This window comes from Xenia sp. Carnegie-2017, unplaced genomic scaffold (genome assembly GCF_021976095.1).
Source record: "Xenia sp. Carnegie-2017 unplaced genomic scaffold, XeniaSp_v1 HiC_scaffold_2, whole genome shotgun sequence".
In the NCBI taxonomy this organism is placed as follows: domain Eukaryota; kingdom Metazoa; phylum Cnidaria; class Anthozoa; order Malacalcyonacea; family Xeniidae; genus Xenia; species Xenia sp. Carnegie-2017.
In genome coordinates this window covers 8,237,903-8,350,205 of record NW_025813482.1, presented here as the reverse complement: position 1 = coordinate 8,350,205, position 112,303 = coordinate 8,237,903, and the positions used below count along the sequence as shown (strand labels likewise).

Here is a 112,303-nt window from a genome sequence, read left to right as displayed (position 1 = left end):
GAAACGTTTGTAAAGAGAGGCACTTTTATCTCCTTAGTGAGAGAAAATAAAAACAAAATTAAGACTGAATAGAATCGATATGATACAATAGCACACAAAAGTTAATGTACTATCACAATGGGGGGCGTCCATTGGAGATAGGGTGAATTTAGGAAAAGATGTTTCATTAAGGTTTTATTAATGTCTTTATTAGACACTAGGCCTTTATTTGATGGAGGGGGAGATCATTTTAATTTATTATTTTAACAGACGTCTTTTAATTTACATTTTGTAATGCCTTTATTAAAGTATTAAGTTAGAGTCTTCTGTTACAATGGATTTTTAAACATAATGTCGCATTTAAAACGTTTTGTCAAAACCAAAAAAATTGTCGAAAATTTGCAACAGTTTGAATCTCCAACACTGATCTCCGTGAAATGTATGTCATATGACCAATATCACTCCATTAACAGATCGTGTAAGCTCAGTGGAGGAATCAGGAAGTCAGGAAGTGACATTTCTTCTTAAATTTCCCTCGTTGTGCAGTGGTGTGCGAAAGAAGCTTGTTTTCTTTGAAATGATATTGTCACTGGAATTTTTGCTGAATTGAACTGATAATAATTCATAAAACGTATTCAAAAAAAAAAGGAACTCAGTAAGTTAATAAAATATGAGACATGTTGTACTGTGGCTGGAACTTCACAATTCATAGCGGATTTGAAGATAAACAGGGACATCAGCTAAATATTAAATATGGTTGAGTTTCATTTTCCATATTTGATTTTTAATCGTACTTATTCATCGAGAGTCTTGCTTCTTAGATACCCAAAGAAAGAATAATTTATTTTTGCTTACAATAAATATGTGTTAATGAATAATATTTATGTCATATTATAATATTCTTTACTGAAGATATTCAGCTCAGGTTGATATTTTTTTAATCATGTTGTCATAAAAATTAAATCACAATGATATTTTATAATTCACATTCTTTATGTCAAGTAGCTACAAATGAGCAAATATCTGTAATAATTTGTACAAAGTTGAAAGAATGATTTTAATTTACCTATTTTTAAGATAAACAAGAAGCCTGTTAAGCATTCATTCAGTCTACTTAAAAACAATGTTTGGTTCTATTTTCACATTATATAAAACAACATGTTATGTTTGCAAAAACAAAATTTGCAACAATTTAATTTCACATGTAGCAATATATATTATGTCAGTCATGTTCTATTTTATGTACCATTCAAGACATTGGTGCATGTAATGATCCAAGAAAGATTTTATTGGTTCAAGAACTTTGTGTAACTCAAACATGATTTGTGCAATTTTGTGACATGACAGGAAAAAACACATTTTTAAATTCAGGCCTATCTTCAACATCCTGCTGATAATAAGGTTGCTGTTCCTACTTAATAACCGAATACATGTTATATTATTGAAGGAAGTTAAATATAGAAATCATATTTTGAGGATAAATTTATTTACATCTTTAGAAAAATCATTCAAATTCATTATTGAAGAATGGTACAAAAATATTTCCATCACATATTAAATCAAAATCTAGTCACTGATAATTTATAATGTTGATGATTGTTTTATATGTGAAGAAGCTCCCTAAAATTTTCTTGTTTTTTAGGAGAGTTGACAATAACCTTACCTTCAAAATTTCATGAAAATATTGGAATCAGTCATGTTCTATTTTGTTTTGTTGGTTTCTTTAATATTTGTCATCACTGCAGCAATTGAACCATATAATAATTGTGGATGTAAATATTCTGATAATGGAAAACACTATGTAATATCCATGAAAGATGTGAAACCAAAAAACAAATAGTAAGTGTTGTATGTCATCTTTTTGTATGTTAGCACAACCGTGATGATTGTTTAGATGTAAAACATATTTTTGTACTAGCAATGTGAACTATGAACATAGTAATGTCTATATTTTATTGTTTTACATTATTTTAAATTAAAAATACGATCATAATTTTCATTATAAAAAACACATATTACTAGCATGTGTTGAAATATATGAAACAATATATTTATGACCATATGATTATGAATGTAAATTATGTGAAAGTGACAAATCAGATTTTACAAACAGTTAGTGATGATAATATTAGAAATTGGGAAGTGGTTGAAGATGTCATATATGCATGAATAAAATGTTCATCTAACTTTTTTGATGATGAAAGAAAGAATATTTGATAATAAAGTTGCTTTGTTTATGAGGATTTAAAATTTGTAAATAGTTACATCAGCTGTACTTTTCTAAAATTACACAAAGCATGCTTGACTGACACAAAGTTCATCATGCAATTTGACAGCTTTTATTATAATACAAATACAACCGAACGTTGTTCTCTAATATGCATCTTGAACATGGTGTATTATTTTGAATTTAAATGTCTGCTCTGGTTGCCCATACCCCCTTGATTTGGGTTTTCTGCAGGGGTAGATCATTTATCACATACCTGCAATACATAATTCTGTTCTAGAGTTTTGTTTGAGGGAAGGGTTGTGCGCCCCTCCTGCATTACTCCTAGAAAATCCACTCCTGGCTTTCCTAAGTGTTTTCCGTGCTTATGATAAGATGCGTACAGATAACGACAACATTGCTATAAACTGTACTTGTGTAGAAATTGCTATCATTGTCTTTGAAAAAAGGAAAGTTTTATTATAGAAGCAAAGCTGTTTATAAGTTTTTTACCTTAGGAATGTTGTTGCTTTTAAAGAATGCATTGAACTACCCCTCGTTATACGTGAAATATTATATATAACTTAACCTATAGCTGAAATAGTACAGCTAGTGAATAGCTTATTTATTGGCTAGCCTGACTGTTCTAGCTCATCTAGCTACACCAAGGTATGGAGGGAGGATTTAAGCAGTAATATCCAAGTCACCAATTTTTAGTTACACATAATTTTGTCATCATCCAAACATATAAACACTGATTTGCATTGATGGATGATGCTTAAGAACATGAAAACATTTTGATTGGTAAGATTTTATTCTTTGGACAAACATTATCCATAGCAATATTGTGAAAGTATATGAAATTTCTAATTAAACTGCAATAATTTGTTTTGACTAACTACCATCGTTACACATTATATGTACCATAAAAGTCAATTTTACAGAAATCGTATCTTAAAATATGTTGATATATCTGATATATCTTCCTGATTTCTTGAAAAAATTATGAATTTTTCTCTAATGTACATCAAAGAAAACAGTTTTTAACAATGCTTTGTAATATCTTCGTGTTTAGCTTTACACTTGATGGTACCTCTATAGTTTGGACTTACTACTTCAATCCTTGTGACGTGTTTTCAAAAGATAAATGCACTGATGTTATCGTAAGTTTAGAAAAATCTGATTCTTTGTTTGCTTTTCGTCGAAATTTATTATCGTCTTCCTGGTTTCTTTTGTAGATGTGTCAAGAAGGTGGAAAAGAAAGTTTTCCAATAGCAAAAAAGGAAATAAAGAATTGTGATGAATACAAGAACAACAAAACAACGTTGTATTATCAAAAAGTCAAAGGACCAATAGAAACGTATGTAATTCAATTTTAAGAAAATTTGTTTTTGATGAAGTAGTATCTAAAAACTCTTTAAAATTTTTTAAAGATCGCAAATACCATGATGAATGGTAAAAGTAACCTTTCCTCAAAGTTTCACCAATTTTTTCACGTCACGAACCTCATCACCACTACAGTGCTTTCTTAAATAATAAAATAGAGACTTTATCGTGGTGATAAATCTGAAAATCGTTCTAAAGATCGCAATTCAACCAATCACTATGGTATTTGCGATCTTTAGAACGATTTTCAGATTTGTCACCACGACAAAGTCTCTATTTTATTATTTAAAATTTCTTGTACGAACTCTTTTATGAATGTGTATAATTCTTATTTTAAGTACAGCTTATTGTATGTAAACAGGAGTTTAAAATGTGTAAGAGCAGTCACAGAAGAATTTTTTAACAGAATGTAGAAATCTATATCAACAGAGTAAATCTGGCAGTAACATTGCAAAAATCATTTATTTTTCTACATGAAGGATAAAATTGTTCAAGAATAGTTGATGGATTTTCTGCAAACTGTTAGTGTCATTTTAAAAATCACGTTAGTTTGATAAAGTATTTATCGACTGTTGCCTATTTCGTGGATTAAATGATAGAAATACTGGAAATGATTTTTAGCTACGAAAAAGTAACTTGTCAGATGGCAAAACTTGTTTTTAGTATTCAAAAATTGTCAATCCATCATTAATTTATTAGTATTAGGTTGGTAATATTAATTGTACAGCTGTGAATATGTTTGAATTTGGGCCAGGGTCGTTTTTTTATTGCAAAGTTATCGTTTTGTCTCAGTTTTGTCGTTTTTAGCAACCAAGTCCAAGTTACACATAATTCTTATGTTAAACAATTTCTGACAAAATTTAACTTGCTTCAGTGATGCATTGTTTTAAAGCCATTGAGATTTTATCACTTTAATAACGATTCATACCAATGTTGGAAGTATAAAAGCTGATTTTTCCGAATAATAAAACTTGCATTTTTACCTAGGAGGCAGATGAAATTAACATTGGATTGCAACAAGGAGGTTACGAAACCTAAATTTAGCCCAGTTACTGAAAGTCAAAGTTTGGATACCAGTATCTTCGTAAGTATATTTTTACATCATATTATCAGTGGCCAAGCTAAGTCGAACTTTTACTCATACAATTAAAACTTTTCAGCAAAATTATTCTGCATTCTTTCTATGTTATGAAAATTCTGTTTCATGTTTGTGGCTGTAGATCGCCCAGGTTAGAATAGTCCTGAGAAGGACTGTTTTTGTTGTTGTTGACTGACGTTTCGACAACCTTAGCGGTAGTCACCTTCAGAGTCAAATGAGGAGTAAACGTCAGGTTAGCCGTATTTGTTATCTGGTTCTTACGTCATGGTGATGTGTGTACAGGAAATGTGTAGGTGTCAATTGTGTATTGTGAAGTGTGATGTTCTTAATTGATCGTTTGGTTACTAACCTGGACGATCTACATCTACAAACATGTAACGATACTCCCGGGTTCAAACCATTTACTTTAAAATTTTGTTTATTGCGTTATCAATAAACGAAGAAAAAGTTTTTTGTTGTACAGTATACACTGGTAGTAAATAGAACTTCTTCGAGATTTTTTACTACGACTAATTTTATGAATGCGTGAAATGACTTTTTGCGATCAAGAAATTAAATTTCATATTTTAAATTTTTGTAACATTTAGTTGACCCTCCTCTACTCTTTATGATAGGTTTGCACCTGTGAAATATGTTCATCAAGTATTTTCTACAGGGAATTCTTTTCAATTTGTTTGGACCCCGTCTCACAGTTCACTATTTTTTATATTTTTACTCGAAACATTAGTTTTAAATCGTTTTAATATGATCCCTTAGATTCTATAGTGAGTTGAGATCTGGCGACTAATGTAGCCACTGTAATTTATTTTTCCTACAACTAAATCCTTGTTATTCCTGGATCTATGGAAGTAGAGTTAACGTTATTGTAATATCCAGCCGTTACAAATGGTCATGATGTGAGTAGCGGGAATAAGTACATTCTTTAAGATAGAAATGTATCATGGCCTATTAAGTCAACAGTTCACCTTTCCTCAGATTTCTTGCAAAGATTTCATCATTGTCTACACAGAATGATTGAGGATATCCTTAGATTCATTGTACTGTTCTGTCTGCATTTCTTACTTTAAACACACATTTGCATCCAAGCTCCAATTATGTTTTTGTCTGCAGATGGAGGAACAAAATTCCAAGTGTGATTGTTTTCTAATCATGCATGCAACTTCCATTCGTTATTCTTACCATTCCAATCTTCAGCAATGATATCAGTCGTAGGATCTTCACTAAAGTTTTATAAATATTTCATCATCATAACTTTGAGGAGCTCATCTTTGCCGTTGTGGGTCAAGGTTTTCAACTTTTCTCATGAAATTGTCGTCGTGTGTTGTTTTCACAGCATGATTATTCACTACAAAACAATTTCTTGATCATCCCCTATTGCACCTTCGTCTATATTATCTTTTGGATTGAACATTTTGTTTGAGTTGAACAGTTCAAACTCTCTTTGTTTTGAAATATGTGATCTTTACTGCGAGCAAACAACTTGTTTTGGACATTGTGGAGCATTTATCTCTTGCTAATTTTCGGATTTTCAATAAACACGCATTTAAAAACGTCTTGTCGTTTTAGTTATTTTGGCATCAGAAATATGGTGTACTTTGAAAATAAAAGGAACTTTGTGTCTTTCCGGTGGTCTTTTATGTCATCGAGTAAAGTAAATATTTTGATGTTGAATGTATAAAGAGCGGTATTTACTGCCTCAGCCTAAAATTTATTACCCATACCTACAAAACATAACGTGGATCGAATGATATATTGGCGCTCATTGGACTGAAAATATCACAATGAATTATTTCAAACATGATCGAAACTTTACTTTATAACACAAGCTTCGCATTAATCAGTCAAATCACCATTCTTTTCCCAGTATTTACAAACTTCTACAATCACCATTGTTTGAAGACAACAATTAGTGTACAGCCAATATATAACTTCTCCATAAGAAAAAAATTACTCATCATCTACCAAAATCAATCTACATTGTTGTTTGACCTCTATATAAAATGATAGACTATTTTTTCAAATTTCATTATTGCCTGGGTTGCTCCCAAATTTATTATCCATCCACATCTCGTCTGACTTCCACTTGTACGTATAAAGGTCCTTTTTGTGACATGTTCTACTTAAATTTTTACTTGAATTTCTGGGGTTATTATTCTTACGTTGTGTACAATCTTTCGCAAAATGTCCTCACTTCCTACACGCATGTCGGATTCCTCATGTTATATTGTTCATTTGATTTCTTTTTTCTCCCTTTAAACGATCAATGTATTGCATTAGTATCTTCAACTTTATTTGAATCAGCAACATAATATATTATCATTCCTTTCACCTTCTGAAAGGTCAGCAAATTCGTACTTTGCCAATACATACCTGTGTTAAACGCCAGATTTTTATAATTTAATCATGAAAGCTTACAAACACCAAAATAGATCTTCGAGGTATATCTTCCACTGTTTGCCTACCTGTGTTCTTCGTACAAATATCTTGAATATTGTGGTGCACTTACTAAAATTCCATGCCAGTTAATGTCAGAAGTAAATCAGTTACACAAATTGAAAGAAAAATTGCTGTTCAACATAAAAATGTAAATTAATTTCTGATCTAGTTTAGTTAGTGGTGTTTATCATATTTTATGACTGTAAACTTTTTTACATGTTCACACTTATTAAACTGTAAACAGTTAACATTATTATGCCGTTTAGCTTTGTTGCTTGAATGCCAAAAAGTATAAAATATACATGTTTTAATCTATTTTTATATTTTTTATGTATAGGAACTGACAATTACTGCCAAAGCAGTTTGTCCAAAAGAGATTTCGTCCAAAAGTACTACTAGTCATAACTTGAGTGCTGGAAGTGTACTTGTTATTATGTGAGTACGTAGGTATTTTTACACTAATAAATTGAAAATGTTGTTCTTCTTTGTAATATAATTAGTCAGAATGCAAAGTCTAAAAAACTGTTGTTGTTTGAAAGCTTGCACTTTCTTTTCGAACTCGTTTTCCCTCAATGACCGCTGTCTTGGTGTGCCCCTAGCACGCGTAAAAGCGATGTAGGCAATACACGTAGATGTTACACCATAAACAACAAGAAAACAACTGTTTTTTTAGACTGTAGCTTGTGATGAGTTTTATTGAAATGTTTTTATTTGCCATTAAATCAATGGATGTTTCCCTCATACATAAATCAAAATCAAATGTAAGTTAATGAAGAAATGAAATAAATGTATGAAACATTTTATGGTTGATTAAAATTACAAATCTAAATGTCGTTTTGTTTTTGAAACATTGCAAGGTAATATGCTGTTCTTGATAAGCATTTTTTCCTTATAGTTTTATCACGTTGATTGTGGTTTATTTTGTGGCTGGTATATTATTTATGAAGTATAAAAGAGGAGCCACTGGAAAAGAAGTTATACGAAACATTGAATTCTAATCTTCCCTTCCTGGATTAATAAAGGTAGTGATACTACCAGTTTTTGATACAGATATTTTTGATACGCTCTTGACATCGCAGCTGTTCATATACCAAGCTTGAGTTTTCTTTTGAGTTGTGGTTATCTAGCATGTTGCATGATGGGTAAACGAAATTGATTTTTGCGAGGAACATGAAAATGAGACCGAGATTCAATTATTGTTACTAGTGATGGGCGATACCGCTAGTATCGATTCGATACGATACCGATTACTTTTTCTTAAAAGTATCGAGGTATCGATTACTAAAGCGATTACTTTCTCCAATTTCGAAAATAAACGTCTGAGTCACTTGATAAATATCTGATAATGGAATTGGCAAAGTTTGGCCTTATATACTTCAACAATACGACGAAATTTTTATTTTTCTTGTCTTAAATTACAAACTGTCGTAACATTATTAGGAGTAACGATAAATTTTCAGAAGCTGTATAAATTCGAATTGAAAAAATTTGTTACATGTTATTATTCTGAAGGCGAGATCTCGAAGTGTATTGATTAGTAAAAGTGAATAAAATATTAAAATAATAAAACAGAAAAAAAACAACTTGTTTGTCAAAACCAATAAGGAAAAGAAAGACAAACTTACATAATAATGAAATTTTAAAAGTAATCGAAGTCTTTTTTCGATACCACGCTGTATCGACTACTTCCGGATTAGGCTCGGTATCAGGCGGTATCGATACCAAGTAATCGGTAATCGCCCATCACTAATTGTTACTTACGGTTATCAATAATGTATCTAGTCAGCGATGCACGACCTTGTTGAGACAAAATTACTTTACAAAATTATATTACAAAAAGAGCATGTGAAATTCTTACAAAGCAAGTCTAACTTTAAAAGCAATAAAATTCTTATGAAACATGTTATGTTAAGTGGATTGTGTGTATTTTGCACAGCTTTCAAAGACACAGACTACCTGTTATCAGTTTTATCTTAGATTTTTGGTCTTTCGACGACAAATGAGAAATTCATATTTCGAAGCAAGTTCTCCCTTTTATGTTTTATATAATACAGCGTTACGTATACAAAACATGTCTTGGAACGTCCACAATGCATTTTAACACATTAATAACCAAATTTTGCCAACGGTTTTGAAAAAAATTAAACATTTAGGCTAGCATTCTATTTCCAAGTTAGTAGTTTTTTGCAAAACAATCCGTCACGCAAATAAAAAGTCCACGCGAGATACACGCGAAGCGGCAAATCAGCTTATAAGTGGCTTCAGACAAGTCTAGGCAGTGTATATTGTGAGTTAGCCTTCCAGTTGTTGTAGAGTTCATTGGTTTCAGACAATGAACTCTAATATCTTTATCTTTGAATGCTGTGCAAAATACACACAATCCACTTAATATAACATTTTTCATAACAATTTTATTGCTTTTAAAGTCAGACTTGCTTTGTAAGAATTTCACATGCTCTTTTTGTAATGTGTGAAAGTGATGATTTGAAATTTTGAAGTGTGGGTGATTGTTGGTTCTTGTCATTTACTTTTCCCACTTCTTAAAAACTGGTGGAATATTTGACATGCATCAATATTTGTGTATTGAGCATTTTATTAGCAAATGTACATATAATTGTACATACAATAAGTGTACATACAATATTAGCAAGTGTACAATAATAGCCAAGTGTACAACATGACAAGTATTGCTGATATAACCAGCTCTACATAAATGCAAAAAAGCAACCCTCATCCTCAGTGGTTTGAACCAGGGTTTTGAAATGATTATAAAGCAAGCAAAGCTATATCATGTATCAAAATTTTATAGTACATCATATTGATTTTAAAATTAGTTTTTTCTTGTAATACAGATGATGATAAATGTATATGTAATGTATTATATGTTAGAATGTGTGTTTAAAATGTTTGGTCATATTTGTGAAAATATATGATGGTTCTATAATATTAGACTAATAATCTTTTTCATACTTGTATTACATTACAATTTTTACTTTAGTGTTTCAAAAGTTATGAATATGGAGTGTCATTTGTGTTTTTGTCTTTTTTTAAGTGGGTATTGACCCTTTTTTAATATTGTCTCTTTAATGGTGCAACTAATAATAACACAATATGGCATAACAGTTTTTTAAAACAAACTCAAAATATTTTTTTGCTAACTTTTTGAAATATTGTGCAAAGTGTTTTTCTTTTTGTTTACGCTCTGAACTTTCAAAAAGGACTGGGGCGAGCTAATTTTGCTCGGAAACACAAAAATTACCAAAAAACAGCGTTTTTTCCTCTCACAGCTTCATTTTCAAAGATTCAAACAATATTATAAGGATAGACAAGTATGTTTTACATCCTTTTAATGAAAAAAAACGAGGGGTGTCAGTTTTGTACTCAAGTTATAAGGCATGTTTTCACGTGCCAAAACAAAGTTCGCTTTTCATCCTTCAAAAAAGAAGCTTAAACATGTACAAATGTCGTTCAAACATTGTTTAAGGTTTTTAGACATTAAGCTGGCTCGAAGAGCACTGTTTTGTCCATTGGCCGCCATTTTTTGGCGTCAGGTCCCAGTCCACTTAGCTGCTCCAGTTATTATAGAAATCAATGGTCTGGACACGGCATTGAATTAAAATATACTGGAATGATAACTCGGGGGAAACTTGAAGCCAATTTTTTCTTAGTCTTTTGGTTTTTTATGTTAAAAAGACAGCTCGCACCTGTGAAGTATTGATACACCAAATAGCAACAACTTGCTCCAAGTTTGCGTAAAATCTTCATGATTGTGTTCATTGGGATCATTTCGGTCATGTCATATGACCAATATCACTCCATTAACAGATCGTGTAAGCTCAGTGGAGGAAACAGGAAGTCAGGAAGTGACATTTCTTCTAAAATTTCCCTCGTTGTGCAGTGGTGTGCGAAAGAAGCTTGTTTTCTTTGAAATGATATTGTCACTGGAATTTTTGCTGAATTGAACTGATAATAATTCATAAAACGTATTCAAAAAAAAAAGGGAATTCAGTAAGTTAAAAAAATATGAGACATGTTGTACTGTGGCTGGAACTTCACAATTCATACCGTATTTGAAGATCATCAGGGACATCAGCTAAATATTAAATATAGTTGAGTTTCATTTTCCATAATTGATTTTTAATCGTACTTATTCATCGAGAGTCTTGCTTGTTAGATACCCAAAGAAAGAATAATTTATTTTTGCTGACGTTAAATATGTGTGAATGAATAATATGTAATATTGTAATATTCTTTAATGAAGGTATTCAGCTCAGGTGGATATTTTTTTAATCATGTTGTCATAAAAATTAAATCACAATGATATTTTATAATTCACATTCTTTATGTCAAGTAGCTACAAATGAGCAAATATCTGTAATAATTTGTACAAAGTTGAAAGAATGATTTTAATTTACCTATTTTTAAGATAAACAAGAAGCCTGTTAGGCATTCATTCAGTCTACTTAAAAACAATGTTTGGTTCTATTTTCACATTATATAAAACAACATGTTATGTTTGCAAAAACAAAATTTGCAACAATGTAATTTCACATGTAGCAATATATATTATGTCAGTCATGTTCTATTTTATGTACCATTCATGACATTGGTGCATGAAATGATCCAAGAAAGATTTTATTGGTTCAAGAACTTTGTGTAACTCAAACATGATTTGTGCAATTTTGTGACATGACAGGAAAAAAACACATTTTTGAACTCAGGCTTATCTTCAACATCCTGCTGAAGTTAAGACTGCTGTTCCTACTTAATAACCGAATAACATGTTATATTATTGAAGGAAGTTAAATGTAGAAATCATATCTTGAGGATAAATTTATTTAAATCTTTAGAAAATTCATTTAAATTCATTATTTAAGAATGGTACAAAAATATTTCCATCACACATTAAATCAAAATCTTGTCACTGATAATTTATAATGTTGATGATTGTTTTATATGTGAAGAAGCTCCCTAAAATTTTCTTGTTTTTTAGGAGAGTTGACAATAACCTTATCTTCAAAATTTCATGAAAATATTGGAATCAGTCATGTTCTATTTTGTTTTGTTGGTTTCTTTAATATTTGTCATCACTGCAGCAATTGAACCATATAATAATTGTGGATGTAAATATTCTGATAATGGAAAACACTATGTAATATCCATGAAAGATGTGAAACCAAAACAAATAGTAAGTGTTGTATGTCATTTTTTGTATGTTAGCACAACCGTGATGATGATTTAGATGTAAAAGGTATTTTTGTACTAGCAATGTGAACTATGAACATAGTAATAGCTATATTTTGTTGTTTTACATTATTTTAAATTAAAAATACTATCATAATTTTCATTATAAAAAACACATAGTACTAGCATGTGTTGAAATATATGAAACAATATATTTATGACCATATGATTATGAATGTAAATTATGTGAAAGTGACAAATCAGATTTTACAAACAGTTAGTGATGATAATATTAGAAATTGGGAAGTGGTTGAAGATGTCATATATGCATGAATAAAATGTTCATCTAACTTTTTTGATGATGAAAGAAAGGATCTTTGAGAATAAGGTTGCTTTATTTTGAGGATTTAAAATTTGTAAATAGTTACATCAACTGTACTTTTCTAAAATTACACAAAGCATGCATGACTGACACAAAGTTCATTGTGCAATTTGACAGCTTTTATAATAATGCAAATACAACCGAGCGCTGTTCTTTAATATGCATCTTGAACATGGTGTATACTGGTGAGTACTTAAGAATATGAAAACAACATGGTGTATTATTTTGAATTTAAATGTCTGCTCTGGTTGCCCATACCCCCTTAGTTTGGGTTTTCTGCAGGTGTAGATCACTGCTCATTTATCACATATCTGCAATACATAATACTGTTCTAAATTTTTTTTGAGGAAGGGTTGTGCACCCCCCTGCATTACCCCTGGAAATCCATCCCTGGTTTTCCTAGGGATTCTCCTTGCTTATGCTAAGATGCATACAGATAATGACAATATCGCTATCTATAAACTGTACTTGTGTAGTGTAGAAATTGCTATCATCGTCTTTGAAAAAAGGAAAGTTTTTTTATAGAAGCAAAGCTGTTTTATACGTTTTTTACCTTAGGAATGTTGTTGCTTTTAAAGAATGCATTGAACTACCCCTTGTTATACATGAAATATTATATATAACTTAACCTATATCTGAGCTAGTACAGCTAGTGAATAGTTTATTTATTGTCTACCCTGACTGTTCCAGCTCATCTAGCTACACCAAGGTATGGAGGGAGGATTTAAGCAGTAATATCCAAGTCACCAATTTTTAGTTACACATAATTTTGTCATCATCCAAACATATAAACACTGATTAGCACTGATGGATGATGCTTAAAAACATGAAAACAATTTGGTTGGTAAGATTTTATTCTTTGGACAAACCTTATCCATAGCAATATTGTGAAAGTATATGAAATTTCTAATTAAACTGCAATAATTTGTTTTGACTAACTACTGTCGCTACACATTATATGTCCCATAAAAGTCAAATTTACAGAAATCGTATCTTAAAATATGTTGATATAACTGATATATTGTCCAGATTTCTTGAAAAAATTGTGAATTTTTTCTAATGTACATCAAAGAAAACAGTTTTTAACAATGTTTTGTAATATCTTCGTGTTTAGCTTTACACTTGCTCATTCCTCTATAATTTGGACTTACTACTTCAATCCTTGTGATGTGTTTTCAAAAGATACCTGCACTGATGTTATCGTAAGTTTAGAAAAATCCGATTCTTTGATTGCTTTTCGTCGCAATTTATTATCGTCTTCCTGGTTTCTTTTGTAGATGTGTCAAGAAGGTGGAAAACAAAGTTTTCCAATAGCAAAAAAGGAAATAAAGAATTGTAGTGAATACAAGAACAGCAAAACAACGTTGTATTATAAAAAAGTCAAAGGAAAAACAACATCGTATGTAATTCAATTTTAAGAAAATTTGTTTTTGATGAAGTAGTATCTAAAAACTCTTTAAAATTTTTTAAAGATCGCAAATACCATGATAAATGGTAAAAGTAACCTTTCCTTTAAGTTTCACTAATTTTTTCACGTCACGAACCTCATCACCACTACAGCGCTTTCTTAAATAATAAAATAGGGACTTTATCGTGGTGATAAATCTGAAAATTGTTCTAAAGATCGCAATTCAACCAATCACTATGGTATTTGCGATCTTTAGAACGATTTTCAGATTTGTCACCACGACAAAGTCTCTATTTTATTATTTAAAGTTTTTTGTATGAACTCTTTTATGAATGTGTATAATTCTTATTTTAAGTACAGCTTATTGTATGTAAACAGGAGTTTAAAATGTGTAAGAGCAGTCACAGAAGAATTTTTTAACAGAATGTAGAAATCTATATCAACAGAGTAAATCTGGCAGTAACATTGCAAAAATCATTTATTTTTCTACATGAAGGATAAAATTGTTCAAGAATAGTTGATGGATTTTCTGCAAACTGTTAGTGTCATTTTAAAAATCACATTAGTTTGATAAAGTATTTATCGACTGTTGCCTATTTCGTGGATTAAATGATAGAAATACTGGAAATGATTTTTAGCTACGAAAAAGTAACTTGTCAGATGGCAAAACTTGTTTTTAGTATTCAAAAATTGTCAATCCATCATTAATTTATTAGTATTAGGTTGGTAATATTAATTGTACAGCTGTGAATATGTTTGAATTTGGGCCAGGGTCGTTTTTTTATTGCAAAGTTATCGTTTTGTCTCAGTTTTGTCGTTTTTAGCAACCAAGTCCAAGTTACACATAATTCTTATGTTAAACAATTTCTGACAAAATTTAACTTGCTTCAGTGATGCATTGTTTTAAAGCCATTGAGATTTTATCACTTTAATAACGATTCATACCAATGTTGGAAGTATAAAAGCTGATTTTTCCGAATAATAAAACTTGCATTTTTACCTAGGAGGCAGATGAAATTAACATTGGATTGCAACAAGGAGGTTACGAAACCTAAATTTAGCCCAGTTACTGAAAGTCAAAGTTCGGGTACCAGTATCTTCGTAAGTATATTTTTACATCATATTATCAGTGGCCAAGCTAAGTCGAACTTTTACTCATACAATTAAAACTTTTCAGCAAAATTATTCTGCATTCTTTCTATGTTATGAAAATTCTGTTTCATGTTTGTGGCTGTAGATCGCCCAGGTTAGTATAGTCCTGAGAAGGACTGTTTTTGTTGTTGTTGACTGACGTTTCGACAACCTTAGCGGTAGTCATCTTCAGAGTCAAATGAGAAGTAAACGTCAGGTTAGCCGTATTTGTTATCTGGTTCTTACGTCATGGTGATGTGTGTACAGGAAATGTGTAGGTGTCAATTGTGTATTGTGAAGTGTGATGTTCTTAATTGATCGTTTGGTTACTAACCTGGACGATCTACATCTACAAACATGTAACGATACTCCCGGGTTCAAACCATTTACTTTAAAATTTTGTTTATTGCGTTATCAATAAACGAAGAAAAAGTTTTTTGTTGTACAGTATACACTGGTAGTAAATAGAACTTCTTCGAGATTTTTTACTACGACTAATTTTATGAATGCGTGAAGTGTATTTTTGCAAACAAGAAATTAAATTTCATATTTTAAATTTTTGTAACATTTGGTTGACCCTCCTCTACTCTTTATGATAGGTTTGCACCTGTGAAATATGTTCATCAAGTATTTTCTAGGGAATTCTTTTCAATTTGTTTGGACCCCGTCTCACAGTTCACTATTTTTTATATTTTTACTCGAAACATTAGTTTTAAATCGTTTTAATATGATCCCATAGATTCTATAGTGAGTTGAGATCTGGCGACTAATGTAGCCACTGTAATTTATTTTTCCTACAACTAAGTGTTTGTTATTCCTGGATCTATGGAAGTAGAGTTAACGTTATTGTAATATCCAGCCGTTACAAATGGTCATGATGAGAGTAGTGGGAATAAGTACATTCTTTAAGATAGAAATGTATCATGGCCTATTAAGTCAACAGTTCACCTTTCCTCGGATTTCTTGCAAAGATTTCACCATTGTCTACACGGAATGATTGAGGATATCCTTAGAATCATTGTACTGTTCTGTCTGCATTTCTTACTTTAAACACACATTTGCATCCAAGCTCCAATTATGTTTTTGTCTGCAGATGGAGGAACAAAATTCCAAGTGTGATTGTTTTCTAATCATGCATGCAACTTCCATTCTTCGTTATTCTTACCATTCCAATCTTCAGCAATGATATCAGTTGTAGGATCTTCACTACAGTTTTATAAATATTTCATCATCATAACTTTGAGGAGCTCATCTTTGCCGTTGTGGGTCAAGGTTTTCAACTTTTCTCATGAAATTGTCGTCGTGTGTTGTTTTCACAGCATGATTATTCACTACAAAACAATTTCTTGATCATCCCCTATTGCACCTTCGTCTATATTATCTTTTGGATTGAACATTTTGTTTGAGTTGAACAGTTCAAACTCTCTTTGTTTTGAAATATGTGATCTTTACTGCGAGCAAACAACTTGTTTTGGACATTGTGGAGCATTTATCTCTTGCTAATTTTCGGATTTTCAATAAACACGCATTTAAAAACGTCTTGTCGTTTTAGTTATTTTGGCATCAGAAATATGGTGTACTTTGAAAATAAAAGGGAACTTTGTGTCTTTCCGGTGGTCTTTTATGTCATCGAGTAAAGTAAATATTTTGATGTTGAATGTATAAAGAGCGGTATTTACTGCCTCAGCCTAAAATTTATTACCCATACCTACAAAACATAACGTGGATCGAATGATATATTGGCGCTCATTGGACTGAAAATATCACAATGAATTATTTCAAACATGATCGAAACTTTACTTTATAACACAAGCTTCGCATTAATCAGTCAAATCACCATTCTTTTCCCAGTATTTACAAACTTCTACAATCACCATTGTTTGAAGACAACAATTAGTGTACAGCCAATATATAACTTCTCCATAAGAAAAAAATTACTCATCATCTACCAAAATCAATCTACATTGTTGTTTGACCTCTATATAAAATGATAGACTATTTTTTCAAATGTCATTATTGCCTGGGTTGCTCCCAAATTTATTATCCATCCACATCTCGTCTGACTTCCACTTGTACGTATAAAGGTCCTTTTTTGTGAGATGTTCTACTTAAATTTTTACTTGAATTTCTGGGGTTATTATTCTTACATTGTGTACAATCTTTCGCAAAATGTCCTCACTTCTTACAGGCATGTCGGATTCCTCATATTGTATTTTTCATTTGATTTCTTTTTTCTCCCTTTAAACGATCAATGTATTGCATTAGTATCTTCAACTTTATTTCAATCAGCAACATAATTTATTATCATTCCTTTCACCTTCTGAAATGTCAGCAAATTCGTACTTTGCCAATACATACCTGTGTTAAACGCCAGATTTTTATAATTTAATCATGAAAGCTTACAAACACCAAAATAGATCTTCGAGGTATATCTTCCACTGTTTGCCTACCTGTGTTCTTCGTACAAATATCCTGAATATTGTGGTGCACTTACTAAAATTCCATGCCAGTTAATGTCAGAAGTAAATCAGTTACACAAATTGAAAGAAAAATTGCTGTTCAACATAAAAATGTTTTTCTTATCTAGTTTAGTTAGTGGTGTTTATCATATTTTATCATTGCAAATTTTTTACATGTTCACACTTATTAAACTGTAAACAGTTAAGATTATTATACCGTTTAGCTTTGTTGCTTGAATGCCAAAAAGTGTAAAATATACATGTTTTAATCTATTTTTATATTTTTTATGTATAGGAACTGACAATTACTGCCAAAGCAGTTTGTCCAAATGAGATTTCGTCCAAAAGTACTACTAGTCATAACTTGAGTGCTGGAAGTGTACTTGTTATTATGTGAGTACGTAGGTATTTTTATACAAATAAATTGAAAATGTTGTTCTTCTTTGTAATATAAATAAGTCAGAACGCAAAGTTGAAAAAACTGTTGTTGTTTGAAAGCTTGCACTTTCTTTTCGAACTCGTTTTTCCTCAATGACCGCTGTCTTGGTGTGCCCCTAGCATGCGTAAAAGCAATGTAGGCAATACACGTAGATGTTACACCATAAACAACAAGAAAACAACTGTTTTTTTAACTGTAGCTTTTGATGAGTTTTATTGAAATGTTCTTATTTGCCATTAAATCAATGGATGTTTCCCTAATACATAAATCAAAATCAAATGTAAGTTAATGAAGAAATGTATGAAACATTTTATGGTTGATTCAAAATACAAATCTAAATATCGTTTTATTTTTGAAACATTGCAAGGTAATATGCTGTTCTTGATAAGCATTTTTTCTTATAGTTTTTTCACGTTGATTGTGGTTTATTTTGTGGCTGGTATATTATTTATGAAGTATAAAAGAGGAGCCACTGGAAAAGAAGTTATACCAAACATTGAATTCTGGTCTTCCCTTCCTGGATTAATAAAGGTAGTGATACTACCAGTTTTTGATATAGATATTTTTGATACGCTCTTGACATCGCAGCTGTTCATATACCAAGCTTGAGTTTTATATTGAGATGTGATTATCTATCTTAAGAATGCGACTGAGATTCATTTATTGTTACCTACGGTTATCAATAATGTATCTAGTCGGCGGTGCATGACCTTGTCGAGACTAAATTACCATGCAGAGTATAAAATTGTTCTTAAATAACAACCATATTTAGAGTGAGAATTGTATTACCGAGAAGGACTTTTAAAATAGCTTGCGCACTGAAATGACAAAACTGAAGAGCAATTGGAACACATAGTGTTAAAATATGGCGCATGTTGTTCAAGCTAACAGAGTTTCTGGAAATTTGTCTTAAGCGTACATGAACTAATTAAAGCTAAAACCCCCCTTACCCACCCCGCTTCCTACGCCTAGGATGAGGATTACAATAAAATGACATTTGTAAACGAAAAATTCAACATTACCCGCGACTCGAAAGCTAAGCAATCGCCTATGCATAAGCGAATTTTTATAAAACTTTGTTAGCTTGAACAACTTATGCTATAATTTAATCCTGTGTGTTTCAATTGTTTTTACGTGGCTGTGTCATTTTCGTGCGTAAGCTATTTCGAACGGGCTTCTCGGTAACACATTTTTTACTATAAAAATGTTTATTATTTGCAACAATTTTATTGTCAGATTAACCATTGGAAGTCCTTCCAACTAACTATTGCCATCAAAAGTTTTGGCAAATCTTACGTGCTCAAATCTTACGTGCTCAAATCTTGCGTGCTCTCTTAGGGCCTGTTCATATGAGCCCGGGTAGCCGGGATTCAGCGAAGCGTTTATTCATTTTAGCAAATGGAAAAGATTAACTCCTTCACAACAAAAAACTTATTTAAGCAATTTCTCTATGTTCGGAATTTGCAAATTCACAAAACCTTTAAAATGAAAACAAATAATTTGGCCAGATTTGAAAATTACAACTAAAATGACTCATGACTTATAAGAAAGGTTGTAAGTTTTGTGTTTAAAGTTTTTACTCCTTTCAATACCTCAAAATCATTTCACGCCTCGCTGAATCCCGGTTAGCTGGGCTCATGTGAACAGCCCCTTAGTTTTGTTTTCCAACTGTTCAGTTTTTTTGATATACCCTTTAGATCATTATGGTTTGGTCAGTTTAACAGTTAAATGTGAACAATTACTTCAGTTCAACAATCATAATGTAGATAGAAATGATATAAAGTTGAGCTAATTTGGAAAATTTCTATTTACCTCACATTAAAACCTTGTGCATTGACTCAATTTAGGCTTCTTGAAAAGTATGATTGCTGTATTTTCGAAAATGTTTTCTTGTTATTTAGGATGGTTGCATTTTCTTTGCGAACAAAACGAAATCGTTTTTTGGTAGATGCTGTAATAGAGAAGGATACAATGAAATTTGAAGAAGCAGATTTAGTCTTGTTAACAAGATTTTTCCTCCTTCATAGCCAATCATAGTTATATCTGCAATATTTTTTTACTATTTTATGCATCGATTGATTAATTTAATTCAATAATGAAAAATTTTACACTTTGTCATTTTTAAATTCTTTAGCAAATTATGGACGATTAAAACGAAATCTTATGAAAGCTTTGAATTTTATTTCTTCTGCAATCCATTAGACTAAACATATCACTGTAAAACTATCGCAATGTAAACATATGTACTTAAAACTTTACCTCAGCACACGCTTCTATATGAGTCAATTTATGAAGTTGGAGACATGACTGTATAGACACCGTTTTGTACATTATTCACATGTCATGTTTTTCATTATGAATTAAAAAGTTTTCGCAATAAAACCTTGATTTTCAAGTTGTTCCAAATTGTTATAACGATTTTGACAGTTGGAGGTTCTAGAATATTTTATTTTTTGTAAAGATCATCACATTCAAAAGTATCAAACGTTTTAATCCCTTTCCGAGGCATTGTTTTGTAAAATATATTTGATAAAATCTAGCTTCGTTTCAGGTCCAATAATGCCATATAATAATCTTTTAAATAACCTCGCTTTCTCGGTCTTTACTCAGAAATATCGGACCTATAACATAAGAAGAGCAGCTACGAACTTAGCAACCCGCGATTTGAATAAACGTAACGTTTCTCAGTTGAACCTGAGGTTTTGCTTGTCAAACGTGTGACGTTTGAAACGTAAACAAACGGGAAAAATTCAATAGATAAGTTCCAACACGAACCACTACCCGTTAGCCTCGTTTCATGCGAGGGCCGAAAAGCCATGACGCCATCTCGCCAACAGCTATTTGTTTGACTAATAATAATGAAAATAAGCTTTTTATAAAATTTGTGCAATATCATTTTTTTTATGTATTTTATGCTGACATTGTCGGGAGCGAACAATCATATCAGTAGAAGCTACTACCACGTTATGAACACGAAAATTTACATGGTTTAATAAATAATAGCTAATGTAATGTTATATTTTAATATCGCCTGTGGCGCTTCCAAGAAAAACAAAGAATTTCCAAGTAAAATTCGTCGCATGTGTTCGCTTTTTTTACTTTCTGCTGTCGTTACACAGAAAACGTTTTATTAGCAATGGATTTTAACAATTTCTTCGAATTCAAATGCTTGCTATGCATCCTGCTTTCTTCTGTTATACATTTTAGTGATGCTACAAAGTTTGATTGCATCAAAACTGACGAATGTTCTTGTAAAATTAATTCCTCCACTAAACAAGAAATATCATTATGGAATATGAAAGGGTAAGTGCGATATAATTTATAAAGTTTTCGTTAATTGCCAACACATATTCAATTGCTTAGATGCCTATCTATTTATACAACGTTTATGTAGCTTATTTTAATCTTATCATCATTAATACTAATGTGCTCGACGCGCGGAGAAAATTATATCGTTTTTTCCCAAAGAATAACTTATTAATATTTACTGGGTGTAATCATTCTAAAGGTAGTTATCTGAACATGAGTTAAATTAATATGAAACTAAATTTTCTCAGCTGTTTTTTATTAACTTGAATAATTTGTAATAACGACTACTGTGCTCTTGAATAATTTTCTTTTTTAGTGTATTACATCAGTGGTTTGCTTTTATATAGTAGCTAGTACTTAGAAAAATATTTTTTCAAAAACAAGAATTGGCGTAATTTTTTACCAGTACTGTATTGTGGCTACCCTGCACTCAGCAGTAGTTTCGTAAAAAGATAATGCATGTATTGGGCTGGAAATAAAGCTATTTATAAATAACGCATTTCACTATATAAATACTCACTACGTGTTGTCGTTGCCATTAACTTGCTTATTTGTCCACTCCTGAACCATTTTATGCAATTTCTTTTTTCAATTCCATTTGCTGAATGAATGTTCTTTACTTATTTTTTTGCAATATAGAAATATTCACGAGCAATTGTGTTTAATTTGGCAATTATTTGTTAAGTTTTTGGTTTGAGATTTTTTAAATATTAGAATGTATATGCATTATGTAACATTTGTTTTTTAGAAAAATTGGGGAAAATTAACAAAATCTCTCGATATTTATATTTTATCCATATTTTGAAAGATGTTTTCTTTAATTTATTTACAGTGAAAGCGACATTGAAGGCGCAACGCTTTATTTTAAAATTGATCTTTGTAATCATTTTGATAAAAACACGAATGCGTCAAATGGAGGATGCAAAAATGCGACGGTAAAATGTTTTTAATCTTTTGAGAAAAATTTACCAAAGTTTGTAAACTTTCAAAGTGTTACAGGTTTGCCAGTATTCAAAGTCGAATACAAGCTTAACATTCGAAATTGGAAAATTTGGTACCGCAAAATTTGGGAAATACGACAATGAATCAAAGTCTATCGATGTTAAATATCATGGTGTAAAACAAGGCAATAGTATAAGGTTTGCGGTTAATATTTTGATATTTTGAAACAATTGCATTGGAACGTAAACTCGGAAATTTAATTGTAGAAAATGAGCAGGGGCGCCACAATTGGCGGCGGGGCAGCCATTTTGAAAGGGTGCCTATTTTTACATTACGTTTGTGTAAAATGTTTGCTAATTTGTAATTCAAAAACATATGAAAACAATACACTTCCATGAAAGTGTGAAAGCGTGCATTAGTTTTCCCTTACACCTTTAGTGTTTATACAATTATGCAACCTTAGCCATTAAATTTTATAAGGCTTGTAGCTACTTTAAGTAGCATTTTATATTAAACTGATAAAAGAAATTTAGTATTTTAATAATGATAACTTTTAAATGGTTTTGTTAGAGATGTAATGTAATATGTTTGTTGAGAGTTCTCTTTTGTCATCTTTATTCAAACGATGCAAAATAGTTTCTTCGTTTCCCATTGGCCTGTGTAAAATCTTGAGGAATGATAATGGTACAGACGTCATCAATCCTGTTTTTATGGATTGTGCTAAACATTTTAGACTGTCATTAGACATAGTTGAACGTATCCATGATTTTATCCGACGTATAACACTGAAACCTCTCTCTGCTGTTGCTAACACAAAGCGCACAGCGTTGTAAAAGGAGAACAACTTGTCAATTTGGGGTTAGGTTTCCTTTAAAGCTTGGTTTCATGGCTTGTACATCACAAATAGTGAAAACCTTGGTGACTTTCTTTAAAGGAGTTTTTGACTCGTTGTTATATAAGCTTTATATATACAGGAAGTTTCACAATCTCGCTTTTCAGCTCATCCAAGTCGATTACTTCGGACAGACCACCCAGCTTGTTCAAAGGCTGATCAGCATTGGAAAACTCCTTATTTGCTGCAGTCAATAAGCAGCTTTCAATTTTTCAAGACATTAAAGTCATCATGGTCGAAGTGAGTCTTGATAGCTTCTTCAGCCAAGTCCAATATTTCGTAAAACTGGCGTCGTAATTCATGTTTCTCCTGTAACATTTCTTGTGTAACTGGATTTCTGGAATTGGCTATATAATCAGTCATAAAAAAAGGCATAGTTCTTTTTCTTTTTGTTCTTGGTTGGTCACTTTGTTGAAGTTGGTCCTCTTCATCTTGTTGAAATCTTGTCATGTTCTCTGCTTTTGCAAATAGACGTTCGAACTCTTCAGATGATCGGAGCTCTCCTAACCGTATGTAATGTTTGTCGATGCTTGTCCTGGCTTGTTCTGCCGTCAGGTCTGCCCTATGGAGGTGTTTAAAGTTATTCTCGAGAAGGAACGCATACTCGTTCATTGAAACCACATTAAACATGTCAGAAACGGACTTAAGTTTTCGTAGCAGCCCTTTCGATTTTTCCCGACATTGTGGAGTAACACTCACATCTGTAGACAAAGTTTCCAACGTTTCTTGCAGCTCTTGGTTCTTTTGATAATGGCATCTGCTGCAGCTCCTTTTGTGGTCAACCTAGTTCTTGAAAGGTTCTTTAGCTTAAGGTTACTTTCTCCATGAATCGTAGTCTCCTTGGACTCCTTCAAAAATTCTTTCTGGATATTTTGAAAAAGTAAAACCCTCTTTGGGCTAACACCAGCGAGGACATACAAGTTTTCGCATAAATCTTAGGCTTCAGCAAGCATTTTCGAAAGCGACGAAACATGTTTGAATACCAGCTCGTTTTAGTTGGCAAAGCAGTGAATATAAAGCGCATGTTTACAAACTTCATCTTTTATTAGCACCGCCAACCGTTTCATTGCTGAAGCTCCATCAAATGCCATACCAGTCATTCATTGAGGATTCAAATTGCAACGCATCAAAATATCTTTAAAATACTTTAAAAGGGTTTCAGATGATAAGCCCTCGTCACATGGCATGATGCCAATAAAATCTTCTAAAACGTCGGAGTTTTCAGTACAATGGCGAACAAAAAAAGATAATTGTCCAGTTTTCGAAATGTCTCTTGATTCATCACAAATGATGGCATAAAATTAACTCCCATCTACTTCATTTATAAGACTTCTTCTTGCACTCAGCACCAATCTTTCTACTTGTTGAACTAAAATATCGTGAGACATGTATCGATTTTCTTTTAAAAGAAGATTTAATCCTTCATGATCGATGGTTTTGTCTTCGTTAAATTGAATTATGTTCGAATCTTATTCTGTATGACTCCGAATTGCTACACCTTGTCTAAGAAGTTGTTTTAATGTATTCAAATGGGCTACCAAACCTTGTCGCCTCAGACGTTGCTGCTCTTTTACATGGCTACTTATTTGCAAATCAAATGCAGGCTGGTATTTCTTTTTGGTAGCATTCTTGTGGTTAACGCTTTGGTCGTGATCTGTTAGACGTTCTACGCTTTTCTTCCAGTTACAGAAACCAGTGGCAGATGGAGTGAAGATGAATGGTGAATATCGTGTGCTTTCCTGTATTCTGTACACGTTTCACAAAATGCTGTTAGCTTCTTGCGGTGATATGAAAGCCATTTGTATTTTTTGAGCCGATCGGACTGGAAAAACCTCCTTTATTCTTACTTCAAAGCTTTTTGCCATCGTTGAAGTCGCTCATTACTTTGATCCATGGATCAACATTCGCTGTTGATGTTTCACGACCCAGGTCACAGTCAGTGCTACTAGTTGATGGGGTGGCATCTTCTCTTTCTAATGTTTCGGCATCTTCTCTTTCGTGTGTCGACTTTCCATCAATTTCTTGAATATCTTGAGAATGAAAAAAATGATGCTATTTTGGCTTGACCACTCGCATCAGATAAAAGTCAAAAAATCTGTAAGTGGGGAACTTGCATATCGGGAATTAAGATATACATCTACTATTTGTTCAAAATGTGAAAAGAGGCAACCATCTGCCCCGCGCTGCTGCTCGGGCTCCGGCGCCGAGAAAAACGTCAATTAGCTTATATTATTTGCAAAAATGATTATAACTGCCTCTTCAAGCATGAAAATTTCATATTCAGTAATGTTTATATTTTCTATTTTTGTATTTACAGATCAATAACTATTAAATTAACCTGCAACGAAAATTTCACAAAAACAGACTTCGATCAGGTCAAAACATCCCTTTTTCATCCTACAAAATTTGTAAGTATCAAAATTTCTAAAATTGTTAATTTTACCACTAAGTTGTCTTCCTTTTGGCTGAATTGATTTTTGTATGCAGAGGACAACACAAATTACACAATAACTATTCGGTTATCGGCTGTAAGTTGTCAAAGGTGCAAAATTTTCTTATTTGTAAACTTTGGTGATTTTCCTAAATGACTTCGTTAGTGATATACGAGGTTTTTATCGTTATTGGATAGTTTTTGCACGTCCACACGTTTGTGATAAATTTGATAACGCTGATAATATTTGAAAGTGTGCTCTTAAGTATACAACGGTGCAAGATTTGCAGACACAACACCCACACAAACAAGACGCACTGACGCAGCGCTAAATAAAAGAGTTTCTCCATCAAAATAAAGAAATAGAGTGTTTCGTTGCCGATACATCGCTTATATTTTTATTTTTGTCTTCCCACTGTCCTCACAGAAAAATGTTGTTGCGTTTTCAAAAGTTTACATTGTGCATCTGGGCGTTACATTCTGAATGTGTATAGATTGAACTCTTAACGTAAAAATATTTTTATGTTTTTATGTTTATCCAGATATGGGTAGTTAATCAGCTTATAGAATGACGTGAATTATTTTAGAGGACTGAAATCACGAATAAAGCCGCATGTCCTATAACTATCCCTATTAATCCTACGCCTACGTCATCTCCTCGTGTTGGGTCAAATAATGGAGGATTGAAAACAATTTATTACGTTCTTATTGGGTTTGCCGGGTAAGTTTAGTTTTAATGGTAATCCTGAAAGATGAAATATAATAGATTGGCTTTTGATGTAAATTAATAAACGATAAATATTGGAAAATGATAAACATTTCAGCCTTAATCTGTTCTCCCTGTCAGAGTCTCTGTAATTATGTACTGTGTTATACAATATACTTTTGTTCAAGTACAATTTTGTTTGAATAAGTATTGCTCCGTCAAATCAAGTAAAATTTAGTCAATATTTTTAAATTTCTCTACCACACAAATATGACCCAATATCTTTCTGGTAGAGAGCCAATCAGAAGGAAAATTAGCTGACATCAACTTAGCTGTAAAAAACATGTGGTCTTTCATTCAGAATTATTGAGCGTTCATCTTAGCTAAACGATAAGTCTTGAAATCACGCAAATTGTGAACGTAAGAATTTATTCAACGTATTGTCATGTATTAATAAATGTTTGTGTTAAAAATGTTGAGTTAAAGTATCCAAGAATTAAGACCAAGTGTGCAATCACTGTTTAAATTCCAATCTTTAATACTCTTTTTTGCTGAAAGTAACAGTTTTTCACCTACAAATCAGCTTTATTTGAACAACACTTCCTAAACTCCTTTTTAGTTTAAGGTATTCTTGCAGATGTCTTTTGTTTCTCGGTCATCTTAGGTTAGTTGTTGCTGTTTGTGTCGTATGTGCTGTTGCTTACAAGATCCACACAAAACAAAAAGGACGTCCTCTCCTCCAAGATGACGAAAATGAAGATTATGGAGCTGTCCCAAATGTTCGTGTTCAGGTGAAAAATGGTTGATCTTGTAATTTATGTTGCATGCCATATGAAACATCAGAGAAAGCATAGCTAAGTTATACTATTTAACTTTATTTTCATCAATTCTTTTTGATTAAACGAATTTTGATATCTTTACATTTATAGAATGTCAGTAACGCGTCCAAGTCTGATGCAATTTAATTCTTTGATAAAATGTCTCAAGAAAATTATCACTTTTAATGACAGATCGTTCTAGTATAGTTTTTACTGTTATAATGAATAACATATAAAGTATATGATTAAATATTTCTCTATAGTAAATCGATAGCAACTATTCCTATAAAGTGCCTGCATTTATAGCTTTGAGAAATATTACAATGTGATTTTTGAGTTAAAAAATTCAGTACTACAATAATATTGATTTGCAACTCCTGAGTCGATGCTTACGTCACATGTATTTTGAGTATTTTTACCAAACCAATTCATCTAGTTAGAAAAAGTCGACACACGTCAAATCAACTCTGGTTTGTTTTCCGTATTTTTTGTCTGTAACATCATGTTTTTCACAAGATGCAATTGTCTGAGACTCTGAGTTGAAATGATCCATACCACAACTCGCTACCATCGTCAACAAGCAACGAGAGCCTATTTGATATTTTTCCCTCTTCTATATACAAAAATTGAAAAATTATTAGTATTAGCCTATAGCCAATATTCCCTCAATACTACCAGATAAACAAAGGAAGAACAATGAATAAAAATAGGATTCAATTTTAAGATTGTCTTTGGATCTCATTTGCTACACATGAACAGTTCGCTAATAAATATATGCAAATAAATACAACATCGGGATTTTGCATGCGTTTGACTTGGTAAACATGGATGTTCATGTGGTTGTGTACTATTTGTTAATTTTTAGCGGCTGTTCATCGTTTAAGTACATTACTAAGACACAAAGCGATGGCAACTTATGTATTAAGGCAAGCAATTCACGTTGTACATTTTATTGTGGAAAAGATACCATAGATTTATCTGCAATAGATGGGACGGCAACCGAACCAAGGTATCAAAGCTTTAGCATGATGGAATAGTTGAAATAACTGCATAGTATTATTTCTTTATACATCTTAACGTCTAATGGGAAAGGAGAAAAAAGTAGGAAAATATGGCCGAAGATGTAAAACGTTTAAAACAGAAACTGAAGAAGCAAAGTGTTTCAAACATATACATATTGGGATTGGAAGTGCACAAATATGCAGAAATTTTATATCTATGAGTATGAGGTTTCCATTGCAGTTCATTTGCATTTTAACGATTCCGTTATTTCATATTTTGTCTTTTAACGATTCACCATTTTCCCATTTCTTGTTGCAGATATTCCACAGTTTTCTCAGTGGATTATTTAATTTTCCATTTCTACATCTTATTCTTAATTTTAATTACTTTCTTGTTCCCTAAAAATTCTAAAGATGGAAGGAAAATCACTGTCTTCAATGGATAAACAAAATTTGTTATGGAGGACTATCGAAAACGACCAATTAATCATTCATGTGAAAATTATATCTTTTACAGCTTTGAAAACATTCACGACAGTGTAGAAAATGATGTTTTCTATCATTGGAGTCCTTGTACAAAATTTTTAAAAAATTGCAGCTATTTAGTAAACGTAAGTATATAGAATTAGTGTAATGTTAAAGTTTTAGCGAATTTCAAATTTGACCATGTCAATGTTTACTTTGACGAATGTACACGTGCATAAAATTACTTAAATAAAACTTGTCGACAACTTTAAAGTCAGTTGTACCAAAGAATGGTTGGCTTCTGAGTTGATTCTAGAGTGTAGTTTACACTGTAAAGCAATTTGATTTTGATTGCTTTGTCTTATTAATTAACGGTTTTGTCTTATTAACGGTTCGATTATTTTGAGGTTTTCTTCTCTTTACCCTCCCTCTCCTAACCATGTTAACTTTTCTTGATTGTTTTCTGTACCAAACATATGAAACGTTTGGGAGCCAGTTTGGTGGCAAGCAATTTTGTAAATGGAATTGAGTTCTGACAACTTGTAAAAACAAAAATATTTTCTCTTTACGTGAATCAAAGAAAGCGTATTCAATTTTCTACTTATAAGTGTTTCAAATTATTTTATTTTCTCAAGCGAAATAATGAAAACAATTTTACGAAATTACGAGTGAAAAATTCAGGAGACTCGACGTCGTAAAGTTTAAAACATTACAGAGTGCATTAAGTAATAATGTTAACGATGTTATAAGTTTTCGGCTCTCGTCATTATTAAACCATTCTTGTGTTTGACGGCCGCTCATGAGATTTTTGTCAGCTAAACGGTATACATGAATGAATCGCTTTGTTTTGAGGCGATTTTTGCCAGTTTTTAATTCAGAACTACGCCATCTAATGTTGTTTTTATAGTAAATTTCTTGTCATGTTCATATAACTTATAAACTGTCTTAAAATGATAACATCTATAAATGCAAAAAAGTTTGTCGTTATCAAGCATTCACACTAAATTGTCACTAATTTTATCATTAGAGCAACTTTACCTGTTATTAAAACTTTTATAGAAAATATTACATAGATTATATATATTATTGTTTTAATCAGAAATTAGAATACAACTAGTTTAGTATGTCAGAAAAGAGCTATCACTTACTTTCCTATTATGCCCAACCACCTGGGAAAACGAAAAAAATGGTTTGTTGACTAGCCCCCTCCCCGATGGTGTGCATGATAACATAAGGTTTTCTTTTCAATTTTTTAGAGTTGGTAAAAACTAATTTTATTCACGCCATTATATTCTAGGTTTGTCGAGTGTTGGAAAGTTACAAACGTTCAGAAAATTTGGGAGTTAATGGCCCAACTATGAAATTTGATGTTGAGCAACAAAAATATAAATTGATATATATGGGTCCAAAAGATCACGTTATTGGTGAATTGTAGGTAGCAATTGTTACTTACAAAGTTGCAAAATCTCTTTTGATGAAAAGCAGGTCATTTATTCCATTTTTAGAAAAACGAACGTGTATATAGAATATGACAGTTCTAGTGAAGGTAGAACTAGTTTTATGAAGAACTATGGGAATTTCTTTGTGAGTACTTTTCAAAAATCATTGTTGAGCAAAGTGAATTAAAACAAGATGAATAATTAGATTAAGTTTCGTTGATCATATTACTCCACGATTCAATGGCCCTTTTTATCTTTTCATCTTGATTTTCTATATTCTTTGCATCACTTATTTACTACAATCATATGCCAAAATAAAACCTATCCCTGGGGAATAGAAATTACTCCTGTAGCCAGCTTGCTAGCAAGAAAGACATAAAATCCAAATTCATGTTGTGAGCATAAATCATAAATGTTAGTAAGCTTATTGGTTTGTGCAATTGATTTCAAGTTATAAAGTTTGTAACGTTTTCCGCTTTTTGCAGTTATTGCTGAGATAGTCCTTTCAACAATCTTAATATAGGAAATGACATTGTTTACTAAATATGCAACAAAAAGTTCTCGAAATAAGAAGGGTGATGATAGAAGATTAAGTGCAGGATCAATAGTTCTCATTGTGTAAGTATACTCTGTTTTCATTTCTCTTCACTTCGGGCGTACATGTCTTTTAGGCCTTAAACCATTGAAATAAAGTAGATCTATTTCAGTTCTATGGCTATTGTACCTGTTTATGGCAGCCTGCACTTTGGCAATGCCTTTTATGACACATATCGTTCATCATTCAATCTACAACATAAAGTACACTACAGAAAGTTGAATAGAAATTTGAATAAAAAGTACTCAAGACAAAAAAGTGGTCAATATCTGAATAGATAGAGCGCCGATGTCCAAAAACGTCATCTGAATTTTTTATTTTGATTTGCCTCAGCACGTTTTGCATCGTCGTACTATATCTTGGATTTGGTATTTTATATATGAAGTTTCATCGAGGTGCAGAAGGGATGGAAATGATTCCTCATTATTCCTTTTGGTCAGAAATTCCAGCGTTAGTGAAGGTAAAAATGTATAACATACTGTAAGTAATGTTTATTTATTTGTGAAACTGCATTAGTAATGTGTTAGTGTACGCTGTGGCCGTGAAGCACAAAAGAAACAAACCTTGTATGACGTTATTTGTCTGCTTGACTAACAGACCAATTCACCAAACGGTAGAAAGAAGTTAAAAAAAAACAATAAAAAGTTAACTATATTTTCAAACACTGCAGAAATCTTTGCCTGTGCTCGTAACCGTCAACGTTGGAGAGACATGGTAGCCCAAGCATGCATCATGCATGGCACCTGAACAGAACATATTTTCAAATAAATTTGTGTTTGTTGTAATCGAGCTCTTTCTGTATTGGAACTGTTATTACACAAAGTTAATCCTTCAACCTTTTCATTTCTTTCTTTTAGGATGGTTGTACATATTCCATTGAAACTGTTAAGACTTGTCCCTCGTTAGGCAGAAGAGATTATGAAAAAATATAATTATTTACGTATAATATATAATGAAAAAAGATCATTAAACTATACTGGAAAAATATTGTGTTTATTTCTAGCAAGAAAACTGATGTTCTGCAACAATTAAATAATCATTCACTCATATAGATTACTTTTATATTTCACACCAATCCATGATCTGGAAATTATATTAACTTATATGAAATATCTTGAAAATTTATCAAAACAATGATGAAAATTAATGTCTCTTTGTAGTTAAGTGTGTCGTGGTGAACCAAATCGTGCAATGTATGACAAGCAATTATTGAAAATAGTCAATTTTCTACTGTGAATTTATATGATATAATAACACCTCTTCATACACCATTGTATTTTTCTGCCTTTCTATGAACAAAAATAAGTGAAAGGGGAAGAACGTTTTACAAAGACTCGTGCAGCAAGGTTCTTTTGGCATACTACATTATAAAATTTTTTGCTAGCCTCATGTTTTGTGTTTTGTGCTGGAATTTCATCATCTAAAATTTCATCATCGTAGTCTAAAGCACATGTACAACGACATTCTAAAAATCTATTATTTAACAAATTATTGTGAAACGGAAGAGGTGCAACTGTTCTCTTTTGAATGCAAAAACGACGGAATATTTGACATGTTTGGTGACGTTTAGCTACAATGTAAATTAGGAAAAGTATGAAAATATTTTGTCAAAATCATCCACTGACCAATGCAAATGCAAAACAGTCGACCTCTCCTAAAAATCAGAATACAAATAAATATTAGATCTAGGATAACTCGACGTCAACTGTAGCAGATCATTTTTATTGCCAAATGAGAACTTTGGCTGAATTCTTTTGCTACAAATATACGACTATTGTTCGGCCAACTTAATTGTTTTTTTACTTATTATTTTATAATTTTTATTAAATAAATAATGTGAGTTTAGTAACATGTTTTTATGTCTAGTTCAACTGTTAGAAAAGTCTTTGAGCAGGGGACCGACCAAAAGCTTTGTTCTGCTCCCAGATTAGTGGGACTCTTAAAACAGTTTACATATAATTAAAATTGAGACATTTTTGTCACATGATTGATTGTCATTGTGTCATCGTCATTTCATTTTGTATTACAAACTTACAAAATGAGAAGAAAGTGTTTCAAGAAAAGCATCACCAAAAATGAAATTGCTGAGGTGTTTTGTGTCATTCTTCTCAACTTTGTGATCTCAGTTCACAGCGATTCAAGGGTTTCCTGCAAAGAAATGCCGTCATGTAAATTTAACTGTAGTAATATTCCCAATCACGAAGATATTTACGTTGACTTATCAGCATTAGTGAAAATGGAACATAGTCCTCTGTAAGTATGAACATGTTATTATATGTCTTCAGTTACTGCATTTGGAATCGGTAAAATTTCCCGGGTTTTAGCCAGGAGATAATAGGTTTTGATTACTTCCTCCCGACCTGCCACTTTTCATAATTTTCTCGCTGTTGATGAAGAGGTCAAGCAGGAATGAATAAATTTCTTGCTGCTATTTTATTAGTTGTCTGAATAGTGACATCTCGCTTGATTTTGGGCAATTTATGAAAACGATTTCTAAATTTCCTGTTTGTGAATTCAAGCATTCAAGCATTCTAGCACTTTACTTCACCTTATGTTTTGATTGAACTGCGCATGTCAAGTATAATTTAAAATGGCGTCAAAACGATTGCAAATTCAAATGCACGACAATACTTCTGAAGATGAAAACGAAAGTTATTGTTAATGTGCTACTGGATAAATTTATTATTTAGTATTACACATCTCATGAATTTATTAAATGGTTAGTCAAACTATGTAATCTTTCCATTATGTTCACAGAACCAAATGGTAAACACAGCTGAGCTGACAGCTTCAATGCGTTTATTTTCTTTTCAGTTTACCTATAGGCAACAGTGTGGTTCAAGTAAACAGACAAAAATTTATAGAACTAAATCTATTTTTGCACCGTGTAGTTTAAAGAATCCAAGTGAATAACCTACTGTAATGTAGTAAATGGTTTGAACCCGGGAGTATCGTTATATGTTTGTAAATGATGACTCTGAAGATGAGTCTGAATGTGAATGTTTGACTCTGAAGATGACTACCGCTAAGGTTGTCGAAACGTCAGTCAACAACAACAAAAACAGTCCTTCTCAGGACTTTATTAACCTGGACGATCATCATTTACAAACATATAACTACTGTAATGTTATAAATGGTACAAAATCTACTCCTGGCAATCTGCGTAAATCCTTCAAACATTTAAAACTTTCAAACTTGTTAGCCTTTGTGTTGCCTTTATTGTCAACCTTTCGTACAGTTTCTTTACATTTCGCTTGGGCTTGTGATTTCATGAGTCAGAATTTTTAATCATAAAATGTGAATATTTTTTCATTTAGAGTATTTATGATTCAAAAAATGTTTCTACTCAGATTATTATCATTATTGATCACTATCAAAATGGTGATTAAAGTGTAATTCAAAATATCCTTATTATTATAAAATGTATTTAAATTTAATATTATAGGTATAAAGATATTCCTGATGCTGATGCAAGAAAATCAAACATATTGTATGACTGGAGTCCATGTACAAAATTTGGAAAGACAACATTTACTTGTTTTAATGTCTTCGTAAGTAGCTTATAGTTTAATGTATTCAGTTGTGGATGTGTATTTACATTGTATTGATATGACTTGCTAAAAATAAACCGAGCTTAGCTCTGCTATGAATAATTGTGGCATATAGTAAAGTTTAGACACCAAAATTTCCAGTGGCATAGCCATTCCACAAATTTTAGTCCTCTTCTTATTTGGTCCTATAAATCATTTTTCATTTTAGTAATTGATTGTTTTTAGAGTATAGAAAAATTTATTTAGCATCATAGCAGGACCAAATATGCAGTCTGGTCAGGCTGCTAAAATTTTTTTAGTTCTATCGTAAGACATTTTGGTATACTATTGAGGTACTTTAGAATAAAGCACATTTCATTATTTATTTGCTGAAGTAGTAAATGTTTATTTCATGCTTGAAGAAGAATAGGAATCATGTGGACAGTAGTAATACAAAACAAATTTTTTACTAAAAGATCTAAGACTTCTTTCGTACCAACTAAGTTCAGAAAGTAACACAAAACATTGCTGCTCTGCAGTTGGTCCTATTTATTCACATTAGTAATCATAAGTGTTTGCCTCGCAATTGTATGTATGTATGATGTTGTCTGGCTGATTTTCTACTTTAACCTTCCTTTTTTTGTTAATTGGTCTTAATGAATGTTTGTAAATTTATCTGCATTTATATTATGTCACATTTCTGGCAGCATTTTAAGCTAGAAGTTTTTTCCAACATTTTATACACCCTGGTAAGTTGTTATTTGTGATTTATTGTCACAGTGAAAAAACATCTTTTTGAAGGTATAGTTATGTTACATTCATAGTACTCATTGAATCTTGTTAGTTGTAATATTTAGATTACGTAAATATTTGAAGAATATAGCTTTAAATGACTGCATAACAGGGCACATTGGCCCAGTGAGGAATAAGCGCCGCTGACACCTGATAGACTTTCTTATTTTACTGACTAGAAAATTAGAGGATACTGAAACTCTTGAGGTTTACAGAAACGTTGTGTTTCTAATTAAAAAATTAAACTTTTGAGGCTTACAGAAATCTCTTGTTTCTAAATATAAAACTTAAACTTTTGAGGCTTACAGAAATGCCTTGTATTTAATGACAACAACATAAAAAAAAGAATTTCTTTATTATATTCTCTAGGCATGTCAAAAAATTGGTTCTCCTCCATCCAGTTATCATAGTCTTGGCTCAAAACTTTCTGCTTTTTATTCAACTGACAGCAAACATTTTATTTTACAATACAAGTCAGATTTAGGCAGGTAATTACTAAAAAACATCAATAAAATTATGTAATTCACAAAGTGGGAAACTTTGAAAAGGCAATTTTGCCACCATTTAAAATTGTTGAAATCTGTTCTTGCACCCCCTACTTTATACACCCCACCTCATCCCCTGTTTGAACAAAAAATATGCTCTGCGTCCCGATTTAATAAAGTCATGAGCAAACAATGCTTTAAAAGAGAGACCTGTATGAAGTTGGAAACATACATCTGAAATGGCTTTATTAAAATAGTGAAGCACAATTATTGCCAAAATGTTAAATAGTAATAAATACAAAGTTAGTATTAGAAAAATTTTTACCAAAGCTTGCATTTCACATTTTTAGGCCAATAATCTTTCTTCAGAATATGAAGACATCCATTTTCTAAATCCTTCCTCTTTAACAGGCGAAGATGCTTAATTAAATTAATCACTAACAATCATTTGTAGATAGGACACAAATCTTAAAATATTATAACCGGAAAGCCATGAAATATACAAGCCTTTAACTAAATTAAACTAGGGATTCAAAGATAAAGCAGCAAAATTTCAAAAAGCAAATGTTTTTAACATTCCAGGTGAAAAGCATTGCTATTGTTCTACAGTCATGGCATTTTACTGACCGTCTAACTGAAATTAATTTTCTGAAATCTTGGCAATGGCTTAGAGTAGGTTATTTAGGAAATGAGGGGTTTGTGTTGAGAAGGAATAATATCAATCCTCAGTGTAGGATATGTGGTAGAGAAGTGGAGTCTGTAGGGCATTTGGCAAGTGGTTGTACTGGCTTAGTGCAGAGAATATATGATAGGATGGGTTTGAGAGTATTGGGAATTGTGTAAAAATATGAATTGGAGTGTCTAGATGTATGGTAAAAAGAGGTTCTGCATGAGATGAGAATATCAAAGGACTGCAAGGTAGAAATATGGTGGTATAGGAGTGTCGAAACAACACATAAAATGGAACATTATCATCTTGATGTTACTGTGTTGGATCGAGCAGCTCGGAGATGAAAGTTTGTTTATTTTGCTGTGCCGTGGGATATAAATGTAAGAGAAAAGGAGGTGAAAAAATATCTAATTCTCCTCTTGCAAAAGAAATAAGGATGCACAGTGTTTCAACAAATGTGATTCAACTTTTGATGGGTTATTAGGGGGCTGTCTCAAATAGGATAGTAAGTTATGTCAGAAGATAGGTACTCCAGATATCTTGAGCAGAATGCAAGCACCTGCGATAAATTGGGACACTCCAAATTTTACATTAAGCACTTAGTTTCTAAGTTCCAGATATGGATCCTAGACAAAGTTAATTTACACTTGCTAAATTTATGTTAACAGGTTGATTTCTTTACAGAAAAAAAATGAAATTATTAGTAGTAGTAGCATTATTTTATTGTTATTATAAGTATTATTTTTGTTCTTTTCAGAGTACTTACGGTGACGCTGAAGTACAAGAATGTTGATGTCAAACCTAAACATGTTGAAGAAAAGGGTAAAGAATATGTATGTAAAGTCAAAATTTTACAGAAAATATTCGTCGTCATTGACTGTGGCATTTTCGAAGAAGGAACTATAACTTTGGTTATTGAGTTGATGTCCATGTACGTCAACTTTTGCATGTCTTTCGTTATGTAGAAAGTAAAAACTTGGTAATTTTGATGTTTGCCCAAATATGTACTTATGTATTATTTCTTTTGACAAATGTTTAATTTGCCAAAAATATTATTTCTTTGTACAGTTACACTCTCACATCCTTTTTATGGTTATTGTCTATTTCGTAGGTAATAAAGCCCTAATTACGTATGTCAAAAGCTTTAACTGTATGCAAGTGCTTGCAGATGAAAAAACGTTTATTTCTCATGATTGATTTTACAATGGTTAACCTACTTTTTTAGTCGTTTTTAATCCGTCATTGACTGTATATTATTTTATAGACAATGATATTTTACACAAAATATGCCCCAAGAATTCAATATAAGGACGATGGCCATGGTGGTATTAGTGTTGGAACAATATTATGTATCATGTGAGTATTATGGGGTCATGTGTGTACTTTATGGGATCATTAGAGATTAACCATACAAAACAATTGCTATGAAAAATAAGAACTGTGCGAAGGACTGGTACATATTTATTGCTATTAGTCATGTAAGAAAATTAAAATGGATTATCACGTGACTTTATTGGCGTATTTAAGATTTCTGGTGGTCATTTTGTTGTACTTGGTTATTGGAATTGCATGGACACATAAACAAGGAGCTCATGGCAAAGAAAGAATTCCAAATTATGAATTTTGGAGAGAGATCCCTGGATTAATACAGGTTTTAATAAATCAAACGTTTTAATTATATTATAGTGATCATATATATCATGATGTCTAATTTAAATTCAGATGATCCAGAAATTTAATTTCTTTTTTAGGATGGGAGTGTGTTTTCAGTGAAAAAAACGAAAGAATGTTTTTTGAAATGTTTAAGGAAAGACAAAGGTTATGAAACATTGTAACATATCAACATTTCCAGGTGATTTTGCTGTAAAAAAATGTTTTAATTTCTTTTAAATACGTCGTTACTCGCTTCAATTCTGACTTGTGGATAGCGATATTCGTCCCCGAACACGACGGTCATCGCGGACATCATTTTTTGCTTTTTATTATGTTTATACAAATATTTTCTTTAAATGTGGATCTGGTGATTCTTTCTTCTTTTGTTTTTGTACTTACATCCTTAAGTTGCTCTTTTCTGTTGTTACAAAAACATGGTGATTTGGAGTGGAACCCACCATGTATCATATTATTTAACAGATTTTAGACAATCAAATATGTATGCTGTTGTAATTTAATTGTTCATTTCACCATCTTTAATGTTTTCAAAAAAACGTGCTTCTTTTTTGCTTTTATTTATTCATATCATACGAGTACAAGTGCGACATTCTGCCAACTTCATGAGTAAGTTTCTAATACGGAAGTTTCAAATGTTCTGACTGCAGCCAGGGGTAGATTTGGTTCTTAGTTATAAATTATGCTGTTGTGTGGAATGAAAAGAATCGGTTAGAAAGATGACAATCCTGGTAATGTGTGTTTAAAGGCTTGGCCAGTGTCCATTCATCAAATAGCCAATAATTTAATTCTGGCTTAAAAATTTAAAAAACGAGTAATTTACTATACTGAATATCCAACCAAATGACATCAAACAACCAGAGTAAAAACGTAATCGAGCTGTACAGAATAAACGACCTTTGTTCAAACACGATACCTGGCAACGATCTACCCAGAAATTGACATTCACAACTGCCAAACTTTGTATTAAACTGGTATATTGAGGTGGTGTATCTCATCTTGTCATAATTTGGGGAAAAAGAACGAGTGAATATATAGTTGTTGTAATAAATAAGTGAAGAAATATGTTAAATGGGAAGGATCAGAGGAGACGAGACAGATGAGTGGAAAGAAATGTTTCATGAAGAAATTTTTAATTTGTAAGATTCACGTATATAAGCAATAATATCTCGTACTTCGTAGTCGTGTAGATTAATTGCAGATCGTATCAAATTATCAAATCTTTTCAAGAACTTCTTTGGCTGCCCGAAAACCAGACTCAACAGCACCATCAACGTAACCACGCCAAGTTGATCCCAAATCTGTACCAGCCCAATGTATTCTGTACAAATAAAACAACAAAAACTACATCATTTAAAGCAATATATGATTTCTATAGTTAATTTTGTACCTTTTGAAGGGTTTTTTAAGAATATCACCAAACTGTGTTATTCCTCCTGGTGTCATAACTGCCACTGAACAACTACCACTCCATTCATCGAGACACCAATCCTATAAACACAATAAAATGGTAACGTTTTTGTAAAAGCTATGCGATCTTTAACAAGAAATCACAATGTCATTGTTTGCACATATTAGTGCTAATGCCACAGCCAATACCTTGATGGCAAAATCTAACGGATTCTCTGCTTTGCTACCAAAAAAACTTTTTAAAGTCTCCAGAGCTGCATGCTTTTTTTCTTCATCCTGAAGAAAATTTAAACTACTTAAAAATACAAAATACTTGCAATTTAACTTTAATTCTATGAGAAACTGTTTGAATTATCATTACATTGCATAAAACTTGTCTGTTGAAAATATTAAAAACATTTACAGACGCTAAAATTGTAAAAGTGTGTTGCTTTGATTTCAAATAAACGGTAAACATGAAAATATTCTTCTGAGACAAAAAAATGAGGGTATCTTCAATGAAACATACCCTACTTACAGAGGCGTAACTGGAACGTTAATTGGGGGGGGGGGATGTATATTCATATATTCATAAATTCAAATCACTTTCAAAAGAAATCAGTAGGGCACAGCGGAATATATGAATATGCACCCCCCAATTAACGTTCTAGTTACGCCTCTGCCTACTGAATTATGAAAACACATATACCGATTTAGCAGCCCAAAGACTTGCTCCATAGCCAGTAAAAAAACCCACAAGGGCAGGATTATTTTCAGACGTCACGGCATCTTTGACCAAACCAACAGGTGATGACATTGCTGACTCTTTTGAGTTTGTGTAACGAGTCAGCTGACCAGAAAGACCGGCTTGCCTCCAAAATGACGTTTTGTAGGTTGCAACAAATTTTGTGAAGCAGCCCATGATAATCTGTTGAGTCAATATACGTCTCTCGTAAGGCAAGGGAGGACTAAATTCAATCTTGTCTACATACAAAGAAATAGGAAAAAGTTATTGTTCACTCTAAGTTGACGATTAAAGTTACTTATGACGATTTTGAAAAGATTGTTTGGACTTTCTGCATAGTATCTACGTCAACAAGATTTTTTTTCGATTAATAGATTTTTGACTAACTTATTCAAAAATAAAACAAACTTAATTGCAATTTTTCCTAGAGGGTAAGAAAGTTATGGGACATTTTTATGACAACTACCTATTCCTGAAATGTTCAAGCCATAAAATAAAAATTTTGTTAAGAACATGTCTAGATAGATCGACTGAAATCAGAGGGGAGGAGGGGAAGGGTACACTGCCCTCCAAAATTTCTCACACTGAAATGTTACTTGATAGATCTACAACTATTAATTTTCCATTGAAAATCAGTCATTAAATCTCAATATTACGAACGTCGGAAAAGAAAACACATCTATGAGACATGTACCCGTTTCGTTAGCAGTTTCATATTTGTAGCTACAAAAAACACGTTTATTTAAACTCCAATAATCTAGGATACTTACCGACAAGTTTTGAAGGGGTAGCAATAATACAGTGTTTGCATTGAAAACATTTACCATTTGAAGTATGAACCTTCACCATATCATCATCCTTGAAATATTATACAAAACATATTTTGTCCGATGTATTAAGTCGTGCAGGTTAGATAAACAACAATTTTATAATTAAAAACTGTAGCCACAGCACTCTGAATTACATAAAACATCCAGCATTTCTTATATAACATTCAAATCATATATAATTACACTTTATTTCGGGTAAGATCAAGCGCTGAATTCGACAAATTATTAATCACATCATTTCATCCCGAATGAAACATTCTTAACAGTTATTGAAGGATAAACTGAACCAAAAGTAGACTGAATCAGTTCTTTCATATATTTTTATACCTGTTGAATACTTGTGACCGCATGTGTAAGTAAAATATTTTCTTTTCCAATTTCATTTTGTAACGACGTACAGATTTGATGCAAACCACCCTGAAGTATAGTCAAGAAGAGTTTAATAAAAATGTTCACTTTTTCAAACAAAATCTAAACGAAAAAAGTTAGAAAATCAAAATGATAATAAGCTACAATTAAAAGTCCTTGGAAACTCACAAGTGCACTTATTTTTCAAATTGAAAGCAAAACATTACAAAAACTTTTCAATTATGTTTAAGAAAGAATTAGTTGAACACGGCTGACGCAGTATTAAGTTGTTGTCAATTCATGTAGCCAAATATAATAAAAATTCAAATTGCTTTAAAAGTTCAAAATCAAATTGTTATAGTCACTTTATCTATGGATAATGTAGCCACTGCTCTCAACCAATCAATTTTGAGTACATTTTTCTATATTTCTATATGTTGGCATGTTTCTATATTTTTATATAAATAGCAACAGAGAGTCTTTGTTTTTTTCCCTGAGCAGAAACGTTTCAAATCCGAAAAAGCGATCACTATGGTAGTATAACTGTGGTCGTGTGCCTAAATTTCATATTGTAAACATCTTATATATATCATTAAAAATATATAGTTTGGGCATCAAAATATTTACACTGGACCAAAGAGTAGCAGACGAAAAAGTTTACCTTAACTTTCATTTCTTGTGTTCCACCTCCTAACAAACTCTGAAAACCACCACAAGTATTGCAAAAATGCAAGAAAAAGAGAAGGGAGATTTGTGATGGACTCAAACCAAACATAGCACTCACAGTTATGTCAAATATCTTTTTGGCGTCTGTTTAAAGTGAAAGAAATTGTTGTCATGAAGTATTTATTGATAAACAAAGACAGTTAAATAAGTCAACAATAGTCAAATCACTCACTAGGAAACTTGAAATGTACGACTATTCATGTTTGATACTTAGTTTCAAAACAAGGAACACTTTAATTCTACATTTGCAGCTGACTGAGCAACATTGCCTTCGCTATAGCTACTATTAGAATACTTGAATACTTGTAAACTTTGAAGTTATTTGGGCAAAAAGTTATGTAGGTCTCTGGCCCAAAGAAAAAGCATAAAAGGTAATGACCGTGGAAAAATAAATTTCTGAAGATTAAATTTTTCTTATGGATAAGCTAGAGAGTTGTGGACTCTATTGTTGGAATACATTTCTTGACGTAAATGAAGCATTGATTTTGTAGATTTATCAATTATAATTATTAAGTACGCCCTTACTAAGCCTGTGTTTATTTTTTTGAAAAAAATCATTTCTCTAACAATACCAAATGACTCTCATGCATGCAACTAAGTAGAAATTTCATATATTTTGTTAAAATATTTTGTGTTTCTAAACGTGTGTATACCCCTGGTCCAAAGAGTTTGATTTTTGAATGTCTCTACAGTCATTCCATCCCAGTCCTTTGCATTTGGTGCCTTTTCTGGTTTATCCAGCGGTACATGCTTGCACATATTTTCAATCTAAATAAAAATTTACAAATTTTTGGATTATTTGTCTGTCATGCTAGGATTTTTCAACGTTTTCATTTTTTAAAAAAATCCTTTGATCCGGATTTAGGGGTTAAAAAAATCAATGAAGCAATTTGAGATAACTCATGTGATGAGAATTCTCATAATTAATTTTAAAGAAACTGAGAAGTGTACGCAAAGCTTCTATATATGATATTTTCTGTTCAAAAATAAAAGTTTCTCCGGATTTTACTAATAGTTTTACTGAGCTTTCGACTCGTTGCTTCGAGCCTTCATCAGAATGAGGATATTTATTTACACGTGCTTTTAGCTTGGAGAAGTTTAGAGCGTCTAATTGGATTAGCGGGTGGATTAATGTGATTGGATGGGGTGAAATGCGTTGCCATAGGTTTTGGTGTATTGTTATGATATTTTCTCAATCTCACAGTAGGAAGAATTGCCATTCAAACGAGTTATGTTACATAAGTTTAATTTATCGTCATTACCTTCTTACAAGCAAGAAATATTTCCATAGATGTTATGAAACCAAGAGAAGACGTTTCATCGTCGGTACTTGTCACATCCCCAGGATTGATTTCTATCAATTTACTTCCTTTTGTATATTGTTTATAGGTTTGTAACTTGAATCTTTCGATAAGTTTACAAATATTATTTTGTCGTCTGTCAGTTGATCATATAATAAAAGTAAAAGAAATTGAAACATTGCATTTGTTAAAGAAAAATTTGCTAATGGTAATGGAACAAGCAACTGCTCGCATTGTTTAGTGACTTAGGTAGCTTTTCTACAAGTAGCTGTACAAAAAGTAAATTGTGAACGTAATTTTTTGTCATAAAATTTAAAGCGCAGTCAAAACGAAATCATGCCTTGGGAAAATGTGTCTAGGTCAAAAGCGACAACGAATTCTTCTACAAAAATGCAACGGTGTGGTACTTTAGGTAGACTGTTATGATTTTATCACAAGTCGCTTAATTAATGGGTTTTCATCCTTACCTACAAACCCATTGACCACCTAAGTCAAACAATTCTTTTTTGCCATTTTGGACGTTTAAAGAAACTGGACACAAGCGACCTCCAACTCGATCTAAACAAAGAAACACACTACAGTCGTGAAACACATTACGAGTCGTCAAACTTTTCCAATTGTTTGTTACATAACTCTTGTGAGGATTTTGCTTGTACGACATTGAATGCCATTTAAAAAAGAAGACTAAGGCTCATAGTTGGGCAACTTTTCAAGAACACGAAGAGCACTTCCCAAAATTTCCAGATAAATGAGATTAAAGAAGAGGGAGAGAAAAGACTAAGGCTCATAGTTGGGCAACTTTTCAAGAACACGAAGATAAATGAGATTAAAGACAGAGGAGAGAGAAGACTAAGGCTCATAGTTTGGCAACTTTTCAACAATAAGAGCACTTCCAGATAAATGAGATTAAAGACAGAGGGAGAGAGAAAGAAGACTAAGGCTCATAGTTGGGCAACTTTTCAACAATACGAAGAGCACTTCCCAATATTTCCAGATAAATGAGATTAAAGACAGAGGGAGAGAGAAAGAAGACTAAGGCTCATAGTTGGGCAACTTTTCAACAACACGAAGAGCACTTCCCAATATTTCCAGATAAATGAGATTAAAGACAGAGGGAGAGAGAAAGAGAAAGCAAAACTCTGGAATGAAATGAAGTGCCTGGAAACAGAACGATAAGTACTTTGCTAATATTAGCAATTGTGAGAGACGTAACGATATCTAACTAAAGAGTAGGGCGAAACTAGAACGTTAATTGGGGTATGCATTCATATATTTAGCTCTGTCCTGCTGATTTATTTTGTTTGCGATGTTAATTTCAAAAGAAGTCAGCAGGGCAGAGCTGAATATATGAATATTTACCCCACAATTAACGTTCTAGTTTCGCCCATGCTAAAGAGTATAGAGTCATTTACTTTAAAGGCCCGTTGTTGACGTAACAGAAGGAAAAGTACTGGAATAGTGAACTAGGGAAAGCGCTCAACGTGTCAGCGGATAACAATAGGTCTTTTATTAGCCCACCAGCATGGCGGATTGGCGGAAACGTTACAGAAATAGCAACTGACACAACCCAAAATTTAAAATAAGATAGCGCCGGGGCAGGGAGACAGCAGCCAAAACACTAAGAGCACTCATTAGAAATAGTTTTTTAAATAGAACCATCCAAGAGATGCAGAAGGCTTGTAGTTGCTTAGCTGTTTTGCTTCAAACCTTCAACATTGCCTTAATTATATTCCAACTACAATGCAAGCAAACCTCGTCTTGATTTCGAATTTAGCGTAGCGACTTACCCTAAATTATGTAATTTAAGACCTTGGAAAAAACCTGAAATCATATATTATTACTGTCCGACAATATAACCGTCAACAGAACATTATATTAATTCTATCGTACCTCTTGCCTCTAACACTATAATTTTACAGTTATGTCTTTTCTTGCTAATATCATAAGCCGCCGTTAATCCAGATACTCCGGCACCAATGACTGTTACATCGCATGAATATGCTTCCATTTCCTAACGTTTTTTTCTGCAATACATAACGTCGCAGAATAAAGGCTAAAGAACAATAACCTTTTTATATAAATACACGTAAACTACTCATTATCATTTATAATCATATGCAATATGCAAAAGCCCGGTTGTATAAACTTCATAGAAGAACAGCCTGCATATGTAGCGGATATGATATCGTCCTCTGATAAGATCAAAATCAACTCTCTTCCAAAAACCTCCCTTGTATTTCCGGTGGGTCTTATTGGAAAGAGAAACAAATGTTTTTTAGCGTTCGAGAGAAAGAAACAGAATTAAGTTTACTTAGTTGAGACATTACCGTCATGTTATTATTGTTATGCTTTCAAAGCTTTGACGAGAGATAATATATTCAACGGAAAGAAATGTATGTTAAGTAAGGGATAATATTTCTGATAATTAATTACCTCACTTCACCACGTTTCCGAAAAATATTGCAATTTATAAAATAAACACAATGAAACGCGTGCGCTGATGGTCTATAGCTGTGTTTGCATCATTAGCCTGTGCAAACCATTGATCATTGATGGTGAAACCAGTACAAACACAGTAAATATATGTTATTTACCGGCTGGGAGGTCCGTAGGCAAAAATATTTCCACGAGGTCTTGTTTTCGCATACATTCAGACTGGCTACGAACTCCTTTTATTATTGTCACATAAATTTAGCCAATCTGCATTAAGTTTGAGCATTCAAAAATATGACGAATGTTTAGATAAGTGTCCCCAGCCAAGGTTTCCAAAAGTATATCCCACGAGCCCTAAAAACATTCGCGTTTTTCATTTGCGTAGAAATACATTTGAATGTTAAAAAACTGCAAAAATATTGCAAAATTATTCGTTACTTATGAGATGTATTTGTTTTTCGTGTTTTAAAGTTTTGTGGATGTGTTTGTGTCAACGGTTGGTAATTTTGTGTTGAGTGTTGCCAACCTTGTCAAAAAATAAGACCTTTAAACCCATACATGCGTGGAAGTCACGCCAGATCGCGTGCGTGACAAACATTGCACATAAATAAAATAATCTATTTACTATTTACATAAATCGATTGAATAAAAAACCTAAACATATTTCTGGGCTGCCTAGCTATGACAGAACTCGATAATTTTTAGCATGTCACGTCAAGTAAATTGGTCAAAGGTCACTTTCCATGATCTATCCTAACATGAAGTATTTCAGGTGTTTCGCGGGCGAACGCCATGTGGCGGAATGACCTCCACGTGGAAGAAACCGAAAAAGTACAAATTACTGGGAAGAAACAAAATTTTCTATGACTGTGGGAGGGCAAGGAAAAGCTCGATAACTTAGCATTGAAATCTCTTCATTAATATCAAGTAAGCCATTATTTTTCAGGCTGTAATTGTACATTCGCTAATTTATGTACTTGTTTTATTTGTTTACATTTCCTTAGGTATAAATTCCATTCTTAAAGTCGACAACATGGCATTTGAACTGAAAATCGAGAAAGTTCTTATCAGTGACAACTTAGATAACTGCTGCAGTGAGATTTTGACAAATAATGGTCTTCAAGTAAAGACAGTGTCAAAGTTAACGAAGGAGGAGTTACTATCTGAAATTCCTGTGAGTGTTTTTCTGAGTTTCTTTGTTGTATTCATTGATTATTCTATGATTTAAACGTCTTTGTATCTTTCACATATTACAATTGAATAATTAGTAATTTATGCATTTCCTTTTTCTGCCCAAATGAAATAATTGGAAAGTTTGTTTTCTGCATTATTGTAATAATGATTTGGAACAAGTGTGATCCTCAGAATATAGGGTTATACTGGGATTTAAGTTCTGATATATGATGTTATTGATGATTTCAACTAATTTTTACTGAGCTTAATTCATATTTTATGTAAAGTCAAGGATGCTCATGATCATTTTTAAATACTATTCTTTTGTGCAGAATTATGATGCATTAATTGTGCGATCAGCGACCAAGGTCACTGAAGAAGTGCTTATAGCTGGCAAGAGACTGAAACTAGTTGGCCGTGCTGGAACTGGTGTTGATAATATTGATATTAATTCTGCGACATCACTTGGTATTGTTGTCATGAAGTAAGTTTGCAAAAAATTTTTATTGTATTCTTGTTATTAAGAACTTTGTAGTTTGGATAAATGTTGCAAAAGTATGAAAGTGCTTTAATTGTTCATTTATAATTTTGCTAGTTTATGTATATTCTTGTTTCATCTAATGTATATACTATATACGTTATCCAGAGATTTCAAGCTCATAAATCTACTTGTCTGCTTCATCATGTTGGGAAATCTGTGGGGAATTGTGTGTGATTCTAAATGTGCTTGTTTTCAAATGGTTTCTGCTTGAGTTATGTTGTAACACTTAAAGGACTTAGAAAACAATTGCTTGAAGACCACACAATTTGAAGTATTAAAAAAATTTCTCTGAATAATGTTACAATGCCTGATTTTTGGTTGCATGTTGGGAACACCACCTTTTAAAACCCTGATTATCTTAGTAATATTGCATCCACATTTGTTCCATGTTATTCAATTTTATCCACATTCTGAGCTGTTTGAGATTTCAAATGGTGACAAAACTTCACATGCATCCATTTAATGAAACAATGTTGTTTTAGTACACCAAGTGGTAACACGTTAAGTGCTGCAGAACAAACTTGTGCCATGATAATGTCTTTGGCAAGGTAGATTTATGCTGAATAATAATATAGTGCAGTAGTAATTATCTATAGTGTTGAATAAATTATGGATTTTTCAGACATATACCTCAGGCTGCTGCATCAATGCGTGAAGGGAAATGGGATCGAAAGAAGGTACAGTGTAATTCTTGAAATGATAGTCAATATATAGAATGGTTTGTTGTTCAGTTGTTTTGACAAAACTTGTAAATATGAATCTTTGATTCATATTTTAGTTATGGTTGTAGTATTCTAAATGAAACAACAAATTGTAAATTATTGAAGTTACGTATGTTGTGCTGTATGTGAAATACACATCTTTTGACATAATTTTTTACAGTACATGGGAAATGAACTCTTTGAGAAGACATTAGGTATTGTGGGTTTGGGAAGGATTGGCTTGGAGGTTGCTCAAAGAATGCAGTCATTTGGAATGACGGTAAGATAAATGTTGTTGATTGTAGGAAATGACAGTAACAGCATTTTTTCATTGTCTATCTTTCCTAATTTGTTAAGACAAAATATTCATTATCAAGATTAATATTTTTTACTCATTTTGCGCACTTTTTAAAAATGTATTGTTTATATTACAGCTATATTTCAGTTAAAGGCTTCCATATGGCCTGCTTATGAACAAATTGAATGTTTAGTTACCAAAATAACAATATGTACTAACTTGTGCTCAATAAATCAATTATATATAATAAAATTCTTTTTAAGTTGCAGCCCTTACGTACTTTAGTTTTGTCAAGTTTTTACTAGTGTAGTTTGTTAATCATTTTATTTCCTTGGGTCATTCTGTTTTCATAACAGACTATAGGTTATGATCCTCTTGTGTCTGCAGAGAAAGCAGCTGAGTTTAATATTGAATGGATGGATTTAGAAAAACTTTGGCCTTTAATAGATTATGTTACAGTTCATACTCCACTCATACCACAAACAAAAGGTAAGATTTGACAAATTTTTTATTTTCTGTTCTTTCACATTCTCATTCATTTTAAAGTTTCCTAAACAGTATTTTTGATAAAAAAATGTTGATTTTTTATTGCAACTATTCTGTCTCTTCATGCAATGTAAACCTGTCCAAGGAACATTTTTCCAACTTTTTAAAGTTTGCTGTAGAGTCACGACTTAAATTAATCTGGCTTCGCATGAAGCCCTTTTCTCAACATTGTGAAGTAGCTGTACAATATCCAAATTGTCCTTGCCCTGAATTTGACTGGTTTTCCTATACTATCTTTAAATAAGCACAACTTGAAATATTGATGAATGGAGCTACCCAAGTAGCAATGACAACATCCAGTCTCATTGATCTTTTAGTTACAAATACAACAGAGAAAATTTCTTACTCTGGTGTTATTTTTACTGGACGAAGTTAACGTAAAAACTACTATTTGCAATAAGGACGATTTCTGTCATTAAAAAACAAGAAAAGAAATAGAGATTAAAATATGAAAAAATGTGATTGTATCAATTTTCTGGACGATCTGAGACAACAACCTCGATAAAATGTACATTTCATTGCTGAAGATCCGAACACTATGTGGGAAATTTGGAAGAATTTGTTCTTAGAAGTGTTAAATAAACATGCACCACTTCAACATAAAAATGATTAAGAAATATAAAAAATCCATGGATTACTAGTTCTATAAAACAACTCATTCTCAAAAGGGGCGGACTAAAAATACCCTTCTTACTAATGCTGAGATAGACTGAATAAATTATAAAAAAGAAACCCCATCTTAAACATGACCAACGGCATATATGATTCTGTTGCATTAAAAGCATTAGGATGCAAGCCACTTAAAACTGAAAGGAAAAAAGCAAAAGTCATGTGCAAACTACTAAATCAGTTGCAATTGATTCAGTAGTTTGTACATGAGGCCGTATGTGGCCGAAATGACGCACTGATCTCTTTACATTTAAAAATGAGGAGACAAACTACAAACTTCGGAACGTTTTGAAAAGTCGTTGTCTACCACAACCACGCACAAATAAAATGAAATAAAGTTTCATGTAAGAGGGAGAATACTTTTGGAATTATTTTCCTAAGGTATGCTCAAAACAAACTCCTTACTCACTTTGATTGACAACAAAGTGCAAATACTAAAATCATTTTTTTATCTGTGATTTCATTTCTTGAATAATTTTTTTATTCAATCAATGTAATACAGTATATTATCTCATAATTTTTTAAATAGCTTTCAATTCTCTTTCTCTATGTGTTTTTCACACGCCTCTCCACCATCGCGGAATCAGCTTTGGTTTTAAGTGTCAGAGTGTTTAAATAAAGATATTCTATATATCTATCTGTATCTAGTAATAATTTCATTTCAAGGTTTGCTGAATGACAAGACATTTGCTAAATGTAAGAAAGGAGTACGTGTTATAAACTGTGCCAGAGGCGGTATTATTGATGAAGAAAGTTTACTTAGAGCTCTTGAGAGTGGACAATGTGCTGGGGCTGGATTAGATGTATTTGTCACTGAGCCTCCTACAGGTCTGTAATTTATTTGGGTGTTTTTTTCACGCTTATATTTGCTTGAGTTGATGGTTTTAATGCATTATGCGTGTGGAAATTGCATTGTATTTTTTTATATATAGTCCAAATTTTAAATAATTATTTCATTAAAGTAATGCTGTGGCTTATTTGTATAATGGACCAAAAGCCAAGAGCTCTCTACGGCGCTACACGTACTGACAGATTTAGTAATGTTCTTTCTGCTGAGTAGGAGTAAAATTTGATTGTAGGTATTTCTGAGAAAGTTGTTCAACATCCAAAGGTAATTAGCTGTCCTCATCTTGGTGCAAGTACTGTGGAAGCTCAGAAGAGAGTCGCAAAAGATATTGCAGAACAAATACTTAATAGCATAAGTGGAAAATCGCTGTACGGAGCTGTGAGTTAATGTATAGTTTTGTTTCTTTGAGTTATGCATGTCGGCCAAAGTTTTGATTATGGATATAAGAACAATGTGGTAACCATTGGATGTAAAGTAGTGACACATAAAGTCTGTTCATAAATGTACAGCAGTGGTACTAAGATCTGCTCATGGATGTACAATAGTGATACTAAGATCTGTTCATGGATGTACAGTAGTGATACTATTCATGTACATTTGTGGTAAAGTATGTTCATAGATGTACCGTAGTGATCATGGATGTAAATCTGTGATCGATGAGCAAGTTTGTTTCTTCGAAGTTGGTGGCAATTGATCCAGATGGTCGTTACCAAAACCATGTTGCATGTGATGCAGGATGCATGGACGTTCGTTTTCTGATGCAATTGAACTATTTAGATAAACGCTGGTTCTTTGCAAGGAGCTCTAAAACCTGAAGCTGGACCGTGGATTAATCTCAGCACAGCACTAGCTAGAGTTGCTCTTTGCTGTTGTGGAATGAAAGTTGAGAAGGTTCTTATCACAACAAGTGGTAGTCGACTTGAAAACGCTTCAACTTTTCTTACTTCTGCTGTTCTCATGGGAATAATTGATAAAGCAGATAATTCACTGAATCTCATCAATGCAGAATATTTTGCCAAGCAGTTGGGAGTGCAGGTAGACATTGTCATATTAAAATGGCAGTATTTGAAAATATGGAACACATGTTGTGTTGGTGTTTTTGTTCTTACAAGTAAGAGATTGTTCAAGTAATTCATGTGTTAATATTCTCATTCAAGTTGTTTCAGATTTTTAATTAGCTACTCATTTTTGATAAAGTAACAAATAAACGTTACTAATGAAAATATTCAGTCGATAACACCTTATGTATTAGCTTCCGATATTACTAAATAATTTCTAACACTTATTTTTCATTTGTTGATTTCGTTCATTTAGGTGGAAAAAGTACATGAAAATAAACAGCGTTACATGTGCGATGATAGTATCTCCATCACTGTGTATTTTAAAGACAACATAAGTTCGTCAGTCACTGGTACAATCTTTGGATCGAACACACCAACACTAGTACAGTTGAATGGTCATGTTTTCATTTCACCTGTTCCTCTTGCGGGAAAATTATGCTTCATCCAATTGAGTATATCAGAAGTGCTTGGAAAAATAGGTAAAGCGCAAAACCTAAAAGGTTTGTATAGTAGTGGTTCAGATAAAGGAGAACTGACTGCTGTGAGTATTGAAGAAGATGTAGACCTTACAAAAGCATTTCAGACATCAGATATGTTTGTCGTATCTCTTTAAACAACTTGATACTTTGAACTGTTTTCAAACTACCTTTCTTACATAAAATATTTTATGATATTTTCTCGATTACTTGTTTGTCGATATAAAGTATCCATACAGTTAAATATTTTACTTCAAAGTCTTAAATATCAAATTCGGTGGTTATTTTACGTTTGAATTTTTGGGTAAAGAAATAAATATTGATTTTAAAGAACGTGCTACCAACGAAATATTTTTCTTTGTAACTCCATGTACAGGGCGATAAAAATGTCATTGCCCATAAAATTGTAACGTAGTATGTTAAAATCAAAGGTTTTAACACGATGAATTTAATGCTCTTAAATAACTAAATGAAAGATTAAAGACTTGTGAACCAAGTTTTTAATTATATTATTAAGTGACTGTAGTCAAATTATTAACATATCAATCAACTTGTGCGCATAAACAATGGCGAAGCTTGATTGACTGGGATTTATTTTATTGGAAAATATATCGACCAACAAAATGTCCTGAATCGATGGGTAGAGAGAAATTGGAGGCTGTCACTCTCTACCTTTTTCTCAATAATTGTGCCTATAAGAACGAGATTGGTAGAACAATGAGAAGATACTTGTGAAGTGTTCAAACCTTTTACGATATCTTTTAAATAAGACTACACAACTCAACACACACGTTTAATACACAGTTAAGATCTCGAAAAATAAATATTTGTACGCATCCATTAACTTAGATCCTGTGTTACCCTTGCAAAATTTGGCAACATAAAGATAAAACAACAAAACCAAATGTTTGTGACTTTCATAGCAAATAGGACAAAATCGTAATCGTTATTTCTAATCTCTGCCTGGAATGTACCCATTTCCTGCATTACTTATTTTTCACTGCCTGGAATGTATCTTTTCATGTTCGGCTTTCATTTTGTTAGTATTTTTCTGCGTATAAGGAACAGGGAACTTGTTTAAATTGTTCATTTTCACAACTTGTTCGTTGTTAAAGGTTCAATTTTCTATTATCACCATTTTGAGCGTGCAGCGTAATATAAATTAGAATTATGACGTAATCAATTCATTACTAGTGATCTCTCAATCATTACTTATGGGTGAACCTTTTAAGAACCAATGGGCGCAGTTTGTTTTTTTTAAGACACGAATGACCATTAGTGATGACATATTTCAAGAAACATGGATTCCACAAGCAAAAGCTTTGAAAGCTAGAGGCATTAATTCTATTATTCTCTCGCAGAAAATAAATGCCAAAAATGACATGACAGATATTGTTTTTATGAGTAAAACGTGGTGGGATGCATTGAGTGCCTTCCAAAAATCATTTCCACAAGGATGTGACACACCACCGTCTTTGCAAAACTCAAGAGAATCTATTTTTGTGGTCAACGTACGTGGTTAATATTTTGTTTGTTTTTTTTGTAAATTTTTAAAAACTCTGGGTTAAGCTTGAACTTGTAGGGAGCTAGATAATGTATAACATCATTTTTACGTACTTTATTTTCTGGATGTCATTGTCAGATGAATATACAGACTTGGTTGAGTCATTTCGTCATTATAACAACCAGTCATCCCCCATCTCTCTAAAGATTAAACGAAATGACATGTTTGCTCAAATTTAAGGTTGGTTGTTTTCGAGTACGATCAACTAAGACAGCCAGTGGTGAAATGGCAGAGAATAGACACGAAGGCCTTGTAGAAGATGAAATAAAGGTTTTGATGATGAGAAAACAGCCATTGCCGAAAAAGGAGTTATTAACAACAGCTGAAAATTTGAGCTCACTTAAAGGTTTTCAAAGTTACTGCATTTATGAGCTTGAAAATGGTGCTTTCTCTGAAATAGAAAATGATTTCTGCTCCTGTATTATTGAAGTTTTCATTCAGAAATACTTCAAGGATGTTATCATGGAAGACATAGATGCAGGAGGGAAATTTACAGGTTGGAAACTTGCTGTACATGAGGACGTTGTGAAATTCACAATGTAAAAATTGTCAAAAATAATTTGAAACAATTATAACTGCGACTTTCTTTTCATATTTCAATTCCAAAACATTTATTCTCTTTAGTTTAAATGCCAATGCTGTCAATGCAGTATACCTTAGAGTAGACATTAATACAAATGACTAGGTACTTATTAAATAAGCAAAGCAACTCTGGTACTTTAGCATATCAGTTCGTCATAAACATACATATATTATGCACACTCTGCAAGTGGCAATATATGTCCTACTCTTGAACATATTTTTCAACTTTTTTCTTCAGCGTTCGTTTGTAAGATATTATGTCACCTTCCCACTTTGTAACCGCTTTATTTTCACAAACCCAAATTGCTTTGGCAACCTTGTTTAAAAAGTGAAGAAAATATTGTTAGGATTTTGAGTAGTTTGACCGCATTTCGTGGACAGCGAGCAATCACACACCTGATTAATAAGTCTAAAGTCATGGCTCACTAATAACATTCCGCCATCAAAATCATTAAGTGCATCAGCGAGAGCGTCGATTGTTTCGATATCTAAATGATTGGTAGGTTCGTCTAACAAAAGAAGATGTGGTCCTTGAAATGCAAGCCAAGCAAATACAACTCGACAACGTTGGCCGTCAGATAAATTCTTCATTGGACACATCTAAGCACAAATTGTCAATGTTTCATTTCATTTTTACACGTAGAGAGATGATGGCATAAGGCTCCGTTGTACCTGTTGTTTACCACTTAAACCATATCTCCCAATAGACTTCCTCATGTCATCGATTTCTTTTATTTCTGGAAAACACTGCATCATCCAAGAAACTGCAGACATTTCTAAATCCAGCATATCTTGAAGATGCTAAAACACGATTAAATGTTAAAGACACGCAAAGTAAAAATAAAGATTACTGATAACATGCAAACTACCTGATGGTAACGTCCAATTTTGAGATGGTTATGTCGGCGTATTAAGCCATCAGTTGGTGTTAACGTACCATCGAGAAGCTTTAGAAGAGTACTTTTGCCAGCACCATTTGGGCCAACCAACGCTAATCTTGTGTCCAAGTCGATACCAAAATCCAAATCTTTGTACAAAAGTGGCTAAAGAAAGAGAATATAAAATTGTACAGTTTACGACACATCGTCAACAACGCTAACACATATTTAATGAGCATCACCTTATCTTGAGAATATTTAAAAGAAACATGCTGTACTTGAATGACAGGAGGATGTAGTTTTTCACAGCTGGGGAAACTAAATGATATCACCTAGAACATAATCAAGTTCAAATGACCAATCATATGAAAACAAAATGTAAATACATAGAGAATTTAAATGTAAATGTAGGAACGAACCTTGTCCTTCTTCACTTTTTCTGTTAGACCACCAGCAACCATTTTCGCCAAAACTTTTTCCTTACTTTGTGCTTGTTGTGCCAGTTTAGCACTTCCATGTCCAAATCTTGCAATGTAGTCCTAAAGTAAAGTAGTATACGTACAAGAAAGCTTTTAAACATTGTACTAGGAATGGAAGTACAAACACAAGCATCAGTAACACGTATTAACAAACTTTCATGTGTTTTATTTGATCTTGCTCCCAGTTGTATTGTTTCATTTGATTTTCTTCAAGTTCAGCTCTAGTTTTAACATAACTGTCAAAATTACCCTTCATAAGCAAAAAGAAAAATTTGGTGAGAAAATCTTCCCGGAGGGACTTGTGGATACCTAGTTTTATGTATTTCAATACAAGAACCAATTAAAAATTAAAAGTTATATACCCCATAATATTTCAGAACTTTATCTTGCATATGTATAATGTTTGTACAAACACCATTTAAAAAATCTTGCGAATGAGAAACCACAACTAATATTCGTTTGTACCTGTAAAGAGTTATTCAAATGTATAAATAAAGACATCAGAAGAAAAGTTGACAATGAACATATTCACTTTTTTAATTCTTCTTCAAGCCACACGCATGCATCTAAATCCAAATGATTTGTGGGTTCATCAAGTAATAGTAAAGTTGGTCGAACAAAAAGAGCTCTAGCAAGCGCTATTCTCATTCTCCAACCACCAGAGAAATCTTTTGTCATAGTTCTTTGCATGGTTGAAGTAAAACCAAGACCATTTAAGATTCTAGCAGCTTGAGCAACAGCTTTGTCAACATCAAGCTCTTCCAAACGTTCGTACACATACATCAACCTGTTTTACATGAAATCATGAATCTTAAGCTGTTTAGCACATATTTAATCTGGCATTTAATTAAATTGTACCTTTCACTGCCTTGATCTCCTTCAGAAGTCAACTTTTCAGCTTCATGTTCGAGACGAGCTCGTTCCTCATTCACTTCGACAACACATTCCAAAGCAGTCTTATCACTTGCTATTATTTCATTTGACAAATGAAATATATCAATATGATCTGGAATTGGAATTTCACGATGTGCTATAACATTCATCAATGTTGATTTACCTAGAATGTCCAATTGAAAGTTAATCATGACTGCTGTACATTATTAAGATTAAAAAATGTCAAAAAGAAAAATACATAGAAGTTGTTATGAGATAATAAATAGATAGTTTTTGTATCCAACTAAAGGGATAGCATCTGTATTATAATTTATGCAGTGGATATTTATCTGACATCTAGTTTTCATTTTCATGTATTTATATTGACTATTTTATAAAATTTCATTTTGCTTGCTTTGTGTCCATGGTTTTGTAGCCTAATGGTAAGTTCAAGAAACATGAAACCAACATACTGTTTACAAGTTCGAAACCCGTCTTCGCATGTTGGATTTTATTGATTAATTGTTGTTCTCAATATCAAATAAATCCTTCATTTTTTACTAACCAAAACAAAAAAATACAGCAATAATCTTCGGTAGGGTAAGGGTTAGGTTTAAGTTTTTAAGACATAAATAGTTGTGTCGGATGAACAGCTTTTGAACATTAAGTTCTGATGTTGGATAAATATCCACGGAGAATAATTTATACTTCAACACGAATTGAAGTATATATGCAACAAAGCTACGTTATGTAGAAATCCTCAGCACGTAACAAAAGAAGAATATGATTTTAAATCTGTGGTCTAAAACGTTGATCCTTAACCTTAATCTATTAATCATAATATTATGAAGGACATTTAATACTTGTTTTATATTATCCTTTTGATTCACATATTTTACAAACTAATCTGCCACTGCCAACATCTTTTATGTTGTGTCGGTAAAGGTCTCACAAAAACATAATTTTATGTTTGACTCACCACAACCATTCAATCCCAACAACCCGTATCTTCTGCCACAATTCAACTCTAACCGTGTGTCACTTAGCAGTTCAACTCCGTGAAAAGTAATTGAAAAATTTTCAATGTGAACATCTCTTGACTCCGGATGAGAAGCTAAAACGCCGGTACACGATGCTATAGATAGACTTGATTCGCCATTCGCCGCGCCATTTACAACAGGTTCTACTTCGTTTTCTGCAGTTTTTTTGTCATTATTCGTATTCTTTGGCTTTCCTCTAGCTTGTGCCTGAGATTTCTTCTTTGCTTGGCGTTTCTTAGCGGCATCAGACGGCATATTTGCCGCTTTAAGACAAACGATTAAGATGCCAAGAGCTAGCGGATTTTTGAAGAGGAAGCCAAGAAACGCAACAAACGCGTTTCGCCATTTCCGACTCACGTGCTCACTTTGAATTTTGATTCTTAATACTCCATACTTACATGACGTGTTACTGTATTTGTTCTAGTGAGGGTGATTGCAGACTCGTGTTGTTAACAAGCACCGAAGTACGTGTTCTTTAATCCTTGATTTTGAGTAAAACGTTTAAACCAACTTCGTGCATAATTTTGTTAGAGCAGCAATACATGAATGAAAACTCATGAATGACTGGGAGGAAGTGAAGCGTTTGGCAGCTGATTTTCAGCGTGCTCAACTCAGTAGTACTTCTCATAAATTATCAGAAAGAAATTGTGTTGAACTTGTTCAGAAGTTGATTGATCTTGGTCTAATACATGTGATCTACACGACAGATGGTAGGGAGTATCTCACGCCCAATGAATTAGAAAAAGAAATTAGAGAGGAATTATTTGTGGAAGGAGGTTTGTGAGTGTGTTTAATTCGAAGAAATCTGAAGTATATTAAATGTGGTAATCGGAATTAATGGAAATATCATTTTAATTACCAGTTACCACATTTCCATGAATGATATTGTTTGAAATACTGATTTTGAAAAATCAGTGAAGAGGAGAAGTTAAGATGATTAGTGATAAGGCTAGGAGGAAGATCACTAAATTAACCACGAACACATCTCATTTTATGTCTTACTTGGTGCAAGTTATTGAAGTTAACCTTAATTATCCTCTCCCAGTTATTGTCTGTTTTATTCCGTTTTTTTCTGCCATCTTATTTACCTTTCAATTACTCTTAATTTTAAATTCATCAATGTTTTAAAAACATTCTTTTCTTTATTGGTGTGTACATGCATACAGTATATACATATAACCATCTAACTTTAACTGCAATTTTAAAAGTAAAATTTCTTCAATTCTCACATCTCCTTCCAAATGTTTTGGTGGGAGGTTTCATATTCTGTCATGCTATCCAACTGAATATGCCAATAACAAGCTTCATCATATAAGACCATGAAGAGAATATGAAAGAAGAGTTCCCTTACGACTTGTGTCTTTACTCTAAAGCTCTATAAGTAATGTCAAAGTTGTAATGCTATTAAGATACATTGTTCATAATGAATCTTTAGTAGTATAATGCATGGAGAATTTGCTAATGGACTGAAATTATCCCTGGAACATGAATAATAATGTTATATCTGAGAATAAAGTTGAATTTAAAGTTTTCTTTGTTTAGGCAGAATTAATCTCGTTGACCTTCAACAGGTAATTAAGATGATCAAGTCAATATGTTCTGTGTTATTTTTAGTTTAAGCTAAACTACATAAATAGGAAGATTTCAATTAGATGTTTCAGCAAGTATGTGGTTACAATTTACAAGAGATCACTAACAGAAAAAAATTCTAAGTTATGTTAGTAACAAGTAAAAGAAAATTTGTTAACACATTTTTCAATAGAATGTTTGAATATTGTATCATATTGTCAATTTTATGCGCACTGTGTTATTCTAATTATTGATAGTTCAGAAAAAGGCATGTTTTGTTCAATTGAACAAAATAAAAAATTTTATGCTTGTGGATGTCTTGTGAGGCAAAGTTTATCTTTGAAGATGCATTTTAAAATTAGAAGTTGTTTTGAGTTTTTTTTTATATTTCTTGTTTTCTTTTAGGTTATTAATGTTGGTCTTAATCACATTGAAAGTAAAGTTGCTGAGATTATTAAAGCTGATCGCGATCTTATTTTAATTCAAGGCGAACTGATAGACAAGTAAGAAAAGTGGCATGAAACAATTTCTTGTTTTGATTTCGCACAAAACATTTCAGTCATTTCTAGGAATTGTTCTGATTCTCTCATAATGGCTTTGAGAATAAAATGTTGTGCTTACAACGGTAAAATTAATGCTTTTTTACAGACAATATCTTGATCGTATAGCGGAGGAAATAAATGAAAAACTCCAAGAATCAGGTCTTGTTTCTATTGGAGAACTTGCAAAAACATTTGGTTTCGCTACAGAATTCATTGTTGAGGTATTTAAGATTCAGAAGTCAAGCAATAACTACGTAACATGAGTATTCTTCAACTCTCTTGTTCGCCATTTTACATCGTGTACGATATAAAATTGTAATTAATGGAAAAGTGTTTTTTGTCATAACCATAGACTTTTCAATGTTTTTAATCTGCTATCTCTTCTGTAGTTTTGTGCAATAATCATCGTGGATAGTTCTTTTTCTATAGTCATTAATCCTAGATCAGTACATAGTTCAGTGTGCATAAATAAACTTTTGTTTTAGATAATCATGTGTTCACTAAACGATAAATGATTGTTGTAATCTGTAATCGTAGATAGTTCAGTGTGCATAATCTGTTATTTTAGATAATCATGTGTTAACTATACGATAAATGATCGTTGTAATCTGTAATCGTAGATAGTTCAGTGTGCATAATCTGTTATTTTAGATAATCATGTGTTTATTAGACAGTTGAAGATCGTCTTGGATCACTTATTCACGGCAAACTTGATCGTCTCGAGAAAGGAGTTTTATTCACTGATTCTTTCATCGCTAGACACACAGCGCGTATCAGAGGTGTTCTTAGCGCAATCACAAGGTATGAATACTCAAGAAAAATGCACATTTTATACATTAATCACTGGTTGTGATTATCGTGTGCATACGTAAAATAGATGTGTGTTGACTTAGCATAAGATTATGTGCAAAGTTAATAACTTTGTGACAACAACTTTTAATTTCAGACCTGCTTCTCTTTCTAATCTTATTATTGAGTACGACTTCCAGGAAAAACTTTTTTACAGTAAGTAGTTGGTGTGTCTATTTTTGACTTTTTATTTCATATTCGATCACGGATTGCATTTTTGAAACTTGGAGTGAGAAATGTTAACACATTATTGGTTCTATGAAGAGCATTCATTTTTCATTTTGTTTAATAGAACGTTCCGTTTCTGCGAGTACAAAGTTTTGTTGTTTTTGTGCCAATGAATCAGTAACATCGAGAATTTTTCTTATCTTTCCAGCTGTAATGAACGACTTGCTGTCACAAAACAGACTGTGTGGTACAATTCAGGGTCGACACGATAAAGCCAGCTTTATTCCTGATATTTACTCACGTACTCAAAACGCCTGGGTCGATGCATTTTATCAACAAAATGGTTATTTTGGTAAGAACGCATCATCATTTTTGATGTATTTATGCAAACCCAGTTACCAGCTTTTTTTTGTACTGGCGGTCAAACAATGAAAATGGTCAATTTTTAAATTTGAGAGCTAGAAATCCAGCAAAATCATACTTTCGAACATCAAAATCCATTACAAAAGTTTTTAAAGTAGTCCGAACTATCTAAATGGCGCAAACGCAAAAACATGACTTGGGCACTTTAAATTAAAGTTTGTTTTTCTTAGTTTTTAGAAGTTCAATGATATTATTTAAAAGAAAATTAATGGTATTTCATATAATACAGTAACACAAATTTGTCATGATAAATTTTACCCCACGAACTGTTGTAATCAACAAAAAACTTAGTTATAAATACGTCTTTGTGGGCTTCAAAATGGCTTACATCACTAAAATTAGAGTTGGCGCTCCACTTTATAACATAGTTCACTTGCCTGAACTAGATGGCGCAGGATTGAGAATAACCCCATAACCGTTGACAACAATAGAACTGTAATTCCATATTCATTTTATACGTAAAACTGAAATTCTAAAATAAATTGAACGTTAATTTGCCTATCTTGTTGGAACGAGTTTATATCAGATTAAATTTGAGCAGCTCTAAATTATTCGTTTCTGCAATATTATAAAGAATTTATTGTATCTGCTGCAGCGGAAAAAATTATTTTGTTTTGTTTAGAATACGATAACTTGGCGCGACTTGGTATTACTGATGCACGAAATTATCTGAAACGTCGTTTTAAAAGCGAGTCTATTGTCTACTTAAAGACATGTTGTGCTGGCAGGCTAGTTGTTGATAATCTTGATGCGGCTATTGACGACGCTCTGTCGTCTGGGACTTGGCTTGATGTCATGGTGAGATTATTGAGAAATAATTGATCTCGGAGATTAGGACTAAGATTTGTGGTTAATTTTTTTTCATTTCAGACGGTCTTACCTTCTCCGTTCCTCCCGGATGATGCAGCTTTGCTATTGGAGAAATCCTTGAAGAGTGCTGGTCGTTCCTCTGCGCATGTCTTTTGTGGTTCAATTATTGTGAGCGAGAAATTTATCGAGGAGTGTATCGCACCTTTTGATAATTTGATGCAGGAAAAAGCAAAGAAGGTATAATTGCAAGAAATGTTATAATATATAGAAATAGACAAGGACTAAGGCAATATACGTATAGTCAGCAATATAATAAAATGTAGACTAAGAAAATGACCACAGCTTTATAAAGTCAACAATAGACATAGTAAAGACGTCGAAAGATAAGAAAATTATTGTTTATAATATCATTTGTAAAACATTGTTCTTTGTTTGAAAAGAAAATCCAATTATTTTCATTGAATTTTGAGCAAAAATTTTCATTAAATAAATCTTTTAGGACGCCGTTTTGTCACCTGCTCTACTCTCTGAGCTTTCTAAGAAAGATTTACTTGATCTATCTGAGACAAAACCGTCAAAACAAGACAAGAAAGACGAACGACGTGTAAAAGCTGCAGCTGGTGGGGGAAGCAAAGGTGGTGGAGGGAGAGGGGCTCGTGAAGTGAAAACAAAAAAGGTTTATTGTTACTAAACATATGATCTACTTTGAACTTGATGCATTTTCTGTGTTTGTGAGAGAAGCAAGGGGAGAGAGAGATAGTTTTTATGTGAAAACAAAAAAGAGAACTTTATGTAATGTATGATCTACGTTGAACTCGATATATTTAGAGTTGTTGAATTCGTGTTGCATGTGTTATTTATCGCAAGACTATCTTATTTTTTAATTGTTTATAAAGGGGCAGCATGCTTATTATGAATGTGAAATTAAGTGAGAACGAATTTTGAGGTGTTTATGGATTTTTCTTTTTCAGAAAGACAAGAGTAAGTTGAAAGCCGAGAAACAAATCGAAGATAGTGAGAAAAAGTCTTCAAATGAAGAATTAATGTTTATGGAAACAACCGAGGTATAAAGATAAGAAAACTTGTTTATTGTGATTTGTTAAAGCACTTGTTGTTGTTCTAACGATTGTTATGAAGGAAATCTTAGTTGGCAATTATAATGTCAGTTTCATCTTTTCTCATTCTTACACTGATATCGTCTGTTCGTTTTTATTAGATTGCTGAAGTTTTATTGAAACATCTCAAAGATATTCCTGAACAATTGATCGAGGAACTTTCGGATTATTTGCACAGGTTTGTTCTTCTAAATCGTTCACTTCAAGTTTTCTATAAGAAAATTAAAAGTCTCAGACTTCTTGATCTTAAACTTTCATTGTAGAAACAGGAATTATATAGCTCTCACTCTTAGTTGCTGTAGCTAAGTATTTGAAAATTCTTTATAATCTTATTTCGCTTTTGACGTTTTTTGAGATGCAACATCACAGAATGACCAAGAAACCCAAAGTATCGAATTTATTGCCTAATTCTTCATGCAGATTTTAAAAGGATTCCAGATCTCTACACGATTTCAAATATTCCAGAGTCATGTAGAAACGCAGGATGTGCACGAAGCTGTGAAATTTTCATCTCTTTATTATATCTATTTAAGAAATAAAAGATGTTCATTGTGCCTGCAAAGGCTTGTGATAACTGCAAAGTGCAGATCAGTGCTCATGTTTTCGTGTTTTCATAAGCCAGAGCAAACACGAAAAACTTCTTTATTTTTCTATAAAAAATAATAACAATGCGAAACAGAAAAATTTAAAACAAATGTTTTAATTTTTCCTCTTATGTACATGTATTCATGATTGTTTGGCAAATTTCTATAATTGATTTCATTGGTTGACCTTAGAACGGTTTTCACAGGCTAATGCAAAGCCAGCTAGGCCAATGAGTGCACGCGTTTTATTGTTTTTATAATTCATTATCATACACATTGTACAATTAGTGCAACAAACTATAACTAAGTAATATAATGGGTCATTTTCCTCCATTTATACATGGATTAACTTGTTTATGTTTCGATACACTTTGGTTAGTTAACATTGTAATGTTTTTTTTGTCTTGCTGTTTGATGTTTTATCACGAGTGCAAACTTGTGACTTGGACTTCACAGCTTCAAATATGGCAGCCAGATAGGTTTCAAAATTATAATCTTATACAAAGGGTTTTTGTCATTTTGTATAATTTAATTGTAGCCAGGGCCGTCCCTAAAACGTTAGTTAGGGGGGGAGGTGTTTTATTTATACATTCAGTTGTGCCTCACTGATTCTTTTGAAAGCAATTCACTGAAGGTATTAAGCAATGATACGTTCAATGATACGTCGGGCACATCTGAATACATAAATAAACACACACACACTCCCCTCTCCCATTAACGTTTTAGGAAGAGCTCTGATTGAAGCCTTCGTCGATAGCCAAAGTAATTCTCAGGAAGAAAATATTCGTACTTGTAATTAACACGTTAAACTAAAGAGTTTTGGATGTATTAATTGCTAAATTTTCTTTATACAATTGGTAGACCATTATTGAAGAAGTACCAAGAAGTTGCCCGAAATATGTTTTTATCGACTGGGGATGAAAAACGTAAAGTTCATGTCGATCTTCAAGATAAAGTAACAGGATTGTATTTAAATATTCGTCTTTTTCATAAAGGCGTGGAAAAATTTCCAGGTATGTAAAGTTGCACTTTTTTATAACTGAAAAGTTTCCATATCAAAATCTTGTAATTCTAAGTATGTGCTAAAAAATGACCACAAAACTTTTCAAACATGTTTTAAAAATTGGAATTGCACAATGCACTAAAGACAGATGTTTTGCTTCTATCAAGACCTTGTATAAGAGCTCGTTGATACTCTCAATACTTACGTACGAATATGTTAACTTTCAGATGAGGTTCAGTTAATCATAGCTCGTCATCTTCTCAAAACTTTATGCACCGACATGACCAATTTAGCGATAAATTGTTTGGCTGCTGACAATATGATGGCGGTCTCAGATGTTAAAACATTAACACATGAGGTAAGATCTTTGTATTGTAAAACTATTTATATGGTTAAAGCAGTGTAGGAGTGGACTACTGTAATTAAAATACATTTAAAGCGAGTAAAAGCGGTTGTTTTGTTATTCGTTTAAACTATATATGTAAAAAATACGGAGCTGTTTAAAAGTTCTGTATCCATGTATGTAATGAGAACTACACGCGTAGACAAATCACAAATTTTAAAAACAAAAAGTCTTGTTTAAACCACCCCTCCCGAATTTTATAATTTAAGACTAAGCGACCATATTATACTCCAAAATCGTTGTAAGTAAATCCAGTTGGGTATCGCCATGACAATAAACTCCAACACTTGGTCTAGTAGACTGCTTATGCTCAAATGCTTTTTCGAATACTAATTTGTTAGCGAGCGAGCTAGTTACTTTCAGAGCTATTCAAGGAAATCCAGTTATTAGTATAAGCTCCAATAGTTGGTTGAGTAGACTGCGTAAGTTTTCAGTCATGTATATCATTACATGTTGTCTGTCTTCTTCAGCAAGTTTTTAGTCATGTTTATCATTACATGTTGTCTGTCTTCTTCAGCTTGTTTCAACAAATGTATTTTCAAACTCGTGAACCTCATTACACTGTTGACAATAAGAAAATCGTTTACACGTAAACCGTGACGGAAGTAGTTATTTAGGCTACACTTTATGATAGGTTTTATCAAAAATGCTTTTATACCATGAAATCCGTTGATGTTCGCCTCATGATACGCGAATGAAAAGTCAAATGTAAGTTAATGAAGAAATGAATGAATGTACAGTATGAAACATTTTATGGTTCATTCAAAAGGCCGTTAATATTTGGAAACATTGCATTATCGTTGTATCCCTATTATTTAGCTGTAAACATTGTCGTGTGTGTGTATTTAAACCGAAGATCAGGTAGCCATCAGTGACCGTTTTATAACAATCTAAATCATTTGAATCATTTATCATCAAATAAATTTTCATTGCACAACTTGCATAATGTTTTCTTACCTATTACTTTTATTATATTTTCTACACTCTTACGTAAATACTTTTATTTAATTTGTTGATAAGGTCCTAGACAAATTTACTGTGTACTTTCATTGTAGTGAATGTTCGGAAATTAGTTTTTGTAAGGATACCTTATGCAGAAACATATTGTTAAAGAATTTAAATGATATACACGCTAGAAAACAATTTCATCCTGATTATAATTAGCTAATTTGCTTCGCTTTGTAGTTACGATTGAAAATCATTTCAAAAATGCCAGAAAAGCAAAAGAATGTTCTCAGCAAGTTGGTAGCTTCCCTAAATGGAAAGGTAAATTTACAGCTTTTTCTCAACATAGCTAGCCACATGAAGATATGATCATATCTTCATTTAATTTCAAACACCGCACTGCATATAACATTCTTTCATAGCTGGCTACAATCATTTATTTAAAAATCAATAAATTATATTTAGAGCCTTGACGAATTTTTCGTGCAATTTGACGAAGTTTGCGGTCCCGGATTTTGTGAAATTCTCATCAAGAAACTAGACAAGAAAAGGGAAAAGTAAATAAGTGTTTAATAAGTGTTTTTTTTTAAAAAAATGTCTATTTTAATTGAGCATAACACAAAAGAATGTTTGTTTTTGTCTCAGTCATTATTTTTAGTTTTTAAAAACGACTTAAGCGTATCTATCAAATCCAAAATTTTAAGTTTTCTTTCCTTAGATAAGAAATTTTCAATCATTTCAAATGCAACCAGTTAGGAATGGTCACGTTGTATTAAACTGTCATATTTCTTTAAGAACATTGTTGGCCGAGCATCGTCAAAACTTGTTAGAGCAGTTCAGACAAGAGAACGAGCCTGCAATGGCTTTACATTTGGCAGCGGTAACTTTGTTTCAAAATCACACTGGATGTATAGTGAACGTGCCTGGTAAATGTGTTCCATATATTATCACATTCTTGTCCGATTACATGTCACCAACTGATCATCTAAAACTAAAACAATATGAAAGTTTGGTAGTTAAAAAGTTAAGTAAAGTAAAGAATGATAATGATGTGAACGGTGGTGAAAAAAGTATAGAGACTTTACTCGAGGAAGGCTTGATAGAAATCAAAGACGTTGTTTTTAGAAGCAAAAAATCTTTTCCTCAACATAGCGAATGAACCTGAAACTACAATTAATCTTAGAGTGACGTGTGGTATTCAAACATCTATTGTTGAATAAAATTTGTCATTGACGTAACATGTTTGACGTAACGTGACATGTTTGAAGTAACGTAACTAAGCGCTAAACACGTAACAGCGTTTTTTTACAGAACTTTCTTTAATAGAAAATGCGTCATTCTTTTATCTTGCGTAAGATTGTTGTTGAAGTTCCGTCCAATGACATGTACTTCTGTATCTTAAGATTCTAGAATTTAGATCCTAAAATCAAAGAAATGGTGAACAATAATCTCCGTTTGTGAGGACGTGAAGTAGGATTATGAGTTATTTAGCTGCTGTTGGTATAACATTTAATTTCACACAATATTGTTAAATGTTTGTCCACGTTTAATTATAATTACTGGAATTTATGTTATTTCCGATTTATTTATATAGGTTGATTTTTAAAACTTGTTTTTTCTTATTAAATCAGTGTTGTCGTTTTTTTGTTTGTTTTGAATAGAAGTATTTAAGCGCTAAACACGTAACAATGTTTTTTTGCAGAACTTTCTTTAATAGAAAATGCGTCATTCTTTTATCTTGCGTAATATTGTTGTTGAAGTTCCGTCCAGTGATATGTATTTCTGTATCTTAAGATTCTAGAATTTAGATCCTAAAATTCAAGAAATGAATATAATTTCTAATATTCCCGATCCTACTTCTCTTAATCTAAAGTTAATTATAAACTGAATCGTAGACTAGCTGAGGCGTAAGATATAAAGTTCTTATGCATGTTATGAATATTTTCTCTGAGAACATATGTCTAAACAACATCTGTCGTTTTCTCCTTTGCTTGTTGAGTGATTGTTCGAATTATACGTGTGAAAATAGACCATTTTTGAAGCATGAAAGAATATAATTCCTTGAGAAACTGTACATGACTATATTACGCAGTACGTGTCATGAAAAATTTGCATAAATTGCTAAAAGTTTTTGGATGCCGTTATTGTCGATTTCAGTTAACTTTTCAAATGGCGGTTGCCAAGTTACTTTCTAATGTTGCCAACTATATTTCCAAATATGGAATATTCGTTATGAACTTGTCAACTTGAGTTGACAAGTTGTGTACTTGAGTACTGAAGTTGGGAACTTGAGTACTGAAGTTGGGAACTTTAGTACTGAAGTTGGGAACTAAAGTTGCGAAGTACTGGCAAACGCGAAAGGTCTTTGTACCCTGTAGACATTTGGCAATGAATCCGTTCAGTAAGCAAGGAAAAGCTTTACCAATAGAAGTAAGAAATGAAATACTTGAAAGGTGGTTAAATAACCAGCGTTTGACAAACATTTTGAAACAACTAAATCTACCGTATAAGACTATATCAAATTTAATAGATCTATGGGTAGACACTGGTTCTATTGCACCTCGCCAGGGCGAACGTGATGTTCGAGCCACGCGTACAGATGACGTTATTGCATACGCTGAATATCTAAAAATTAATAAACCATCTATTTACGCAAAAGAGATTCAGCAACACCTAGAAAATATCAAAGTTTGCCTTCCAGCAAACATACCTAGCAGGTCATCCATTAGTAGAATTTTGAATAAAGATCTTGGTTACTCTTACAAGGTAATAAGTCAAATTCCTCGAGAGACAGAACGGCCGGACGTTATGGAGAAGTTAGAAGCTTACGTAGCAAATATTTCATTGATTGTGATTGCAACCGTAGGCATTTCTTTGATGAGTCGTCTGTAGTTGTTACGAGTGGCAACAGACGTCGAGGGCACAGTTTGCAGGGTACTCCTGCATTTAAAATCCAACGATACTCTTCTAGTGCCACATTTACTGTAAATTTTTTACATAATGTAAACGGCGTATCGCATTATAACACTCTAAGAGGGCCGTCAAACGGATTAGAATTGCTAAAGCTTTTCCTTGCTTACTGAACGGATTCATTGCCAAATGTCTACAGGGTACAAAGACCTTTCGCGTTTGCTAGTACTTCGCAACTTTAGTTCACAACTTCGGTACTAAAGTTCCCAACTTCAGTACTCAAGTTCCCAACTTCAGTACTCAAGTACACAACTTGTCAACTCAAGTTGACAAGTTCATAACGAATATTCCATATTTGGAAATGTAGTTGGCAACATTAGAAAGTAACTTGGCAACCGCCATTTGAAAAGTTAACTGAAATCGACAATTACGTCTAACTGAGCAGAGAATTAATTTGCATTCAACACAACATGTGTATGAATTTGAATTTTTGTATTTGTCACACTAAACTGACTTAATGGCTTTTGAACAAGTAAATTTTGCTGTGTATAAATTTGCGAATGTTTTTGGCTTTATTCAGCTAATTATAGATGCACATGACATACGAAACTGACGAATAAAGTGTTCCGTAAATGCTGCTTTTGGCGCTGATAAGCTATTTACATGAGCCATACTTGTGTTTAAACCAAAAAATAACTCGCTTTCACAAACCTAGATCTAGGCAAAGCGATGTACTTGATTGCAAGCGATGTACCAGTAAATGCATTTACAGGCCGAAAATTTACACATTTGCGCTAAAAGTGTAGGCAGCACAGTAGCTGACAGTAGTCAATAAATTTTAACATTGTATTGTTTCCCTATTCTTAAGTTAGTTTATTGTAATGTTATGTCTTGAATACTTTGGGTCAGCCAAAAGTATTTTTGTCAGTAGCAGTTGGTTTAGATGATAGAAGCGCAATTTTTTCTGCGTGATTGCTACTGTAAATGTGTGATTATGGAATAGATAAAAATTACTTGGTCATTTTTTATCGTTGTCCTTTTTGCCATTCAAAGATAATGTCACAGCTATGTTGCTTTGACAGCTGGATGTAACTTTAAATTATTTAACACTGAAATCTACGTCGTATATGTGATTTATTAACTTGAGAATTTATCAAAGTACAATAACATAGCCTTGAAATGCATTTCATTCAATATTTGATTCAACCCTTTTGGCTCTACTCATCTTTGCCGTGAGACGTGTTGATATTAATACATGATATTAAAAATTGATTTTATCTCTCCTGTGAGATCAGAAAGATCTCTTTGTACAATTTGTTGTTATTTGCTAGATATAAAGCGTAATTGACGTGGTTGAAAATTTTTAGCTTTCCCATAAATTTGCATACGATTGTTGCGATGACAATTTGAAATTAATTACCCGTGTAAGCGAAGTCCTGATTTAACATTTTTCATTATCACGATTTAACCTTTCGTTTGAATGTTAGTAGACGTCGTTGGTAAGTTGTTAACTTCTCCGTCTTTACATTATCTCAATCTTAAACTTTATGCAATAGTAATTGCATGACATGTGTGAAATCATTTGCAAAACCGAATTTCAATATTGCTCAACCGGCGCGGTATAGTGATAAGTATATTTTCCTGCCTTCCACGGTTTTCTCATGATCGAATTCAGGGCGTTTTCATTCAACTTTTTGTAAATGCTTGTTATTTCATAACTTAGGTATATTTCATTTACGCAAACGTGTTTATATCTGTATCATTTATATGAACTGAATTGTGTATGAAATTTCGTAACGACTTGTTGAGTTTCAATTATAGTTCTAGATTTTTTAATTCAGCTTAAAGTGTTTACTAAATAAGCGACGTTTTTCTATTGATTGTATTTCTTTGCATATACTTGAGGATAAGTTTTTTTTTCATTGCAAATTTTCTTTGAAATCCTAAGAGATCAATCAATATATTTGATATTCTTGTAGATTTTAGAATCATGGACGAACGACGAATTTTAGATAGGCAAATTCAACGATTTTCTTTAACTTTGCTCATTTTTCGTCCGCGTTTAATGCCATATTCTCCTAAGTTCCTTTATTTGGTTTTGTTGTGAGAAATTTCGCTTACTAAATATTTACTCTTTTTTAGATTATTAAAAAAGTAGATGATATTTTTCAGTGAAACTCTGCTTTTTGCTTCGATTATTGGCTTTATCGGAGGTAATATGATAATACTTTATGAATTAATTAAAAGATCATTTTGTGAATACAACAATCTTGCTGGGTATTGCATGGTAGAAATTGTAGTTTTTATAACTAACATTAAATGAAAAAAATACCAAGCAGACAGTTAAATAATTGGTTTAAATAATTAATTTAAGGTGCACAGTGTTTAATGCGTTTGACCAATTTGTTGCGAAACAATTAAAATTGATTTTATAACGAGTGATTTCTTTCACTGATTTGTTTCTTCGATAAGTATTGCATCATGTTTTTAACATCAATAATATACTGGAGTCTAGACACTTGACATTTGTTTCAAAGTTTAAGTTTTTTTAAATACATGTACAAAACTCTGCGATGACAAAGTGTTTTCTTTTTGTTGGTCGTTTATCGTTTTTTTCCAAAGAGAGAATTGCAAATCTAGCTATGTAATGGGAAATGTAAAAGCGTATTTGTATGAGTATTAATTTCGAAGAATTCCGGTATATACAGCGGCATTTTTAAATGGCAACGTCTTTTTTGAGATATCTTGCTTGCTGTGCTTGTTCTTGACAAATTTTTAGCCAAATTGTGGCTTGTCTCGTTCACACTTGTTAAGTGTTGATTTCAGATACCATTGCATACCAGTCATGGCAAACATATTTCGGCAAAGAAACGTTTGATATAGATATTTGACATTTACGTAAAGACTTAATTGAACGGATGACAAAGCAACTTGTGTTGTACGAGCTGTATCCCTTTTACTTCGTCATGTTTTACATTCAATTCATTTAGCTTCGTTAAACTTGTCGAACACTTTTGCAATTGAACACTGTTCCAAAATGACAAATTTAAACCACCAACTATATAGTCATGACAATTCATGGCACTCTATAAGAAACCCTGTTTAGAACTAAAAGCGGAAGATAGAGTTTGTTTGAACTTGTCCAATCCTTGTCAAATCGATCGCAAATGCCAAAAATTTGTCTAGAAACTGGATATCACGTAAATGCTTTGCAAAAACTGTTTACTGTGTATTGAAATCATGTAAATGCAGAAATATAACTTATTAATGACATTGAAATATTCAAAATAATATATAATTAAAATAAGACGCTTTAGTTTCATTTTTTTTTAGTTTACTTAAAATCTGTTGTGCATGAGTCTCATGGGACCTGTGTGTAAATTATTAATGAAGAAAAAATATTTAGAGTTAGTTATCGGTCGTTTCGATGCAAATATATATTTATCGATTCAAATTTTACCCATATAGTATTAGATTTTTTGCTTGTCAAACCTCAGTTTTCAGGACAACTGTTGTTACTTTCAGTTAGTTTAAAATCTGCTTACAAGCAGCTATGACATAGTACGTCTGAAAAGAGAATCGAATGTAAACAACGTGCGCCAAGGTTTACTTTATGCACAGTATTTTATAAACATGTCCTGTTTATTATTCCCTGCCGATACAACCAACCGATATGATTAATGAGTTTGCGGATTATATCCTTTGTCGATATTCTTTTGGCAGTTGCAGTTGTATTTATCTGTAATTGACTATATTTATCTAAACAGCATTTGTTTTCGTATAGTGTATAGTCGTTTTTTAAATTTAATCTCATTGTAAAAAGAAAAATTTTTAGGCCCGTGGGCACGGGCCCAGTTGGCCCATTGGCTAATGCGGCACTGGATACAGCGAGGTTGAAACAATGTAGAAATGATTATAGAAACATGAAAATTTTTTTCACAAACAAATTATCTCAGTGAATTATTCAATATAAAACAAAATATTCAAAAACATAATAATTCATTGCCCATATGTGTTGTCACGATAAATTAGCGAAACAAATTTTTTACGTTCTGAAGTTTATCTTCTGTTATGTCCACTATACAAGTATACTATACTCAACTGGCGTTACCATAAATAAATAATATTTAGTTGAAGAGTTTTTGCAGTTACTTTACCAAGGAATGTTTGGGAGAGACAAATAACAAATTTCGAATATTATTTTGAATCAGAAGAATTTCAACGATAAAAAACAAAACTTAAAGACTTCAGTTTTATCTTTATATTGAAGGCCGTTAATAAAAAAGCGCGTTTGGTTGGAGTGCAAAATTCTTAGCATGTAATTTTGTATGTTGGCAATCAAATGCTCGTAGGTCTCAAAGAGATTCAGCTGATTCCGTGGGTCATAAACAAATTTATTTAGCTATTGTTTACCTGTAATTGAATTATAATATCATTTGTAACTCTAAAGTTTAACATCCATCCATATTTTGATACAGCCCACTCTCACAAGTTATGTGGTCAGCGATCAATAGAGTTACGCCATCGTGTTAAAAGGGTCGTTGGTGGTAAAGAAGCAGTTCCTCATTCTTGGCCATGGATAGTAAATTTCATCGATCAAGACAACCGTCAACAATGTGCAGGTTCTATCATTGCTAGAGAATGGATTCTCACTGCTGCTCATTGTTTCTTAGTTGACCCAGCGCCAGCTCCACCAATCATTAAAAACTACACTTTCCATGTTGCTGACCATCGATTAAACTTCACTGACCAAGAGGAGTATATTTTAAACATATCAAATGTTTACATTCATCCATGGTATGTTCCTGGTAGTTCTGTATCTCCTGGAGATTATGATATTGCGTTAGTCAAACTTTCGGAGCCATTGGTCTTTAGTGATTACGTTCAGCCAGTTTGTCTTGCTGAAAGTAATGCTACGTTTAATGAAAATGATACATGTTATCTCGTTGGTTGGGGAAACACAATGAATGTGCAAAGTTATAACCGATCATTTTATTTGAAAGAAGTCCAACTTGATTTGGTTAGTCTCAATGAATGCAACAGTAATGTATCCTACAAAGGTCAGGTATCAGAACGATTTATCTGTGCTGGTCGTAAGGAAGGTGGTATTGATGGATGTTATGGAGACAGTGGAGGGTCTTACCAATGTGATCGTAATGGTACATGGAAACAACTTGGAATTATGATTTGGGGTATTGGTTGTGCTGAACCAAATCACTATGGTGTTTATACTGACGTTAGAGCTTTTCATCCTTTTATAAACAGCATACAAGAAGGTAAAATTTGATTCACTTGTTTATCTAAGATGAAACTGTAATCAACAAAAACACCTAATTTTTATAAATCACTTAGCTGTTGCTAATTTATTTGTCAACCTTTTTCTACATGATGAAGAAATCATATATTTTCTTTATAGTTAGTAAATCTAGTTTTTTGTACCTTGTACAATTTATTGGTCTTTGATTCTTTTTTGTGTGGTTTCTTTTAAAATTAATTATATAAAAAATATCGTCCAGACTTAACAGCTAAATAAAGAATATTTTGTACGTTTACCATGATATTACAATTATGTTAGGATTCGGAATTTAATTTACATTGTGGGTTGTTGCGTGCTTCTTAGTTATTGGAACGCGTTGCATCTAATCTAAAATCTTCCACATCTAATAGTCTTAAGATGAATTACAGACGGTATTCCATGGTCATTAAAAAATAAGTTGCCAATAGTTTAAACGTGTATTTTTCAATAAATCTTTATAATTCCTTTTGTAAATATTAGCAATCATATGTCCATAAAATTCATTATTTAATTGATGTTGTTATATACAATGAACAATTTCGTTTTTCTACCCTTGTCATTTTTTCTTTGATTCATTGCAGGTGTTAACTCAAATTTGGTATCATACTACATGAAAACTTTAGTACAAATCGAACCTGACGAAGAAATAAGAAATTCAACAATCCTGTATCAGTTGATGACAAATAAAAGCGTGTTTTCTGCTGTTGATTTAGTGAGAAACTTTCAATTTATACCATATCAAATCACGTTACTGAACAAAACAACGCTAGAGGATCTTATTTTTGTGAGTTACATGCACAATTTGAGTGCAAACACAACATCATTAAAGTATATCAGTGAGACATTCAGTGTTCAGTCTCATAGACTTTATATTTACTACAAAAGTCGTGAGGTGATGAGAGAGTTCAATGTCACGTTCAACGAAATTATCATCTCCATCAATTTGACAAAAGATGAATTCTTGGATTCAATGATAAATGTGATAGAAAAAGCTAGACGTCAACTGTACATCATGAAATATGTTGCTGACTTGAAAGGATACAGGAATTTATTACTTACTTTCCAATCTGGTTTGAACGTCATATTGAATGAATCTAGAATTGTTAGTTATCTGAGTCGATGGAAAACTGATGAATTAAAAACATTGGACAAAAATACAATCAAACAACTTTTGGTAAAGCAAAATGGAAACTTGTTCACCGCAACGTTAACCATTCGTAACTTGTCATCATTCTTTGAAACGAGTTTAAATAATTTGAAAAACATGACAGTTCAAAGTTTACTCATCAAAATGTTAAACATCAGTGTTAGAAATTATAGAAAGTGGTATAACTTCAGTGAAATCCAGATGAAAGCTGTTGAAGACGTAAGGATTTCAACTGTTGCTATGTTTGGTCACATGACTTTGGTGGGCATCACCAACAATATTTTAATGAAAAAAGGTCAGTTTCGTTTTAGCTGAACTGACTTAGGCATTTGATATTAGTACCGTCATGTTTAGTCTCTTTTTCTTTTTGAAATTATTTTCATTTTATTTAGAAAATATGCCTTATATTTGTGGACAACGCAAGATTACAAACAATTTACACCATCGTGTTAAAAGGATCATTGGTGGTAAAGAAGCAGTTCCTCATTCTTGGCCATGGATAGTAAATTTCATCGATCAAGACAACCGTCAACAATGTGCAGGTTCTATCATTGCTAGAGAATGGATTCTAACTGCTGCCCATTGTTTCTTAGTTGACCCCGTGCCAGCTCCACCAATCATTAAAAACTACACTTTCCATGTTGCTGACCATCGTTTGAACGTTACTAATGCTAATGAACACACAGTTAAAACGTCGAATGTTTACATTCATCCATGGTATGTTCCTGGTAGTTCTGTATCTCCTGGAGATTATGATATTGCGTTAGTCAAACTTTCGGAGCCATTGGTCTTTAGTGATTACGTTCAGCCAGTTTGTCTTGCTGAAAGTAATGCTACGTTTAATGAAAATGATACATGTTATCTCGTTGGTTGGGGAAACACAATGAATGTGCTAAGTTATAACCGATCATCTTATTTGAAAGAAGTCCAACTTGATTTGGTTAGTCTCAATGAATGCAACAGTAATGTATCATATAAAGGTCAGGTATCAGAACGATTTATCTGTGCTGGTCGTAAGGAAGGTGGTATTGATGGATGTTATGGAGACAGTGGAGGGTCTTACCAATGTGATCGTAATGGTACATGGAATCAACTTGGAATTATGATTTGGGGAATTGGTTGTGCTGAACCAAATCACTATGGTGTTTATACTGACGTTAGAGGTTTTCATCCTTTTATAAACAGCATACAAGAAGGTAAAATTTGATTCACTTGTTTATCTAAGATGAAACTGTAATCAACAAAAACGCCTCATTTTTATAAATCACTTAGCTAGGTGTTGTGAATTTATTTGTCAACCTGTTTCTACATGATGAAGAAATCATATATTTTCTTATAGTTAAGTAATTTTGACAGTAGTTTCTGTGTCTTATAATTAATTGGTCTTTGGTTCTCTTTTTGGTTTTAAAATTAACATTAAAAATTTCATCCATGCATGCTAAACATTGCTTAGGTAACCTGCAGCATGAAAACTTTTTCTCCTCAGCATTCTGCTAAATCAACTGTGTCCAATCTGACTAATTTTACTATGCGTATTTTCATATAAATCTCTATACTTCCATTTTGTAAATATTCTAAATTATGAACCTAAAATTCATTGATTAATTTATCGATTTTGTTAAATACACTCTACGGTATTGCATTTTTTATAAACATTTTAAAACGTCATTTTTTCTTTGATTCATTGCAGGTGTTAACTCAAATTTGACATCATACTACATGAAAACTTTAATAGAAATTGAACCTGACGAGGAAATAAGAAATTCAGCAATCCTGTATCAGTTGATGACAAGTAAAAACGTGTTTTCTGCTGTTGATTTAGTGAGAAACTTTCAATTTATACCATATCAAATCACGTTACTGAACAAAACAACGCTAGAGGATCTTATTTTTGTGAGTTACATGCACAATTTGAGTGCAAACACAACATCATTGAAGTATATCAGTGAGACATTCAGTGTTCAGTCTCATAGACTTTATATTTACTACAAAAGTCGTGAGGTGATGAGAGAGTTCAATGTCACGTTCAACGAAATTATCATCTCCATCAATTTGACAAAAGATGAATTCTTGGATTCAATGATAAATGTGATAGAAAAAGCTAGACGTCAACTGTACATCATGAAATATGTTGCTGACTTGAAAGGATACAGGAATTTATTACTTACTTTCCAATCTGGTTTGAACGTCATATTGAATGAATCTAGAATTGTTAGTTATCTGAGTCGATGGAAAACTGATGAATTAAAAACATTGGACAAAAATACAATCAAACAACTTTTGGTAAAGCAAAATGGAAACTTGTTCACCGCAACGTTAACCATTCGTAACTTGTCATCATTCTTTGAAACGAGTTTAAATGATTTGAAAAACATGACAGTTCAAAGTTTACTCATCAAAATGTTAAACATCAGTGTTAGAAATTATAGAAAGTGGTATAACTTCAGTGAAATCCAGATGAAAGCTGTTGAAGACGTAAGGATTTCAACTGTTGCTATGTTTGGTCACATGACTTTGGTGGGCATCACCAACAATATTTTAATGAAAAAAGGTCAGTCTCGTTTTAGCTGAACTGACTTAGGCATTTTGATATTAGTACCGTCATATTTAGTCTCTTTTTCTTTTTGAAATTATTTTCATTTTATTTAGAAAATATGCCTTATATTTGTGGACAACGCAAGATTACAAACAATTTACACCAACGTGTTAAAAGAGTCATTGGTGGTAAAGAAGCAAATCCTCATTCTTGGCCATGGATAGTAAATTTCATCGATCAAGACAACCGTCAACAATGTGCAGGTTCTATCATTGCTAGAGAATGGATTCTAACTGCTGCCCATTGTTTCTTAGTTGACCCAGCGCCAGCTCCACCAATCATTAAAAACTACACTTTCCATGTTGCTGACCATCGCTTGAACGTTACTAATGCTAATGAACACACAGTTAAAACGTCAAATGTTTATATTCATCCATGGTATGTTCCTGGTAGTTCTGTATATCCTGGAGATTATGATATTGCGTTAGTCAAACTTTCGGAGCCATTGGTCTTTAGTGATTACGTTCAGCCAGTTTGTCTTGCTGAAAGTAATGCTACGTTTAATGAAAATGATACATGTTATCTCGTCGGTTGGGGAAACACAATGAATGTGCAAAGTTATAACCGATCATTTTATTTGAAAGAAGTCCAACTTGATTTGGTTAGTCTCAATGAATGCAACAGTAATGTATCCTACAAAGGTCAGGTATCAGAACGATTCATTTGTGCTGGTCGTAAGGAAGGTGGTATTGATGGATGTTATGGAGACAGTGGAGGGTCTTACCAATGTGATCGTAATGGTACATGGAATCAACTTGGAATTATGATTTGGGGAATTGGTTGTGCTGAACCAAATCACTATGGTGTTTATACTGACGTTAGAGCTTTTCATCCTTTTATAAACAGCATACAAGAAGGTAAAATTTGATTCACTTGTTTATCTAAGATGAAACTGTAATCAACAAAAACGCCTCATTTTTATAAATCACTTAGCTAGGTGTTGTTAATTTATTTGTCAACCTGTTTCTACATGATGAAGAAATCATATATTTTCTTATAGTTAAGTAATTTTGAAAGTAGTTTCTGTGTCTTATAATTAATTGGTCTTTGGTTCTCTTTTTGGTTTTGAAATTAACATTAAAAATTTCATCCATGCATGCTAAACATTGCTTAGGTAACCTGCAGCATGAAAACTTTTTCTCCTCAGCATTTTGCTAAATCAGCTGTCTCCAATCTGACTAATTTTACTATGCGTATTTTCATATAAATCTCTATACTTCCATTTTGTCAATATTCTAAATTATGACCCTAAAATTCATTGATTAATTGATCGATGTTGTTAAATACACTCTACAGTATCGCATTTTTTATAAACATTTTAAAACGTCATTTTGTCTTTGATTCATTGCAGGTGTTAACTCAAATTTGGCATCATACTACATGAATACTTTAATAGAAATTGAACCTGACGAAGAAATAAGAAACTCAATAATCCTGTATCAGTTGATGACAAATATAAACGTGTTTTCTGCTGTTGATTTAGTGAGAAACTTTCAATTTATACCATATCAAATCACGTTACTGAACAAAACAACGCTAGAGGATCTTATTTTTGTGAGTTACATGCACAATTTGAGTGCAAACACAACATCATTGAGGTATATCAGTGAAACATTCAGTGTTCAGTCTCATAGACTTTATATTTACTACAAAAGTCGTGAGGTGATGAGAGAGTTCAATGTCACGTTCAACGAAATTATCAAGTCTATCAATTTGACAAAAGATGAATTCTTGGATTCAATGATAAATGTGATAGAAAAAGCTAGACGTCAACTGTACATCATGAAATATGTCGCTGACTTGAAAAGATACAGGAATTTATTACTTACTTTCCAATCTGGTTTGAACGTCATATTGAATGAATCTAGAATTGTTAGTTATCTGAGTCGATGGAAAACTGATGAATTAAAAACATTGGACAAAAATACAATCAAACAACTTTTGGTAAAGCAAAATGGAAACTTGTTCACCGCAACGTTAACCATTCGTAACTTGTCATCATTCTTTGAAACGAGTTTAAATGATTTGAAAAACATGACAGTTCAAAGCTTACTCATCAAAATGTTAAACATCAGTGTTAGAAATTATAGAAAGTGGTATAACTTCAGTGAAATCCAGATGAAAGCTGTTGAAGACGTCAAGATTTCAACTGTTGCTATGGTTGATCACATGACTTTAGTTGAAATTACTGATTATATTTTAATGGAAAAAGGTGCGTTTTTATTTCTGGCATTTTTGTTTAAAACCATTTCAATATCTATCGATTCTCCCAAATGTTTTGTCGATGTCATGTATGAAGGTCATAATATAATTCAATTCGTTTTGTTGTTTGTTAAGAGCTACAGGCCTAAGGTTGTTTCGACATATGCGCTTTGTACATACAAATGTTGTTTTATTTTACTTTGCTGCAGACAATGTAACTGCCATTAAGACAGTGTAAATATGAACTTTTTTATAAAAGCATTGAGAAGAAGTGAAGCAATTTGTATATGATCCATAAGAATACAAGCGCACAAAATGACCTCTTGTGAAATGGCTGTGTTTGTATAGTTATGTACCAAAAAACAGATTGACGTGGTTTCATTACCGAATTGGTACGATAAAAACCTTGATTTATCTCGAATAATTAATAATAGCTCGAAAAGCAACAGAAAGAGCAAAGTCGCTTTGCCAACGTTGAAAACATTAATCTTCAATTCTTTTCCGGCCAATTTTTTTTTGTTTTCTGTTGTAATTGTTTGAAATAAGTGAATTATACATTTTGTCGTTGTCTGTTCAGTTATATTCATATAACCTGACAAAAAGTGCCAACTCGTTTTTTGACGTCATAGTATGTAAAATTTTAGTCTGTGTGTTCGATGTTGGTAGTCATCTCCGAGATATTTTAATGTTTTGACCAGTTTCAAATGTTAGTTTTTGTTTCTAGAAAAAACAAATAAATGCAGTCGCTCAAAGTGTTCTATAAATGCTCAATGTAGTCAAAGTTCGCGACATTCTTACACATGTCGTTGTAATAATGGTTACATTGGTGATGGTGAGGAGTGCGAAACAGGAAACGCATTATTTCAATCACAGCTTGTTATTGACCAAACATTTACTGAAGCACTCAATGATCCAAACTCCGACGAATTCAAAAGAATTGCTAAAGCTATTGAAAGCAGTTTGTCAGCCTCAATTCGAAGTTCAAAGATGCTCATTGGTTTTATTGGCATTCAAGTAACAGAACTTAAAAGGGGAAGCATTATCGCTGTGTACATTATGATATTCAAGTTGAAGTCTGGAGAGTCAGTGAATACAACGACGTTGTCCACAGCTCTTAATAATGCAGTATTTTCTCTTCCTGTTTTACCATTAAATGGTAGCATCATCACCCGAACAGGTATGTCTTTTGAAACTTGCATACTTTGCTCATTGTTTATCGACTTTTTTAAATTCATTGCAACTCTATTTAATGGCACACATTTTTTAGTATAATTAAACATAAAAGTAGATTTTAGATATTACTAGTAATTATGAATGGAAGGTGTTAAAGAACATTAACGATGATACAATATCATGCAAGCTTCAATGGACCTTGATTGAGAATTGTTCAATTATAATTGAAAGTTATATGTAATATTGTATTGCTGCAAAATCCTATGGCGACTTAAAACCTATAATCATAGCATAAAATAGTGATTACTTTAGACCTTATAAACACACAAATGTTTCATACATGTAAGTGATATAAAATGACAAATATAGGCACATGACCATATAGTGGTACTCAATTTGTACTTGCATTAAAATCATTAGTATAGTCCTCAGAAGCTCTAGGAAAAATTATTTTCTTTTTAGATCTATGTATTCTTGGTTCACATGGCTGTCATGCAAATGCAAGTTGTAGTTCTGTAGGAAGCAGTGTTACTTGCTCATGTAAACAAAATTACTTCGGTGATGGGAAAAATTGTGTTGATCCATGTGCCGGTCATTCATGTCCCGCTTACTCGAACTGTTTACGAGAACTTGACGGCAACCGCCGATGTGTATGTAAAAATGGATACTCGAAAGAAGACGGCTATTGTGAGAAAGTTCCTAATGGTAAGAATATATTTTCTATTCCACATATTATTTGATTCGAGTTTAATGCTAGTTTGTGTTAAAGATGGAACATACCTTATATACCTACGTCTTTTGAGAATATAAGCCCTGGTTGATCTAATCCTATTGCAAAAATTAATTTCCTATTAAAGCTTTTAAGCAATTCTTTCCTTTTCATTCGATTTCCATGTTTTACAGATTACAGAGCAGCATTGATAGCTGTATGCTGCGTATTTGGTACAATGCTCTTACTCATACTCATTTTTGGTGTGTATCGATATTATACGAAGAGACGTGTGAATTCTTCCAACATTTCATCGAGAATGGCTCTTGAAAATGAAGGTTTCAATATGAAAGCTTTTTAAAAAAACAAAAAACACAATACGTTAATTTTGTATATATAGTATTCTAAACTCAAGTAATGAACAAACTATCGCTAGACACTGCTGTGTCTTGGATATATAAAATCCATAAGACAGTCGACATTTTGGGATTCACTAAGTTTTATGCTTTGTGTTATTCTAATTTATTTCACCATTTTCTTGCACCAGTTCGATTAATTTAAATTTCATATTCAATTTCAATTTTGAAACATCAAACTTTACAAGCGCGAATATATTTTGCCCTCTCCAAACAATTTTTCAAAAAACGAGTTAATGCATACAATCGCCAGTTAAATATTCCTATATCTTTTAGTAAGAACATGCGCAAACGGGAGTTAACATTTTCTAAGAGAACGATAAATATTTTCCCCAACTCACAATGAAATTTCTACCGTATTTGAACCCAACTAACGTTTAAATTTTCCCCAACTTTTCAGTCTTAAAACTTTCTCACGGGAGCTGTTAGCCTTTTCCCGGTGCCTTTGCGCCTTTCAGTGAGAATTTTTGTAGTGTGCACCGCGTCCCATCATTCCAGCAAGATGCTCAGGTTTCCACTTGATTCCAACCGCTGCAATAACATGACGTCATTTCTTCGTAAAGAACTCGAAAATATTTCAATATAAGAAATGACGTCAGGTCATTTTAGTGGTTGGGAACAAGTGAAAACCAAACCGGCCACCATTATTCCAGCAAGATGGAATAATGGCAGCCGATATGCGCAGTGCGCAGATGCGCGCAGCACAACATGCGTGAGGACAAACGCCCACCCCCCGTAAAAAAAAGAAACCGTCTATGCATTTAATAAAATTATACATGAATTTTAATTACTCTGTTTATAATTCACAAGTTTGGTGAACTGAAATTACTAAATGAATCCAAAATACATATATATGATTCTGTTAATTTTTCTTGAAAGATCGTTTGATTTCTTCTCACAACCTATCAACAGCTTGGCCGAGGAGTTAGTGTTTGACTTCTTCCTTGTGTAGGATGTCTTCTCCAGCCTTTTCTCCATCGAACCTTTTCTTCAGATGTTTACAGATTGCTTTAGACAATCACATTTGTTATTAAGGAGCAGTTTACAAGCTATGAGTTCATGGCAAATAAAAACATTTTTAATAAAACCTGTTGCAAGCTATTGTCTATATAACCACATGTTTTCTTGTTGTGGGGACCACCCCTTCCAGTGTCACTGCATGTGTTTCTTTGATCATTTAAAACATTAATTCATCTTTCTTTCAGCTTTCAGACTTAATGCATTTATTTTGAAATGCGTTTTAATGAATTTCAATAGAGATCTGTGGTTCTCGTCGAGATAAAATCAACACATCAGACCACTGTATGAGACTAACATGTACAATTGTCAATTTGATGCATTGAAAATACTTGTAATGCATGTTCACGTCATAATCAACAGGCAACGTCGACTCCACTGTTTGGCTGGATGAATGCGATGAAAATTGAAATGTTGTGAATGGTAGGTTGTATTTTTGTTAAGCAGATATCGCTCGTATTAATTTCTCTATTTATTTATTGCATTCTATTGTACGTACATCTGATAGGATGTCGACAACCTACTTGCAACATTGTTGTCGCTCGGATTTGATTATGATGAATGTCAATACGCGATAACACAAGGATTTACCGATGTAGAAAGGGCTGTAGAATGGTAAGTTAACATATACATATATTATGTTTATCACGAAAAATCGTTAAGATGCTATCATGATGCTGAGAAGGGCAAAACATTTAATTTTTGGCTGTACAGTTTCCCCAGCGAAAATTACAAATTAGAATGCTGCAATCGAAATTGTCAGATGTTAAAAGTTTTCTCCAAAAATCAAACATTTCATCTTCAACTGGACTAATAAATAGCTCACAATGTTGTCTATTTAGCTGAATCTGGCCATGATGCAAAGGTCAAAATTTTGGCATGGGTGGAGGGGGTGAGGGGACTTAATGGTACCTACAGTGGTCTCTTCATGTGATTGTTGTTAATATCACCATAGGTGGCTCAATAAATCAGTTTGCTAACTGAATTGTATAAACAAATGATAACTCGCCCCATTTCATTGTAACAGACTTTGTATTAATTGATTATATATATCTATATTGTACATAAAAGATAAAAGTTTCTCCGGATTTTAAATGATTTTTATTGAGCTTTCGACTCATTGCTTCGAGCCTTCATCAGAATGAGGATATTATTTATTTACACATGCTTTTAGCTTGGAGGCGTTTAGAGCGTCTAATTGGATTAATGGGTGGATTAATGTGATTGGATGGGGTGAAATGCATTGCCATGGGTTTTGGTGTATTGTGAATATGATTGGTGTTAATAATATTAGAGTGTAGTGTTTTAGTTTTGGTGTTGCTTTATTGTTCACATTAATCTATCCACTAAGCCAATTAGACGCTGTAAACGTCTCCAAGCTAAAAGCAAGTGTAAATAAATAATATCCTCATTCTGATGAAGGCTCAAAGCAACGAGTCGAAAGCTCAATAAAAATCATTAAAAATCCAGAGAAACTTTTATCTTTTATGTATTAAATGCCTGGATTACCAATTTTCAAACTTATATATATATTGTATATATTCCAAAGCTAGGCATACTTAGCTTTTGAAAAAGACAACAAAATCCCAAAAATATTTTCTGTCGCCATGCTGGATATTTTAAAATGGTGCATACGCCATTATTTTCAAAAAGACTCTTAACTGCAATTGGCTAATATAATTTCTAATTTTTTAGCCAATTGAGTCTTTATATATATCAATTAACACAAAGTTTGCGGCACACGGTCTGTTATGATGGAGTGGGGCGAGTTATCGATTCTTTATACAATTTAGCTACATAACTGATTTATTGGGCTGCCTATGATATCACAAGCCAACTTCTCATTGCTTCCATTGCAATAATGACTTGTCAATGGCCAAGTTATATCATACTTTTGTGCTGATTATACACACCCCCACATATTTATTATCATCTTCCACCCTGATTGTCATTACCTATGCCAGTAGCATAATTAAATTTTAATTTCTTTACTTTATAGTCTCTTAAATGGAAAAAGTAAGCCAACTGAAAATAAAGATTCTGGTTTCAGAAGAATCCAACTTGAATGTATGTGACACATATATACATTATATTTGGTTATATTTTTGTATTGTCTTGAATATTATATTTTCCATATTGTTAGTTAAGTCTTACATGTCAACAGATGTATTTCATTTAATTGTCATAAACTTACTTCTTTGTTGCATATATATGATGAAAGAATTTAATCATGCTGGGTTATAAATCCTGAAGGATTAGCCTTAGCTTGAGGGGTTTCACTCATGTAAGGATAGGAGTTTTGTCAAGGAAGTGTGTTAGGAGCAATAGATTTTTGGAAATGGAAATGTAAAACATTAGTTATTTGCAAAATTTTCCAGGAAATCATATTTAAAAACCAATTTTGCTTGTGATAACATTACAAAATTACATTGCATTTTTTTGTCCTAAAAATTAAACTTTGCAACCATTTCTCATGCAAATTAAGTGCCATGACATTTTATTGGGCAAATTAAGACCTCACCTTTCAATCTTATACTGCTACCACAAACTGTTGATTCTCGTGACTGTCACCATTTTTGAAAGCTGGAGTTTATGGAATTTACAGTTTTGTATATTGTTATGTGTCGTCTTGTACTATGGTGATGTGATTGATTTTGTATAAATTTTAAATTTAGCTTTGGAATAGTGTTGTATCTGATTATGAATTACTTTTTTAAAGAGCAATGATCCAGTTGTCAGTCGTTATAAATGTGACGATTCTCATAAAAAGTCTTTGGATCAATTTGAACAAAAGAAACGTGAAAATATAAAACATGAAAGTAAAAAACGGAGGCTTTTAGATAAACAGGTAGTCATGGAACAAACAAACATACTACTAGTGAAAACAAGACGTCTAAGCCAGTATTTATGAAGCATTCATACTTTACTTCAGGCAAGAAAAGCAGTTTTGCAACAAATCAAGGATGATAAAGAACAAAGAAAAATTGTTATGGGACAGCATAAGAAAAGCAACGAAACCTTATGTCCCATAGCAAGTCTCCATCAGATAATCTCAATAATATGTGCAGAATTAAGGTATGTGCTCTTTTTGAGCATCGAAATACGTAAAAAAACACGTCCCTTGATTTCCTGGAGAATTCTTATACGCATATATTTGGTTTAGTTAGCAATGTTTTATTTTGTAGATAAGATTATCAAATGGGAAAAACATTATTGAAACGTGCCAATGTAGTGAACTTTTGATTTCTGTAATATCAAAAGTAAAGAAAATATATAATGAAGATGATGATGTCCATATTATTCAGGTAGTATATTACTGTATATCGTTTGACTTTTTATCAAACTTATTTAAGCAAATTGGTAAGGTCAAATGTCCATACATCTGACAATGCTTCAATGGTAACCTGTGAAAAACGATATTTTACAATGTGTAATGAGTGACCTTTGAATCACAAATGAAGCGATATCTAATACAAAGATGATTACAATTTACTTAGACATGGATTTTGGTTTGACGAAATGAAAAAACCAATATTTTCATTGAATTTTTCACGTTTATATTCTTTCGAAATTCTACAAGAACTGTGCGTGTTTATTCGTACGTTACGTCATCTACATATTGCTTCTGTTTCCAAAACAATACTTACGTACGTATGACAATGAAATTTCTATTTTAGCCATTCCCGCATCGGAAATTCACAGAAGAAGATCTCCAACAATCTTTAATGCAATTAAATCTTTTTCCTGATGGTTGTATAACATTAAAGAAAGTAACAAGTAAGTGACAATGTAACTAATATTTTAAAAAGTACTGAACTCATCGTGTTAACGAAGTAATTTTTTTCTTGTTTTTTTTTATTCTTCAATGTTCATTTTACAATTGTAAGATTTCATACTCATTTATGAAGACAGTTGTAGTTTGGACATGGTAGAAAATACGGGTGGGCAGTTTTTTGATGTTCAAGGAGGCTCATATCCTTTGGTTCAAACATTCCGTATTTCTGGTTGGAAAATTTGTTTTCTGCCAAAGTAATAGACTAATAGTCAAGTAAAAGTTTAGCCTGGCGAATGCTTGTTTCGGTCTAAAATTTTCTGTTAACCGACTTTTATTTTGTGTTTGGTTTGTTTTTCTTTTGTTATTTATGAAGGGTTTGAAAAAAAGAGAGATTTATGAAATTGCCTGGTCACTTTGCTATAACCACGGGTGCAAATTTTGTTGTAAATTTTCAGGAGCAGAAAAACTTTATGCTTGTAACAAAGATATGTAATACGTACATGTAGCTGACAATACTTTATGTAATACATACACGTAGCTGACAATACTTTATGTAATACATACACGTAGCTGACAATACTTTATGCAACCAAAGGTTTAGCGTAGTGACTGGTATTGAATTTACAGTATTACCTACTTACGTCAATTCCCAAAGGTTTTTTTATTGATATACGTGCCCTGCATATAATACATGTGTTCGTGTTAAAATTTACGTTTTTCAATGAAATAATATTGTCAATTCAGTGTATGTAAAATAAATTTACTCAACATGTCAATCTTCCATAACTTTCACTGTATAATCAGTAAAATAAGAATTTTTATTTCATATCACGTGATCACAAGCAGTCGCACAGTTTGTCAATATTCTTATATAATTTTATAATATGCTATTTTTAATGTTAATAGGTTCTGTTGACAATCTCGAAGTTCACCAATTACAAAGTCTTGAAGTGAATGCTCAGTCACCTACTCCAGGAGGTGAAGAGATATACATGCATGGAGAGCAGGACGCTGATGATGACGAACAGGAAGTAGAGAATGTTCGTGATGATATAAGATGGCGTGGAAACGTTGGTGGATCTGGAATGATATTAGGTCGACATCCTCACAATCCTCATGCTATTGATCCTGTCATTCATGCTGAGTCAGCAGCTGAAGCTGCAGAGGCCCGAGCAAAAATTGAGAATATCCATCCAGGTATACAGACGATGACTTCTTAATACGTATATCATTGTGATGAAATCTCTATCAAGAAATAATAACTTTCTTTATATTTGTTTACTTATGACTCATTGCCACTTGCTCTGGATCAAAAACTTATAAGTAACTGAAACTCTGCATTGTTTCAAAACTAGGCAACTAAACAACTGTGCAACTTTTTCAATGCATCATTTTGAGAGGAAAAATTAAAATGTTTGCCTTTTTCGCATTATTGTTTTATTATAAAAAAGAAATAAAAGATGTTTTTCGTTTTTGCACAGGCTTACATGCAAACCTCGGAGACGTTTATGAGAACTCTCGAGTATGTGCAACCCTCGACCTTTGGTCTCAGGCTTGCACTGATCTGCTTTCGAGTTCTCCCAACGTTCTCCTCGGTTTGCATAAGCCTGTGCAAACACAGTAAACATCTTTTATTTCTTAAATGTTCACTGTTTTGTATGTGACATTAGTGCAAGATCACTGGTATATCTGATGCTTATTGTTGGCTTCTCATACATCATATATTGTTGTGATTTTGTTTCTTATTATAGTAATTGAAGAAGAAGTTGGCAAAGTTTTATCGATTTCCGGTGATGTTGAGAGCCTAGTGGATATGTGTCTTAATGATATTGCGAGACGTTTACCCGGTCATCAATATCCCGTAACTACTCTTTCTCCTTTATCGCATCGTTTATGCTCCAGACTTTTGAAATGTTTGATGAAGAGGAAGACACTGACTTCGAAAACTTTAAAATATTTTTTACCTTGGTACGTAAGTCAGCTAGTCACGTGTCAATTTTAATTGAAAAGAAACATAAAATCATTTAGTTAATACTTTAGTTAATCATTTAGTTAATGATTTTTTTGCTTTTTAGTAAATTGCAACGTTTATTATTGGACCATTATCTCTATGTTTCAAATGAGCTGTTTTATACAATGAGGTAATCTTGTATTTTCATATTTTGACGTCATCAAGGCATTGTTATATACGAACATGTGACCGGTGGAAGTTTTTCAATAGGACCTACTGGTGACGTCATCAAGGCATTGTTATATACGCACATGTGACCGGTGGAAGTTTCTCAGTAGGAACCACTTGTGTGACGTTATTTTTCCACCTTGTTTCAATGGTGAATTGCAAATTTTTGAAAACTGAAAAGTGTATTTTTGAGCGTGTAAATAAAAGCTTTGCTTACAGTTCAAACTGGCAAAAAATTTAAGACGATCGATACATCAAAAGCTGTATAAAAGTATTTGAAAACTATTGTTTTCATAAACATACAATTTTTAATAAACATAAATTTTTTCAGTATTTATCTACAAATTTTTAATATTGAAACTACGTTTCTATGATCATCTTTAAATTTACTTTGCTTGGCGTGTCTACTTTATGTGCTTATTTTCATCGGTGAACATGATTTGTTTCACAATTTTTTTTGGTAGGTTATTTCAAAGTTTGACTCACCTCAGTGTTCAATCGTGTACTGTGTTCACTGACAAAGCCTTGGAGTACATCTCAGGTTAAAAGTTTAAATGAAATAACAGGATTAAATAAAGACAATTGTGCAAGATGTTTCGTCATGTTATACAATATTTAAACCGACTAACTCAAAAGCTAAATGCGGAATTCCATATTTTTGTACTGGTACGTATAAACGGTTACTTGATATTGCTTTTTATTATGTAGGTCTAAAGAAGATTATATACTTAGATTTAAGTAATTGTACTCAACTTACCAACAAGTGCTTGATTCATTTAAAAAGTAAGTTGGTTCAAAGGATTTATGTTGTCTTGCGATTTAATAAGAAATTTATAATGTTGTCATCTACGTCGTTACGGATTACAAGTCGTGAGCTGCATGAATAAAATAACAATTATAATTATGTTTATATCATTGTAAAATATTCTTCAAAATGTTTTGCTATATATGCTTAAATATAAAAGGTTCTTCGTTCAACAGTGGAAAACCTTGAAGTTCTCAAACTTGACAACACTAAGGTACTTAACTCATATAAAAAAAGCAGTATAATATATGTTATTATTGATATGTTTTATTTCTATAAAAGGTGACCGATGAAGGATTATGTGAGCTGTTTAGGAATACACAATGGAGCAGACTTTCTATGTTGAGCCTATGCCAAACCATCGTCTCTAGTATGGACTATCTACAAGGTATGGTTTCATGCATTGTAGTTTAGTCATGACGTATTTTTAATATTTTTATAATAATGAAAATAGACCATTAACAGCCTATAATGGCTCTCTCCTCTGCAGAGGTTGTTCAGGTTTTTCTCAACTCGAGTGGCGAAGGAAAAGCCTGAACTTGGGTTGCAAAGGAGAGGGTTGTATTGGCATATAATAATTTTAAACTCAATTATTTATAGCGTGCTCTGTGCAAATAGCCTGATTTTTAATATTATGTTGTTATTTGTTTTATTATAATGAAATCAACGTGTGTGTATTAGTGAGGGGAGGGGAGGGGGGGACGAATTTTCTCATTTTTAACAACATAACTCTACATTGCATCATTACATCATTTGACTCAATTTTTTAGCCAAAAATTTAAAAGAACTTCGTTTGGCTCAAACCAAGGTAAAAATCTTGTTTTTTTAATGCAGTAGCTGCTCATATTTTTGTGCATGTACGTAAGTCGGAATTTGAAAAAATTGTTATTTAAGGTTTCAGATTTAAAAGGCTTGAGCAGTTTGACATGCTTGCGTGATTTGAATGTTTCTGGAAGTAGAATAAAAGATGACAATTTATCATCATTGGAAAAGCTTAAATCTTTGCGCAAACTTAATTTACGTCAAACTGAAATCTCTGATAATGGACTTTTTTATCTACGAGGTAAACTGCAAAGCACTAAGTTCTTTGAGTGTTTTTTGTCACATGTTTTTTTTTATAAATAAGACGACACTCTGTAATCTTTTTACTCCAAACGAAATAATTTTACATTGAAGAACTACCACTTGTGGAACTTTGTCTTCCTGAAAGATTAAGAATAACCGATGTTGGAGTCAATTATTTACAAGGTAAAGTGACATTGCAAGTCTGAATACGTCTAGAAGAAAATGAACAGGTTTAACTGGATTACGACTATTTTTTTTTTCTTCAAAAAAGTGTCTTAGATAATGTTACGTACCTGTCAAATGCAAACTTACATACATACACATTCCCATCAGTTAAACATGTGTAAAATATTGTTTAAAAATACATTTGTCCAGTTGTAGGTAAACCCTAAACAGTTATAGCTAATACATAAACTTTTTTTGAATGTTGCCAATCCACGGATGAATTCGATCTTAAAGCAAATCTCAAGCTAAGCGAATTTATGTAACGTCGTTTTCTATATATTTATTAGCAAAAGTTTAGTCTTATCTTGAGTGGTATCTATATTAAAGGAATGTCCATATTTTTCCAATTAAGATATACCGTTGATTTCTTTGGATCTTACGGACTATATCAACATTACTGACAAGGCGTTAAGTGCTATAGGCAGAATAACGACGTAAGTGTTCGCTAAATTAGTTCTGTCTTATGATTTCTATATGTCAGGATATACACTTTACATTGTGAGTACCATGTAGATCTATACAATATAAATCTATAGAATGTAGTTAGTTATGTAGATCTATACAATGTAGTTATGTATATCCATACAATGAAGTTATGTAGGTCTGTGCAATGTAGTTATGTACATCAGTACATGTAGATCTATACATGTAGATTATAGGTCATGACGATGTCATTTGCATATTGAAGAAAAGTTACATATCTCCAAAAAGAAATGTACAATTTCATTGAAGAAGTTATTATGTTATTTATAAATTTTTACAATAAAATCAGAAAACGCTGTGGTAAATTTTGGCGTCATAAATACTTTAACATTGTTTTATAGTCTTAAGAGATTATCACTGAGCAAAACCAAGATTTCTGATAAAGATATTTTACTTCTAAAGGGTATAGAATGCATTTAAAATTTATTTATTACAAATGTGCTTAGTTTTACTTATAAAGTTAATTATCTTCTTTCATATTTTTTTCAACCCAGGCCTTGTTGGTTTAAAGGAATTAGATTTTACTTTGACTGCGTTTGGTGACGGTGGTTTCGATGTGTTTTCATGTGAGTTTTTGTTGTAAAAATATGGCAAATGAATTTATTATTTACTTCATTGCTTCTCATTCGTAAATACTTTCATGATGAACTTATGAGTTACGTCATTGTTGGTTCAATACGAATTTTGAAACTCATGACAACTTTATTAATCTTTCCAAATTCCAATATCCTCATTTAGAGTTATTGTATGCTTGTATGTTACATGACAGAAATCCATGAAATGACAGAATATAAAAAAATTTGTTTGTTCTTTAACTTTTTCATTTAAAACTTGCAACTATAAATATTATATTGACAGTTTCAAACTTGGATATAAAAGTTCTAAGAATTATTTTTCAAATATTTGTGCATAACCATGGAGCCAATATTTGTGTTCATGTTAAAATATTTCTTTTCATACTAACAAAAAATGTTATTTGCCTGCAGACCTGACTCAACTTGAACAACTCAGTCTGTCTGGTACAAGAATTACGGATGATGGTTTGACTTCAGGAAAGTTAAACAGTTTAACTCTTTTGTGGAAATTAAACTTAAGCAGAACCACAATATCAGACAAAGGTATCAAACATCTAAAACTACCCGAATTATCTTCAATCAATTTGGATTCAACAATGATAAGCGAGAAGTGTTGGGATTTATTGATTGGTGAGTATTTGGAAAATCAGTTTTGCAGAAAATTAATAGAAAATTACAATGTTACCTGCACACAAATAATGCTAAAAAAACAATCTCATTTTTACTCTGTTTTTTAGATTGCCCAAAACTCCAATTTATCAGGAGAGAAAATTTTTAACTTTGAATTGCGAAGGCTGAAATGCCCATTGATCCTAACTACAGGATTTTAAAGTCTTAAATTTTACCACCACAAATTAAAAGTATTTCTTTGTTAGCTTCTAACAAACATTTTGAAGAATGAATCATCAAATACATGGTGAAAAATCATTGCAACAAGCTAATTATGCTTCAAATCAGTTCTTTACATGTCACATCTTTACCAACTATGAAACACTTAACAACTAACATTTTAATCATTAAATCATGTCATTATTCACTAATATCAATGATGAAATTGAAAAAATAACGTAAGTAGGTGCTCAACAAAGCTACTAATATCACAAATTAATTATTAAATCATTATGAAAAATTTCCTGTAATTTTCTGTTTCTTGAGAAACTCTTTCCACATTCAATTTCATTTTCCAAAGCAACAATTTTATTTTTCAATTTAGAATTTTCCTTTGCCATTCTATCTTCCATCATGAACAATTGCTCATGGCGATTTTTTTTCATCTTTCGAAACTTCTTACTTGCCACATTATTCCTGAGTCTTTTTTCATAAGCATTTTGCCCAGTATGTCCATTGTTAAGAATACAATGATCAAATCTTTCATTAAATTCTTTCCTTGATTCCTGAATCTTTGAGTGATCATCATCAAAAATCTCAGCCTCATTGTGGTTATCTTGGCAATATTGACTTTCACCAATTATTAATTCCATGTTTTGAAATAAGCATTGGTCCACAGTGACATTTTCAGATGAGTATTCAACAGCATCTTTCCATATACTGTCTGAGTTAATCCAAAAATCCTGTTGAATTTTTATTGGGGAAGCGTCAGTGATAGATCTGTAGGTCTCCAAAGAATCCCCAATTAAAAACTCTACAGAAAAATATAAAATATCTACTTTTAAAACTTTGTTTCCATTTAAATCTGGCGGTAATTTTTTCTTATTTCAATGTTTATCAAATACTTTCAATTCAATAATACGAAAATAAGCAATGTTAAATTAATCGACGTAAATAACGAGTTGAATTGTCGGTTTAAGCAATTGCTAGACACATGATGTACCTTTGTCAAAGACAACGCTTAGATTCGTGCCCTTGCGAAGCGCTCAATTCATTGAAAGCACACGAGGAAGCTTGATGCTGATTTTTTGTGGATTTCATTGTCTTGAGATGTGTCCCTCGAACATCAAACACGCCAGTAAAAGAAAGTTTATCGCCTTCCCACCTCAATCTGCTCATTGCCAAGCTTTTTATTACACTTGAAAGGTAGCTTGACACAGGAAAATACCTTAATTTAAATACCAAACTGGTGGCTATAAAGAAGATAATCAAAGGAAGAAGGAATAAAGTTAACGACCTTAGTCACCTTACATAATACAAATTTTAAATTATTCATTTGTATGACTTTAAAGGATGGAAAACAGGTAAACGCGTGCATTAGTCGTGTGCACTAGTCGTGTGTAGCTTGACCACTATATCCACAATTATTTTCATTAATTTTGCCAAAGTACATTATATAAATCATAAAATAACATATTAATGACATTATATTACAAGGCAAGCGACATCGGATGACAGATATCAAAAGGTTTTTATCCCTATAAGTATAATAGTCACAAAATTACAACATATTGCTTCGGTTATCGGTAAAATAGTCGAAACTTCGGATAAAATCGGGTATATATTTAACAAAATAGGTTGAAAAATAGAAAGAACTTTGAATGACTGGTTGAATATTGCCAACATTAGAATGGCGTTTGGTTTTAAAGAAATATACATGTCATCTTGCACGTTTTAATTCTTCAAATAGCAAAGCTGATGTAATTTCAATTTTAAACGACGTCATCCATCTACGTACTTAAAAATGTGTTCAAATATGCAGAAAAAGTTATATACAAACATTTCTCTGTGTGAAAAGAGGTTAGAGTTTTGTATCAAAATACTTCATTCAAAATAATGTATTTTTCAAAATGTGCTAAGTTATTCCAGTGGCATGGTGCTGGAACGCTTTCAAATGTTAAAATGGCAACTGCAACAAGGAATGTTGCCATACTTTCTATGAATCCAGGGGACACGCTTGTACAGCAACTCTCCTTCAGTGGACCAAGATCAAAACGTCTGACTCCATTATGTACGAAGGTCAGTTTTTCAAATTATTTACGATGAAACAAGCGATATGTGCATTTAATAAATACGAATAAATAGTTTTTCTTAAATAAATATGTTTCAACATCTCATGATGCCATCTTCAGTATAATAATATTATGCATATAATAAATAAATATGGTTGTAATGGAGTTATATGATACAGTGACTTTTTATACGTACAATTATGATTATATTATATGTAATACAATGAAATATTGGTTAGAATTAATGATGCGTGTATTTAATAAATGCGTATTATCTATAGTGCTTTACGCAGTTACAGTAAGCGATATGTTTTTATACTATTGTGTTGAATTTATCAAAATACATCATTGGGCCATTGGCACAGTGTTCAGTCATTACTCATTAGTGTCATGGTTTATGCCTGAGAAGTAGAAAATAATGTCATTATATTCTGTTTAGTAGTATGTTAATATGTCCAATGAGCAGACTGATCTTAGTGACACATATTTATTATATAGTATTCTTTTCTTGTTACTTTAAGAATTACCATAACTATTCTTTTTATGAGTTCATCCATTTTGGACAATTTTGATACAAAATTTTTGTTGTTACTCTTGCTAGATCTGTCTCTTGATATTAACATTTATGCATCCCACTCTTATGTTGTATTTTGTCCATATTGTACTTGTATGGCAAATGTATTAATAAAAATATGCTAGACAAAGTTATATCGTCTAAGTTGGTATAGTCCTGAGAAGGACTGTTTTTGTTGTTGTTAACTGACATTTCAACAACCTTAGCGGTAGTCATCTTCAGATCAAACATTCCGGGTATTTATTTTTTCCCTCGATTAACTTATACACATTTCTGGCATACTTATAATTATTATTGACTCTAGTTGTAGTAATGTAATGATTACATTTTGTAGAAATGCTTGTGTACAAGTTGTTATCTCACAAGCAATGGAGAAGTTAAGAGTGCGCCTGTGCATTTTAAAGAATCAATTGCTGAACATCCTCTTTCTGATGTTGAAAAAATGAAAGAAATCATCCGAAAGTCTAAGGACTACGTTCTTCCTCATCCAATATGGTTTGCATTATTTTTTTGATTGTAATTCACTGGGGCATGCACGGCACCAAAGTGTAGGCTCAGGGCTTGACCCCCTCCACTTTTTCTGACATTCACGTATTTTAGACTAACATGACGCAGTAAATTTAGTAAATATAAGTCATAGCCCCTCCCTAAGCTCAATTTTTTGGCGCCATCCCTGAAGTTTAGGATAGACAAAAAAAGAAGATAGTTTTGAAATACTCAGTTTCTGTGTGAACCAAAAGCTTGTGTGGCAGTGGCTCTTTTCTTGCATTTACTTTTGTTCAATAAAAGGCTATGTTTTTGACTCAAAGGGAAAACGAAAGCAACCATTTATGCATAAAATATTGTTCCACGAAAGAAAACGTTCTTGAGAGCAGGGAGTTTATGCAAAAAATAACCCAAGTTTACGCCTCGTGTTGGCGGAATTACTCTTTATGAAATTTTTTAAAATTTACTTACTTCGTAAACCAAAACCGAAACTTTCATCCCATCAAATCAAAATGATTTCATCTCCTAATTCGTACTTTCCCAAGCCCTTCAAAATGCAGTTTGGTTTTCTTTTTTTTAAAAAAAGAGATTTAATTTCTATTTATTTTTAGTGTTAGATTGAACTGAAGATCCTCTGTCGAAGTTGTGCAGACGCTTACTCCTTTGAAGAGTTTAGGGTCTGCACCATTCATTCATTATCTACTTTTTTAAACACTCTTTATTGCATTCATTACTTGCTTTATGAAAATGTGCATGATTAACCCAGCTCCCACACAATCTCTTTACAAAACATTGGCTCCAGCTAGACTTTGCTTTGACGAAGTTTACTTTGCTTTTTATTTTCCTGAAAATATTTGCAACTGCTCGCTTTGGCCTCCTTGGCGAGGCTAGTGATACAAGGAAAGTGAAACTGCCAATGGCCACTTGTTTAAGTATTAGGAAGTGTATTTTATCTGCCAAAGCGTGCACGAACGCTAGACATGCAAATTACCGATTTTTTGTCTTTTATCCTTTTAAATTGCCATTTTCTTAAAACCTTCATAAATTATTCTTATTCAAAATAATCCGCAATTTGAAATTCAAGTCTTCACGTAAACATCAGCCAAATTTCCTAAAACGTTCTAAGCTTGAACAACATGCGCCATATTTTAAACCTATGTGTTCGAATTGCTTTTAGCTTCGTCCTTTTTTTGCGCAAACTATTTCAAAAGTGCTTCTTGGTAACACAATTTTCTCTCATTATTTGCTAACATTAAAGTCCAACTATCCAAAGTTTTGCAGATCTTGCGCGCTAATATCTTTAGCGACATTTTCTAAGTTTAGTTTTTTGATACACCTTGTGATTGACAAATAAGCTTTGAAACAGTCGGACGTAGCGCAACAATGAATATTCATTAATGAAAATGGTCTGGAAATCGTCTGCTCTCCTGTCCATTTGGTGTATTTTTAGCAGTACGTTTGCGCGTTTAAAATAATAAAAATTTTTTTCTTTTCAAAGGACAGACAAAGATTTACAATCAGTTGCTATAACACATGAAGAACCAGAAGGAAGAGTTGATAAGGTGAGTCGCGTTAAACTAATTTTTTTACAATGCAAAGCGATAATCATATTTTATCTTTCAGTCAAAACATTACATTCAGGACAGCATGTTTATTACCTTGCATATAAAATATACAAATTGTATGAAATATATAAATACCATTCGATGTTGCTAATTTACTGCAATATATTATATTTTTTCGATTCATAATATTTTCAGAAATTTTTTTTGTCATGTTCAGTCATAAAAACGAACGTTTGAATTTCTTAACTTCCAGCTTGCTTACTTCACCGTTCAAGCTTTACGACTTTCGTTTGATGGGATTTCCATGTACAAAATTGGCAAAATGACAGAAAGCAAATGGCTTACGTATGTATTTGAATTATATATTCTTGTTATATGACAGCTATTGAATTAAATTTGTAATGACTTAAATGCAAGTTATCGATAGCTATTGATCTTTATGCTCTACTGCTTTTGTGGGACTGAGATGTTCCTAATCCTAAATCAGACACGAGATTTCTAATCAGCTTGACACCACCCCCGTCCCCTTGTTCTGAATTTTGCGACTATGCGAAAGGTGGGAGAGTCTAAACTCAGACAACGACCAGTAAAAAAGAGTCATGTATGGCCACAATGAATCTAGGGCTAATATGAGAGGGTAAAAAGGAAACTTTGGAAAAAAAATATTTCCAATTTGAAAATGGAATTTTTCACTATTCTTATTTGCTAAAGAAACGTAAATGTTAAAAATAAACTGCGTTTTTAACTAGACGAATTATTCTCCTGGAGACTGTAGCTGGCGTACCAGGTATGGTTGGCGCTATGACCAGACATTTTCATTCTTTGCGACGTATGAGAAGAGATCATGGTTGGATACATACGTTACTAGGTAAGTGTTATGATGTTATTACCATTACGTACATCACAAAAGCAATTCATGACATGACGAAAGCATATACAAGCGAGGACAAAAAAGTCCGAAGATTGCTTTTGAAGTTGCAATTTCCATTTTGGGGGTTTTTTTTATCGTAGAAGAGGCTGAAAATGAACGCATGCATTTAATGACGGCACTTGAATTGAAAAAACCGAACATTTTTTTTCGTGGAATGGTCTTAATGATGCAAGGTAAATATTTTTCTTACGATTTATGCATCAGTTTCTTAACTACGTAGATACATGGTAAATGTTTCTTAGTATGTATGTATCAGTTTCTTAACTAGATATAGGATATTTCTTATGGTGTATTCACCAGTTTCTTAACAAGATACTTATGGTAAATATTTTGTCCAGTATCTTAAGTACGAAATATTTTATCAGTAAGAACATCTTTAAAACTTTGTATCATGAAAGTGAAAACATTTCTATTTGCTTTAAAAGCTAATTATGCGAAATATTATAAAGAAAAATAATTGTTTTATTAGGAGTATTCGTGAACATGTTTTTCATTTCGTACTTGTTGAGTCCAAGATTTTGCCATCGTTTTGTTGGCTATCTTGAAGAAGAAGCAGTAAGGACTTACACCCATTGTATTGAGGTATGACATTTTATTACTATATGACACCGTTCATATTCATACGTTCATTTTAACTAATATGTTCATTTTACGTGGTCTCTTATGTATGTCGCGTGCAGATGATGGACTCGGGTGCATTAGATGTGTGGAACACAAAACCAGCTCCTTTGATTGCCAAAAAATACTGGAGACTTAAGGTTGGCTATTTGTTTCTTTTTGTTTTCAGTCATGTTTTTTATATTTGTAAACTTTGTTTTCTTCTTAGAGCCTACCTAGAAACAAAGTAAAAAGTGAAACTTATCATTTTAAAGCAATTACGTATTTTGTACTACAGCAGAACCTGTATTAAGCGGCACCGTATTATAAGCGGTCATATGACAAAGTACCGAAAATTTCATAGTATAAATACTATTAAAGTGACCTTTATTAAACGGTCACCTCTGTTAAGCGGACACGGTCACCTTTTCCAATGTCCCAAACTAAATTTTTCATTGTTTTGAAACTGTATTAAACGGTCAAGTTAAGTAAATAAATACACCCCATAATAAAATATATATATAACTATTTATTCTGGAACACGTCACTTATATTGTATACATGTCTTTATGTTGTATTTATCTTCCGTAGTGACTCAAAAGAGCGAACATTATTTTCTGTTTGTGTGGATGATTTACACCAGCAATTTAAACTTTTCTTATGTTCCTTCAGCCATTGACAAGAAAACATATCTCCAAGAAAGGGATATATATACGCATGGACTTTATAAGTTACAACCCCCTTCTCTGTTGACACGCTCGCCATTGATTATTTTTCAGCAATTTGAGCCGTGACATTTTTATGTATTCTATTTTTAATTTCTATTTCAAACTAAGAAAAAAATTGTTTTATATAATGTTGTTATTTGGCATATATGCTAAGGACAATACCAATTGGTCCACTTTAGTGGTATGAAATATTACACTTAGCCTATCTGGTGATTTTCCTAAAGACCTGTATTAAGCGGTCAACCTGTATTAAACAGTCACACAAGAAATTCCCAAGGGTGACCGCTTAAGAAAGGTTCTACTGTATAACCATTTGCAATTGAGTTCCTACTATGCGCGTTTTCATTGAAATATTAAAATTGGATTAAATTACTAGACGCAAAGTAACCTGCTATACAACGATGCACCCCTTTGGACAATCTGTACCCTCCTGTTAAATGAGCATTGATCCGTACGTGGTTGAAAAAAATTAATTCATTATTTAATTTTTTAGGATAATTCTACAATGCGTGACGTCATTCTTGCCATACGGGCAGACGAAGCACATCATCGAAAAGTTAATCATACTTTTGCATCCATGCATCTGGATGAACAAAACCCTTTTGAACCATGGGAAAAAAAATTATAACTCCAGTCATTTAATTTGAACTAACAACTATCGTCTTTGGTATGAAAATGCGTAAATTGTTGTTTTAGCGTGAGCTTGTGTTAAAATGCATGAACTGAAGTCTTTCTTGTGAAAATGTTTGAACTATAGTTTTTTTTCCATGAAAATATTTGAAAATGTTTAAACTATAGTCTTTCGCATGAAAATGCGTGCAAATGCATGAACTATAGTCTTTTGCATGAAAATGCGTGAAAAGGCATGAACTGTACTCTTTAGCATGAAAATGCGTGAAAATGCATGAAATATAGTCTGTGGCATGAAAATGTGTGAAAAATTCTTTCCTTGATTCCTGAATCTTTAAGTGATTATCATTACAAATCTCAGCCTCACTGTGGTTATCTTGGCAATATTGACTTTCACCAATTATTAATTCCATGTTTTGAAATAAGCATTGGTCCACAGTGACATTTTCAGATAAGTATTCAACAGCATCTTTCCATATACTGTCTGAGTTAATCCAAAAATCCTATTGAATTTTTAGTGGGGAAGCGTCAGTGATAGATCTGTAAGGTCTCCAAAGAATCCCCAATTAAAAACTCTACAGAAAAATATAAAATATCTACTTTTAAAACTTTGTTTCCAACTAAACCTGGCGGTAATTCTATTCTTATTTCAATGTTTATCAAATACTTTCAATTCAATAATACAAAAATATGCAATTTCAAATTAATCGACGTAAATAACGAGTTGAATTGTCGGTTTAAGCAATTGCTGGACACATGATGTACCTTTGTCAAAGACAACGCTTAGATTCGTGCCCTTGCGAAGCGCTCAACTCATTGAAAGCACACGAGGAAGCTTGATGATGATTTTTCATGGGTTTCATTGTCTTTAGATGTGTCCCTCGAACATCAAACACGCCAGTAAAAGAAAGTTTATCGCCTTCCCACCTCAATCTGCTCATTGCCAAGCTTTTTATTACACTTGAAAGGTAGCTTGACACAGGAAAATACCTTAATTTAAATACCAAACTGGTGGCTATAAAGAAGATAATCAAAGAAAGAAGGAATAAAGTTAACGACCTCAGTCACCTTACATAATACAAATTTTAAATTATTCATTTGTATGACTTTAAAGGATGGAAAACAGGTAAACGCGTGCATTAGTCGTGTGCACTAGTCGTGTGTAGTGAGTTTAACCACTGTATCCACATTTACTTTCACTAATTTTGCCAAAATACATTATATAAATCATAAAATAACATATTAATGACATTATATTACAAGGCAAACGACATCGAATGACAGATATCAAAAGGTTTTTATTTCTATGACATAGATGCCAAGGTTTTTGGTTTGTATGGAGTGAGAAATGTAATCACCCCGAAGGGGCAATAGTGAGGCCCGGATGGCCGAACTTCTAGACTAGGGGGTCTGGGGGCATGCCCACTTCTAGACTAGGGGGTCTGCATGAACTCCACACTCTTCAAGAGCGAAGACTTCGCTGCTTGATTCATCTGACGAGTTCGACGCCATTTTGAAAATTTCTAATCTTGAACCCAGATCTCCCAAGACCATGGACCGGAAGATCTGGGTACGTAATGGGATAGATGAGATCCAGTTTCCGCGAGTTTCCGCGAGTTGTAATATTTAAAAAAAAGAGTGATATTTTGTCTGAATGGCGTGGTTGCGTGAGATTGCGTCGAAAAGCGTGAGTCTCACGCCAAAAGCGTGAGACTTGGTTACTGTCTCAAAAGGTTTTTATCCCTATGAGTATAATAGTCACAAAATTACAACATATTGCTTTGGTTATCGGTAAAAATGTCGAAACTTCGGATAAAATCGGGTACATATTGAACAAAATAGGTTGAAAAATAGAAAGAACTTTGAATGACTGGTTGAATATTGCCAACATTAGAATGGCGTTTGGTTTTAAAGAAATATACAAGTCATCTTGCACGTTTTAATCCTTTAAATAGCAAAGCTGATGTAATTTCAATTTTAAACGACGTCATCCATCTACTTAAAAATGTGTGTAAATATGCAGAAAAAGTTATAGACAAACATTTCACTGTGTGAAAAGAGGTTAGAGTTTTGTATCAAAATACTTCATTCAAAATAATGTATTTTTCAAAATGTGCTAAGTTATTCCAGCGGCATGGTGCTGGAACGCTTTCAAATGTTAAAATGGCAACTGCAACAAGAAATGTTGCCATACTTTTTATGAATCCAGGGGACAAGCTTGTACAGCAACTCTCCTTCAGTGGACCAAGATCAAAACGTCCGACTCCATTATGTACAAAGGTCAGTTTTTCAAATTATTTACGATGAAACAAGCGATATGTGCATTTAATAAATACGAATAAGTAAATAAATAAATAAATATGTTTCAACATCTCATGATGCCATCTTCAGTATAATAATATTATGCATATAATAAATAAATATAGTAGTAATGGAGTAATATGATACAGTGACTTTTTATACGTACAGTTGTGATTATATTATATGTATTACAATGAAATATTGGTTAGAATTAATGATGCGTGTATTTATTAAATGCATATTATCAATAGTGCTTTACACAGTCACAGCAAGCCATATATTTTTATACTATTGTGTTGAATTTATCAAAATATATCATTGGGCCATTAGCACAGTGTTCGGTCATTACTCATTAGTGTCATGGTTTATGCCTGAGAAGTAGAAACTAATGTCATTATATTCTGTTTAGTAGTATGGTAATATGTCCAATGGGTAGACTGATCATAGTGACACATATTACATAGTATTCTTTTGTTGTTACTTTAAGAATTACCATAACTATTCTTTTTATGAGTTCATCCATTTTGGACAATTTTGATACAAAATTTTTGTTTTGTAAGTTTTAGATGTTACTCTTGCTAGAACTGTCTCTTGATATTAACATTTATGCATCCCATTCTTATGTTGTATTTTGTTCATAATTGTACTTGTCTGGCAAATGTATTAATAAAAATATGCTAGACAAAGTTATATTTTTAACTTTTCATTGTTCAAACACTATTTTTGATTTAAAATTTATAATATATAGAGGATTTCAGTTTTAATAACTTGACATATAAATTTCTGTATCTTTTTCATAAACATCTGCTGTTTAACTTTGGATAGTACAATCATCGTAGAAGATGCTGTGTCAGTTCTTTGTGCATCAGAATGTGATTTTGGCACGTTGTATTTGAAGTCAACCATAGACAAAAAATGCCAGTACCAAATTTAAAGCTCTACTTTTACATCTATTAGTGATTACATCAACATTACTAATCAAAATTTTCTTTGACTATCTCAACATTCCCTGCTATCAAGTTACCACCTACTTCTCCAGTCAATGGCTGTAACCATGAGAATTAAGCTCTAAAGGCAGAGGCTCAAATTTCTGATTTTTCTATTCAAAATTTTTTACCCAAGTCATCTACTCAATATGGTTGTTGAACTTATATTCATCTACTTTAATCAATGGCTTTCATACTTGTCATCAACATTCATGTACATTCGTTTCAAGACTTCAAGTTTTGTTTATTGAACTGTACATCCCTCTTTGAAGTACTTCCCGTCCATTTGACGTTCACCCTGTTCCTGTTTATTTCCCGATGACCCTTTTAACTCGCTGTTCGTTTCGTTTTATTCTCCATTTGTTCGTTGGTCATTCCTTCATAAGTAAATATTATTTTAATGAAATTAATCCAACGTAAAATATTTCGGGTATTTATCCTTTCCCTTGATTAACTTATACACATTTCTGGTGTACTTATAATTATTATTGACTCTAGGTGTAGTAATGTAATGATTACATTTTGTAGAAATGCTTGTGTACAAGTTGTTATCTCACAAGCAATAGAGAAGTTAAGAGTGGGCCTGTGCATTTTACAGAGTCAATTGCTGAACATCCTCTTTCTGATGTTGAAAAAACGAAAGAAATCATCCGAAAGTCTAAGGACTACGTTCCTCCTCATCCAATATGGTTTGCATAATTTTGTGATTGTAATTCACAGGGGCAGGCACTGCACCAAAGTGTAGGCTGAGGGATTGACCCCCCCCCCTCCCCCACTTTTTCTGACATTCACGTATTTTAGACTAACATGACGCAGTAAATTTAGTAAATATAAGTCATAGCCCCTCCCTAAGCTCAATTTTTTGGCGCCATCCCTGAAGTTTAGGGTGGACATAAAAAGAAGATAGTTTTGAAATACTCAGTTTCTGTTTGAACTAAAAGCTTTGTGGCAGTGGCTCTTCTTGCATCAATGACTTCACGAACTTTGTATTTACTTTTGTTCAATAAAGGGCTATGTTTTTGACTCAAAGGGAAAACTCAAACAACCGTTTTTGCATAAAATATTGTTCCACGAAAGAAAAAGTTCTTGTGAGCATGGAGTTAATGCAGAAAGAAACCCAAGTTTACGCCTCGTCTTGGAGGACAAAACATTGGCTCCAGCTAGATATGGCTTGGACGAACTTTACTTTGCTTGATATGTTCCTGAAAATAGTTGCAACTCCTCGTTTTGGTCTCTATGGCGAGGCTAGTGATACAAGGAAAGTGAAACTGCCAATGGCCACTTGTTTAAGTATAAGGAAGTGTATTTTATCTGCCGAAGCGTGCACGAACGCTAGACATGCAAATTACCGATTTTTTGTGTGTTATCCTTTTAAATTGCCATTTTCGTAAAACCTTCATAAATTATTCTTATTCAAAATAATCCGCAATTTGAAATTCAAGTCTTCACGTAAGCATTAGCCAAATTTCCTAAAACGTTCTAAGCTTGAACAACATGCGCCATATTTTAAACCTATGTGTTCGAATTGCTTTTAGCTTCGTCCTTTTTTTGCGCAAATTATTTCAAAAGTGCTTTTTGGTAACACAATTTTCATTCAAAAAATTATCATTATTTGCTAATATTTTCCGTCAGATGAAACATTGAAAGTCTAACTATCAAAAGTTTTGCAGATCTTGCGCGCTAATAACTTTAGCGACATTTTCTAAGTTTAGATTTTTGATACACCTTGTGATTGACAAATAAGCTTTGAAACAGTCGGACGTAGCGCAACAATGAATATTCATTAATGAAAATGGTCTGGAAATCGTCTGCTCTCCTGTCCATTTGGTGTATTTTTAGCAGAACGTTTGCGCGTTTAAAATAATAAAAATAATTTTATTTTCAAAGGACGGACAAAGATTTACAATCAGTTGCTATAACACATAAAGAACCAGAAGGAAAAGTTGATAAGGTGAGTCGCGTTAAACTAATTTTTTTACAATGCAAAGCGATAATCATATTTTTATCTTTCAGTCAAAACATTACATTCTGGACAGCATGTTAATTACCTTGCATATAAAATATACAAATTGTATGAAATATATAAATACCATTCGATGTTGCTAATTACTGCAATATATTATATTTTTTCGATTCATAATATTTTCAGAAATTTTTTTTGTCATGTTCAGTCATAAAAACGAACGTTTGAATTTCTTAACTTCCAGCTTGCTTACTTCACCGTTCAAGCTTTACGACTTTCGTTTGATGGGATTTCCATGTACAAAATTGGCAAAATGACAGAAAGCAAATGGCTTACGTATGTATTTGAATTATATATTCTTGCTATATCACAGCTATTGAATTAAATTTGTAATGACTTAAATGCAAGTTATCGATAGCTATTGACCTTTATGCTCTACTGCTTTTGTGGGACTGAGATGTTCCTAATCCTAAATCAGACACGAGATTTCTAAACAGCTTGACACCACCCCCGTCCCCTTGTTCTGAATTTTGCGACTATGCGAAAGGTGGGAGAGTCAACAACCAGTAAAAAAATGTCATGTATGGCCACAATGAATATAGGGCTAATATGAGAGGGTAAAAAGGAAACGTTCGAAAAAAAATATTTCCAATTTGAAAATGGAATTTTTCACAAACTAGTTACATTGTTATAACTAATTTAATAATTATTCGTTGCCATTTTTTCACTATTCTTATTTGTTAAAGAAACGTAAATATTAAAAATAAACTGCGTGTTTAACTAGACGAATTATTCTCCTGGAGACTGTAGCTGGCGTACCAGGTATGGTTGGCGCTATGACCAGACATTTTCATTCTTTACGACGTATGAGAAGAGATCATGGTTGGATACATACATTACTAGGTAAGTGTTATGATGTTATTACCATTACGTACATCACAAAAGCAATTCATGACATGACGAAAGCATATACAAGCGAGGACAAAAAAGTCCGAAGATTGCTTTTGAAGTTGCAATTTCCATTTTTGGGGTTTTTTTTATCGTAGAAGAGGCTGAAAATGAACGCATGCATTTAATGACGGCACTTGAATTGAAAAAACCGAATATTTTTTTTCGTGGAATGGTCTTAATGATGCAAGGTAAATATTTTTCTTACGATTAATGCACCAGTTTCTTAACTACGTAGATACATGGTAAATATTTCTTAGTATGTATGTATCAGTTTCATAACTATACATAAGATATTTCTTATGGTGTATTCACCAGTTTCTTAACTAGATACTTATGGTAAATATTTTTTTCAGTATCTTAAGTACGAAATATTTTATCAGTAAGAACATCTTTAAAACTTTGTATCATGAAAGTGAAAACATTTCTATTTTCTTTAAAAGCTAATTATGCGAAATATTATAATGAAAAATAATTGTTTTAATAGGAGTATTCGTGAACATGTTTTTCATTTCGTACTTGTTGAGTCCGAGATTTTGCCATCGTTTTGTTGGCTATCTTGAAGAAGAAGCAGTAAGGACTTACACCCATTGTATTGAGGTATGACATTTTATTACTATATGACACCGTTCATATTCATACGTTCATTTTAACTAATATGTTCATTTTACGTGGTCTCTTATGTACGTCGCGTGCAGATGATGGACTCGGGTGCATTAGATGTGTGGAACACAAAACCAGCTCCTTTGATTGCCAAAAAATACTGGAGACTTAAGGTTGGCTATTTGTTTCTTTTTGTTTTTAGTCATGTTTTTTATATTTGTAAACTTTGTTTTCTTCTTAGAGCCTACCTAGAAACAAAGTAAAAAGTGAAACTTATCATTTTAAAGCAATTACGTATTTTGTACTACAGCAGAACCTGTATTAAGCGGCACCGTATTAAGCGGTCATATGGCAAAGTCCCGAAAATTTCATAGTATAAATACTATTAAAGCGACCTTTATTAAACGGTCACCTCTATTAAGCGGACGCGGTCACCTTTTCCAATGTCCCAAACTAAATTTTTCATTGTTTTGAAACTGTATTAAACGGTCCAGTTAAGTAAATAAATACACCCCATAATAAAATATATATATATAACTATTTATTCTGGAACATGTCACTTATATTGTATACATGTCCTTATGTTGTATTTATCTTCCGTAATGACTCAAAAGAGCGAACATTATTTTCTGTTTGTGTGGATGATTTCCACCAGCAATTTAAACTTTTCTTACGTTCCTTCAGCCATTGACAAGAAAACATACCTCCAAGAAAGGGATATAAGCATGGAATTTATAAGTTACAACCCCCTTCTCTGTTGACACGCTCGCCATTGATTATTTTTCACCAGTTTGAGCCGTGACATTTTTACGTATACTATTTTTAATTTCTATTTCAAACTAAGAAAAAAATTGTTTTATATAATGTTGTTATTTGGCATATATGCTAAGGACAATACCAATTGGTTCCACTTTAGTGGTATGAAATATTACACTTAGCCTATCTGGTGATTTTCCTAAAGACCTGTATTAAGCGGTCAACCTGTATTAAACAGTCACACAAGAAATTCCCAAGGGTGACCGCTTAAGAAAGGTTCTACTGTATAACCATTTGCAATTGAGTTCCTACTATGCGCGTTTTCATTGAAATATTAAAATTGGATTAAATTACTAGACGCAAAGTAACCTGCTATACAACGATGCACCCCTTTGGACAATCTGTACCCTCCTGTTAAATGAGCATTGATCCGTACGTGGTTGAAAAAAGTTAATTCATTATTTAATTTTTTAGGATAATTCTACAATGCGTGACGTCATTCTTGCTATACGTGCAGACGAAGCACATCATCGAAAAGTTAATCATACTTTTGCATCCATGCATCTGGATGAACAAAACCCTTTTGAACCATGGGAAAAAAATTATAACTCCAGTCATTTAATTTGAACTAACAACTATTGCTGGTGAAAACTGCATCGTGTTCTTAACATTATTTTATTATACACTTGCAACTAATTGCGAACTTTTGAATAGTGAAAATGTGTGAACTATAGTTTTTTTACATGAAAATGTGTGTAAATACGTGATCTATGCTCATTGGTGTAAATATATATGAATTATAGTCTTAGGCATAAAAATGTGTGAAAATACTTGAACTATCGTCTTTGGTATGAAAATGCGTAAATTGTTGTTTTAGCGTGAACTTGTGTAAAAATGCATGAACTGAAGTCTTTCTTGTGAAAATGTTTGAACTACAGTTTTTTTTCCATGAGAATATGTGAACATGTTTAAACTATAGTCTTCGGCATGAAAATCTGTGCAAATGCATGAATTATAGTCTTCGACATGAAAATGTAAGAAAATCATGAAATATAGTTATTTGTCATGAAAATATGTGAAATATAGTTTTTGGCATGAAAATGTGTGAAAATCATGAACTATAGTCTTTGGCATGAAAATGTAAGAAAATCATGAAATATAGTCTTTGGCATTAAAATGTGTTAAAATGCATTAACTATAGACTTAATAATTAAAATACGTGAAAATGCATGAACTGTAGTCTTTGACAAGAAAATGTGTGCAAATGCATGAAGTATAGTATTTGGCATGAAATTGTGTGCAAATGCTAGAACAATAGTCTTTGACATGAAAATGCGTAAAAATGCATGAAATATAGTCTTTGGAATGAAAATGTGTGAAAGGGCATAAACTATAGTCTTTGGCATGAAATTGTGTAAAAATGCGTGAACTATAGTCTTTGGCATGAAAATGTATAAAAATGCATGAACTATAGTCTTTCGCATAAAAACGCATAAACTATAGTCTTTGGCATGAAAATGCATGAAAATGCATGAACTATAGTCCTTAGCATGAAAATGTGTGAAAATGCGTGAACTATAACCTTTAGCGTGAAAAAGTGCGCAAATGCATGAACTATAGTATTTGGAATGAATATATCTGAAAATTCATGAACTGAAAAGACTTGCATGAATGCATGAATTATAAGACTTTTGCACAGACTTTTAGAACAAATGCATGAATTATAGACTTTCGCATGAAAATTTGTGATATGGCATGAACTTTGTCTTTGGCATAAAAATGTGTGCAAATGCATGAAGTATAGTATTGGGCATGAAATTGTGTGCAAATGCTAGAACAATAGTCTTTGGCATGAAAATGCGTAAAAATGCATGAAATATAGTCTTTGGAATGAAAATATGTAAAAGGGCATAAACTATAGTCTTTGGCATGAAATTGTGTAAAAATGCGTGAACTATAGTCTTTCGAATAAAAGTGCATAAACTATAGTCTTTGGCATGAAAATGCATGAAAATGCATGAACTATAGTCCTTAGCATGAAAATGTGTGAAAATGCATGAACTATAGCCTTTAGCATGAAAAAGTGCGCAAATGCATGAACTATAGTATTTGGAATTAATATTTCTGAAAATTCATGAACGGAAAAGACTTGCATGAATGCGTGAATTATAAGACTTTTGCATGAAAATTTATGATATGGCATGAACTATATTCTTTGGCATAAAAATGTGTGCAAATGCATGAACTATAGTCTTTGGCATAAAAATGTCTCTTTGGCATTATATTTCACATATTTTCATGCCAAAGATTATATTTCATGATTTTCTTACATTTTCATGCCAAAGACTATAGTTCATGAGTTTCACATATTTTCATGCCAAAGACTATAGTTCATGATTTTCACATATTTTCATGCCAAAGACTATAGTTTATGCATTTTGACACATTTTCATGATAAAGACTATAGTTCATGATTTTCAAACATTTTCATGCTAAAGTCTATATTTCACATATTTTCATGACAAAGAATATACTTCATGATTTTCTTACATTTTCATGCCAAAGACTATAGTTCAAGATTTTCAAACATTTTCATGATAAAGACTATATTTCACATATTTTCATGACAAAGACTATATTTCATGATTTTTTTACATTTTCATGCCAAAGACTATATTTCACATATTTTCATGACAAAGAATATACTTCATGATTTTCTTACATTTTCATGCCAAAGACTATAGTTCATGATTTTCACACATTTTCATGCTAAAGACTATAGTTCATGATTTTCACACATTTTCATTCCAAAGTCTATATTTCACATATTTTCATTACAAAGATTATATTTCATGATTTTCTTACATTTTCATGCCGAAGAATATAATTCATGATTTTCTTACATTTTCATGCCAAAGACTATATTTCGCATATTTTCATGACAAGGACTATATTTCACATATTTTCCTAAAAAACACTATATTGCATGATTTTCAGACATTTTCATGCCATGCCTTTAATTCATGAATTTTCGCACATTTTCATGCCAAAGACTATAAATCATGATTTCCTTACATTTTCATGCCAAAAACTATATTTCATGATTTTCACACATTTTCATGCCAAAGACCATATTTCACACATTTTCATGACAAAGACTATATTTCATGATTTTCTTACATTTTCATGACACAGACTATAATTCACATATTTTCATCACAAAGACTACATTTCATGATTTTCTTACATTTTCATGCCAAACACTATAGTTCATGATTTTCACACATTTTCATGCCAAAGACAATATTTCACATATTTTCATGACAAAGACTACATTTCATTATTTTCTTACATTTTCATGCCAAAGACTATAGTTCATGATTTTCACATATTTTCATGACAAAGACTATCGATCATGATTTTCTTACATTTTCATGCCAAAGTCTATATTTCATGATTTTCTCACATTTTCATGCCAAAGACTATAGTTCATGATTTTCACACATTTTCATGCCAAAGAATATATTTCACATATTTTCATGACAAAGACTATATTTCATGATTTTCTTACATTTTCAAGCCAAAGACTATAGTTCATGATTTTCTCACATTTTCATGCCAAAGACTATAGTTCATGATTTTCACACATTTTCATGCCAAAGACTTTATTTCACATATTTTAATGACAAAGACTATATTTCATGATTTTCACACATTTTCATGCCAAAGAATATATATTACATATTTTCATCACAAAGACTATATTTCATGATTTTCTTACATTTTTATGACGAAGTCTATATTTCATGATTTTAACACATTTTCATGCTAAAGACTATAGTTCATGATTTTCACACATTTTCATGCCAAAAACTATATTTCACATATTTTCATGACAAAGATTATATTTCATGATTTTCCTACATTTTCATGTTAAAGACTATAGTTCATGATTTTCACACATTTTCATGCAAAAAACTATATTTCACATATATTCAT

At 32.4% G+C, this 112,303-nt stretch overlaps 13 protein-coding genes and 4 long non-coding RNA genes across 27 annotated transcripts; 11 read left to right on the top strand and 6 right to left on the bottom strand.

Annotated features, from left to right (window-relative positions):
- The first annotated feature begins 495 nt into the window (after positions 1 to 495).
- Positions 496 to 20,278, top strand: LOC124439983. 9 transcript variants are annotated; one of them, XR_006946519.1, is made up of 15 exons: positions 497 to 634; positions 1,622 to 1,818; positions 3,261 to 3,348; positions 3,424 to 3,545; positions 4,559 to 4,655; positions 7,444 to 7,541; positions 8,002 to 8,128; positions 10,932 to 11,215; positions 12,100 to 12,294; positions 13,787 to 13,874; positions 13,950 to 14,071; positions 15,085 to 15,181; positions 17,966 to 18,063; positions 18,514 to 18,640; positions 20,011 to 20,278. XR_006946519.1 is itself a non-coding variant. In XM_046990290.1 (8 exons), the coding sequence occupies exons 2-7, from the start codon at positions 1,655 to 1,657 to the stop codon at positions 8,102 to 8,104; spliced, it is 672 nt and encodes a 223-aa protein (XP_046846246.1). In that variant the 5' UTR covers positions 501 to 634; positions 1,622 to 1,654; the 3' UTR covers positions 8,105 to 8,128; positions 10,932 to 11,459. The 9 variants fall into 9 exon arrangements, 1 of the variants encoding a protein (XP_046846246.1); XR_006946517.1 differs by having other exon boundaries at positions 498 to 634; positions 10,932 to 11,114; XR_006946518.1 differs by having other exon boundaries at positions 498 to 634; positions 7,444 to 7,545; positions 10,932 to 11,114.
- Positions 20,279 to 21,154: 876 nt separating this feature from the next.
- On the top strand, positions 21,155 to 27,588 carry LOC124439981. The gene is made up of 7 exons (XM_046990289.1): positions 21,155 to 21,412; positions 22,251 to 22,353; positions 22,418 to 22,557; positions 25,570 to 25,660; positions 26,271 to 26,404; positions 27,054 to 27,180; positions 27,319 to 27,588. The coding sequence occupies exons 1-7, from the start codon at positions 21,246 to 21,248 to the stop codon at positions 27,352 to 27,354; spliced, it is 798 nt and encodes a 265-aa protein (XP_046846245.1). The 5' UTR covers positions 21,155 to 21,245; the 3' UTR covers positions 27,355 to 27,588.
- A 404-nt stretch (positions 27,589 to 27,992) lies between these two features.
- LOC124440109 lies at positions 27,993 to 31,975 on the top strand. The gene is made up of 7 exons (XM_046990431.1): positions 27,993 to 28,216; positions 28,726 to 28,819; positions 29,971 to 30,104; positions 30,179 to 30,257; positions 30,636 to 30,730; positions 31,041 to 31,167; positions 31,565 to 31,975. Exons 1-7 carry the CDS (start codon positions 28,032 to 28,034, stop codon positions 31,637 to 31,639), a joined length of 789 nt encoding a protein of 262 aa, XP_046846387.1. The 5' UTR covers positions 27,993 to 28,031; the 3' UTR covers positions 31,640 to 31,975.
- A 185-nt stretch (positions 31,976 to 32,160) lies between these two features.
- On the bottom strand, positions 32,161 to 33,239 carry LOC124440110. The gene is made up of 2 exons (XR_006946562.1): positions 33,068 to 33,239; positions 32,161 to 32,855 (listed from the first exon to the last, which is right to left on the bottom strand). It is a non-coding gene; the product is annotated as an uncharacterized LOC124440110 (long non-coding RNA).
- On the top strand, positions 32,699 to 38,208 carry LOC124440108. Of its 2 annotated transcripts, none has more exons than XM_046990430.1 (7): positions 32,699 to 32,960; positions 34,153 to 34,258; positions 35,399 to 35,517; positions 36,942 to 37,017; positions 37,449 to 37,540; positions 37,712 to 37,835; positions 37,936 to 38,208. In XM_046990430.1, the coding sequence occupies exons 1-7, from the start codon at positions 32,746 to 32,748 to the stop codon at positions 38,017 to 38,019; spliced, it is 816 nt and encodes a 271-aa protein (XP_046846386.1). In that variant the 5' UTR covers positions 32,699 to 32,745; the 3' UTR covers positions 38,020 to 38,208. The 2 variants fall into 2 exon arrangements, 1 of the variants encoding a protein (XP_046846386.1); XR_006946561.1 differs by lacking the exon at positions 32,699 to 32,960 and adding an exon at positions 33,300 to 33,426.
- A 760-nt stretch (positions 38,209 to 38,968) lies between these two features.
- LOC124440107 (probable flavin-containing monoamine oxidase A) lies at positions 38,969 to 45,289 on the bottom strand. The gene is made up of 11 exons (XM_046990428.1): positions 45,082 to 45,289; positions 43,659 to 43,749; positions 43,153 to 43,327; positions 42,544 to 42,658; positions 41,826 to 41,974; positions 41,144 to 41,233; positions 40,757 to 40,844; positions 39,951 to 40,225; positions 39,452 to 39,538; positions 39,243 to 39,343; positions 38,969 to 39,173 (listed from the first exon to the last, which is right to left on the bottom strand). Exons 1-11 carry the CDS (start codon positions 45,197 to 45,199, stop codon positions 39,068 to 39,070), a joined length of 1,395 nt encoding a protein of 464 aa, XP_046846384.1. The 5' UTR covers positions 45,200 to 45,289; the 3' UTR covers positions 38,969 to 39,067.
- Positions 45,290 to 46,402: 1,113 nt separating this feature from the next.
- Positions 46,403 to 52,269, top strand: LOC124440697 (D-3-phosphoglycerate dehydrogenase-like). The gene is made up of 11 exons (XM_046991122.1): positions 46,403 to 46,551; positions 46,629 to 46,798; positions 47,130 to 47,281; positions 47,821 to 47,886; positions 47,961 to 48,015; positions 48,221 to 48,319; positions 48,694 to 48,826; positions 50,219 to 50,380; positions 50,632 to 50,777; positions 51,177 to 51,434; positions 51,714 to 52,269. The coding sequence occupies exons 2-11, from the start codon at positions 46,658 to 46,660 to the stop codon at positions 52,071 to 52,073; spliced, it is 1,572 nt and encodes a 523-aa protein (XP_046847078.1). The 5' UTR covers positions 46,403 to 46,551; positions 46,629 to 46,657; the 3' UTR covers positions 52,074 to 52,269.
- An 881-nt stretch (positions 52,270 to 53,150) lies between these two features.
- On the top strand, positions 53,151 to 54,185 carry LOC124440562. The gene is made up of 3 exons (XM_046990958.1): positions 53,151 to 53,413; positions 53,647 to 54,039; positions 54,125 to 54,185. The coding sequence occupies exons 1-3, from the start codon at positions 53,151 to 53,153 to the stop codon at positions 54,183 to 54,185; spliced, it is 717 nt and encodes a 238-aa protein (XP_046846914.1).
- Positions 54,083 to 57,718, bottom strand: LOC124440269 (ATP-binding cassette sub-family F member 2-like). The gene is made up of 11 exons (XM_046990624.1): positions 57,292 to 57,718; positions 56,298 to 56,496; positions 55,972 to 56,226; positions 55,802 to 55,904; positions 55,594 to 55,689; positions 55,380 to 55,499; positions 55,203 to 55,292; positions 54,952 to 55,125; positions 54,755 to 54,883; positions 54,479 to 54,682; positions 54,083 to 54,398 (listed from the first exon to the last, which is right to left on the bottom strand). The coding sequence occupies exons 1-11, from the start codon at positions 57,605 to 57,607 to the stop codon at positions 54,285 to 54,287; spliced, it is 1,800 nt and encodes a 599-aa protein (XP_046846580.1). The 5' UTR covers positions 57,608 to 57,718; the 3' UTR covers positions 54,083 to 54,284.
- A 75-nt stretch (positions 57,719 to 57,793) lies between these two features.
- On the top strand, positions 57,794 to 67,332 carry LOC124440209 (E3 UFM1-protein ligase 1 homolog). The gene is made up of 17 exons (XM_046990535.1): positions 57,794 to 58,128; positions 58,895 to 58,923; positions 59,327 to 59,424; positions 59,570 to 59,684; positions 60,134 to 60,264; positions 60,410 to 60,468; positions 60,689 to 60,832; positions 61,526 to 61,701; positions 61,774 to 61,950; positions 62,213 to 62,389; positions 62,685 to 62,777; positions 62,930 to 63,006; positions 64,274 to 64,425; positions 64,643 to 64,773; positions 66,004 to 66,084; positions 66,229 to 66,320; positions 66,559 to 67,332. Exons 1-17 carry the CDS (start codon positions 57,909 to 57,911, stop codon positions 66,920 to 66,922), a joined length of 2,316 nt encoding a protein of 771 aa, XP_046846491.1. The 5' UTR covers positions 57,794 to 57,908; the 3' UTR covers positions 66,923 to 67,332.
- On the bottom strand, positions 66,315 to 66,934 carry LOC124440210. The gene is made up of 2 exons (XR_006946610.1): positions 66,849 to 66,934; positions 66,315 to 66,754 (listed from the first exon to the last, which is right to left on the bottom strand). It is a non-coding gene; the product is annotated as an uncharacterized LOC124440210 (long non-coding RNA).
- Positions 67,333 to 70,067: 2,735 nt separating the features above from the next.
- LOC124440726 lies at positions 70,068 to 82,426 on the top strand. Its single transcript, XM_046991159.1, has 11 exons — positions 70,068 to 70,172; positions 70,816 to 70,886; positions 73,152 to 73,949; positions 74,551 to 75,411; positions 75,509 to 76,312; positions 76,807 to 77,667; positions 77,766 to 78,569; positions 79,064 to 79,924; positions 80,639 to 81,091; positions 81,550 to 81,792; positions 81,991 to 82,426. Exons 2-11 carry the CDS (start codon positions 70,832 to 70,834, stop codon positions 82,155 to 82,157), a joined length of 5,907 nt encoding a protein of 1,968 aa, XP_046847115.1. The 5' UTR covers positions 70,068 to 70,172; positions 70,816 to 70,831; the 3' UTR covers positions 82,158 to 82,426.
- A 1,068-nt stretch (positions 82,427 to 83,494) lies between these two features.
- On the top strand, positions 83,495 to 93,465 carry LOC124440727. The gene is made up of 22 exons (XM_046991160.1): positions 83,495 to 83,652; positions 83,738 to 83,844; positions 85,229 to 85,296; positions 85,949 to 86,077; positions 86,162 to 86,304; positions 86,415 to 86,534; positions 86,907 to 87,006; positions 87,911 to 88,201; positions 88,756 to 88,972; positions 89,080 to 89,145; positions 89,648 to 89,724; positions 89,892 to 89,966; positions 90,165 to 90,202; positions 90,271 to 90,376; positions 90,759 to 90,796; positions 90,883 to 91,051; positions 91,165 to 91,236; positions 91,631 to 91,712; positions 92,103 to 92,164; positions 92,256 to 92,327; positions 92,748 to 92,966; positions 93,074 to 93,465. The coding sequence occupies exons 5-22, from the start codon at positions 86,251 to 86,253 to the stop codon at positions 93,112 to 93,114; spliced, it is 1,899 nt and encodes a 632-aa protein (XP_046847116.1). The 5' UTR covers positions 83,495 to 83,652; positions 83,738 to 83,844; positions 85,229 to 85,296; positions 85,949 to 86,077; positions 86,162 to 86,250; the 3' UTR covers positions 93,115 to 93,465.
- Positions 93,466 to 93,776: 311 nt separating this feature from the next.
- On the bottom strand, positions 93,777 to 94,464 carry LOC124440730. Its single transcript, XR_006946728.1, has 2 exons — positions 94,168 to 94,464; positions 93,777 to 93,978 (listed from the first exon to the last, which is right to left on the bottom strand). It is a non-coding gene; the product is annotated as an uncharacterized LOC124440730 (long non-coding RNA).
- A 30-nt stretch (positions 94,465 to 94,494) lies between these two features.
- Positions 94,495 to 102,025, top strand: LOC124440729 (alternative oxidase, mitochondrial-like). Its single transcript, XM_046991163.1, has 10 exons — positions 94,495 to 95,243; positions 96,145 to 96,305; positions 97,795 to 97,858; positions 98,115 to 98,206; positions 98,611 to 98,729; positions 98,873 to 98,965; positions 99,262 to 99,374; positions 99,473 to 99,550; positions 100,611 to 100,784; positions 101,620 to 102,025. Exons 1-9 carry the CDS (start codon positions 95,061 to 95,063, stop codon positions 100,743 to 100,745), a joined length of 1,038 nt encoding a protein of 345 aa, XP_046847119.1. The 5' UTR covers positions 94,495 to 95,060; the 3' UTR covers positions 100,746 to 100,784; positions 101,620 to 102,025.
- LOC124440731 lies at positions 101,030 to 101,620 on the bottom strand. The gene is made up of 2 exons (XR_006946730.1): positions 101,513 to 101,620; positions 101,030 to 101,322 (listed from the first exon to the last, which is right to left on the bottom strand). It is a non-coding gene; the product is annotated as an uncharacterized LOC124440731 (long non-coding RNA).
- Positions 102,026 to 102,564: 539 nt separating the features above from the next.
- On the top strand, positions 102,565 to 109,044 carry LOC124440728 (alternative oxidase, mitochondrial-like). 2 transcript variants are annotated; one of them, XM_046991161.1, is made up of 10 exons: positions 102,565 to 103,027; positions 104,563 to 104,723; positions 105,044 to 105,292; positions 105,922 to 105,985; positions 106,242 to 106,333; positions 106,782 to 106,900; positions 107,044 to 107,136; positions 107,433 to 107,545; positions 107,644 to 107,721; positions 108,779 to 109,044. In XM_046991161.1, exons 1-10 carry the CDS (start codon positions 102,845 to 102,847, stop codon positions 108,929 to 108,931), a joined length of 1,305 nt encoding a protein of 434 aa, XP_046847117.1. In that variant the 5' UTR covers positions 102,565 to 102,844; the 3' UTR covers positions 108,932 to 109,044. The 2 variants fall into 2 exon arrangements, with proteins under 2 accessions (XP_046847117.1, XP_046847118.1); XM_046991162.1 differs by lacking the exon at positions 105,044 to 105,292 and having other exon boundaries at positions 102,581 to 103,027.
- Positions 109,045 to 112,303: the final 3,259 nt, after the last annotated feature.

Bases quoted from the DNA above. Each gene is read 5' to 3' on its own strand.
- LOC124440727 (XM_046991160.1), top strand. From the start codon at position 86,251: ATGTCCCATAGCAAGTCTCCATCAGATAATCTCAATAATATGTGCAGA. The intron at 88,202-88,755 runs GTATACAGACGA...TTCTTATTATAG, and splicing joins AATTGAGAATATCCATCCAG to TAATTGAAGAAGAAGTTGGC. The intron at 90,797-90,882 runs GTAAAAATCTTG...TTGTTATTTAAG, and splicing joins TTCGTTTGGCTCAAACCAAG to GTTTCAGATTTAAAAGGCTT.
- LOC124439983 (XM_046990290.1), top strand. From the start codon at position 1,655: ATGAAAATATTGGAATCAGTCATGTTCTATTTTGTTTTGTTGGTTTCT. The intron at 3,349-3,423 runs GTAAGTTTAGAA...TTTCTTTTGTAG, and splicing joins ATAAATGCACTGATGTTATC to ATGTGTCAAGAAGGTGGAAA. The intron at 4,656-7,443 runs GTAAGTATATTT...TTTTATGTATAG, and splicing joins GTTTGGATACCAGTATCTTC to GAACTGACAATTACTGCCAA.
- LOC124440697 (XM_046991122.1), top strand. From the start codon at position 46,658: ATGGCATTTGAACTGAAAATCGAGAAAGTTCTTATCAGTGACAACTTA. The intron at 46,799-47,129 runs GTGAGTGTTTTT...TCTTTTGTGCAG, and splicing joins AGTTACTATCTGAAATTCCT to AATTATGATGCATTAATTGT. The intron at 50,778-51,176 runs GTGAGTTAATGT...TGAACTATTTAG, and splicing joins GAAAATCGCTGTACGGAGCT to ATAAACGCTGGTTCTTTGCA.
- LOC124440109 (XM_046990431.1), top strand. From the start codon at position 28,032: ATGGATGTTCATGTGGTTGTGTACTATTTGTTAATTTTTAGCGGCTGT. The intron at 28,217-28,725 runs GTATCAAAGCTT...TATCTTTTACAG, and splicing joins GGGACGGCAACCGAACCAAG to CTTTGAAAACATTCACGACA. The intron at 31,168-31,564 runs GTAAAAATGTAT...TCTTTCTTTTAG, and splicing joins AAATTCCAGCGTTAGTGAAG to GATGGTTGTACATATTCCAT.
- LOC124440269 (XM_046990624.1), bottom strand. From the start codon at position 57,607: ATGCCGTCTGATGCCGCTAAGAAACGCCAAGCAAAGAAGAAATCTCAG. The intron at 56,497-57,291 runs GTGAGTCAAACA...TGGACATTCTAG, and splicing joins GTTGGGATTGAATGGTTGTG to GTAAATCAACATTGATGAAT. The intron at 54,399-54,478 runs GTGTGTGATTGC...TTTTTAAACAAG, and splicing joins ACTTTAGACTTATTAATCAG to GTTGCCAAAGCAATTTGGGT.
- LOC124440726 (XM_046991159.1), top strand. From the start codon at position 70,832: ATGATATTTTTCAGTGAAACTCTGCTTTTTGCTTCGATTATTGGCTTT. The intron at 73,950-74,550 runs GTAAAATTTGAT...GATTCATTGCAG, and splicing joins TATAAACAGCATACAAGAAG to GTGTTAACTCAAATTTGGTA. The intron at 77,668-77,765 runs GTCAGTCTCGTT...CATTTTATTTAG, and splicing joins CAATATTTTAATGAAAAAAG to AAAATATGCCTTATATTTGT.
- LOC124440562 (XM_046990958.1), top strand. From the start codon at position 53,151: ATGGGTGAACCTTTTAAGAACCAATGGGCGCAGTTTGTTTTTTTTAAG. The intron at 53,414-53,646 runs GCAAAACTCAAG...ATCTCTCTAAAG, and splicing joins TGTGACACACCACCGTCTTT to ATTAAACGAAATGACATGTT. The intron at 54,040-54,124 runs GTAAAAATTGTC...TATTCTCTTTAG, and splicing joins GACGTTGTGAAATTCACAAT to TTTAAATGCCAATGCTGTCA.
- LOC124439981 (XM_046990289.1), top strand. From the start codon at position 21,246: ATGGATTTTAACAATTTCTTCGAATTCAAATGCTTGCTATGCATCCTG. The intron at 22,558-25,569 runs GTTTGCGGTTAA...TTGTATTTACAG, and splicing joins AAACAAGGCAATAGTATAAG to ATCAATAACTATTAAATTAA. The intron at 26,405-27,053 runs GTAAGTTTAGTT...CGGTCATCTTAG, and splicing joins GTTCTTATTGGGTTTGCCGG to GTTAGTTGTTGCTGTTTGTG.
- LOC124440108 (XM_046990430.1), top strand. From the start codon at position 32,746: ATGAGAAGAAAGTGTTTCAAGAAAAGCATCACCAAAAATGAAATTGCT. The intron at 35,518-36,941 runs GTAATTACTAAA...TGTTCTTTTCAG, and splicing joins TACAAGTCAGATTTAGGCAG to AGTACTTACGGTGACGCTGA. The intron at 37,018-37,448 runs GTATGTAAAGTC...ATTATTTTATAG, and splicing joins AAGAAAAGGGTAAAGAATAT to ACAATGATATTTTACACAAA.
- LOC124440107 (XM_046990428.1), bottom strand. From the start codon at position 45,199: ATGGAAGCATATTCATGCGATGTAACAGTCATTGGTGCCGGAGTATCT. The intron at 42,659-43,152 runs GTAATGACGATA...ATTTTTATTTAG, and splicing joins TATTTCTTGCTTGTAAGAAG to ATTGAAAATATGTGCAAGCA. The intron at 39,539-39,950 runs GTATATGTGTTT...AATTTTCTTCAG, and splicing joins GTCTTTGGGCTGCTAAATCG to GATGAAGAAAAAAAGCATGC.
- LOC124440209 (XM_046990535.1), top strand. From the start codon at position 57,909: ATGAATGACTGGGAGGAAGTGAAGCGTTTGGCAGCTGATTTTCAGCGT. The intron at 58,129-58,894 runs GTTTGTGAGTGT...TTCTTTGTTTAG, and splicing joins GGAATTATTTGTGGAAGGAG to GCAGAATTAATCTCGTTGAC. The intron at 59,685-60,133 runs GTATTTAAGATT...TGTGTTTATTAG, and splicing joins CTACAGAATTCATTGTTGAG to ACAGTTGAAGATCGTCTTGG.
- LOC124440728 (XM_046991161.1), top strand. From the start codon at position 102,845: ATGTATTTTTCAAAATGTGCTAAGTTATTCCAGCGGCATGGTGCTGGA. The intron at 105,293-105,921 runs GAAAGTGAAACT...TTATTTTCAAAG, and splicing joins GGCGAGGCTAGTGATACAAG to GACGGACAAAGATTTACAAT. The intron at 107,546-107,643 runs GTATGACATTTT...CGTCGCGTGCAG, and splicing joins CTTACACCCATTGTATTGAG to ATGATGGACTCGGGTGCATT.
- LOC124440729 (XM_046991163.1), top strand. From the start codon at position 95,061: ATGTATTTTTCAAAATGTGCTAAGTTATTCCAGTGGCATGGTGCTGGA. The intron at 95,244-96,144 runs GTCAGTTTTTCA...TACATTTTGTAG, and splicing joins TGACTCCATTATGTACGAAG to AAATGCTTGTGTACAAGTTG. The intron at 99,551-100,610 runs GTTGGCTATTTG...TTAATTTTTTAG, and splicing joins AAAAATACTGGAGACTTAAG to GATAATTCTACAATGCGTGA.